The 144179-nt window shown below is 37.0% G+C and overlaps 8 protein-coding genes, 1 long non-coding RNA gene and 1 pseudogene across 23 annotated transcripts in view; 3 read left to right on the forward strand and 7 right to left on the reverse strand.

The window, feature by feature from the left end:
* Positions 1-1433, reverse strand: part of LOC126628546 (cationic amino acid transporter 9, chloroplastic) — a 4343-nt gene extending 2910 nt beyond the window's left edge. For both annotated transcript variants that reach the window (XM_050298282.1, XM_050298283.1), the window contains exons 1-3: positions 1066-1433; positions 129-541; positions 1-14 (exon numbers count right to left, since the gene is read on the reverse strand). The exon at positions 1-14 is cut by the window's left edge and continues 163 nt beyond it. In XM_050298282.1, the coding sequence (XP_050154239.1) occupies positions 1-14; positions 129-541; positions 1066-1333 (695 nt within the window). In that variant the 5' untranslated portion in view covers positions 1334-1433. The remainder of the gene's footprint in view (positions 15-128; positions 542-1065) is intronic.
* A 17268-nt stretch (positions 1434-18701) lies between these two features.
* Positions 18702-27835, forward strand: LOC126629114 (protein ARABIDILLO 1). The gene is made up of 12 exons (XM_050299001.1): positions 18702-20813; positions 20992-21150; positions 21233-21313; positions 21440-21571; positions 22145-22272; positions 23009-23096; positions 23889-23983; positions 25547-25610; positions 26312-26487; positions 26743-26964; positions 27078-27162; positions 27290-27835. Exons 1-12 carry the CDS (start codon positions 19464-19466, stop codon positions 27464-27466), a joined length of 2757 nt encoding a protein of 918 aa, XP_050154958.1. The 5' UTR covers positions 18702-19463; the 3' UTR covers positions 27467-27835.
* A 687-nt stretch (positions 27836-28522) lies between these two features.
* LOC126629695 (uncharacterized) lies at positions 28523-34222 on the reverse strand. The gene is made up of 12 exons (XM_050299796.1): positions 33937-34222; positions 32909-32993; positions 32341-32392; positions 32227-32247; positions 32083-32136; positions 31138-31188; positions 30751-30813; positions 29840-29905; positions 29623-29661; positions 29387-29509; positions 29194-29286; positions 28523-29074 (listed from the first exon to the last, which is right to left on the reverse strand). Exons 1-12 carry the CDS (start codon positions 34028-34030, stop codon positions 28808-28810), a joined length of 1008 nt encoding a protein of 335 aa, XP_050155753.1. The 5' UTR covers positions 34031-34222; the 3' UTR covers positions 28523-28807.
* Positions 34223-40614: 6392 nt separating this feature from the next.
* Positions 40615-45428, forward strand: LOC126629862 (uncharacterized). Of its 4 annotated transcripts, none has more exons than XM_050300005.1 (7): positions 40616-40824; positions 41351-41476; positions 41603-41772; positions 42554-42807; positions 42889-42945; positions 44309-44736; positions 44924-45428. In XM_050300005.1, exons 2-7 carry the CDS (start codon positions 41369-41371, stop codon positions 45242-45244), a joined length of 1338 nt encoding a protein of 445 aa, XP_050155962.1. In that variant the 5' UTR covers positions 40616-40824; positions 41351-41368; the 3' UTR covers positions 45245-45428. The 4 variants fall into 4 exon arrangements, with proteins under 4 accessions (XP_050155961.1, XP_050155960.1, XP_050155962.1 ...); XM_050300006.1 differs by having other exon boundaries at positions 41368-41476; XM_050300004.1 differs by having other exon boundaries at positions 40615-40824; positions 41351-41772.
* Positions 45429-50250: 4822 nt separating this feature from the next.
* Positions 50251-115818, reverse strand: LOC126628728 (uncharacterized). Of its 3 annotated transcripts, none has more exons than XM_050298517.1 (4): positions 115705-115746; positions 51623-51737; positions 50940-51000; positions 50251-50870 (listed from the first exon to the last, which is right to left on the reverse strand). In XM_050298517.1, the coding sequence occupies exons 1-4, from the start codon at positions 115739-115741 to the stop codon at positions 50436-50438; spliced, it is 648 nt and encodes a 215-aa protein (XP_050154474.1). In that variant the 5' UTR covers positions 115742-115746; the 3' UTR covers positions 50251-50435. The 3 variants fall into 3 exon arrangements, with proteins under 3 accessions (XP_050154474.1, XP_050154473.1, XP_050154472.1); XM_050298516.1 differs by lacking the exon at positions 115705-115746 and adding an exon at positions 51924-52066; XM_050298515.1 differs by lacking the exons at positions 50251-50870; positions 50940-51000; positions 51623-51737 and adding exons at positions 114088-114758; positions 114828-114888; positions 115403-115517 and having other exon boundaries at positions 115705-115818.
* On the reverse strand, positions 52461-54287 carry LOC126628725 (pentatricopeptide repeat-containing protein At2g44880-like). The gene has a single exon (XM_050298509.1). It carries the CDS (start codon positions 54236-54238, stop codon positions 52463-52465), a length of 1776 nt encoding a protein of 591 aa, XP_050154466.1. The 5' UTR covers positions 54239-54287; the 3' UTR covers positions 52461-52462.
* On the reverse strand, positions 57427-61788 carry LOC126628726 (uncharacterized). 4 transcript variants are annotated; one of them, XM_050298513.1, is made up of 7 exons: positions 61483-61788; positions 61313-61367; positions 61098-61157; positions 60730-60861; positions 60173-60463; positions 59389-59874; positions 57427-58742 (listed from the first exon to the last, which is right to left on the reverse strand). In XM_050298513.1, the coding sequence occupies exons 4-7, from the start codon at positions 60835-60837 to the stop codon at positions 58734-58736; spliced, it is 894 nt and encodes a 297-aa protein (XP_050154470.1). In that variant the 5' UTR covers positions 60838-60861; positions 61098-61157; positions 61313-61367; positions 61483-61788; the 3' UTR covers positions 57427-58733. The 4 variants fall into 4 exon arrangements, with proteins under 4 accessions (XP_050154470.1, XP_050154469.1, XP_050154468.1 ...); XM_050298512.1 differs by having other exon boundaries at positions 57427-58748; XM_050298511.1 differs by having other exon boundaries at positions 57427-58763.
* LOC126628727 (ethylene-responsive transcription factor 2-like) lies at positions 83342-84552 on the reverse strand. Its single transcript, XM_050298514.1, has one exon. It carries the CDS (start codon positions 84416-84418, stop codon positions 83582-83584), a length of 837 nt encoding a protein of 278 aa, XP_050154471.1. The 5' UTR covers positions 84419-84552; the 3' UTR covers positions 83342-83581.
* On the forward strand, positions 107557-113263 carry LOC126628729 (uncharacterized). 6 transcript variants are annotated; one of them, XR_007625533.1, is made up of 7 exons: positions 107557-107791; positions 110223-110358; positions 110506-110570; positions 110833-111181; positions 111774-112326; positions 112416-112471; positions 113027-113263. It is a non-coding gene; the product is annotated as an uncharacterized LOC126628729 (long non-coding RNA). The 6 variants fall into 6 exon arrangements; XR_007625529.1 differs by having other exon boundaries at positions 107558-107791; positions 110833-110914; positions 111122-111181; positions 111774-112471; XR_007625530.1 differs by having other exon boundaries at positions 107557-108082; positions 111774-112471.
* Positions 115819-115912: 94 nt separating the features above from the next.
* Positions 115913-118616, reverse strand: LOC126630087 (pentatricopeptide repeat-containing protein At2g44880-like; annotated as a pseudogene).
* Positions 118617-144179: the final 25563 nt, after the last annotated feature.

Consider the following 144179-nt stretch of genomic DNA (forward strand, 5'->3'; position numbering starts at 1 on the left):
ATAACAATGATAATCTGCAGGACAATCGATATTCTATAAATACACCTGCTTCAGTCATATATTTTAAGTGGCGGAATTCATAGACCTTAAAAAATAAAAATAAAAATAAAAATGCATGGAAAGAGCACCTTCATTGCAGTCATAAATGAGTTCACGGCAGACGATTCTCCCACACCACGACACAGGACTATCGTAAGAAGTGCAAGGAGAATTGGAGCTAATACATTGATTGATATAGCTCCCCCAAGGAACTTTTGGCCACCGTGTCCAATCCAGTCTGGAATGTGGTCCTTGAAAACTGGGAAAAGTTCCAGAATTGTGATGATATAGCTTGCTAAGCTCCGGGCTATACTAGCGGCACCAATATGATAGTCGAGCATAAGTTGTGCGAAAACAAGAAAAGCAGTGAGCTCATTGAAAGCCGTGTATGTGTAAAGGTATGCTCCACCAACAACGGCAGGGAAGCGAGATGCTAGCTCCGCGTAACAGAGTGCATTTAACACACAGGATGCTCCGGCAAGAATGAAACTAATAGTGACCCCTGCATCATGATAACAAATTTCTTATAGTCTAACACAAACAGAACCCATCATAGCAAAAATTGGCACATCAAAATTCGAAAACCGTTCCACCATTAGAGGAAAGTCTCGGACAGTGTTCGGTAGTAAAAAATTCCCAATTCCAAATTCGTCATAAATTGAATTTATGATTTTACTAGGAGAAATGCTAAGGAGACTCTCCCAAAATGGGACTCTCGATGGACTCTCTGCCACCTCACAGTTTACATCAATTCTCGCGGCAACATTATAAAACATTGTGCCAAAAACATGAGGCGGCAAAGGGTCTATGAAGAGTCCACTTTTGAAGAGTCTCCTCAGCATTCCTCAGCTAAATTGCAGCAAAGATGTTAAATTGGGATTTTAGCAAGATTAAATTACTGTTTTATATCATTTCCAGACTCCATTAGCATATATGATGCTGCAATTAACAAAACTTTCCCGCTTAATCTCAGCTCAATTAGCCTACTATGAAAAAAAATTAATTGCAGAGTTGCGGGAGTCGTACCAGGACCGGCGTCTTTGGCGACGGTGCCGGTGACTACGAATATCCCGGCTCCAATAGAAGCGCCGACGCCGAGGAGTATGAGGTCAAACATGCCGAGACGACGGACAAGGCCATCGCTGGAGTTGGTGCGGACGGCGGATTCTGACGGAGAGACCAAGGGTTTGGTTCTGAGAGCCGATGACCAGAAATGCGACCAGCATGAGGACAGCGACGAGGACGAAGACGGCGTCGTTTGGCTCGGGGTCGTCCGCCTCTGACCACCTCCCATCGTTGCTCTGCCTCTCTGGGATTTTACTCGGACAAAGAAAGTCTCTCTGCAATTTATGTGAAGAAGGAGGTCGGAATGTGGACTGTTACTGCGCACCGATTCATATTTTGGACCCACTTTTTTTATTCAATCCTTTCTTATGCTAATTTAATGCACGTGTTTTTTTTTATAATAATTATGCATGGTAGTATTACGGTCTAGCAATTTCATTTATGAGTAAAATGTTTTAAGTTTGATTTTCGTAAATTCGAATTTGAACTATATTATTAATAGTTTATTATGAAGCGTAACATACTTTGTCTCGATATAGATAACACTATTGCTTAAAAAAAAATTATGCATGATATTAAATTATTAATGGAAAGAGTTACTCATTATCTTTTGACCCACTTTTCTTATTTAACCTTTTCTTATGGTAATTTAACCAATGCACCTATTTTTCACATAATAATTTTGAGTTGTTCTAATTGAAAGAGTTACCCATCATCTTTTGACCGATAATTAAAGCCCCTCTTAAAAATGTGCAAAGCCTGTGAGTCCTATATCATATCGATCAGCGAGGTTAAGTATTTGTATAAACGACTAATGTTAGCAAAATATGTTATTTTTTATCTTTGATTAATTTGTATTTATTATTTTACCGTAAGAAGGCAACCAAGAAAATAAAAGATCATTTGCATTTGTCTATTTGTTGCTATATGGACCTGAAATAACAACTTGGGTCAAGAATGGGTAGTGGTGGAGCCAATGTCTAGGCTTTGGTTGTTGCTGACCCCAATAACATATAAAATCCCTCTTTTGAAATTTCGTTTGACCCATAATTGGCTAGACAAATAAAATAAGGAGACATTTCATCAAATTTCCTTAAATTGACACAAACCAAAATTGTTTGTGCTCCATTTCCCTTAAAAAAAAAAATTTAGCATGCTAATTCTCAAACAAGTTGAAGAATCAAACATACAAGCACCTTTTCCCCTCAAATTTCATATCTCCTAAATCAAAGCTTATCTTATGTCCAAGTCTGGTCAGGCACCCTTTATCGCGCTTGGTTGTATCACGAAATCAATCATATTAGTACTTTTCTCATCTTGGACTTATTGGGATTTCTAGGTTTTTGCATTGATTGGTTGATTTGAAATGATTTTTTTGCAAAAAAAAAAAATATATATATATATATATATATATATATATATATATATATATTGGAAAATATAAGTAAAAGCATCACCAATTTTTAGAAACTTCTATTGTATAGTCCTTTCATTGTAAATTTCTAGCTATGCCACTGAGAATGGGATAACCTGAATTGAAAGGCCATAATCCTCGATCTAGTAACGATCATTCTAACCAGTGAGCTGAAGAGAACTGATTCGACCTAGTTTTCATAGAAGTGGGAATATGAAAGGATTATTAGAATGAGCTATGTTCATATGCGAATTATTCTAAGGATCATAATTCATTGTTGGTCAGATAATGATGAATTAATCGCATAAAAGAACTAGCCTGGTGTGAATCAAAGATGTCGAGACTGGATAGAGATTGGGGATGCAAATTTCTTCCTCCTTGATCTTGGACAAAATTGCACCTACAAAACCATTAACACCTTAGGGTCAAGGCCAAAAGCCTCACGCGCCCACGATGAATGGGGGGGTTTGGCCGAAGAACCTCTAATGCCAAAGTTAGAATTTAGAGATAAAAGTGTTTAGAGAGTTTTTGGAGTTTTGCAAGAGTGTGGACTCAGGTTTTTAGAGAAAATGGGGTTCAATATATAGAGTATGGTCAGTCCCCTTTGGAGAAAAGGTGGCCAGCCTTTGGGATGTTTTTTGGGTGTATTTTGTGGTTTAATGTGTGATTTATTTGGCAATTAATCCATTGATTAGCCAATTAACACATTTTTAGAAAGAAAGTTTTGGAGGTTATGGAATGAATAAAATAAATAGCTAATTGATTAGCTAAAAAAGGGAAAATGAGGTAAAAGATATATGGAATGAAATAGGTTTTGGGAGTTACCTTGAAGAAGGGATTTGATGAGATATGTTTTGAATTGTTACCTATTTTGGGCACTTTTGATTTAGTTGAAGGATGATTGCCCGCTACTGGCGTGTAGGAATCCCGTTGTACCTCAAGGCTATTTTTGTCCTCTTTTGTCCAAAAATCCACGTGTCACCTTGTGATTATTTTTGGCTCCACAAATGCCCCACACCTTTTGGGCTGCTCGCAGGAAATGGCAGCAGGTGTAGAGATCTTCTTGCTTGAGGAAACATAAGATTGTTTCCTATTTTGATGTTGATTCCCTCTTTAATTGGAAATTAGATCCTTCTAGGAAAGGGAAATAAATTTCTCTCAAAGCCTATTTAAGTCCACCTTAAGTGGATTATTAAATCAACTTTGGAGATCAATTTATTCTACCCTACAAGAGAGAGAGAGCTTAGAGGATATTTTTCCCCCTCCTCTAGCAATCTTTTACATCTTACCCGTGCAAATGACCGTCTTTTATTGCTTTCTTCATCTTTCCCGAGTCGCATCGAAGTAAGAAACATTTAATTTTCCTTGTCTCTTTCTTGGATAGCCCTGCCGCAGGGCAGCAGTCGGGGTGGTGCGGCACGTCGGCTGGCAGAGGCCAAGAGTCGGCTCGACATGGGCTGAGGAAGTGTTGTGGAAGAGACCACTGCTTGAGCTACTTGGTTTGGCTAAAGATAAGGGCATCTGTGCGGCTCGGGCCACGGATTGAGACGTTGGGGCGCTATGCTAGGCGAGCCGTATGACTCATATCCCTTGAGATAAATGAGGAGGTCGTGGGCCTTATGGGCTGCTGAAATGTTGGGCATGTATGCCTCCTGCCTGCTGGTCCGAGAGAAAAATGAGGGAAAAGCTGGTATGGGTTGAGCTCCCCTGTTGAGTATTATGAATGACGTTGGTTGCTTAATCCTCTTCGTTGGGAGAAAGGTAAGCTGCTCCCTAGAGAAAAGGTAAAGAGGATCAAGGCAGATGCATTGGCTCATCTGAATGTTGTCGTGGGGCCTACTATGAATGAAGGTGGAAAGAAGAGATCTTCCCCGCCTGCTCAAGAGATGCTGGTTGAGAAAAACTGAAGAATTCTTCTGTTCCTAGTGAAGGTCTGCCTGCTGCCGAGAGGCCTATGATTGACATAACTTCTTCCAATAGGAAGAAAAATGAGGCTGCTAGATCTGAGCATGTGGCGCCTGCCATGTCAAGAATGGCTTGTTCTAATAGGAAGAAAAATGAGGCTGTTAGATCTGAGCATGTGGTGCCTGCCATGTCGAGAATGACTTGTACGATTGCTGATAGTATTGCTCAGTGTAGAGGTCTTGTCATGCCCCCAGCGCCGAAGTTTGTGCCAAGACGTCCATTGGGCACTAAGTCCGGTTCTCTTTCTGAAATGCTTGCTATTATGAAGAGCGATAAAGTGGACTCTGCTGCTAAAGTGGCACTAAGGCTCACTTCTTCTGCTGCTGAGACTGATTCGCCTGCTGGGAATGAGGAGATTGGTCACGTGGGTAGCTGTGAGAAATCCACTAAGCCTACTTCTAGAGAGGTTACTGAGATCTGTGTGCTCTTGAAACCAGATCTGCTTGAAGACATGGACGTTTGTGCCAAGTTTATTGATGGTGTTTAGAAATGTTTGTTTGCTCTTGTTCCTTTGCGAAGCATACGACCCAATATAGAATAATTGCTCTGCTTGCTATGATGCAGATATAGCAAGGTTGCCAAGGAGGTGGCGAATATTATGGCAGATGAAGCTTATTTCTCGGTCAAGGAGATCAAGAGGTTGGATTCTGATCCCGTTGCTTTGAAGGGGTCTAATATTTCTGCCCCCATTTCTCCGCAGCTTGAAACCACTCGCCAAGATATTGTTGACTTGAAGACTAAGCTGGACGCGATCCAAGTTAAGTATGAAAGTGAAGAGAAAGAGATTGGATATTACATACCTCGGATTCAAGATCTTGAGTTTACAGTTTCTAAGCTTTGTTTTGCTGCTTATGCAAAGGATGAAAAGTAGATTGCTGCTTATAATCAAGTGATCCACTTCAAGAAGGTCATTGATAGGCTTGAACCCCAAGTGTTGGAACTTTAAGGTGTACTGAAGATCAACAAAAGTCTGGAGAATGAAGTGGATGAGTTGCAGCGCGTCTGTGTTTGTCTGCTTGAGGAAGATGAGCAGCTGAATGGTAAGAATGATGGGCTCGAGGTTTCGAGACCTTATTTATTTCTTCGGAATACTTACTTGCTTTTAGTTTTGAGGCTTCCATTGGTGAAGTAGTTGGAGAAGTTGGTGCCCAGGCTGGGGCAGCCAGGGGTGAAGTGCTGGATGATGGCACCGCTAAGAGCGTTGTGGCTGCTAAAGGTGTGGCGATCAAGTAGTCGTGGGATGTCCAAGCTACTGAAATGTAGTCTTCTAGGTAGCCTTTAGGATTTTCTTTGTTTTTCCTTGTAGCTCTTGTTTTGCTTGAACTCCTTCAGCATTTGCCAGTTATTTATAAACATGTTTCCTTCGTTTTTCTTCATCTTCACTTCTTTTGTTCATGCCCTAACCTTTAGACTTTATAGACCAGTGGCAGGCATGTTACTTTTCTATAAGCAAACAGGCATGTGTAGCCTATGCAGTTGTAGGTATTGGTGTAGAACTTTGCAAAGTTGTTAGCCATAGGGTTGGCATTCAGATGCCTTACTTACAGAAGTAGACAAGTTCGTGTAACCACTATGTTGTTAACCTTGGCTTTCTCCAATTCCGTAGGTTGTGTAGCAAGTATCACAACACTTTAGGACTTGGTGTAGGTTGTTTTGCGCTTGGCAGATGTGAAGTTTATCGACTACGTAGCATGTCGGCAGTGGATAAAGCTTCGTATATACACGCTAGCTTGTTTAACCTTTCACAAAAATGTGCAATTGTATAAGTCTAGCGTGATTTTACTGCTCAAAGGGCAAACTGTAGACAGTCTTCCGGAAACCGTAGGCTACCTTAATGCACTCGATAACAGGTTTAAGGTTCCAGGGCAACCGTCTATAGGGCGTACTGTGTAATGTGCCCCCTCCGTCTCTAGGGCCCGGTTCCCCGTGGATTAGGCCAAGAGACCCAAAATCCTTCAGTTAGCTAAGCCTTGAAAAAGACCATTGTGGCTACTTCTAGGAATCCCGGCACAAGCCATCGTGCATCTAGTTAGACTAGGGCATCCAAGCTCATCCACGTCTGGATATTCGGAGTATAGAGTTTATTCTCCTGTCTTGGAGAGTTGACCCATGTGGGTGTCGGGGAATTGGTTTACCCTATCGCACTGGAGAGCAATTAGTTTATCATTTCGCACTAGAGAGCATGGTTGGTCCCTCGAGGGGCGCAATTCTTACGATGAGTCCCTAAGAAGGGTGCAGTCTTCTTTTGAAGTGCAGGAGTGATCAGTTGTTGTAAGCATGCAACCGAGCCAAGTTGTGATTACTTCTGAATTCTTCATTGAAAAACGAGTGAAACAAACAAGAACTTAGTTGTAAGGTATGAACTGCATAACAACTGGATAATCTTCAACTTATGAGGTGGTGCCCGTCAAGCTGCTTGAGTCTTCGGGCTTTGATGTAGTAAGATGTCACACATGGTACTTTCTCAGATTGTAGATGTTCCACTGCTTTTTGATCTTTTTGTTATTTCATGGTGGCGAGGGTGTAATTACTCTTTCCGCCTACTCTGTTGATCTTATACGGACCTTCCCATATGGAATCCATCTTTTTTGGAGCCTTTTCTAGGGGCAGTGATGAAGGCTTTTCTTAGGACTAGATCTTCGAGCTGGAACTGCAGAATCTTGGCCCCTTTATTGTAGCTGGAGATGAGCCATTACTAGTAGGCTGCGATGCGGGTGATGGTATGCTTGCGCTTCTCCTCTGCAAAATCTAAGCTTATGGCCATCTCCTTACTGTTTTACTTAATGCTTGGAAGTAGAGTGGTGATACTTGACTTAATGGCATTAGGATGAATGATTGCTTTTGAGCCAAATGCCAAAGAGAAATAAGTTTAACCGATTGCTCGTCTTTTGGTGGTGCGATATGCCCATAAACATCTGGGGAGTTCGTTTGGCCATTTTCCCTTCTTGTTGGTGAGGGATTTCTAAGGCAGTCGAGGATCATCTTGTTAGATGCTTCGGCCCGCCTATTGATTTGAAGATATCTTGGCATGGACATGTGCTGCTTGATGCCATATTTTTGGAAGAGCTTTGCCAAATCTTTGCCCACAAATTACGGGCTATTATCGATGACGATGGATTGAATGATGCCAAATCGACAAATGATATTCCTCCATATGGAGCACTCTATGTCTGTCTGAGTTGTGGTCGTCATGGGCTCTACCTTTACCCATTTGGTGAAGTAGTCGGTTGCCATGATTAGTATGCCTCTGCCCCCAGTAGCAGGCTGCATAGTTTCTACCAGGTCGATTGCCCACCGTATGAATGGCCAATGACTCGTCTGCGGGTGTAGCTCGCTGGCAGGCAGTGTTGGTACCGATTTGTAGTGTTGGCAACTGTCACACTTTTGTACTAACTCCTTAGCATCTCGGTGCATGGTAAGTCAGCAGTAGCCTGCATTAAGAGCCTTCTATGCTAAGGATCGACCTCCGAAGTGATTTCCATAAACATCTTCATGGATTGAGCTTAGAACCTTCAGGTTATCGGGAGGTGCTAAGCAGCAGAGATCTGTGACACCTCAGCTGCTGGTTTCGCCTCTATGATTGGCTTGTCTAGATACTCCACCTGAATAAAGCGTTTGAGTTAGTGGTCGAAGGCGGAACCTAAGCCGGCTAGTGCGTCCATGTGAGGGTTGTATGGTTATGGAACTTGAGTGATGATGTAAATCTGAAACGCCTTAAGTAATATGGCTAGTGATTAGCTGGGAATCATAATGAATTGTGAACTTTTTCACTGCCAAGTCTTTTGCTATTAAGAGGACTGCTAGTAGGGTCTCATACTCTACTTCGTTATTGGATGCTTTGAAGCTTAGAGTGATCGTCTGGGGTGACAAGGACTACGCTTGCTTTCGAACCTTTATAGTTGGATGCACCATCGACATGCAAATGCTAAAAGTCTCCATCGGGTGAAGTAGGCGCAGCTAGGGTGTGCTCAGCTACTTTCAGGGTGTCGTTAGGCCGCTCTATTGCCTCATGAATGCTTGGTAGGGAGTTGTGGAGCTAAAACCATGGTACACGTAGTAGGAAATGCTCAATTATCGGTATTGAACCACTCTAGAGCTAAATTATGGAGCAAAGATCGGCTAGGGTCGTGTGACGCGTAACAAGATGTGGTGCTCAACTGCCGGTACATGTTACTCCTATGTAGAATCTTTTGGGGCGACGAAGACAAAACTTACTTTCGAATGTGTCCTTCCAGTGTTCGTCTACCCTTGGCGTGTCTTTTGGGTCGAGTTGTTGCTTTCGTCAGAAAACTTTGCATTCACCAAGGTCTACACCTTTGTGGTCGCGCGTCTGGATTGGGCAAAATAGTGCGTCATGAGGATGACTGCGTGTGTTTCAAGGTAAAACTTGAGCTTCCGGGTTGTAACAACTATCGCCAAAGTTAGCTTTTGAATTTCTGATAGCTTCGAGGAAAGCTTTTGAACTGTGGAATACAGGTAGTCGGGCCCCCAACTCTTTTCGTATGATGGTAGAGCTTATTGCTGCTTTAGATACAGTCAAACATATGACTAAGTCCTCTGTTGCTTCCGGTTTGGATAATAGGGAGGTGATGCCAGATACTTCTTCAAGTCCTTGAATGTGCATTGGCGAACCTCATCCCAAAGTGCATGCTGCTCTGCCAGAGCGAAAGAGTTTGCCAGAGTTAGATTTTCTTTCATGATCAATTTTCCGAATAACGGGTGGTCTATTGGAAATCTTTTTTGAAAAGTTGCTCTAGCTATCGAGTCGTTGCATCTGACTATCCTTGCCTTCTCTGCTTTGAACCTCTTCACATAGGTACGAAGCGACTTCTTTGGGTTCTTCTTGACGTTGAACAAATGGTCAGACTTCTTCTTGATTGAGCGATATGATGAATATTCTTTGGTGAAAATCAAAGAAAGTTCATTGAAACTCTGGATGGATTGTGGCGGCAGGGTGTAGAACCAATCTTGCGCCTCGCCTTGTAAAGTGGTGGTGAATATCTTGCACATGAGATTGTCGTTGTTTCAATAGATGATCATCGTGTTTTGGTAGTGCTTTAAGTGTCTCTCCGGGTCGTCATCCATTTTGAAAGATGTGAAATGTGGCATACTAAACTCGCGTAGGGGCTCTGCCTACTCGACTTGTCTGTGAAGGGTGACCTGCTTATGTTGGTCATGTTCCGTTGTAGTGCCTCATCGGTGACCTCGTTACGTTGGAAACTGCACAATCGCTTGGTCAAAAATTTCTCTACTTCTTCCTGAATTTATCTTTGTTGAGGTAGTGGAGCTCTCGATTGCCCCCAACCGTGACTTATTGGTCTAGGCTGCTCTTCCATGTGTTTGGCTCGTCTATGTCGCGGATGCAGTGTGTGTAGCGCGTTCCTAGCAGGCGAGTGAGTTCTTCGCATGTTGCATGTTGAACTTGGGCCAGATTGAGTGACTGCTTCTCTCCGTCCGTCATGTTGCCTACTCCGATGTGAGGTGGATGATGCTCATTGCGGGCTTAGCCGTAAATGAACACTTTACCTGGAAGGTTGCTCATGTTGACTATCGAAGTGTGACCCTAACCGTGAATGTATGCTCGTCTGTGGGCCTAGTTGAGAGTGCACGCTCCTCCGCGCTCTAAATCGGGAGTTACGCTATCTCGGGGGCCCAATCAGGAGTGTACACTACCTGAACGCTCAATTCGTGGCTAGTCGAGTGGTTACTTACCGGGATGCTGCTGGAGATGTTCTTTGTCTGCCTTTATCCTATTTCGGGACACCTTGTCTGGGGCACGTTGTATCTCGGTACGCTGCAAGAGCTGGTTCACCAAGGTCGTCTGCTGTGCAAGGGCGTTGGTCAACTCTATGACTTGTCGAGACAAGTGTTGTTCTCCATTTGGGTTGGAATAGCTTGGAAGGAATGTGTCTCTTTGAGCAATAGAAAGGTAGACTTTAGGCGTGAGATTTAAGTTGGGAAATGTCAAATCCGAAGAAAAATGTGGTGAAAATTCTCCCAGTTCGATCGTCGATTCGGAAATTTGGAACCTGGATGGTTGAACTAATCTTGGATCAATTTGGGCTGCTTGGAAGGCCACGGGAGTAGGCTGCTCGGCGAGAGCAGGCTGGGCCACAGGAGCAGGCTGGGTCGTTGGAGCATGCTGCTCAGTGCGTGATGCATGCGAGTGCGAGGCTTGAGTCATGGCATTGGTGCCATGTGCCTTGGATGGCGCGGCTTAGGCTTGGGCCTATGCAAGCTTAGATGGCACGGCTCAGGACGTGGTAGTGGTGACATGGACCTCGCTGCGGGTAGTGGTGACCTTGGTGGCCACCACGGTGGTTACCATGGTGGAGCCCCGTAACAATGGTGCCGCTTCTATGATCACATTTAGCCTCGTGGATCACCATGGTCCCATTTCTTGAATATTGCAATTTTCACTTATGGAATTTTCTAAATTTCTAGCCATTATATTTCTCTTTTACGTTTTATCAAAGAATCCTTGCAAAAAAAAAATTCTAATAATAAGAACGTACGAAAAATCTACAAATGGACAAGAAAATAGAAAAACTTTTTTATGCGGGAGTCTTCTACGAGTGAGTGACTCTTCTCTTAATGAAAGCACAAATTTGTGGATGCAAATTTCTTCCTCCTTAATCTTGGACAAAATTGCACCTACAAAACAATTAACACCTTAGGATCAAGGCCAAGAGCCTCACGCGCCCACAATGAATAAGGGGGGCTTTGACCGAAGAACCTTCGATGCCAAAGTTAGAATTTAGAGAGAAAAGTGTTTAGAGAGTTTTTGTAGTTTTGCAAGAGTGTGGACTTAGGTTTTTAGAGAAAATGGGGTTTAATATATAGAGTATGGCCGGTCCCATTTGGAGAAAAGGTGGTCGGCCTTTGTGATGTTTTTTGGGTGTATTTTGTGGTTTATTATGTGATTTATTTGGCAATTAATGAATTAATTAGGCAATTATTCCATTGATTAGCCAATTAACACATTTTTAGAAAGAAAGTTTTGGAGGTTATGGAATGAATAAAATAAATAGCTAATTGATTAGCTAAAAAAGGGAAAATGAGGTAAAAGATATATGGAATGAAATAGGTTTTGGGAGTTACCTTGTAGAAGGGATTTGATGAGATATGTTTTGAATTGTTATCTATTTTGGGCACTTTTAATTTAGTTGAAGGATGATTGTCCGCTGCTCGTGCGTAGGAATCCCGTTGTAGCTCAAGGGTATTTTGTCCTCTTTTGTCCAAAAATCCACGTGTCACATTGTGATTATTTTTGGCTCCATAAAGATGAGTCTTGGCTAATGAGGGAATTAAAGAGATAAAGAGAGAATATTCAGGAAAATGCCATATAATAGAAGAGGTTCTGCAACGTGGAAAGCCACGTTCAACTCAACAAACAACTCAAACGCTCTACGCGAAAACTCTCTCTCTATGAAACCCTTTCTCTGCGAAACCGTTCTACATCCCAAAGAAAGAAACTAACTATCATAACCCTTATGTCAACACATCTTTCGTTTGGATTAGCAATCAGCAGTGTGTTGACAACCGGCGAAACCTTCAGTTTGGATAAGTAAACAGCACTGGCGCCATAGAATCAAGCAGCATATGAGCACCTTCAGTTTGGACAAGTAAACAACATTACTTCTAGGTTGGTTGGTTATCTATCTAAGTCTCAGCAAGCAAAGAATTCTTATTTCTTTCGCTCAAAGAGGTCACTTAATCCCAACCAAGTAAAGTGTTTTATGATTAGTTACTCTCAAGTGCATTGTGCAATTCGGCATTCAGACAGTCAAACCTCGTTCACTATCAAAACACCCTTACAGCTTGATACCAATCCAATGCACCTATATTATCAAGAATATAGTTAAGGCAACCGAACTTGGCACAAGAGATCCTGAACTTTGTAGTGAATTAAACAACCTTGTCTTCAAGTTTTAAAACCCAAGCCCAAGGGGAGTTCCTTTCTCGTCTGTAATCATTCAAGTGCAGAAGTCAGTGACGCATTCGATACCACCACCACATGTATTATAATCGCCCAATCGTGCTCGGTTGCGATTTGGCACACCCACATTCACAAGAATGACATAGTTAGTTCATAGTTATTCGACTTGCACATTACACAAGCTTTGTAATTTCTAGGGTAAACGGTTGCTCGCCAAAAATAGTGTTAAAAAGGTAACGCAGTGACCTAATAAATCGTAGATGCTTAAGAAAATATATATATATATTTTTTTTGGAATCACTGGTCTGACTCTTCAGTTGCTTTGAGCGGGAGAAGAAGTAGGTTGAATTGTTGGGCACAATCCAGGATCTAAAATGTAGTCTCGATCGCCTAATTGTAATTTACTCGAATGAAGGTATTTTTTCTTTCGGTTGTAATCATTTTCCTAATCTATATATAATCTATACTTTAAAAAATATTAACTTTTCTTAGACAATCGATCACTTAAAAGTGGAAGGTATTGGATTACTATTTGGTTCACATTACAAAAACTTCATTTACTACAAAACTAAGATCAACCAGATGACATTGTATTGTAATGAAGAAAAACAATTATGTATATGCATTCTAATGCGAGTTCGATCCTCACAAATTTTCATTTTTCTAACAACTCAGTGCTCCAAAGAAAATTAAAAAGGCCAAAAAATCCTTTACAAGGGCATTGCTCCACCTCCATTATCAAAAGAAACATATAAACACCACATGTAACTTAAGAAATACAACTTAAACATAATAATGGTTTTAGGAAAGCGCAGCTTGAATAATGGAAGAAGGTAGTGAGCCAAAGAGGATGATTTTGTTGTGTAAACTACACAAGAAATAGGAAGAATGGATGCTTAGCGTTTCATTTTGTGTTGGTGAGTAAATAATTGGATACATTAACAATTAAGGGATTTGGCTACCGTATTTATATGTGTTTAATATAATTACTATTTAACGATCAGAAAATAATTGTATCAATCCTACAACTAGGTTGAGTTTGCGATAAATTTAATTGACCTTTTAATCTATCAAACTCTAATCTGAATCTAATTCGAGTAAGTATTACATACATGTAACTGTAGTTTAATTCAAAATTTAAATATAGATAAATATTAGGTTTATTATATTAACATCCCATAAATTGTTGAATAAACTCCACATACTTAATACACGTCATATTTGTTTTTTCAATGAAAAATTATCTTAATACACCCCACATACCCCATAATACCCTCACACCTCACATTTTCAATAAACACCTTACATTTTCTATGTGCACCCCGTATTTTTTATACACCCCACATTTCTCAAATCTTATAAAGCTTTTAATTTGGACAAAAAATCCCGACTGGAATTTTGACAAAAGATGCTTTCTGGGATTTAAAACATATGTGGGTTGTTTTCAATTCCACAATTAAAACCCATGTCGTCTGTCATTAATATTTAATGGTAATTTTAGGTGTTTAATTCTTCATGTAATCCTTGTGATCCCTAAATGATGAATACGAACATAGAAACTTGAATAACGCAGCAAAAGTAAGATTAAATAATTATCGATGTCGTCAAAATCACTACAACAATAAAGAATATGAAGTCTTACCTCATGTGAAGCTTCCGAAACATCGATTTCGTGTTTCATTTGTCAAAAATATTTTTTCTCAATCAATATGTTTGTAGTTTCATTGGTTAGGGTTTTGTTCAACAATGGAGGATCGGAGAGATTTTGATAGTTGAAGAAGATAAATAATACGTTAAAAGTAATTTGGGGTGTATTTAGATTTTTTTTTTAAAACCTAATAAGGTCAAAATTGTCATTGCATAGTAGGATAAATAAATCATTTAATATTAAATTTTAATGTGGGATGCATTCAACATTTTGTGAGGTGCTAATATAAAAATCCTAAATATAATAAAAGAAGGTAGCTACTAAAGAATTTTTTTTTTCAAGTTTCAAATAAATCTGACAATAATCTAATTCAATGCAAATATGAAACATCCGTTAGGTTTCATATTTTGAGGTTGGAATGGCCGAAAAGTAGTAACTTAAAAGTCGAAATACAACCCAAATCTACTAAGTATGGATAGTCATCTTCCATGTAAGTAAAAGATCTTAGATTTGATTCTTGTTAAATACAAATTCGAACCAAATTATTATGACTAGTACATTGTGAGTGTTATGATAGGTGAGATGGCCGAAAAGCATATTTTGAGCTTGGATCTCATCACATATTAAGTCAAACTTAGTTGGGTTTTAACTAAGAGATTTCACAAATTGAACCAGCTTATGAAACCACTTGTCTCCAGCTATCGGGGATCACTAAATGTCTGCTCAAGCTTCTTGTGTCTTTAGCTTTTGTCCATTCTAATTTATTTTGTGTATGAGAGGACTAGCCATTTGGGTTAGGTTCTTTATTTTATTTTTACCATTATTACTTTTATTTCATTTTTCGCGATAATAATATTTTTAACAACACTAAAATGATGAGGGAGATTTTGAACTCGAGATGCAGCGAGTTGAAAAAAGAACTTTTTATAGAAAACACGATCGTGATATCCAAGTCAAAATAGGATCGTGGTTGTTTTTCTTTTCTTAGAAAATTTCCTATTGTACAAATATTACGATTTTATTTTCTATTGTAAATAGATTAGTTATATGTTTTCCTTACACTAAAAGTAGGCTGGGTTCGCTTCAGTTCGGTAATCGAACTGAAAACCAAAAATCGCTTCCCGAAACCGACACCCTAAAATCACTTCCGAACTATGTCGGTATGGCTAAATTTTTAAACTGATATTGACGGTGTCGTTTACCGACATTTGACTTCCGATCAGTTTTTGGTGGTGTGGTCCGCAAAAATGCAATGGTGGTGATGGCTAAATCTCGGTGGTGGTGGCGATAAGAGGGTGGGAGGAGGAATCTTGGTAGTAGTGGCTAGAGGCGAGAAGTAGAGTGGCACAAGGGTGGGCACGGGCCGGGTCCACGGGTCCAACTCTTTTTTTTTGGTAATTTGTAAATAGCTCCTCGGGTGAAGCGAATAACCTTTCCTTCACCAAAGTATATCCCCGAGATCACATAGCAGATAAACGATCAGCAATGCCATGTTTTCCATGGTGAATTAAGTGCAGGATTTAAAATTAAAATACAAAAAATTGTCCTCATACAATAACGAAAACTGATGGAAGTACAACGAAGAAAAACTATGGGTGAAAGAAAATTAATCTTACTGTGATCACTGATCAGACAGAAAGATCTGGTACGAAAAACAGACTCATAGACTAATAATAAAAATCCAATCTTTTGATACTTCAGTGAAGGAAAAACAGACCCAGAAACAAATAGGCAGAAAAGCATCAACAAACAATTCCTAATATGCAAATAAATGAATAAACACATAAAAATTAAAATAATTAAAAGGAGGGAAAGGAGAAAATGAGAACCGTGGTGGGAATAGAGGTAGGCATGGGTCCAAATCTTCACTCACGCCTCAGGTCTTCGTCACATCTTTGTTCTCCTCATTTGAAGATTTGCTTCTTCCAACAGAAGGGAACGATGTTGCTCTAAGTCTCATCTTCCTCCGACGTCGCGAAACCTAGGTGCAGTAATGACCAGATGGTCAGATGCCCATGACAAGACCATCGGCCGCAGCGACGAAGCCTTTAACACCATCTTTTCCGAGACCAATGACGGAAAGCACGTCCACCGCGTCATCTTCATCGATCTTAGAGCCCACCGTCTTCTCTAATCTCGAGCCTTGCGCCATCTTCGTCCGAGTGAAATTTCGATAAAATCAAGGGAGAGAGTGAGAGCATGCAAGCAGAAATGGAGGGATTTGAAGAAGTTTGGGTATGTTGAATGGTTTATGGATTTACAGAGAGAGAGAGAGAGAAAAATGAGAGACGGAGGAACTTGGGGTTTCAGTTTGGAATGAAGAAGGGAGAAGGCTCTGGAAGGTTTCAAAATTACAAAGCAAAAGGGTCGAAAGGAAATTGCCAAGTTTGTTTGAAATAGGCTCTAGAAGTTTTCGTTGTATTATAGGAATAGGCCCATTCATTCATCCAAATTGGTGGGTTTCTAATCCCCGAGCAAGACCCAACCATTGTATAATAGAAACGGGCCGGTCCGGAGTCTCGTGGGTTTGAAGATTTGGACCCATCCCGTTAATTTCTTGAACTCGGCCTGCCCCGTCCCGTTTGTATTTTACGATTTTCATACCCGTCCCGAACCGCATGGACCCGACCCAACCCGCGGGTCTGATACCCGTTTGCCCACCCCTAGAGTGGCAGAGGGAGGAGGAGGGAAGAAGAAAGTTGCAGCTAGGGTTAAATGAATAATAGTTGTTGTTCTACCATTTTTGTTGGGACAAGTAGCGATATGTTTTGTTCATGAGTAGGGATATCTTTCCTTCATGAGTAACCTTCAACTTGGACAAAATAAGAAATTTGTCATCCATTTCTTTCATTAAAATGCCTTTATGATAGTGAATAGTCATGCCCAAGTCAATCATCTCTACTAAACAAGGCCTTTATTTGTACATATATCAACAAATGGCTTCTTTGCTATTTTTAGTTAATTTGACATGCACATAGAACAATGCATGAATTTTGCTAAGTAAAGAAATTCATTTAAACATAGAGACCCCTTATACAACCATTTCAAATACAATCACACATAAAAGCATTGTAAGCCTTATCAGGAATACAATACTCCCAAATACGTAAATTTTGTACAGAGGGGCCCTAACTAGCTACAACGTTTGCTTATCGGAAAATATGAGACCGTTTGATAGAATCAAATGAAGAAGCAAGCCACTAAATGTCTTCAATAATGGATTTTAATTTCCAGGGAACTCCATACAATCCTTGAACAACATTGATGACCAACTTTGAATCACCATCCACCATGATCCGAGGAAATCCCTTATGTCTTGCAAATTTTAAAGCTTCTCTCAATGCCACAGCTTTTGCCACCGACATGGTTGTTTCTTTCAGATTCATAGCTCCAACAACGAAGGGTTGACCTTTGTCATTCATAATCACAAATCTGCCGCATTTTTGTTTTGGACAACAGAACCATCAAAGTTGACTTTAACATAAGAAGAGTCTGGATGTTGCCATTTAGTCATTTCATAAGGACAAACAGACCATGCTTACTCTTTTTAGCATTAACTTTAAAATAAGATAATCCCGTTGCAACATCAAGAGTGATGGTATGAGCAGGATTTAGTTGTAAGTTCCTAAACACAAATGCATTTCTGTCATTCCAGATTTGCCAACAAGTTAACAAGGCCTTACTCAGTGCACAGAGCTCAACTGTTTCTGAATGGTGCAAAGTTGAATTTTGCTAATGGGAACCTCCCCCATCAAGCAAAATCCCTCCCTTAAAGAAATAATGAGATGTGTTTATACCATATTTGACAAATCCCGAAACTATTGAGCACCGGTCAACGTTATACCGTTAAGGATCCAGAAGAGTTTCCCTCTAACCAGGAGGCCAATCACAGCGCGACACGTGTCGACATCAGAAGCTAATCATAGCACGACACATGTCAACATCAGAAGTCAATCACAACACGACACGTGTCAATGTCAAAACAAAGCTAGAAAATCTCTTCTATAAAAGGAGATCATTCTCCCACAATATTTCCTGATGTCATTTGTACTAAATCATTCAGTACTCACTAAGGGAGAGCTTGAACCTATGTACTTGTGTAAACCCTTCACAATTAATGAGAACTCCTCTACTCCGTGGACGTAGCCAATCTGGGTGAACCACGTACATCTTGTGTTTGCTTCCTTGTCTCTATCCATTTGCATACTTATCCACACTAGTAACTTGAGCAATCTAGCGAAGGTCACAAACTTAACACTTTCTGTTGTACCAAAGTCCTCACCGATTTTGTGCATCAACAAGATGCAATCCAAATAAAAAGTTATATGAAAGGAAAATATACAAGCAAGCAAGCCTTACCAATGATGTATAAGTGATGTATACCAGATTCATATACGTACCTACGTAATTTACAATCTTCACACACACAAAAAAGGAGTTCAAATGCACTTGTTTTCATGAGAGAAAAATTATATTCACTATCTAACAATCAATTATCACATATTTTAGCATTGCATATAGCCATTGAGCATAAGATTTTGCTTCCTTTTTAAATTATTAATAGCCCAACAATTGCATAAACCTAAAAATTGAATATTGCAAACTTTTGATGCTCCTTGATGAGCTTGCTTATATAGTTTTCACACCATTCTTCTCTCGCTCCTCACACACACCTCAATGCTGTATTTCTTTTCTCCTTTTACCCCCATATCTCCACACCCTTCTCCTTTCTCTCTCTAAATTGGTGCACAAAACCAAGAACCAAGAACCAAAAGCCTAATCTAATTCCTAATTGGGGAGAGAGGGGTAGACACATGCTTTGAGGGTTTGGCTTTTTAGCTCTCCTCCTCCTCTCTTTGTCAAAAACACACCTGAATTCTCTCCTACCCTTCCTTGAGCTTTGCCTCCTCTCTCTCCCCCCCTCACTCGCTCATCAATTTGCAGCTTCCTTCAACACAATCTGTCAAAGGCACTTGATTTACTTGCGAAAGCTTGAAGATTTAAGGGTATCGTGACAAACCCACATAGCATCAGCTCGCAGGTTTGAAAATAACCATTAATTTCCTCCTCTGTGATGCATTTCGGATACCCAATTCAATTGGGTATTTGAAATCGGTGGGCTTAGATTGCTGTATATTGTGAACCTCTAATTCTGTTTGGTATATATATATACAATTCGTTTCTGTCTGGGCATTAGGGTTTTTGAGGTGGAACAGTTTTGGTTTTTGGGTTTGTTGTGTTCCTTTTTACTGGTTCTGGAACTTGGTATTTGAGCTTGAAGGTTACATGTTTATGGGTCTGTGTGTTGTTCTTCAGTGGTAATAAGATTTGGGTATTGTGAAGTTGAATGGTTTTGGACTATCGGTTTCTGGGTCATCTGTATTGATTGAGATATGAGTCGTAGGGTGCGGCGAAAGGTGGCTAGGAAGGGGAAGGAGAAGGTGGTTTTGCCTAGTTATCCAGAAATTGAAGATGAAGTTTCATGTCCAATGCAAAATGGGATTGTCGATTGGACTGGTTTGCCAGATGATACAGTCATTCAGTTGTTTTCATGTCTGAATTATCGTGACCGGGCAAGCTTATCTTCAACTTGCAAGACATGGAGGGTTCTTGGAATTTCGCCTTGTTTGTGGACGTCTTTGGATCTTCGCGCTCACAAATGCAATGATACCATGGCATCTTCACTTGCTTCAAGATGTGTAAATCTTCAGAAGCTTAGGTTTCGTGGGGCAGAATCTGCTGATGCAATATTGCATCTTCGGGCAAAGAATTTACGTGAAATAAGTGGCGATTACTGTAGAAAAATAACTGATGCCACTCTATCTGTGATCGTGGCGCGGCATGAGTCACTTGAAAGCCTCCAGCTTGGGCCAGATTTCTGTGAAAGGATCAGCAGTGATGCTATAAAAGCAATAGCTCTTTGCTGTCCTAAATTGAAAAAGCTTCGACTTTCCGGAATTAGGGATGTGCAAGCTGATGCTATTAATGCTTTATCTAAGCATTGTCCAAATTTGACTGATATCGGGTTCATAGACTGTCTGAACATTGACGAGATGGCACTGGGAAATGTTTTATCAGTTCGATTCCTCTCTGTTGCTGGGACCTCAAACATGAAATGGGGCGTGGTTTCACATCTTTGGCATAAGTTGCCTAACTTGGTTGGGCTAGATGTTTCAAGAACTGATATTGGTTCTGCTGCTGTTTCACGGTTGTTATCATCATCACAGAGCTTGAAGGTTTTATGTGCCCTGAATTGTCCCGTGCTTGAAGAAGACAGCAACTTTGCTCCTCGTAAATATAAAAATAAAATGTTACTTGCCCTTTTTACAGATATTATGAAAGAAATAGCTTTTTTATTAGTCGACATTACGAAGAAAGGAAATAATGTGTTTCTGAATTGGAGGAATTCCAAGAACAAGGATAAAAACTTGAATGACATTATGAGTTGGATTGAATGGATTCTCTCTCATACTCTTTTGCGCATTGCCGAGAGCAATCAACAGGGTTTAGATGTTTTTTGGCTCAAGCAAGGTGCATCTTTGTTGCTCACTTTAATGCAGAGCTCACAAGAGGATGTCCAAGAAAGGGCAGCTACAGGACTTGCAACTTTTGTTGTTATTGATGATGAAAATGCTAGCATAGATTGTGGGAGGGCTGAAGCTGTTATGCGAGATGGTGGCATACGTCTTCTCTTAAACCTGGCAAAATCTTGGCGGGAAGGGCTCCAATCAGAGGCTGCAAAGGTATATAATTTTTTTTTCTTTTGGTATTATGACAATCGGCCCTTTTGACTAATTGTTGTATGATATGGTCTATAGTGTAGGAATTGGTCATTTGGTGATACACAGATTCATGATTATCATGCATGTAGATGTGGAATTAGGCTGACCTCATTCCTTTAAATGTTCATTACTTGAATAGGCTATAGCAAACTTGTCTGTGAATGCCAATGTTGCTAAAGCTGTTGCTGAAGAAGGAGGGATCAATATTCTTGCGGGTTTGGCAAGGTCTATGAACAGGCTGGTCGCTGAAGAGGCTGCTGGAGGACTATGGAATCTTTCTGTTGGAGAAGAGCACAAGGTCTGATAGTCTACATTCTATTGTCTTATCACTTACATATGCCCCAAAATTTACTTGTAATCAATTAGGTTTTTCTGGTCAGGGTGCCATTGCTGAGGCCGGTGGAGTGAAAGCTTTAGTTGATCTAATTTTTAAATGGTCATCTGGTGGTGATGGAGTTCTGGTACATTACCTTTTTTTCACGTATTTCTCTCTTTACGTATGATGCTTATATTTTATGCAATACACTTTGGGTTGCTGTTGCATGGTGGTTTAAGTTGTGCCTTACTTTCCATGTGTGTCCTTTCAGGAACGGGCAGCTGGTGCACTGGCGAATTTGGCTGCTGATGACAAGTGTAGCACAGAGGTTGCTGTGGCAGGTGGTGTGCATGCTTTAGTGATGCTTGCTCGTAACTGCAAGTTTGAGGGAGTGCAAGAGCAGGTAATAGAACCTTCTGTTGCTATTGTTAAGCTCTATCTGACAACTCAACAAAAACATACTTCAAGTGTGTACAATTTTTCCTATGGCTCCAGATGGTTGAAACTTCAGGCAAAACTTAGTTCCAAGAAACCTTAAAAGCCGGTTTTGATCGACACCCACCACTTCCAAGATTCAGGTTGTGGTGATTGGTTTGTCCTTTGTTTATAGAAAATCTCACACTATTTGTGATGGTTCTTCAAAGCCTGCCTAGATCTTAGGTTCATATGGTGTACCGCTGTATCTAAGTGCCAATTTATGGCGCACAGTGTAGCGTTAAATTAGTGAAAAGTTTTCCTTATTCTATATAGCATCTGGTTCTTCTAGGGACTTTCCTTCACTATTGTATTGGCTTCACTCATTCAGACTCATCTGTGATGCCTTTCCCAACATGATCTTTCTTTTCTTTTTTAGTGGTTCAGGTGTGCATCTTGCATTGGTTCTCTCTCTCTCTCTCTCTCTCTTATATGCACCTGTATGTGTGCATTGTATTTTTTTTTTTTTTTTAGCAAATTATTAATGCACTTCTTATACCAGGCTGCCCGTGCCTTGGCAAATTTGGCTGCCCATGGAGACAGTAATAGTAATAATGCTGCAGTTGGACAAGAGGCAGGTGCTCTTGATGCTCTTGTTCAGCTTACACAATCTCCTCATGAAGGTGTCAGGTAGTTTAATCTGGATCCTCTCTTTGCATTTTTTTAAGCAACTCTTGAATCTTTTGATTTAATGTTTTTGTATCAGTCTGATATTATTTTGTTATCTACAATATATTTTCTTTCAAGCAAACTTTCTATTATTTAGATAATTTTTATTTCATATATGCATCAAAGGTTTAAGATACTTGCATGCCCCTTTCACCAATTACCACAATAAAAAAGAAACAGAATCCCGCTTAAGGAACAAAAGTAATAAGAAATTATTAGTTGTTTAGGAATGTTCATTGTTGAGTGTGGTGCTTAAGCTTTAGGCTTGTTGAGAGTATATCTCACTTTGGGAATGCAAAGCATTGTTTATTATACAATGTTAAGGGCCTCTGCACTGATGGCCCATTGTTTTGGGTTGGATGCCTTAACTTTTACTTGGTATCAGAGCAAGGAACCCAGTATAAGTTATCTACGCTTTTGGCTGCCACACTGAGGGGGCATGTTGAGAGTATGACCCACATCTGCAATGTAAAGCTGTGTGTTTCAATATAATGTCTTGGCCCTCTTCAACTCATGACCACTGGGTTTTGGGTTAGATGCTCTAATTCTTTCCAGACTAAAAATGATGCTGTGTTTTAAAGGCTACTTTAATTGCTTAAGAGGCTAAATGGAATTCTAGTTCACTCATTAGTTGTTAATTATCAACTTTTGTCTATGCAACCAATGTAAAACTATACCTTATTTTACCATTGAGCAGGCAAGAGGCAGCTGGTGCATTGTGGAATCTATCGTTTGATGACAGAAATCGAGAAGCAATTGCTGCAGCAGGCGGTGTTGAGGCATTGGTATGATATTTACCTTGAATAATCACAACCTTATAATGTCAACATAATCCATGCTAGCGTCTCATTCAAATCCCTAACATAAAGTGTTTTTGGATAAGTATTTCTTGGAGTTGAACATTTTATTTACTATTTATTTACCCTGTAATAAATGCTGCATTATTATGAAAAAGTTTTTATCAAATGCTATACACATCTTAGGGTGACCAAAACATGTTACTTTACTTATTTGGATCTACAAAAAAATCAAAGCAAATTAATGAAACAGATGGTTTAGAAGCTTCTTTGTGTGTGAACCATTTCATATCTGCATCAAGATTTTTGGTCATGATTTGAATGGCATTTCGAATTTGGACTTGCACATATTGAAGTTGATGAACTGGAAAACGCTTCTAACATAAATATTTGTTTTATGTACTGTTAGTTTTTTATTTTTTATTTTCTTTATTGCAATTTAAATCCTACAGTATAATCTGGGTCCAGTTGGTTTCTTGTTAGTTGGACTAAAAAATGTGAATGTTGGCGTTGCTTGAAAAATGGTCCCTTTAGCTGCTTTTGCTTCTGCCAGTTTGTGAAGGAAAAAAATAATGTGGATGTCGTGTTGAGTATGGAATTTTTTTTTGTTTAAAAGTTATAGAACATTTTGATAGTTTACCATTTGACCTGGAAAGTGATACTTTAACATTGTTGCTCTTTTTAAGCTTAAGTGTTCCCACTTGTTAAAATACAGTTTTTGTTATTTCATACCCAATAATGTTGCACTGTAAGTTTAAGCTACCTCATTTGGGTATGCAGGTTGCTCTTGCACAAGGCTGCTCAAACGCCTCCCCAGGCCTTCAAGAACGGGCTGCTGGTGCTCTTTGGGGATTGTCAGTGTCAGAAGCCAATAGGTATGTGCTTGCTCTTCGTAACACATCAAGCTAGTTCAAACCTATACGAGCCAAAGAGTTTGGACTAGCGATGCATATCTTTCTAGAGATATCGTTCATTTTTGTTTTAGTTTATGGATCAAAACCTTTTGGAATACCTGATCTCAGTCAGGTTCCTTATTCATTTAGCTAGATAATGATGATGAGCTAAACTTTTGATGGAAAACAAGCACACACCATGCTTATCACAAAAGAAAAAGGAAGGAAATAAAAGAAGAAAAAGATGCATGCAATTTAGAGATGTCAGTGGCTTGAGATTCCTTTCCAATTATATCTGGAAGAATTTTTATGAGTTTGAATATCATTTAAACTACAGCTGTGATGTAGTAAAGACTAAGATTCAGCAAGTTGCTGTTCGATCAAATTTAATTATAATTTATTTTGTTATGTGGTTATACGTTAATGAGAGACTTTTTTTGTAATGCAGCTAATGCTTATGATGGTAGCTAGACACTGGGTAATCAATAAGAAATCATTTCTGGGGAATGGATATTATTTGTTACAATGTCATATTGGCATCTATCGTAATTTTGGCTCTGCCAAATCTCAAATAATTTTAATTTACTGATAGCCTAACAGAGACAAAGCTGTATCTTATATTTCATGGGCATGCAATTAGTTTGTTTCATGTTTTGTTCTTTTTTCCCTTTTCATTTCATAAACCTTCACGTTTGCATTTTTCCAGCGCATTGCATTGCATTTTTGCCCTTTTCATTTCTTAGAGCTTCAAAAACATTCCATGACTTGTTTGCAGGAAGTCCTGTAAAGTCACAGCTCTGGTATGGACATTGTGCCAAATAGTGCGATTCTGATATTTAAGATGTTTGAGTTTGTGAGTGTAATATTGGTCGGGTTAGGTTTAGAAAGTTTTACCACTTTAATGTTTTTCATTGTTCTTTTATTTCTTACCATAGGGTTACTTTGTCATAAGATATTTCTGTTCATTTTGTGTGCAACTTCTAATCAAAGAGACTTTCCAGCTTAACTTCTTAACACGTTTTAACAATGAAATTTCTCCTTATTTCATTGGTTGAGAAGATTGAACTTTAACCAAAAGTGTAATTTACATGAAAACCACAAGAAAGTAGCGAATCTGTGAGCAAAATATTCAAGTCTTCCAGTTCTCAGAAGCAGATTCCATCGAAGTATTTGTCAACCTGAAATTATAATATTATATAATTACTGCCTACAATTATTTTGCTTCTTTGTCATGGTTTTTGTGGGTACTGGAATAATTTTTATGCTGGAATGTTGGTCCAGTAATCTCTACGATTGTTTAGGATGCAACTTCCAAAATTACTCAACTGTGTGCTTTTAAAGAATAATCACTTGTGCATTTTATGAATGGATCAACTGAATGTGATCTGCAGTAGATTTCCTTTTTCTCCAGTCACATTGTTATTTCTTGAAATCTATCATACTCTTCCATCCAGAATACTCCTATGTTCTTTCATTGAGTATTGATATGAATTTTTTATTTAATGCTGTCACTATTGATTTTGCTCACTTTTTGTTGGTTGTTAGCATTGCCATTGGACGGGAAGGAGGTGTTGTGCCTTTGATTGCATTGGCACGCTCTGAAGCTGCAGTAAGTATTATTTTATTTTTCAATTATTATTTAAGATGTTCATGTTCTATGGTCAATTAGAGAAAATCAAGCACTATTATTTAATTAAATTTGGTATTAGCTGTCGTACATGCAGATTGTTTCAGAAATTAGTTTAATAGTAATAGAACGTGGTGGATCACTGCTCACCTAGGCACTGGAATTGAGCAATCAATTTATGGACATAATTTTTGTCTAAAAAGAAAAATAGGAGCAGAATCTAATACCAATCATTGAAGTTAAGTCTGAAAGGATTAGTATGAGTATTTTCATGTATCCTTTTTTATTCAGTAAATAATATCTGACAGTCTGTATAATAATGTTAACAAATAATTGTGGAAACTGAAGCTAGGACCTCTACATCCAGTATTAGCTGTTTGGTCTTGTTTTACATTTGATGCACATGATGAGAGAAGCTTTTTATACTTGAACTTGTGTGTCGATACCTGTAACATCTTTTCGAGTGCATAGTTTCTCATGGCCTTGCATATAAATTCACTCATGTTCTAATTGGATACTCTTTTGGTCATTCAACCTTTTTATAGTCCTTCATGGGTATGCTTTAGTGAGTACAGTGCAATTACTTGCAAATATATGCTCATATTTCCTTACAACATCCTTTTGTTGAGCTTTCTTCATTCATGTAATTGGAAAAAGATTTGATTTGATTTTTCAACTTTCAGGATGTCCATGAAACAGCTGCGGGTGCTCTTTGGAATCTTGCTTTTAACCCTGGTAATGCTCTCCGGATTGTGGAGGAAGGAGGTGTTCCTGCGCTTGTTCATCTTTGTTCTTCTTCGGTGTCAAAAATGGCTCGCTTCATGGCTGCGTTGGCATTGGCATACATGTTTGATGGCAGGTATTTGTAGGCCTAACTGTTTTCTGTGTGCTTGCTACTCATTCTTTTGTTTCAAAATGCTGTTGAATGTATGGGATATTTTGTTCTGTATGTGATGTGGTTTAACGTCCTTGTGAGTCTGTATACTTCTATGTGGCCTCATTTTCAACCCACTGCATCCTGGGTTCAAAACCTCCTCCTCCCCTTAGTCTTAATAGTAATATCTCTTGTAGTAAGAAAAAATATGTATGTTAAAACTTTGTTAATACTCTGCAGAATGGATGAGTATGCGATGATAGGGACTTCATCGGAAAGTGTCTCAAAGAGTGTGAGCTTAGATGGCGCTAGAAGGATGGCTCTGAAACACATTGAGGCCTTTGTCCACACTTTTTCTGATCCACAAACGTTTGGTGCTGCTGCAGTATCATCAGCCCCTGCAGCGTTGGCGCAAGTGACAGAAGGTGCTCGTATTCAAGAAGCAGGACATCTGAGATGCAGGTTCTCTCTCTCTGAACTAACGATTGTTGTCTACGAGGCTGAAATTTTAAATTTGCCCTGTAATTTTGCATATTTTTTTCCGTCTGAACATTGACGTTTCCTTGTACTGTCAGCGGGGCTGAAATTGGAAGATTTGTTTCCATGCTACGGAATACATCATCTGTTCTCAAGGCGTGTGCTGCATTTGCTCTTCTTCAGGTAAAAGTGCATACTAGACTCACCTCTGTGAGAAACACTAGTCCTTTGTGTAGTTTAGTGCCAACTTTAATATCCATTATTTATTGATGGAGAACGATCCTTTATATATGTATTCTTTCAACTGCAGTTTACCATACCTGGTGGCCGGCATGCTATGCACCATGCCAGCCTTATGCAGAATGGAGGAGCAGCACGCCTTCTGCGGGCTGCAGCTGCTGCAGCAACTGCCCCCCTTGAAGCCAAAATCTTTGCTAGAATTGTGCTTCGGAATCTTGAGCATCACCAAATAGAACCATCACTTTAATTTATCTGTGATCCGCCGGCAAAACATCTCTGTTTAGAATCGTTGATGGAGGCTGATTTCATGCTTAGTTACAATCTTCCGCGGACAACAGGACATTGCACCGCAAGGACCCAATCTATAATCTTCGGTTTAACAAATCGGCTTGATCTTCATTTTTTCTTCCTCCCCCCATTCCTTAGGCATAAAAGATGGTTAATTTAGGTTCAAGTAACTTACTCCCTTTGTACCAAATCATATGAAGAAAAAGAGAAGGTTTGTTTAGATGGGGGAATAATTTGAAGAACTTGTACCTTAACCATTTTCAATTTTTGCTGTTTGAGACTCGTCGAGGCAACATTCAACATTCTGATGAAAAATTTCACTAGTTAATTTTGTGTTCTATTGTTTTTATAGGTAAGTGATAGCCGCAGCTCTTCTCCCGCTGCACACGCTTGTTATGTCTGGCAAGGGAGAAAAATAAATAGGGTGAGCGGAAATCACCTCTTCCGCTTATCCGAATAAGATTGGAATTCGACAATCTAAATATTGATAATCTGAATATAAATGGATTTGGATGTGGCTCCAGGTTGATCTAATTCGACTTAATATAACATAGTATTTATTTTATTTAAATTTATAGATATTAGTTGAATTTTTCAGGTCAACCGGCCGATGCTCCTACTCCAACAACACTGATATTGTCAACAATATTAATAATAAAAATTAATAATACAATAAATGATGCTCCAAGCTAGCAAATCTGCTTGACCATGGCCACGGGTAGGGTGAAATTTCTTATAGGCTCTCCGGACCCGAAAGGGGTGGATAACCATAATTTGCTATTAGTTGTCCCCTTTTTATTAAAAAAAAGTTTCTAATGACATTTTTGAATTAGATCCGATAAGAAATATATCAAATCCCATGCTAATAGGATATGAGTCGACAAGTCAAATCCGATTATCTGACTACGCTGCAGATCCGATGATCTGATTATAAATGGACCAAGATATGAATTGAGACCGATCTTATCCAAATCCGATCCGTTTACAAGTCTAGTTGAAGTAATGGTCCGAAAGGTGGAAGATAAAAAAGTACAATAAAGTTGGGAAAGTCATTTACATACTCTACAACTTAGAGTCTCCGTAAAATTACTTAACAAAGTACAACATCAATGATTACGAAACAATACGGCAGCCTGCAGCCGGCAGCCGGCAATCGTAAAAGGAATTGTCACTCACTCTCCCTTCTCCAATGGTGCAAAAAATAAACAGACATAACAAGTCCCGTTCGACTATAGTGCATAGAGTAGTAAGAATATACGTAGTAGCGATCATTTCAGAGCGTTCTTGTGTATATTTCACATTACACGACCCTCAGCACCACCTTCTGATGCTCACCGAGTCCAACAAGATCCAAGTAGTTGTTCCAGATTAACGAAAGTGTCGTTGGAAATGAAGGCTCTGCTATCTTGTGCTGCGTTGAGTCTTCGTCTTCCAAGTATGGCACAATGTACGTTTTCATGTCGCTTCGAGAGATCTGCAGATGGCCCCCCGACACATTTATGAACTTAACTTTTCCAGCTTCGTCCAAGGTTTTCAAACCAATCCAGTCTTCAGTGTACAACATGGTCTGCAGGACGATACGAGTTATACTCGAAAATCCTATAGCTTTCTAATATGGACTTTTCTCCACGGTCTTGGATTCAAAAGCATAATACTTGCGCAGGAAATATTGAGTAGATAAGTTACCTCTTGCGCAGGCAAAATAGGATCAAAGGCCCCGTCTGGGAAATATCCAAACCATGAGGTCTCCTTGGGTATCAGTACAGTGTCTTGCTCAAACTAACCATGGACGGACGCGGGATGCAATCAGAAAGAGAAGTTAGATTGCAAATTAGATCATTTTAGTTGGGCAAAGAAAAAATGTAACTCTAAACCTCACCATAATCAAGACTAAGTTCTCTAAGCTAGCAAACCGTTCCTTATAAGTGGAATTTCTCGACGCTTTGATTTCATTATTCAACTTTGGAAGGAACCTACACCCTTTTAAATAGCCATCGATGTCCTGAAGAACAGAAAAGTTGACCAAGTTTAGCTCTTGGTGCTGGGGACATGCGGTTGAAGAAATCGCCAACGAAAAGGAATGTTTTAAGCTGAAAACGGAAGTATTGTACTCACTGTCGGGATTTTAAGATAACCACTTGGAGCCAAATGTTCCTGCAAACCCATCAAAGATAGGCAACTTAAATGGTATAAATTAACAACGGATATAAAATAAAATGGAGAGACGGGAAGTGTGTCCCGTTCGAATACATACTCATTTTACTTTCTCAAGAAGCTTGAATGCAAAAAATAAAACCCAAATTAGAAACTTGAGAGTTCAACAAAGTTCAACCTGGATAAAGTCGCTGTAGATCTCTGACTGGATTAAGTCATCCAGAAGAACGCAAATCCATTCGCACTGCAAAATGTAAAGCATGTCATACCAAGCACAAAATCTTAGATATATCAATAACAAAACTAATGTATTCACTTGGTAGGCAACAACAAAATGCATATTCGATACTTTCTTTCCACAACACTTTTTAAGTCGATTTGTCTATTGTTGTCACTGGTTCCAAAGACCAAATGAACCTTTCTGTTTCTTTTCCGATTACGTTACGATGGAAATAGAATATTGACAAGCCGAAGTTTCTCACTTCAGGTTTTCAAAATTCGAAAACGAAAATGAGAACCACAATATCTTGTCTGATCTCATGGTATAGATCCTGGTTGTTTTACATTGAAACAATATTATAACTTAGTCATGGAATTAATTTTGAAGTAACATGGGCCATGGCCAAAGCAACGCCATGCTCCAAGTGCGGTGCGACACCTGAAATGTAGTTTTGTAACTGGATTCTATATAAAAAAAAACTACTCGGATGAGGACATTACAGAGAATATAGCTCAAGTGAATGCTTAAGTGCTTGTTCCAAAGGAAACATCATTATATTTCTGAACAATTCTCCACAACTGCGAATCCTTCTACGTTAAGGATGCTTTCATTTTACCTAAGGAACAACGCACGTAATTGAACTGTGTTGACAATATCTGAATCTTACATACTAAGGAAAGTAATCAAATATTTACTTTGTCCTAATAGATGTTGTTCTGTCTATCATGCTTTGTGTCCAAACTCTTCATTTAAGTGAAGTATTTTTCGAAATACAAGAACCCTACACACGTCTTGTTATACTTTATCAACAGGTTCAACGCGACAGAATATTTTCTGAAGCCAGAGAAGGAGGTGGAAGAAGCACATACTTTACAAAATGGAATAGAAGCGGTACCAGCATGAGGACCTGCTAGTGATATGAGATTTTTCACCTGTTTCACATACAATGATAATAGAATGGAATACGTGTTCGTTAGAAAACTGATGACGAGACAAAATAAGTCAGCACGCTTAACATCGTACAATACACTAAGTAGCAATCAACAAGGAAATGTAACAAAACCCTTTTGAATAGCATGATAAAGGAATACACGCCTTGACAGATCTTCTAGTATATCGAGAAACTAGATCAAGATGAACTTTCTTTACCAGGAAAGCGCTTGATTTATAGCATATTGTACGATCAAGAAAAATGATTTGCTAAGAAAAAGAACAGAGAAGGGAAATATCACTTATATGGTCATGTCAGTTCTTACAGGAGGTGCTCCGTCACAAAATTGAATTACTCCTCGTCCAATCATGTTACCCTGTGAAACAGAAGGAATGTGGAATATCTTATCAATTAAACCGTATGAATATAAATTTTTTAGTGTAAGATTAATTAAGTAACTAGAATGAATAAACGCAATCAGATCACAAAACGATCATAGAAGGCAACTAAAAGTCTAAAACTCCTAAAATTTTCATGAAAATTACTCCACCTTTTTACCAAGGCAATTACGCAATCATTAAACTACAATACAACTGCGCACACAATTACAACTGTATCTATGTACACCTTTCATGTCAGACGTTCTTCAATTTTTAACCTGGGAGCGTATCTGCGCTCAATTACCAGTACATCATGATTGCAAAACAAAACAGAGGAAAAGGATGCAAGGTGAGGCCATCAGCTATATAGCATAGTCCTGTTAGAAAAAAGCTTTAACACTCTAAGGCCTCGTTTGATAGAGAGGATTAGCTTGGATAGGACTATTCAATATATTGAAGGCACTTTGAAGGGAGAAATGGACGACAACTTCTCTATTTTGTCCAAGTTGAAGATTACTTGTGAAGAAAAGTTGTCGCTTTTAATCCTACCATTTTTGTGGGGACTGGTAAGGATATCTTTTCTTCATGAGTAACCTTCAACTTGGGCAATATGGAAGTTCACATCCATTTCTTCCTTCAAAATGCCTTCAATGTAGTGAATAGTTCTATCCAAGTTCGCCCTCCCTATCAAATAAGGCCTAAATGTGTACAGGTGGTGAAGGATTATACATCTTTTTTCTTTCTTTTTATTGCTGCATAATGGCTTATATATCTGACAAAGTACAAAGTTTCATCAGGATATGGATGGGGAAGAAACATCATATAGCAGCAGATGCCGAAGGAAAAACAAGACCGGGAAACTAATAACTTTTACAACTGCTGCCAATCACCTGAGAAAGTCCAACCATGTTGTAACCGTCACTTAACTCACTCATATTTTTCACCTGTAATTGACATGAAAAATTGTTAAGAAAGATTTTATAATTAAATTTTTAGAATCAAGAATCGAATGCATTACCAAACCATATCACCACCTTCTCACAAGCAATGGCCGTCTGCAAGCACAAGTATAATAAGTTAGTTTACACAATTACACACGGAGCATTATTGATAACAAGCAATCCTTGTACTATTAGTTCAAGAGTCACCTGTTCAGATAAGGGCATTGTCCAGGAATCCCACGATCCATCCCCAATTTCTCTACAAAGAAAAGGAAATGAGTACATTGAGAAAACAAGACTTCTGTGTCATGGAGAAGTTAGCCCGATCAGAGATGTTCGGTTTAAGTGTTGTTTTCTTTTAGTTAAAAAAAAATAAAGCAAGCACCAACCAGTAAACTTGGCAAACCGATACATATTTTACATAATATTGATACATGTAACATGTCACAGTTTCGGACATGGTCGTCCTATTCTAAGGCGCTCCGGTTCTGCGAGAAGACTAAGTAAGTTTTAATCTTGTTATGGCTTGACGGGGATGCACAAGTTTGGAATCTTTAAAGAAAGATTAACAAAGAATATTTTCATTGACATGATTTCACATTCTTATATTTGCCGTAGTCCCAGGCACAACATTATGCAGTGCAATCAGCTTACGGGCAGTGTGGAATGTGAAATCTTCAAAACTAGCGTAGACTCGGAATTGGGATATAACCAACGGTGAATAAGATGCCTATATACATCATAAATACAGTAAAATAGATTTTTATCTGCATACATGCAATGTCCTTGAGAACCTGACCAGTTGCTTAAGAGCTCAGTAAACAGTGCGACTCCTCGGTTGCTGCATTTATCACTGATTCCTGTCATTAAATACAAATAAAACCCCATCGTTATACAAATTAAACCAACTCTTCCCAGCATACTACAAGAATTCATCTAAAAAATAAGCTACTAATCCATCTAGACGCAACCATCAGAGAATCTGAGAGACGAAGTCATTTCAATTAAATTTCACTCGACCTTTGTTGCAGAAGCCCAAGCAACCAGATTTTATAAGGTAATTACTGAAAGAAGATATACAACGGTATCGCATAGTTTTCTAAGGGAAAGGGTGAAGCAAAGAACAAAGTCATCAGCAGAGTTTGTATTAAAATTAACGCATGCATACGAGACATCCTACTTCTTCGTAAGTACCAACCAACTCGGTGAGTCCACTATTTTTCTTCCTTTACGTAAGACGAACTAGCATGGACAACATGATAGCTACCTAAATAGATTGATACACTTCTAAGAAAACAATCTTTCTTCTCTCAAATGACGCAATACTAAGGCCGAAAAATAAAATATCTATAACGTATGTTTCTTAGCTGACTAAACTGAAAATCAATTGTCAACGAATGTTATTTATGTACACATTTTAACATCAAAACAGATCTAAAATGTCGATGATATAATGGGCGATGAATCGTCTCAACATTCGGGCACCAAATAGTAATAAGTTTCCCAGAAAAGCAAGGAGCAAGCAAACTACGTACAACAAAAAATTAACAATGTGAGAGCATCAACCCAATTCGGCAACAAAATTCAAAACTATAAAAGCAAACTAACAGATGCTAAGACTGGCAATTTGAAAGGGTAAAATTAGCAAATTATGCCACAGAAATAGAAGCTAACTGAACACCATAAAATTCAAATTTCCATTGAATTGCTTGTTCTAATTCACAACAAAACCCACTAAAAATAAAAGAAAATATGCGGAACCCATGAAGTTGAAAAGAAAAACAAGAATATGAGAGACATTACCATGAAAAACAACGAAAGGAACAGAGTGGGTTAGTGGGATGAGAGTGATGGTGAAGAAGAAGAAGAAGAAGAAAGGTACTGGTGGACAAGACATTGTAGCCAACTGGTTTTGCTTCTAGTTGCCAAAAGCTTTGGCCTTTGAGGATTTTATAGGGATTAAGAGTTGAGAATCCTAAGATTTTGGGTTGTTTGGGACTCTTGAGAAAATTGTGTTTCATATGTTTAGAGAGAGAAAGAGAAAGCAGTTGGGTTGGACAGTTTCTGGAAGGAGAAGGCGCCAACTACCCTTCAAGGGGTTCGAGCTGACGATTTGCCATAAATACGAGAGGCACAGGAGTCTACTAACCCCATCCAAAAGTCATTTGAGTCAAACAACTACTCATTAACCATTTGTCAACAAACACGTGTTCTTTTTTTTTTGTTCGAAAAAAAAAGTGTTCTATTCAAGTGTTCTACTTTTTTTTTTTTTTTTTTCAAATTCAAGTGATCTACTTGTTATATGGAAAAATTTACTTTATATTTTTTATTGTCAAACTAGATTATTTTCATTAAATAAAAAAACTATTACAGGAAAAAAAAGCCCAAAGAGCAGTCCACAATCTAAATACAAACTCAATAACAAATAAGAAAATATAATAAAAAAACTCAAAAGTGACAAGTTGAATAATAACAAAAATACTTAAAATAGAAAACTTCATTTTAATCCTTAAAAAATATGAGTTTTAGATTTTAACCTTGTGTAAGATTAAAATCCAATTTTAGTCCATAGTACATTTAATCATATCATTTATTAGTTATATTTTGATGTTTTATTTATTTATTTATTTTTATTTTAATGTATCAATTACATTTAAATTTAATTTTTATTTCATTCATCATAATATATTTTAATGTCTACATTTAGGTAACTAATCGTTTTATAATATATATTCCGATAACAATTTTGTATGTTATTCATTTAGGTACATTAATATATTTGAATGTTTCGGTATATCCATTGGTACAAACATATAGTTACATTGATTCAATATAATGCATTTCGTTACGTACATTTTGGTACACATATTTGAGTATTGACTTTTAGGTACATTAATTCAATATATTATATTTCGGTAAATACATTTAGGTACGTACATTTTGGTACATACATTTTAGTTTTGATATTTAGGTACATACATTTCGGTATTGACATTTAGGTACATACATTTCGGTACGTACATTTTGGTACATACATTTCTGTATTGACATTTAGGTACATTAATTCAATAATACATTTCGGTATATACATTTAGGTTCATTATAATATATTTCGGTACAATCATGTAGGTACAAATATTTCGGTACAAAAAAAAGTCAATTTTATATATTTCGGCATAGTTATTTCTATACACTTATGTATTAATATATTTTTGTATCACAAATGTCTTTTAATATTTTCTCATTTACGTTCATTTATAATTAAAAAACTAAATATGTGCATATTAATAAAATTAAAATTTAATATGGAGAGATTAAATAAAAATACACATTAAATAACAAAAATTGAATGTAAATTTTGATAAAAGCACTATTCAAGGGATTAAATTGAATATTTAATCTAGCACCAGGTTTTTTTTAAATTTTAATCTTTTGTAAGGACTAATGTTCAAAAACCCCTACTTAAAATTGGAATGGAAGCCAAATATGCCTCCATCGCAAGGCCGCCACCACCAAGAGAACGAACCAAAGGAACAACTGGATCAACGGAAAATGGGGTAAGCGAGCTACCTGCGCAGTGAGCATTTCCATAATCCTAGCAAATAATGCTAAAAACACTTTAACAGCCACCAAACATTCAAAGTTATTTGAGTCAAACAACTCATAGACAATTTGTCAACAAACGTGTTCTATTTGTTATAAGGAAAAAGCTTTTTACTTTATATTTATTTTATTTACAACGTATTACCTTAGAAAATTTTGAAAACAATTATTGTGATGTTAGCTTATCACATTTGATTTGTGGGATGTATTAATTTTATTTTGTGAATTTTAACGAAAAGCTCTCGGTACTGTTCATTTTAACGAAAAACCACATTTTTACACTAAAAAATCAATCATGGTACTATTCACTTTATCCTTTATTTTGTCCTTATCGTTGAAACTCAAAGTTTTCAAACCATTTTCATTAGTTTTCCTTTTTATTTTTGTATAACGATATATTTACGCTAGATGACGAGTGAAACAAAATATTATCTAAAAAACTTAGAACTTAAATAGTCATTTCATATTACAGTATATAATAGCATCTCTATTCAATATTTCAAATGTGATGTGCAGTGCCAATTAGGACTAAAATAAACTTTCTTCCAATTTGCTATAAGTGATGTGGGATTTAACTGCTTGATCTCCAACAACGATATATACAGTAAGGGTCAGTTTGGGACTGTTGTGCTTTTAAAAAATAAAATTATGTTGTGCTTTTAGATTAATCAATTGTAAGATAAAGCAGTTGAGTGTTTGATAATCTGTATTTTTAAAAGTGTTTGGTGAATTTTAATGTAAACATTGATGTGATTGTACATAATAACAAAAATGGACATAGTAGTAAGGGTGGTGGCAACTATAGCGATATTGGGAGTAGTGGTGGTGATTGCAGCAACAATGGTGAGGGTGTGGTGGTCAGGGTGTAGGGGTAGCAATAGTGTAGCAGTACTGATGACAATTGTGGTGGTGGTGGTGATTGGAGTGTGACGACCCGTCCCGAATTAAAATATATCTTATCCCCGAAAGCATGGAAATGGACCAATTACTTCACTTCCTATTTTCTTGGGTCCAATTAAAATTTTAGGATTGTTTTTGGACCCAAATTGCATGAGCCTAGACTTGCAACCCAATAGGATTTGAGGCAATTTAAAAATTACCCAATTCGGACACACACATGCTCGTTCTTCCTTTTCTCTCTCTTTCTCGAACTCTCTCTTTCCGTACAACCCGAGCTCACAGCTCCCAAATCCTTTCAAAACTTCACAGATCAAGTGTAAGGTTAGCATTATTGTGCTTCCCTCGACCTCACGAGTCGAGCCGTACCCTTGGTTTAAGGAGAGGACTGGTAGAACTCGAGATACCCAAGCTCCGGCAAGGAGTGCAATTTTCTTCGACGTGATTGCGAAGGTTTTAGCTAGTTTTGAGACTTAAGAAGGTATTTTTCTAGCTTCTTTAGCATGTTGGAGTAATTTTGAAGTAGTTTGGATGTCGGGATAATCTTACTCGTGGGTTTTCAGGTTTAGCATTACGAGGAATTTTCTGACTATTTTCCGTTTATTTTAGATCTTCAAAGTGGTAAGAATATGTTCTACTCGTTTAGAGCTTCATTTTGGTATAAATTTCATGAAATTTGGTTGAAAAACGAAGGAGATATTAAGGTTTAAAGATTTTCCAATTTCCGGTGATACAGACGGCAGTCGGCGACAGAATCCGGCGAACCACCGGAGAAGAAGGAAAATATTCCATCAATTTTGACCAAATAGACCTAACGGCGTCAGGTATATTTAATGGGATATTCTATTATTTAACGAAATATTCTTTAACGGCGTTAAAGATTTCGTCCGTGTGCCAAGCACGTGCCTGCGCTTAGTCGGTGCGTGTGACCGTGCTTTGGCAAGCGCATGAGGGAGCGTGAGCCATCAGCAAATTTTTCTAAAAATATAGGGATGTTCGTGGTGTTGAGTAGGCCATGATGGTATATTCAAACACCCCAATTGAGCAACGTATGAGAAGTTATTATATAGTTTTGGTTATGTACTTAAAATTAAAGTTAAAATAGTTGTTTCACATATAAGTGAGACGTTTCCGGAGGATGAGCGCAGTCAGGCGAGACACGGGGGTTACGACCCTGCCACATATCAGTGAGTGGGTTTTTGGTTTTCAATATATATATATATATGCCTTACGTTTTTCCCAGAAAAATTGATTTAAATGATTTTTATTTGATGCTGCAAGCGCTCAGGTAAGTTCCAGATGATTTTATGTATTGATGATTGTGAGTTGCATTATGATAGTTATATATAGATGCATTTAGAGCTCATAAACATGCACCCAAGTGTTAGTGCTCCCGCCCGTGGCCAGGGCACAATCATTCACGTGATGTTCACCTCTAGCACTGCACGCTCACCTTGGATCCAAGTTTGGTGCACAACCTTATCGTACATACCACAATAGGTGGTTTCGACTCGTAGGTGACCCGCGATTTATCACACAGCCTTCACATGATCGTAGTACTTGAGCGCATTTATTACACCTAGCCCTGTTGTACAGACCACACTAGGTGGTTCCGACTCGTGTACAGGCATACTTGATGAGCTATAGGTTCAGTCGTACAGGCCACACTAAATGGATCCGGTTGACATATCACTTTACATGCTTTACTTAATTATTATGCTGAGATATTTGACACGACATATATCTGGATTTCACTATTTTCGAGTATGGTTTATGTATATGTATGTATGCTAGTTTTTGGGAAATTATACGGGTTTTACGGTAATGGGTTATTACTTTTGGAAAGAGAAATGGTTTTGAAAAGCTTTGTTTTTGCCCACTCACACTTTCTATTTTGTGCCCATCCAGGTTCTAAGTAGGCGTGCTTCTTGGTGGCTTACGAGGAGTCGACGATGGTTCTGACAGACTGTAAATAATGTAGGATCATCTTTTTGGTATTGTATAATTAGTACTTGACTCGTTGGACTGCACTTAGGTTACCTATGCTCTGAATAAGTGTAACTATATTTAAATATCTTCTCTTGCACTTATATATTAGTATAGTGTAAATTAGTTAGTTTGGTTTTGTTTACTCACACTTTCATATCACTATCACTTCTGCACCGCGCACATGGCTACGTCACCCTCACGTGACGGCTAGCACGCCTTGATTTGGGTTGGGGTGTGTCATGGAGAGTTGTTGGCGGTGGCAGATGCAACAATGGTGGTGGTGTTGGTTACAGTAGTAAGGCTGGTGGTTGTAGTCGTAGGTCGTGGCGACGGCGATAATGGGTGCAGGCGGTGGCATTAGCAGTGGCGATGGGGCCGATGATGGTGATAATGAAGGCATCAACAATTGTAAAGGGTATGGTGGTGGTGCCAATATTGTTTATGGTGGTTAGTGTGTAGAGGTTACAATGGTGGTTGAGGAGGTGGCAATGGTGATGATGGTTGTCCAATGGAGATGTCAAATATGAATTGTCAAAATTTTATTGACTGATGTGACCATTTGAAGTTAATGTATTTCTTTCATTCCAAGAAATGTGTATGTGTGTGTGTGTGTGTGTTTTTTTTTTTTTAATTTTTGTTGAACAAACGAAATTATCTACACAAAGGCAAAGGAGGAGGGCTTAGCCTCACAATAGGCTAACAATAATGTGGTTCAAATTCACCTTTAGTGAGAATCGAACTTAAGACCTCTCACTTAGAAGTGAAGAGGAATATCACTAGACATTACTACTAAGTGGCTCCAAGAAATGTGTTAACTTATTATTTTTATTATATATTGGACCCTTGAGACACCCCCAAGACCGACACATGACATCAGAGACATTAGAACATACCTATTTAACTATCATGCCTCACTTCCAAGGCATGACTAAAACAACCTATTAGTTTAACAACATGGTATCCTTTCTTCTCTTTTATGACTGCATCTAACCTTTGTGTTAGACAACCTATGTATCCAAAGACGAGATCAAGCCATTCATAGTTCACCCTTATGTTAAGCTCTGAAATTTCTCAAGGCATTAACTGGCAAGAAGCATAAAATTCCAAAATCACTCAATATAACTCAATGAGCATGGTTCACTAGGTTCTAAACTACTTAATGCAACCATTTAGCAACACGATTGTCATTCATCTTTCATATATATCACATTGTTTTTCAACAACAATTCTACTGTCACAATAATTAATCAATTCAATGAATTAAAGATGCATTATATTAAAATTTAAATACGTTAATCAACCATTAAGATAAAAAATGCATTCATAAACCATACTTCACAAAATCATAAATAAACTCACTGGAAATCACAAAGCCTAATTACGAAAAATCAAACTTTGTAACTAATTAAAATTTGACAAAAATAAAATAAATTCACGTAAATACGAAACACGAAAAAATTAAATAGTGAAATCCTGGAACGAGATTTCACATCTATAGTTTTTTTAGAAAAAAATAATTTAAAAGTTGTATTCTATTGGTGAATTATGAGACCCCACACATAAGTAATAAAATTGACTCTATTTTTATTTGTTGTAAAAAACTACTAGAAAACAAAAAGTTAAATGACTCAACTGCCACGTCAATTATGACATTTCCTTTAAAGAGAAAACCCTTGATGTCTTTTAATCATAATTGGCATATTTGTCATCTCTTTTGGAGATGCTCTAAGACCATTTTCAAATTTTGATATTTTTTTATTAAAATTTTGTTCTCCACCTAATATGTCAAGTTAAACCCAACTTATTTTCTTAAAGGTTGACAGGATCGCAAAATGTTGAGACAACAGTTAAAAAATTTCAAACAAAAACACAACATGAAAGATCAATGCGTAACATGACACAACCAGTTTAAGAAATAAATAATGTAAAACAAAGTTTAATTCATAATTTAATACATTTGGACCCACACGTGCGGCCCAAGTTTTGATCACATCCCCCCGACCACTTCAATAGAGAGAGAAACGAGAGAGCAACTGCGAGCGACTCTGAGGGAGCGAGAAACAGTCCCACCGAGAATCTTTGCCCTCAAACCAATCAGAGTCCGACACGTCTCGCTTACGGTTACTGGCACCGCCGCTAAACTGCGCCGGCGGTGACATGTTCCTTCTCGTTCTCACGGAAAAAAGGTTTCTGCAAAGCCAGGTTGGTCTCTCTCTCTCTCTCTCTCTCCTCTGATATATTTTCGAGGGTTTAGGGTTTTATGGTTTCTATTTGAATTAGAGGTTTTCATCAATTGAATGTCTTAAATTTGTGGCTTTTTGTATTAAGACTAGGCTTTTTGAATTCGTTTTCCTAATTTTTCAAAATTTAGTGTTGAATTTTGCAGTAGAAAGTTTTGGGGATTTCTTTAGTTTGTCTGTTTCCAATAGTAATTTTCGAAAAAAAAAATAATAATTCCACTGTCATTGATTTATTTATTTATTGTTTGTTAACTTATTGTTAAGATTATGTGGCCTTTCGTCAATTAAACGTGATTAAATTTTGTGCTTACGAACCAGAAGGTTGAGATTACGGGTAGGCTGGTTGAGATTACGGGTAGGCCGTAGCGTGGGGTTTTCGCGGATTTGTTTGATTGGGAATTCTTATGGATGCATTGTTGTTATAGATTGAGTTGGGATCACATATTTAGTTTTAATTATTTTTTTATTTCTGAAAAGACGGTTTCTAGTTTGTGTGAATTTGCAGGATGGGCCCTGAATTGGAGCCGAAACCGAAGTCGGGAACTGGAATGGAACTGCCAGTTGCTAAGGATGGAAGTATCAACCGAGACCTAGAAGATAAACTTATGCCTTGTGTAAGTAACTACAAAGATAATATTTTTGACATGGAAACGCGATTGGTTGGACAAACTTCTGCATCAAATGTAAGGGAGAATGTGGAGGTAAACAGAACTGGGTTTACAAGTCCTAATGTTGTGCAGATCGTTGAAAGTGAATGCGGGGATTTGACAGAGAGTTCGAGTTCTTTTGGTGATACAACTTCAGGGACAGAGAATGGTTATGTGTCGGATGGTGATGAAGTTCAGTCGCCGTTGCATGGAAATGAGTTCGCCCCATTCTATGATGAATATTTTGGTGCATTTGAAACAAGGTACGTTTTGGTTTGAATTATGTCATGTATGATTTTGGTTTGAGTTATGTCATGTATGTCTTACTTAGATCTTGTCTATCGGGTAGCATTGAAGATATCACACCTAGCATACAATTACAAAGGTAAGGTAGATGAGTCTCTTGTTTGCAATCTGGTCCCTATTTTTCAAAATATTAATCGGATTATTTATAGAAGTTCGATAATATTTGTTGATTTAAGTTTGTTAAATGGGGCTTTCTTAGCTTGAGGCCATGATAGAGATGGACTTTGGCTGGAGTCACTCTTTGGAACAATTTCCTTTGTCTGTGAATGCTTGTTTTAATAAATCTTATGGAGTGAAAGTTAGGCCTGGTTTGCTGGGTTCTAACCTGCATTGCCAGGGAAAAGGAAGGTGAGAATGAATGAGGTGAATATTAATCTCTGGGTACTGGATGGGGATAGGTTCAACTCCTTCCTTCAGGTTCTGGCCAGTAATAGTATGAATATCATTTGGGGATAGGATCCCGCTTTTTGGGATGCGATCATGTGTCGCTGGTCGATTAGTGGTATGTTGCCGGTCAGCTACATATGTTAAAATCTGTTACCACTTTGTTGAAGACCAATTCTATCGTGAATAAAAAGGAGGCATAGTTGCAAATTATTCTGATTTTAAGGATATACTTGTTTCATTTTTTTAATGGTTGTGCCCACTATATTGTTAGTGTTACCATGATATATATTGGATTCAACTGTATTTTATTGTGACATTCACATTGTTTTACGTGTATATCTGATTGTCTAGGAGGAAAAGGTTGACCACTCATTGGAATAAGTTTATACGTCCTCTTATGTGGCGCTTGAAATGGCTGGAACTGAAGATTAAGGAACTTCAGTCTCAGGACAAAAAATATGATTCACAGCTTGCAAAGTATGCCCAAATAGAGCAGTCTGAATTTGATGCAATGTCAAAGTTAACGAAAAGGAAGAAAAGAAAGAGAGTTGAAGATATTACCAATATAGCATCTTATATGTCCCAACATAATCTTTTCTCCTATGGTATGGATTTCTAAAACTTTTCTTCATGCATTGTTGCCAATTAAAAATCTGATTTGTGTTTCATGTTCTTTCCTTTTCCAGAAAGTAAGAGGTCTTGTGCTAATGGTGTTTTCATGGAGGGAGACTGGGGTGATTCTGGTAAGTACGGAATATCGTTTTTTCTACAATTTTGGTGGTTGCGTACCTTGCTAGTACACTAAACTTTCCTTATGGGTATGCATACATGTAATTTTCATGTGCAAAACGCCTATGAAAGATAAGTGTGTATGCCTCTGTTTTGTTTTTTACTGTACGAGGGCTAATATAGTTGTGTATCACCATGTTTGTTGGCTTTTATTTAGTTTCCATAATGAAGTCAATTTTTTTGCACATATTGGAACACTGCCTCAACATATTAATTGCATGTTGTTGATGATATAATCTTTATAGTACCGATTTTATTGGACAAACAGATGTTTCCCAATTTTTGTTTACTCTTCACGTTCTTTGTGCTGGAAAGTGAAAATCAGAAATTGAAGGAGACTTGCTATTCAGTTGTCTGTCCTTTAAAATCCTTTATATGCATTTGCATTTTCAGTTGTTAATTAGGCTCATTTCCTACCGCTTATTATTCATCTGAGGAGTTTTGAGATTTTGATAAGTTGAAAGTACCCTCTTAGGGACCTGCTTCTTTTTTTGTCTTATCAAGAAAACAGTAGAAGGCTTTTCATATATTGCATTTACTACCACTATAATTACTGCAGTGAGGATATTTTACCTCATCGTGGGAGACCAATCTTTGTTTCTATGAATTCTTGGTCCGAGTATTGTTAGACAATGAATCTTCTACTCTTCAATTTTGTGCAACAGTCCGATTCTTATCTGAGGAGCGCTCAGATTTTGATAAGTTGAAAGTACCCTCTTAGGGACCTGCTCCTTTTTTGTTCTATCAAGAAAACAGTAGAAGGATTTTCACATATTGCATTTGCTACTACTATAAGTACCGCAGAGAGAAATTTTTTTACCCTATCGTAGGAGACCAAATCTTTGTTTCTATGAATTCTTTGTTTGAGCATTGTTAGACAATGAATCTTCTACTCTTCAATTTTGTCTGATTCTCAAGTTGTAAGTGCATTTATTTTCTAACATAATATTTACAGGGAAGTCCTTGTGGTCTTTCGACATGTTTTTGATTTTCAGAGCTTGTCATGGAAAAAAACTAGTGTTAAGAATTTAGTACATTCTATGCTAAAGTTGATTTAAGCTTATTGCCTCATTAACCTCTTACGTTCTTATGTATAAGACAACATTTTATTGATATAATGCTTTTCCTGGAATTTTAAAGAATTTGAATTGTTCCATGGAAATGTTGGGACTTTGAAGTTTCTTTTGGTTTATGCTATTGCAGGTTCAGTATGTATTTTTGAATGCTGAAATCTATCACTTTAATTGATTATTTGATCATTGTTTGTTATTTTTCGTTCATTATTTTCATTCCCTTTTTTAATATTCCATATAGCAGGAGACAAAACTTGCACTGGCAATAAAGATGTTGAGACAAATGATATATGGTCATCTCTTGAATTCAAGGATGGTAATAGTTCCTTGGAAGATATTCTTTGGAAGATTGAGGTGGTACATTCAAAAGTATGGAAGTTGAAGACTCGAGTGGACAAGGTCGTGAAGGAAAATCAAGGAAACATTTCTTCAGCTAACAACTTCCTAGTACCCTGTGATGCATTGATGGGGTCTGCTCAAAATCCTGCTTTTCGTGGTGAAAATGGAAATAGATTACTGTTCGAAAGTTTATCCACTGCATCTATGCATATCAAATGTGACACGGGAGATCCATTCTTGCCTGAGATTGCAGTTTCAAATCGTGCAGAGCTGACCCCGCTTCCTGGTATTACTGTCACAGATCAGCCTCTGGTTGGCAGAGTACTTGAAAATGTAAGTGTTTCCTTTACGAATTGATCAAAACGCTTGTCTTTTTTGGTTTAAATTTATTGTATTATATTTGTGACTGACCATTTTTATAGATTTGGCACTGTTCTTTTTAAATGCTGCTTTGTGTTATAACCATCATGCTGGATCAATCATGAAGATGGACTGTAACCCTTATGTTGTATTGTGACAGGCCGAGGGTATACACCTTATACCTAAGGATGCTGTCAAGGCTGAGCCATATGATTTAGAAGTTAAAGATCCGTTCATACGGAAGCCTTGCATATCGCCTGAAGAGCAGAAAACCAGTTGTCCTGCTCCAGTTTCGGAAACTGTGTTGCCCACAAATGTTCCTGTTCGGTATTCAGAAAAAGTGATGCCCACAAGCTCCAGTGTACCTAATACAACCGAAGAACCCGATTCCTCTACCAGGACTGCGTTGCCTTGGAAGACAAGAAATCAAGGGAGGCGAAAACCCGGCTCGTACTTGAATACTTTAAACCGGAAATCCTAAAGTTAGCTGGTTTAGAAGCGACAGTAACTTTTTTTTCGCAATGGTCTCTTGTATATGCTACTTGTTCTGCTGTAAATGCTTTTTGTCACACATGCGTATATGATTTCAACTGTAAATCCTGCTTCATCAGGCCAGCATACTATGGTTTCCGGAAATATTAAAATTCTGTTTCGTGTTTGATCAATTGAATTTCGGCATTATACCTCGATTACCGTGTGCTTAATACTTGCATTTTTAATCGCATTGCTTGGTTGATTTGTATATTTGAGGATCCTCTAATCATATCAGTTTATCGTGTATCGTGCAATTAGAAATTATTGTAATTTTTTTATTTAAAATTAAATATAAAAAGTACTTGATGAAAATTGGCCAACGAAGTATGATGAACGGATGTAATTGAAGGATTTTCGAAATTCTCATAAAGAGGATATGGAGAGGATCCTCATTCATTTGTATTTGCTGTGATAAAAAAAAATAATTCCAAAAGGTAATTTTGTATTACAGTAAATATTGTAAAACAAGGTTTTTTTTTAGCCAAAATGGTTCTAGAGATTTGTATAACTCCTTACTTTGGTTTTTGAGATTTTAAATCAATACAAGTGGTTTCTGAAATTGTTCACCATCCATCATTTTGGTGCTTTCGTGAATAGTTATATTAAATCTCTACTAATTAATAAAACACTAATTGTCTACCAAAACCCTATGAAATTACCAATTTAACTCTCTAATTAAAACAGTATATGAATAAGAAATATGGGGCAGAAATGTAATTTCACACAACCAAATTTTGCTGTTTTTTTCTTTCAAGGCCTCATATACATGTAATCCTAACATATCTCTAATTAAAAAAAAACAAAACTTCCTACTCTCACGTTCTTCATCACTCCCTTCATTTCTCCTTCTATTTCAAAAACAAAAATAAAAAAATTTCTCACACACTTTGTGTGTGCCCATATGCTAGTAAAGATTAAAATGATACAACTACCCTCAATTTAATAAATAGTAGGCCAAAATGATTTGACAAAAATTGAGGGTATTTTTGTTATTTTATTCTTATTTAATGGAGATTTTGCACGGAAATACCAAAATTATTCATTGTGACAAACTTAGGGACCAATTTTACCGATTTCAAATCTCAAGAATCAAAATGATAAGTTATGCAAATCTTATGGACTATTTTGGTTAAAAAAAACCTAAAAGCAACATAAGGAATTCAACATCTAGAAATATGGTCATACCAGGGTTCTCTTGCTAGTACATGTATGTGTTACGATCAAAATTGTTGCAATCTATCTTAATTTTATTGTATTTTATTCCTCGAAGTTCTGTAACTATGAAAATACCCCCAAAGAACTAAGTGGAAATCTTATGTGGACATTTGAGCTATTTTCCTATTTTGTCTCATTTGTTATGTTATTTGAATAGTACTTGACGATACAAACGCGTAAGCGCAAATGGAACGTAAGTTAAACACGTAAAATCTCATTCCTCTCCTTTCAATCTTCATTTTGACACATTTTGCTTAAAAAAATAGTTGAGTTGTGAACCTGTTATGTTCTGTGAAGAATTCTGGCAGAAAACTCTTAGCTTTCAACAATTAACGAGAGGAAGGACGAGTGAATATCCCACAATGGCGACGAAATATTGGGTTAAAATAAAACTTTAGCGTTACGTGTTGGCACGTTTAGCGCAGTTAAAGGCAAGAACACCGCCAGTGGCAAACCACTCTACTCGCCATCAGTGGCAAGTACAGGCGTATGTGCACCACTGCCTGCTATGAGGATAACCGCACCACCGACAACGACTGACGACCACCGACGCGTGGTAGCGGGTGAGCTTTTTTTTCACGCACTTTAAACACCCGACACGAGCAAACAAAATGAAATTTAGATTCTTCTCCTTAGTAATTATGAGTTTTGAGTAGTATAATGAATGACCAATAGTGGTTTTCTATATAGGAGAGATTAATCCCTATAATTTCAGAGGCCAAGTAGGGTAAGGCAGTTATGATCTGGCAACACATCAATGAGTGGGCTTTTGTTTCCAACCTATATGATATATGATTTCCGAAAGTGTTTTATATGAAATGTTGTGTTATCATGACAAATTCTTTTACTTAGAAAATGCAATTATTTTATTTGATGTTAATCTTGTGATTTATGAGATTTGTGAATATTTTTTTCTGCACATCCACATATGAATTCATTTGTGTTAGTACTTGTTCTGCAGCTTAGCTAGCCTCACGCTTACACTCAAAATGGATCCATTTAGTGCAAGCCTGTACTAGTTGGCGTTAGTAATCTAAGACTATGGTGTAATACACTTAGCATGAGCTTGACATGAATATAGTACTTGAGCATAAATTTATATACATAGCTTGTTGATGTTAGAATATATCTCAGCATGGAATCGTACTAAATTGATATGTTTTTAGTTGAATAAGGATGTGAATTGAGCTTCTTTATGCGAAATTACTTATCACATTGACATTGATATTGACATGCTATTGTGCCTCAGAAAAGAAGACAAAGGATAAGCACAAAAGTAAACATCACAAGGCGATCGTCTCTTGGTAAGCTTTCTTATCTTCAATCCTGAATAATATTTGTGGCGCGTTTACGTAACCGTAATGAAAATGAGAGAAATGAATTGAAGAGGGATTGAATTGAGGAGGGATTGGAATGAGGAGAAGTCAGAATCGGATTCCTGTTGAAGCTGTTTACTTAAATGTTCTGGTTCTGGAATCGGAGTAGAATTTCATAAAGCTGTTTACTAATTCAGCATAATCGGAATATAAAACAGTATGATTACTAAAATGCCTTTGTCCCAAATCAAATATTTTATATACTTTTTTAATAAAATTTGATATAATATATAATAGTAAGAAAAAAATTAAATTGTTTTTTTATTTCATAGACACACTAAAATGCTTTTGTTTTTGTTTTTTAAAATTTAAGTATTTACCTTAATATTTAAATTTTCTTACTCAAATTGTAGTTTCTTCTCTTCGGTATATGCATAGAGTTGTTCATAATGTGAATGAGCATGAAAATAAAAAAAAAGTAAGGAGTTGTGCATAATTAAACTAGGGTTAATGGGTTTATAAATGATAGTATTGGAAATAAAAAAGTAAGTGAGGGCATAAAGGGAACAAAAGTGTCATTCCGATTGCCCAAGCAATCAGGAATTGGATTACCACTTACATCTAGGAAATCCAATTCCACCAATACAAGGAATTGAATTCCAAAATTTATGTGGGCCCCACTGCTTTTTTTATTCCTCCATGTTTAATAAACATCGGAGTACTCTGTAATCAGAATTCAATTCCACATTTTCATTCTGATTACGGATACGTAAACACGCCCCAAGTGTTTCAAGTACTCTCGTATGTGAACTATACATTTATAATATGGAGGAGCTCCTTAAGGGAAATGATTCTCATTTATTTTTTTCAAATGGAAATTTGTTATGGGGCTCGCACCACGTCGAATTTCAAGAATCCTAACAGGCTATTTTTTAAGTTGCACCTCTTAGATCGTCCTTACAAAATATTTGATACATCTAATTGAGTTCAAAGAAGGACAAGGATTGTCTGCCCTCCATTTCCGGTGCCCTCTCTGTGCCCTCCTGTTTGTGTGGTCACGATTAAGCCACGTCAACATTTTATATTATTTTTCATTTTTGTCTTATTATATCTATAAAAAAATAATATAAAATGTTGACGTGGCTTAACCGTGACCTCACAAAACAGGAGGGCACGGGAAAGGCATCGGAAGTGGAGGGCAGACAATCCTTGTCCTTCAAAGAAAGCGACAAACACTTTGTTCTATAAGAAACAATGAAATTTTATTATGATAATTAAATAAGCAAATGATTTCGGATTAAATCGAATTTTTGCAATGATGATTTATGAATAGAAACTTACAAAATAAAAGATTCGGATCGTTAAAATTCGATGTAAAATATATCTCACAACTAATTCCTATTTTTGAAAAAAATGGAGATACGTTCCTTAAAAGGCCTGATAATATGCATTCTATGTGTACCTTAAATCCTTTGCGTAACATATTTATTCGAATGGACTCAATCTTTGCGGCTTCCAGTGATGCAGGGGCAACCTTCATGAACTTGAACTTTGAAGTTCGAACAAATAATATTAAATTCATTTAAAACTTTGGCTTGTAATTTAATTTTTTTGTTTTTCGGTTTGTAACTTAACTTATTTTATTTTAGTTGCATGCATTTTTAATTTAAGTGGTTTGCTAGTATAATTACTAATGATACATTAATAAAATGATGAACATGATTTGCTACTAGTTTGTTAATATAAAATTATAACTAGTGTAAAGAATTATGTCGATAAATAGAATTTGTACGTATTAGGCTTTAACCAAATTGGTATGAATACAATTGGCTCAAAATTAGTTACACATCCATTGGCTGACCAAATTTCAGCCCAAAATTCATATGAAATAAAAAAAAAGCCTAACAAATTGGGGGTGAAGGCCCAATCCCAATCCTGAACAAAAAAAAATCGAAATAATTTTGGTATTTTTCCGAATTTCGAAAAAACCGAAATTTTGGTTTGGCTTTCAGTATTCAAGTTTCAGATCAGTATACATAATAGAAACACTCGTATTTTTTACACAGCACTTGAATATCATGATTGCGTCACACTTCAAGAGTCTACGAGCATGCCTATGTTTCGATCCGTGGCGAAACCATAAATTGTGGGGAAGGGGCGAAATTGAAAAGATCTTCGCCACTGCTAGCATATATGGTTGTCCTGCAAAGAAAGGCTGCGGTTTGCAAATTTCTATATGTCACTACTCATTTGAGTCGTGAATTAGCTCTCATGCTACAAAAATTTCTAGTGGATTATTCATCCTCACAACTTCAACACAAATATGTTAAAACCAAGAGCACTCAACTAGTTACAACATATTTGTTAAGTGTATGTCTCACAAACAATTAGTTTTCTTCTATATTACATCTTTCGAGGCACATTTTCAATATCCAACCACCCATTTTAATTCCTTCAATAGATACAAACACTTGTCATATTTGTTACAAACCAAGAAATAACAATTCAGCAGGAAGATACTAGAGTAATTCAGATACTCTGAACATATTCATATTTCAGTAATTCAGAGACTGTAAATGGTAAAAGGAAATAAAATGGCATGAGTAGTTAAGACGCTGCAGGGGGACCTTCAGGAAGGATTTCTCGCTCCTCATGGTGATTTCTGATGACCGAAGATGCGGCAGCACCTCCTTGGGGTGCTCTAGCTACGCCAATGGTTTCGGTCTTCGTCTGGATATCAGGTTCGGAGTGTGTCGAAGATGCATTTTTTCCCGTGAAAATTCTTCTGGAAATCTTAACAGAAACGAGAGCCAATACCGTTGCTGATGGCACGAAAAAGACGTCAGGAATGGCCTTGATCATTTTGAGCTGGGGCACACTCTCCCCTGCCCTTTTAGCAGCCATGGCTACCGGCGGCGTTACAACTCCTGTTATCACGGTAGCGTTATCGACCTTGCTTAGCCTTACATTGTCCTTCATAAATTGGATGAAGATGTCCCTCCTGTCTTGCACTTTGGCATTTTTCCAACTTATGAACATAGCCTGCTAATAGTTAGTGTATTAGAGAAGAGAAGCTTGGCAAGTGAAGAAGCACGGTCAATTTTAACTGACCTCAATTTCCTTGTGCGACGGCACATTGTAGTGTTTACCGGGCAGAGAAGAATTGAAAGTGCTGGGTAAGATTGTATCAACGGCAAAGTATTAGATGCTTTGTGTGATGGTACATTTGATGCAGAAACACATACAAGAAACTTGTAGATGAAAAAAGAAGAGGCATATTTATAGCTTGATATTCTTTGTCCAAAATTTAGGAAAAATTTAGGAAATCTAATGAAATTTGGGTCATAATAAAATGCAGGAATATGACTTAGGCCAATTAGAAAGAAAAAGACACTTATTAGAGATTAGTCCTATGTTTATAACAATATGCTTTAGGCTGATTAAAACAGGAGTGTCCATTCCGCTGTGGCGATGTTTTCGTTTTTCTTAAGGCATTGTTTGGCAGATAGGATAAGTAGTATGATATGTTTGGTACTAAAAATGAATAGCGATCGGATAAGAGATAACTTAACCATAGTCTCATGTAAAAACTAGAAACCATGATAAGTGACATAAATGGTTGCTGGTTTGGTTGTGAAAAAAATGGCCAATTTTGGTTGCTAATGCTGACAACAGGTTAACAGGACTTTTGAAAACAAAAGTTATAGTGTTTAGGTGATTTGGGTTCAATCTTGTATATTCTTATTTCAAAATCACGTATTTTACTTCTCGCTATACTTGTATAATAAGCTTACTTGAAAATATCGAGAATGGCCAACTGGAAATCCTCAAAATTTTGGATATCTTTGTCGATGAACTGTTGGTACACCTTTCCCATTAAAAAGTTTAGCATCTGGCTGGATCGCAGCCCTATAAACAGCTCAAGATCATTAGAAGAGTTGCATAAAATTATTCAACATAGTATCTTCAACAAAAGAAAGAAAAAACTACTGCAAAAAGAATTTGAGAAATGAAAACAAAGTTTGTGAGAGGACAAACATGAAACTACAAACTCCGGATGCAAACTACATAGCATGAAAAAGAAAATGAACCAACCTCCTCCCAATCCCATGAAACTCATAGACTGTCCCATTCTTTAGAATCCCGGTACCAGCACGTCCAAAACAATGTGTGTATGTATATATGTATTGAAAGAGAGAGAAAGAGAGAGAGAAGACAGAGCGGTTTGAGGGCTTAGTGAATGTCCCGTTTAGTAGGCGCAAGAAAGGTATCTGATCTTAGGCTTTCCAATTTCCATCCTCATTTGAAATCTGCTTCTTAGCTTGGAAGTTTGGACAATTGCTACCTTAGGACAGGCATCTGAAGTTGTTCCCTATCTTGCAGTTGCCTAAACATTCCTTCTTTCTTGCTTAATAAGCAAGCGGTTTGGTGAACGAGTTTCAAAAAATTTATCGAAGTCTCTGCTAAAACGGAGAAGTCTTTGCTCTCCATTGTATGCTTCACTGTATAACTTGATAAACACTTAACCTCCCTGTATACATGATAGAAAGGCAAGGCACGGGTTGGTAGTGGTATATGCTTGTTTTTTCTCTATACTCATAAGCAATTCACCCCGTTTCTATAAGATGATAAATTCAATATGAACCTTCCCCCATCATATGCTTCCAACTTTGCTGCAAGGTTAAATGTATAGCTTCTGTATGCGTACGCACTCTGTGCCCAGCCGCAAACTCCTCGATTCTACCATCAACCTCTATGACACTACAACCAATCTCCTTATTTGCTTGATTCTTCCTCATCAACCTCTTAATTTCCTCCGCATCACTCCACCTTCTCTTTCTGGCATACAAATTTCTTAGCATTACATAGTTTCCATCATTCCCTGGCTCCAGCTTGGCCACCTTCTTTAAAACTTCGTTCGCTCTTGTGACATCTCCATAATGGCCGCATGCAAAAAGAAAAGAACTCAAAATTATTGCATTAGCATCGTAAGGCATGGCTTCGATCAATTTCTCAACTTCTTCCAAGCATCCCGCCCTTCCCAACAGATCTACCATGCAACCATAATGCTCAATCTGTGGGACGAGCCTGAAGCCCTCCATTGCTTTAAACCACCTTTTCCCTTCCTCTACCAGACCACAGTGGTTACAAGCGGACAAAACCCCGATAAACGTAATATTATTTGGCATAAAGTTCTCTTTCTGCATATCCAAAAATATCTCCAGTGCCTCCTCGCCATGGCCATTGACTGCAAATCCATTTATCAGAGCATTCCAGGAAGCTGTTTCTTTTTCAGGCATCTCATCAAAAAGTCTCTTGGCTTTTTCAATTTCACCACATTTTGCGTACATATCAACAAGCGCAGTGCCAACATTAGTTATCCTATCAAGCTTCTTCCTCCGTACGACCTTTTCAACCCAACGACCTAAATCCAAGGCGCCCAAATCTGCAATAGCTGGAAGAATGCTCACAACAGTCACACCATCCAATTCAAGCGATGTAGTTGACTGCATTCCCTGAAATAACTTCAAGGCTTCATGGGGTTGGTTGTTTTGACTATAACCTCCAATCATGGCATTCCAAGAAATAAGGTTCTTCTTAGGCATGGCATCAAAGAGTGATCTAGCGGAATGTATGTCACCATGATGGCAGTAACCAGAAATCATACCGGTCCAAGACACCACATTCCTATCCATCATCTCATCAAACAAACTGCGAGCCGTGCCCATATCCCCCAGTTTGACATAACCATCAATCATCGCATTAAATGCAGCCGAGTCCTTGTCAGGCATTCGATCAAAAAAACTCCTTGCATTACTCATGCCTCCAGACCTTGCATACCCACAAATAAGAGCTGTCCACGACACTTGGCTCGTGTGCGTCATTTTATCAAACACCTTCCTTGCACAAATCATCCTCCCAAACTTTGCATACATATCAACCAACGACGTGGACACATACAAATCTAAGCTCAACCCAATCTTAACAACTTGACAATGAAGTTCTTGTCCTTCCCAGATGGCCATATCTAATCCACACGCCTTCGCCAGAGCTGTGAATGTAAAGCCATCCGGCTCGAACTCCGTTTCCTGCCTAAGATTTCTATATAGTGTGAAAGATTCACCGAATTGCCGGTTTTCCATGTGAGCTCTTATCATAGAGTTGCAGAGAAATGTGTCATCATTATTGGGTCTCCGATCGAAGACGCGGCGGGTGTGTCGAACGAGAGCAATTGGGTTTTGATGAGAGCAGGTTGTGATGAACTTGGTGAGGAGATTGACATTGGTATCGAGGGAATTTCGGAGCATAAAAGCATGGATTTGGAGAAGAGAAGAAGTTGTGTTTGCTTGTTGGAGAAGGTCTAGGCATTTTCTTTCCAATGAGCTCCATCTCCATACCTGCTCTCTCATCACTCCTCCTCACTCTCTTAATTAGATGCTTCGTTGCAATTTTGAATGGCAGTTTTTTCAGTTATTCCCTCTCTCTCTTAATATTGGGTATATATTTGTGTATAAATATAATAAACTTCTTAATGTACCAAGTATAACTTTTGGACTTTTAGCCCTCTCCATTAGAGATAGCCTAAAATGTAATTTACCCCTACTTGTTTTGTTCTAGATTCTTCCATCTATCTCTCTTTTGCTTTTCCCTTTTTAGAATCTATTTCAAGATCCCAAAGGACGGTTTAGCACGACATATTATTAGAGCAATTCCACCGGAGTGAACTTTGCCCAGGACCCAGGAAAAAAACAGGGCCAGCACCCTGTCAATCAAGTCCACCCCTTCATGTTGACTGGTACCCAGCCCGAGCTGGGCTCTTGACTAGCCCAAAAGAGACTGAGACAGAAGCCGGGGAGTTGGCCTGGCGCGTGCGCTTCACGCAGGCGTGGCGCGAGTGCCCAACAAGGTTTCAGAGCGCGGGCCCGCGTGCAGGCGCACTCTGTCCCCCCCCCCGAGTTGGCGACGTGGCTTCCCTTCTGCCGTTGGATTTCCAACGGTTAGTTTTCTAGACCGTTGGATTTCCAATGGTAAAAAAAATTTAAATTTTACTTTTAAAATAGACCGTTGGATCAAAGATCAACGGTTCAGGTTTTTTTCACAAAAAGTAAATAAATAAAAAAAAAAGCCCAACAGTCATAAATATGACCGTTGGCCACGTGGCAACTCCCTAGCTCTTGGATTTGAATATTTTTCAAATCCAACGGTCCAGATTAATTAACTATATTAAAATTCATTAAAAATTATTAAAAAATACAGAAAAATTATTAAAAAATACAGAAAATTTTGAAAAATGTTAATTTTTTTCCTATAAATACCTAACTTTCATCTTCTACCTTTACACCACATTTCAATATTTTCTACACTTTCTATACTATCTACATTTCAATATTTTCTACACTTTAAGAGAAAAAAATGTCTTCGTGGAAGCTCATTGAAGATGTTACGTTGTGTGAATGTTGGGTTCACACTACTCATGATCCGATTACGGGTAATGAGATGGATAAACGAGAAATGTGGAGTAAAATTACGAAAGCGTTTTGCGATGTACATGGAGAAAACGCCAGAACTAGTCAAGGTCTTCAAGGTCGTTGGAAAAAACTCAACGCATCCTTTACTTGTTGGAAAAATGCCATCTCTCATGCTTCCGGTAACCTCCGTAGTGGGACAAGTTTAGCGGATCAGGTGAAAATATTTTTATTTATTTATATGCATTCCACTCACATTAATATTTTGATTTATTTAATTTCGTATGTAATTTTTATGTTATTTCTTATGTAATTTTTATTTAATTTCTTATGTCATTTTTATTTAATTTCTTATGTCATTTTTATGTAATTTATATTCATTCCACCCGTATCAATATTTTTATGTAATTTTTATGTAGAGGGCTTCAATTGCAGAGCAAAACCGCATCAGGGACTCCAAAACAGTTGTTTTTCCCATCCTCGCGATCTCATCCACTTGATCTGCAGATGCTCCATATGCAAGCATTCGCAAGGATGCCGTAATTTTTTGCTCGGGAATAAGACCTAGAACATGAAAAGCATCCTCTTTTTGCACAAAGTATGAATCATGGTTGCAAATATCACTCATGATTTTGTTGAACAAATTTCGTTTCATTCTAAAACGCCGTCTAAAAATATGATCAGGGAATATGCTATTGGGAATAAAATAATCTTCTAATAGATTTTTACCTCGTTTTTCCCTTTTTCTATCGAGGTTTGCAACACGTCTTGGTTTGGCTATCTGACCCACGACTTCCATGACACGGCGGGAATGTGAGGCCTTCTGCCTTCTATGGTGATCATCCTCATCCTCCTCCATGAAGAAAGCCTCATCTCCACCTCCACTTCCACCTTCCTCGAGATTGGCCAATTCTGCCTGTTGTGCCAACAACCTTTGTTGTTGCTCCTGCAATTGTTTATACACCCTTCTTGAAGAAGACATTGTAATAAGAACTCAAGATTTGAAAAACGATGAACAAGGATTCTGAGCTAAAAAGAAGGATTGAGCTTGGTGTGAGGATGGATGTAGGGATGTAGGGTTTATATGGACAAAAAAAGAAAGGATGAGGTTCTGGACAATGTCATGTGGCACTACGTGATTGGTTGAAAATCTTATCGAAATCTTGGCTAAATTATTGTAAACCGAAAGTAACACTTGGCGTGTCGGGATTGGTCGAAAATATTATCGGAAATCTATCCACAAAATAGTACGTTCAGATAATGACATGTGGCATGACGTGATTGGTTGAAAATCTTATCGAAATCTTGGCTAAATTATTGTAAAACGGAAGTGACACGTGGCGTGTCGGGATTGGTTGAAAATCTTAGCAGAAATCTATTCACAAAATAGTACGTTCAGATAATGACATGTGGCGTGACGAGATTGGTTAAAACTCCTATCCGAAATTAAAACTATTTTATTTTTTAATTCTTTTAGACAAAATTTAAAAATATTTTAAATGGGCTGGGTGCCAGCGCATTTTGTAGGGATGAAGATCGTTTGTGCCAGCGCATTTTTTCACTAGGTGCCAGCGCATTTTTTTAGGGGTGGAGATGCCTTGGCCTATTACTGTTCATTGGAGTCTGTTACTGTTCATTTGAGTGGATAAATGCGCTGGAGCTGACGCAAAGTCCTTAGGGGTGGAATTGCTCTTACCACTCATTTTGTTTCTCCCGCACACTTCTACACTTTATTTTTATCTGTTGATTCTCTTTTATTCATTCAATTCAATAACTATTTTTTTTTATTGATTCTTGTAAATGAGAAGTGCAGAAAGCATTTATTTTTTTATTCATTCTTGTAAATGACAAGTGCAGAAAACATTTGATGCATGTGTAGTACAAACAACAAACATGATATTTTCATAATTTAATTGAAAAAAACTTCATTAATTTACCCTCTTTTATATAATATAATTACAACACGTATAATTTACAATTGTATAATAGTTTAATTCACCTCCATTTCTAATTTATTTCAAAGTGCATTTGCAAATCAGTTTATGAAAAATAAAGTTTCTCACACACATGAAACTTTACACCAAATTTTTATTTACCAAATTCAAAAAAGACTTATATGAACAGGTTCACCGTCACTGCAACATACGGGTTTAATATTAAAACAATGCTATTACAAAATTTTCTCCACATAATATAATATTATTAAGTTGACATGTCACGTGAAAATAAACTTGTTCTATTGTGGGGGCATCTGACCAAGATGTTCACCTAGCCCATGTACTTGTCAGATCTTCGGCCTAACCAAAGTCTTTAGAGATTAGGGCAAGTAAGAAAGTAGAGATAGACTAGGTCTAGGAAAACCCTTCGACTCCTTTCTTCAAGTGGATTAGGGTTAGGAAAACCCTATATACACATACATAAACCCTGAAGTTATTCAATATATATAAACAAAAACCCAAAACTTAAAATATTATACTCAATATTTGTCGAATTGGTGGTGCTCAACTTCTTCAACTTGTTTCACAATCATGGCTTCCAACATGCAGAGGACGGGACAATTCAATCCCGGGTTTCAAAACCGACATCCGGCACCGATTCCTGTTACTATGCTCCAGCCAGAGAGTGCAATCCCCGGACCAAAAGCAACGTATGATCCTGAACAAGCGGTCGGTGTTGATCAGAATGATGATTTATGTTCCTGGGAAAGTATTGATAATCAGCTGAGTGATGACGATGACAATGACGATTTTTCGTCTTGGGAAACTATTCCTTACAGTCCTTGTGCAACCCCTAATTCCACTGAAAGCAATTCTGCACTGCCCTCTCCTTCTTGTTGTCTGTCATCGCCGTCAACTACTCTGTTGCCTTCACCTATTCCATCATCCTCTCCCGCTTTTACTTTGTTGCCTCCTCCTTGTGATCCATCCTCACCGTTAACTACTCCTCCATCTTCTCCTACTTTTAGTTCGTTGCCTCTACCTTCTCCGCCATCTTCTCCTGCTTTAACTTCATTGTTGTATCAATATCCTCCGCCTCCTTATTTTGTTCCATTTACGCCTTCAAGCAGTACTGGGCCGGCATCACCATATCCCACTTACACTCCATTGCCACCACCTTATTATGATGCACCACCATTTTTTTCCTCTTACACTCCATGGCCATCTCCTTATGATAATCGATATTCTTTATATACTCCACTTTATCCCACTAATATCCTTCTGATCCCTCCTCAATATGGTCTGTACTCACCCTTAAATACCCTATCATCTTCTTCTCCCACATGTACACCATTGCTGTATCGTTATCTTGGTTCGAACTTGCCTTCGGACGCTCCATCATGACCGTCATCATACCCACTCCCACTACGTTCGCCAGTGCCGCCACCTTATGATGGAGTTTGCTCACCTTCGACTACTCCAGCATCTTTTTGTTCAGACTGTCAATTCGACTTTGCCTCCGAAAAGTGGGACTACATCAGTTGTTAATTTCTCATATGTAATTAAACAGATTTTTATTTCAATAATAATTTACTTTTCCGCAGTTTAGCGTTAATTGTTATGCTTAAGAGTGTTGTTTTCTTACAAGTTCATGTTATAATACTAACTTATCATTTCATCATAAAAAGGATTGATTGTTTATTCTTGACCACAATAATAATGCGTTCATTAAGAAAAAGACCCAGTTATGGAAGTCATTAACAATTCAAAGCAAACTTACCCAAATTACGAGCTACAAGCAACACTAAAATACATATATACTCACTACAGACTCAGACTCGAGGGTAATCGAAGAGAAACCTGCATCCAAGTATAAGCACAGCCCATAAACTATCACCACGATTTCAACTTGTCGAAGAGTGGGGACGCTTAGGGGAGCGGCCTGAGCCACCGCCCTTATCATTTGGTAAAAAAGAGAGAAAAAAATTGGTATGAATTATTATAAACTACCTTTTTTATTTATTCCACTTTCATAGCATAACCTCAGCAATCATGTCTACATTTTTATAGCTGTTAACTCAAATCCAACTTTTCAATTATTTCAAAATGCATCTGTAAATTAGGAGTCCTATCAGCAAAATAAAATTTCTCGCACACCTGCAATTTTCCTCCACTTCTCTGAGCTTCAGACTCCAGCAGATGAACCAACTGTTCTTTTTCTTTGGATATCCAAGCTCGCCTGTTGTCACGCCATTGCCTCGGTGTCCCATGTAGGATAAAACAGATTGCTGCAGCTCCTTGTATCAGGCGTTCTGAGATTTTCTCAATCACACTTTGGTCAGTGATATATGCACCAGGTGAATTTAATCCAACATCGACGTAATGGATTTCTCTGATGCTGCTTAAAAGGCTTTTTTTTGTACTAGGTACGATATGAATCCCTTCTTCCACGCCAATATGCTTTTCCTCCATGAGTGATGCACCTCCAGAGGATTTGACATCCAAGAACCCAAGTTCAGTAACTAACTGGTTAAGGACAGTACCACCCTTACTAAATCCAAAAAGTAATGTTTTGGTTTGATTATGCGATGTGGATATTCCTTGTTGGAGTTGTTCTTTCTGTATCGCATTGTCCTTCTTCACCTGCCATCATCAGAAATTTAGTTTATGAGATAAGAATCGTCTAATAGCCTCTTATGTTGGACAGATAAAAAGCGTTTTATCCAATTCAATTTAAAATATGGATCATAAATAGTACAATTTTAGATTCATAATGACTAACACTCCCCTCTATCCCATAAATGTGCCACTTATGTCGTAAGGAAACAACCAAGAAATTCCAGAAACACTACTACATTAGGTTGATATCTTTAATTATTTCTATAAGTGTCAAGTGAAGAAATATAAAATTTTGAAGAGGCCAATGAAGTACGATATTTACCTCTTCAAGGCACCTTGACAGGAGGGAAATAATGGTCCCAGAAGCAGGGTATCCAATAGGGCAGTACGATTTTGGCTCTCCCCATTGATTAACAGATGGAATAAAGTCCCGATACACAGCAAAAGGCCCATTGAAAACAGAAGCGTCAATAACCCAAGCATTGGTTGAACCACCAATCTTTGAAACCAGTATTTCAGCTATATTTTGTAAGTCAGATAGCCTCTCGATCACTGGATTCCTGGTTCCTGCCACTCGATCTCCATTGAAAAATATGACATTTGCTGAAGGAACCTGCTTCCCAGGAAAAGTAGAAGATACAGCCAAGTCTTCATAAGTCAGAAAAGAGACATAATTGGGTAAGGTGTAAGAGCTGCCCCGAAGAAAAAGTGGATAATCCATCACTTATACACTACTTCATATGAAATTAGCAGCGATTCTATTTCTAACATTTTGTGGAAAAAGCAGAAGCTGTGATCAGAAATGCGTATCTTTCATGATAATTCACCAAGCGATAAATGGAAATGCTATAAGTGCTTGGTTGAGTATCCAGAACTTACAGTTAGTGTGTTGGAAGAAGGTGATAGGCAGAGAGATGCTGCAACTTGGTAGCAGGTCCTGGCATTAGGGTTCAACGGGACCTTTAAAACTCCACGCCAGCGTTCCATTAATACATCTACTGAATCGAAAAACTGAAATTTAACAGAAGTGAGAAATCGGTGGCATCAGTGACATAGGCAGACAGCGGTAACCAAGGAACGACCGCGACATAACGACAATTGAAACTGCACCAGAGCAATCAACGAACTATATATCCATGCCGTTCAATCCTAAGTTCCTAACTAGATTACCATGAACAATGAAAAGTGCTTCAAGACACAAACAATCCCATGATATCTCACAATATTATGAGAGCATAAACACATACAATTATCAAGAAGAACACATAACCATTAACCCACTCCTCCACCGCCTTGATCCCTTTGATCTGCAAAACCAAATAACATTTTTCAACAAAAAAAAACTAATTTAACAAAGCAAATACAGTATAAAAAAACAGATATTGAATATAGATTCATTTAGATTACAGGAAGTCCATTCATACAACCAAAAGGATATAAATAAAAATATTCAAGAACCAACCTTTTTCAAAGATCACTGGTTCCAGCGTTCAAACCAAAAAACTGAAGACGGTTACCTGAATTAAATGAAAATTAAAATGTAATTAATTTACTCTTAACCATGGTTTTTCTTCAAGAATCAGAAAAACCTAAAAATATCCCAAATTTTGGAACTGCTTTAAGCCAACTTACCATGTAATTACAGTCGCTTGACAAATCTTCTTAAATCAAGACGGAACAGGCATCGCACACTGCGTTTCTTGGAAATCTATTTTTGGGTGAATTTGGGTGGTGTTTGGAGGTGATATGGTGGTGGTTCTCGGTTTTGCTGAGAGGGAGAAGGAGAGTTGCAGAGCGGGGTCAGATGGGAGAGGCAGAGTAGTAAGGGATGAGAGAGATTGACAGTGTTGGGAGATGGGGGAGTCTGAGTGGCGTAGAGAGAAGTGAGGGTGGAGTGAATTAGGCGTGGGAAGGAGGGGGAGAGGAATTAGAGGTGGTTTGGGAATGAGGTCTTAAAAAAAAAAAATGAAAGAAAACTAATGAAAATTGTTTGTAATCTTTGAGTTTTAATGATAAGGATAAAATAAAGGGTAAAGTAAATAGTATCAGGGTTGACTTTTTAGTGTAAAAATATAATTTTTCGTTAAAGTGAACAGTACCAGGTGCTTTTCGTTAAAGTTTCCTAAAAAAAAGCATTTCTGAAAAAAAGTTGTGAGGGTTTTAGGTGTTTGGTAAATTAAAAAAAATGGCTTATTTTGGAAGCTGCTGTGAGAATAAACTGAAATCAAAGGAAAAAGCTGAAGCTGCTATTTGCAACTTTGGAAAACTGGTTTTTTTTCAATTCACACAGAGCTACAATGCTCCTTTAATGAAAATACCCACTATCAGACTATTTTTTTTTTCCAAAAGCACTTTTACAAAAAAGTTTACCAAACATTCTTCTGCTTTATTTCATAGTCGCTGATTCTCACAGCACAGCCGCTTATTATCACAACAGTTTTTTTTTAAAAACACAGCAATACTAAACCAGCCCTTAGTGGGGTTGGAATGGTGAGTACTGACTTGGTAATTAGGCACTTTTATAAAAAGTTGAGTTTAAAAATATGTTTGGTAAACTCTTAAAAACAGCTTATTTTTATAGTTTTAGGTAAAAAAAGTTGAAAACATTAAGCAGCAAAAATGAGTTTATTCTCACATCACATCAGAATCAGTTTTTTTTTTTGTTAAAACATAGCAATACCTAACCAGTTCTGAGTTGGATGGGGATGGGTGATAGGAACCAAGGAAAATTCTAGAGATTGAGAGATTTTTCGAAAAAGTATCCTCGTCAGATCATTTTTTTAGGGATCCTTGAATCTTGTGATCCTGATTATTTATCGTATATCGTGTTGTTAGAAATCATTTTAAAATTTAAAATTAAATATAAATAGTACCTACCGAAACTTGACCGCACGATGTATGATGAACGGTCAGGATTACGGAAGGATCCCAAGAAAAATGATCCGTCGATGATCATTTTCCAGATTTTTCAATATAACCCGAATACGGAATGGTATTTTTGGTCGAAAATTGTTAGTGAAGGATAAAATGGTAAAATAAAAAAGTCAGAACACTAAGGAATAGAATAGAAGGGCATTTCCGCCCTTGTACTGTTAACAAACAGTACTTTTCTGCTTTAGATTTTAGTATAGAGACAATGTTACAAGCTAATTTGTGTTCCTTTTTTCATTAATCTCTCGGATCCTCACCCAAACATAGCCTTAAATTTTAAACCAATTACAAATCTTGAGCATGTTGGATACAATTAGGTGATGAATTAGAGTAAAAAAAAAAAATGCTCAGCGTCAAGTTTTACCACTACAATTTTACATGATGCAAGCACAAACACATAAACAGCTAATTGATGGGTAACTTTTTACTCTTAATTTAGCAACTTAAACAATATAAGATAAGGGAGAAACCCTTTTTTTTTCTTTTTTTTTTGTCAAAATTTTCTCAGGGAAAACCCAGATAATGGAGATTGTATGTATAATTAGTGTTCTAAAAATCGGCCTAGGCGGCGCCTACGCAATTTTTTTTATTTATATTTTTTATTAATTGTGTGCTTTGTTTTTTTTGGTTTCATGATGGTATACTTATAGAAATGGTGTACCTAATTTGCAAATGATGGATTTACTACAAGTTCATCCAATAGTGAAACGAATTGGAGCACTTTTGAGGGGATACATACAAATAAAAGAAATAAACTAGATACAACAAGGTTAAATAATTTATTCTATGTCCAATCCAAGTCCTCCTCATTATGTTTATATGCTTAATGTTTTTTAAATATTGAACTTTTTGGATGTATATAATTTGTATATTCTTCTACTTCTAGTTTCGCATTTTATCATTCTTTTATTATCCATACAAGTATATGTTTTTTTTTAGGTGTAAATAGGCACTTATTTACAAGATATATAATAAATTTACATAAATCTGCTTAGGTTGCCTAGGCGCCCTCCTACCCACCTAGGCGCTAGGCCCCTACCCGCCGCCAGACTACCGCCTAGCGATTTTTAGAACCTTGTATATAGTCATGGTTTTTGTTAAGCAAAATCCTAAATCATTAGAATTCTAAAATCTCGGTTATCAACAAAAATAATCACAAGTCTCAGAGATAGAGAACTTACTTGAGCTGAAGCATAAGATGCTATGAATCAATGGGCAGGTTTTCTGGGGGCTTCTGGACAGAAAAAGGAGCGCCTTTGCCCAACAAATCTTATTCGGGTCTTTGGCCAGGATTTTATTTGACCTGACCCGAGTTTATTATTCTTTTTAAAGTAACTGTTAATTTCCTCCTTGAACTTTCATTTATCTTCCGATTTCTCCTTTAAACTTTTGTATTTAAAAAATTAAGGAGGCTAAGCCCACGCTTCCCCTTAGTATAGATGATATCGTCTTTCATATATTTCATCCATGCCGTCCAATCCTAAGTTCCTAACTAGATTACCATGTACAATTAAAAGTGCTTCAATTTGAAATTAGATATATAATATTAAACACTAATTTGTGTTCCTTTTGGCATTAATCCCTCGGAACCTCAACCAAACATGGCCTTAAAGTTTTAACCAATTACAAATTTTGAGCATGTTGGATACAATTAGGTGAAGCATTAGAGTAAAAAAATAGGGAAAATTAGAATGCTCTACATATTTTCTATAGTTGTTAGATTAAACATTCATCCCTTTTAAAGATTTGATTAAGGTGCTTCAATCAATTGCCACCTCAATAATTTTCTATTTATTTAATTTCCATGTCATTAATTTAAATGCATTTATATAGAGGCATACTGTCACAGCCCGTCCCGGAATTATAAATTCCGAGGACGTGAAAGTACGAAAATATCCCTAAACGTGACAAGGTGTGTAAGTGTAAAGTTGGTTTTAATCTAAGTTCATAACTTTTGGTTAATTAAAATGTCTTGTGGGATAAGAACTTAGAATTAGGTTTACATTTTTGTATTAAGTTTAGTTAAGGACTGAGAAGGGGCCGCGTGGGATCCCCATTCCTTATTTCCCTCCCTAAAACCCGTAACTCCTTCTCTCTCTCTTACTCAGACTCTCTTTCTTCCTCAAACCTTCACTCTCTCTCTTACTCTCGAACTTACGGACTCACACACACAACCTCAATCAAACCTCCACGAACGTCCAATTTAAAACCACCATTGCAATCCTGAGGACTTCACGAACACGGGGATACCAATTTCAGGTGAGTTTCACTTCGAAAAACCCTAGTTTTTAAAGCCCCGTGAAATGACACTGTTCATGATCTTCTAAATGGTTACGTTTTAGGTTAAAACAAGATCACAGGGAGTCTTAGGAAGTTCCAAGGATGCTCGGAGTGTAACGTTTGGAAGTTTTGGACGTCGGAATACCTAGTTCGACGTTTGGCCGAGTTTTGGGAAATTTTGGAAGGTATGATCCCGTGATTTTTAGTGTTTAAAACCCTTCCAACGTGATTGTACATGTTAAATGCTTCATTTTGGTGTAAAATTCGAGAAAAATGGACGAAAAACGAGTGAGAATAGTTAATTAGAAAATTTTCCCAGTTTTCCGGTGACCGGAGTCCGGCGAGAGTCCATCGGAGAAGAAGCAGGAATATTCCGTTAGTTCTAACGGAATATTCCTGACGCCGTTAACGGAACGGTTAGGTTTTAACGGAATATTCTCGGAATATTCCTGACGGCGTTAACTGACGCCGTCAGTGTGCAACGCACGTGGCCGCGCGTGGGAGGCGCGTAGGTCCGTGCCACGTCAGGCGCGTGGGGGCGCGTGAGACCTCCAAAAATTATTTTAAAAATATGGGGATGATCCTGAGTTTGTGTAGGTCACCGTGGTATATTCATATACCCAATTTGAGCATCGTTTGAAGAATTAATCACCTAGTTTGGTTTAGGTGCGTTAATTGTGCGTTAAATGATGTTTTTTAGTTATTTCACTTCTAGGTGGGACTTATAACAAGGACGAGCACATCCAGGGGCGTCAAGGGGGTTACGACCCGGCGACATACCAGTGAGTGGGCATTTGTTTTTATATATATACCTATATACTCGATTTCCCCAGAAATCAAAATTAAATGAAAAGTATATTGAAATGAAATGAAAAATGATTTGATTGCCATGCATAGAATGTTATGAATATTATGAACTGTCGTATGATGCATATATGTAAAATGGTGCTGTGGACGCACAGGTGAGTATCAGGTGAGTATTTAATTACTGTCATGATGATGATATATATTGAGCTCATATCCTGCACCATGGTTAGTGCTTATAGTATTCACCGCATCGCACGCTCGCCTTGGATCCAAGTAGATGCTGGTCGCACAGTCCACGCGGAGTGGGTGCGACGGGCCAGTCGTAGAGTGTTAGTGAGATTTCGACTGGTGGGTGACCTTAGATTATGTGTACAGATGATTGATGAGAAAAGCACTAGAGCGTAATATTAACCATTAAGTCGTACAGACTACATTAGGTGGTTCCGACTTATGTGCAGAAGGCCGGACAGGTCACAGAGGTGACTCCGGCAGAGTGAGAGTGATAGATTTTGAGCTCTAGGTTCAATCGTTCAGGGCCATTAGAGGGCCTCCGATTGATTACTATCTTTTACCTGATTTATATTATGTCAATGCATTCATACTAAACTGTTGAATTTGGCATGGTACATTCTTTATTGAATCTGTTATAAGATTGATGATCGAGATGGTTGAGATATATATATGCTATATACTATTTTTCTGGGAAAGTATACAGGTTTTCCAAAAAGGGGTTATAATTGTGGATTTATGAAATGATTTGGAAAAGCTTATTTTCGCCCACTCACGTTTTCTGTTTTTTCGCCCCTCCAGGTTCTAGTTGATAGTTGAGGCGTTGGTGGCCTACGAGGACTACTTCGGCGTTCTGACAGACTAAATAAATGTAGGATTTCACCCGAGGGTGTTGTAAATTAGTTATGGTCCTACTTGACTGCACCTAGACGCTTATGCTCTGTTTATGTGTGTTTAGTACAGTCTTATGCACATAGAATGCTAGGTTGTAAATAACTGCATTTAGTGGTTTTCGTTGACTCGTATTTTATTTAATCGTTTCCGCTTGCGTTTATGGTTACGTCATGCTCACGTGACGGCCAGCACGTCCTAGTCTTCGGGTTAGGGTGTGTCACATACAGTAGCTTAGCAACTAATTGCCTATAATATAGGAATTTAATTTCCTCAATCCCCTTCTGTGCATTAAATGACATTTTTTAATAAAATAAAATAAAAAGTTAATTAAGTAATTCCTCATTTCCTTATTATCAGTATTTAAAAAAAGAAGACATTTTTTAATAAAATAAAATAAAAAGTTAATTAAGTAATTCCTCATTTCCTTATTATCAGTATTTAAAAAAAAAACTCTTTCTATTAAATTGTATCATTAGAATTCTTAAGAGAATGTGAGAGAATGTGAGAGATTTTAATAGATTTATAAATCCATGGATTTTTATGGAGTTTAATTGATTTGTAGAGATTCTATATAAAATTTTGATTCAATTCCCTCGAAATCTCATGGGAAGAGGTGAGATTTGTGGATGCTTAAAATACACTACGAAATCTCTCCAATTTCTTCTAATTCCTCAACTTTCTCAAATTCTTTAAAATCAATTTCTAATTGAATACACCTGGAATGTTATAAACTTCTTTAAAATCTTAATTGAATACACCTGGATTTCTAAGGATTTTAATAAACTATCTTAAAATTCTAATTGAATACACCTAGAATTTCAGAGAATCATTTAAAATCTCAATTGAATACCCCTAGATTCATTAAAAGAATTAAAATCCTTTAAAATCCCAATTGAATACACCCACCTAAATGTGTTATGTGTATTTTGAACAGAACACTAATGTGAAACCCCAAATTTCATTATTTAATTATGTAGTTTGTTTCATACGATTTTTATTTTATTTTAAATTCGTCAATTTTAGAATTTTAATTATTTAGTTATAAAGTTTGAATTTTTATAATTAATCATTTAAAATCCTTAGACTTTTCGGGGTCACTCTTAATGTTTTCGAATGGAATTTGATCCCAAGAGCGGATAGATAAAAACCGTTTGCGAAACAAAATTGTGACCAAGGAGTAATGAGCGAGCAAAGTTAAGGGCTATTTTTTATATATAGGGGGATCCAGAAAATTGGGGAGGAGGCTGCTGCCAAATGGCAGTTAACTCGATTATCCCTTGACCTGCGAATGACCCGAGTTCTAGACCAGGTTTTTGCACAATTTTCGACGTTATTCCGACATTTTTTTGGTGATTCCCAGCCATCAATCACCTGCAAACTAATCACAGACATTCCCTTCTTCATTTCAAAAGGGGCGACCGAGCAGCATTGAAGTCGAATAAAAGGATACCTATTTTAGGGTTTCCGACAGTTCGAGGGGATTTCAGGTGCCTTCCTAATTGAATTGAACTTCGTCATAGGTATGGAAATTGTTCTTTATACTGAGAGCCACTTGCCTGCAAAATTTGATGGAAATTAGAGTTGGTTGGATAACTGTGTTTCGTTCACCGTAGCCACCGCTCGTGGCGGTGCGTGGGGAACTTCTACGACCTGGATTTTGGACAGAAAGATTTCCTCAATATCTTGATTTCATATCCAAAGTCCATTTGTTGGAACTTGATACAATGATTCATTTGTTCGAATTAGGGGATAATTATACCGACGTTCGATTTTGGTACTAGACGATGATTTGACCGTTGGGTTGTCACCAATTTATAGGATGTTATTGCACGTATTAAGTAAGGACCTTAGAAACTTGTGGATTGGGAATCCAACGTACGGATCTTCCGAATTGAAAGGATCATAGAATTATCAACCTTTGTAATATACGATGATTCGACCGTTGGATCATTATGAAATTATAATATATTTCTTGTGTAATACTTGAGGATGTAGAAACTTACGGATCGGGAATCTAAAGTACGTATCTTCCCGAATTGAATTTCTAAGTTTTTAGAACCAATCGTTGACCATCACTTAAATTTGCGACTGGTGGAGATCCGACCATAAGATCATCATGAAATTTTAATCAGTTGTTTTAGAAACATATTGAGACTCTTAGGAAGTTAGGGATCATAAATCTAGTGGGTGGATCTTCTAGATTAGATTACTAGGGTGGTTGATCGTTCCGTTGACCATGTTGACCGAGGGTTGACTTTTGGTCAACATGTTCCGAATCATTCTTGAATAATAAAGTTAGTATTACTCAAGACTCGGTAGAGCCTAGTGGGCCTATTTTGGTTAGCTAGCTATCCCAGTTGATGTATATCTCGGTTCACGTATAAATGGCACCTTACTATGATATACATCTTTATTGAACTTCTAGATGATATGAATGTTATGTATGATTACTAGTATAAAAATATGAGCCTAGATCCTTATTAGAAGTATTTAGTAGAACTTGTATGCCTATATGACAAGGTACTTAGTTGTCATATGAAATTGATAATGTTTGTGCTCACGTTGTAAATTGTAAGTGCGGAGGTGAAAGGAAAGATGTGTGGTGATATGGTTGCACTATGTAGCAGTGGTATAGGGATGGTCCTGTTTGGTATATTCACGATGGGGGACTGTGCAGATGTTAGGGGTGATCATGTTTGGTATATCCGCGATGGATGATCCCTGCCTATGTTATTAAACTATGCCTATCATTCTGTTTGATTTATCCACAATGGGGGACCATATGCATTTTAGTAGTGATCATGCCTGGTATATCCACGATGGGTGATTGCTTCCTAGAGTGAGGATATGGTTTTGCTTGGTACATCTACGGTGGGTGGTCACTACCTACTCAAGTTCGTAGTAGAAGTTGAATTGAATGGAGAATGCTAACCGAAAAATGGAAAAATACTAAACCTGAAAACTAGTTTGTCTGTTGCTCACAGTTAAATTCAATACATGTGGGCGGTTCTACAATCATATCTTCCTTCAGTGCAACTCCATTAACATGGAGCCATTCGTTACCAACCAGCATGGAGTTGGAGGAAATGTGTCGTAAAATTAACATGTGCTAATGATGAGGTGTGTGAACTGTAAATAGTATATACTTCCGTTTCATGTATCTAGTTTGCTACCAAAAAATCAACAAAGTAACGGACTTGAGTAAAAGTTAAACCATTGTTTCCCCGAGACTTGGCTCTGTTATATGTCTATACCATACGAAATTGTGAGCAAACCTATGTTGGATATTGGAATGTCACAATATCATGCATAGCAGGACTTCCTGTAATAGGAGGCTTGAAATTTATTTAAGGTAACGACAACGTTAATCGAAAGTAGAAGCATACAAACTTAAGTATTAATCGTGACAATAAAGTACAAATATGGACAATTATTGGATCGAAAGTGTAAGAAGATAGATTGTGATTACTCTAATGGCTTGCTTATTAATTCGCAATCGAAATGGGAGGGAAAAAATAGAGTCACAATTTTGGGCATGTTTAGGAAATTCTTTGTGATTTGGGAGGGTAATTCGGGTCATTGGTCCATAAACTTTATTCAACCTGTTGGGGTTTTGGTGCAAACCAAATTCTCCCAAGTCGGCACATTACCAACACCGATTTCTTCCCCATTTTATTTGGGAAAATTAGGGTTTGGCTGCGCCAAAATTAAAGTGCAAAGTCGGTGGCAGCAGCAACGCCAATTAACTTTTATTTCTCAAATTCAAAGTTCAAAATTCAATTTCTATTTTTCCTTCATTTTTTTATAAATAAAAATAGAAATAAAAACCGAAAAGGAGAAAGCTTGCGGACCACGTCTCCTAGTCCTAGTGGAATTAGGAATTCAGCCGTGAAACCCTAATACTATATATATGTGATATAGAAACCCTCAAAATTCCATTCTCTCAGTTTCCAGTTTCTTCTTCCTTCTCTTGATTCGACCTTTTTTTCGCATTGTCTTCTCCTTCTTCAATTGCTTTGCTTTCTCTGCATTCTGGGTGTCACGTTCTTTGTTCTTCTTCGATTTTGTTGCATTAATTCTCTGCACTGTTTGAATCAATGGCTTCCAGTTCCATCCACAAAAGCATAATACCACCGAAAGTCAAGTGTGCCTTTAAACCCACCAATCCTCGTATGCGTGATTCCAAGAAAGTTCAGCGTTTCCGCTTCAGAAACCTCCCACAAGAAGAATCTCAACACTTTTCTTCTTCTTCTGGTTCTGAAATTAAGCGTGACGATGACCCTTTTGGGTATGAGGCATACGGTCCACAAAGCGTTGGTTATGCTCATTCTCCTGATCATTCAGGTTATGTAACTTGCGAGCCAGAATGCTGTGAACTTGATGACGATGCTGGTTCATATCTCCCAGAACCACAACAAGAATATCAGCACGACGAAAGCTGTCACGATCACAATTGTGAAAGCTCTCAACTTGACGGTGATCATGATGAATTCTGTCATTTTGATGATGATTTAGAGGATGATGACTGTAAACCTGAATACCATGAAGTTATTTATCCAGAACCAGAAGAAGACCATTTCGGAGAACCTTACTTTCCAGAACCAGAACAAGAATATGATTACTTTTATGGTTCTCAAGTCAAGCCTTTCCATAGTCATTGTAATGCTGACGATGCCTCTGCTTCGGTTGATTCAATCTGTGATTCATCTTCTTCTCATGAAAGTGAACTTGAACATAAGACTTATGATGACAAAGCTTCATTCTGCTCTGTGAGTAGTCCGGATCAGCCATTGTCTCCCCCGAGACCTGCAAAGTATTTCGACTGCAAGCTGTGTGTGAAGATGGCTAGAGAGCCGGTGGTGACTCAATGTGGTCATTTGTTTTGTGGGGATTGTTTGAACAAGTGGTTGTACTTCTTCACTTCTGAGATGCAGTGCCCTGTTTGTAGGAGCAAGGTGCTTGGTGACTCCATCATTCAGATTAGCCCACCACCGTGGTGGCAACAGAGACCTTGAAGTTATTGGAAAGTTAAGATGAGGTTTAGGAGTAATGATGTACAATTCGTTTTTGATGTTCATGTATTTTGGCTTAGATGTAAACTGCTTATTCATTCAAATTAATGAAAGTTTCACTTTTCCACAATTTTGTGTTTTCATGCTTTTTTCAACTTCAACAAGACAACATAATTTTATATTTTGTTGTACATTTTGCTTGTTTGTTATGAAATCGTTTTGTTAGTTAATATGCGTCCGTCTCTTGAATGGCTTATTAAATTAGTTCACTTGCAATGAAATTATGGTTACCACCCTTTACATTTCCTGCCTCTTTTTGCCGTGTGTGTTTCTTCAGTTTTCAATCTCTCTGCAGAGTTCTCTGAATTTGATTTTGATAATGACCCTCAAAACTTCATCCTTCTTCGAGATAATCGCTAACTTACTCTGGAAATTTTGTCTTAGACGTGCTTTGTTGAAGTAAAAATACAGGGGAGTCTACTGGAATATGGTTAAAATGAAAGATTTATTGGACGAAGGGCTCAAAGTGGTTGAGGTGTTTTCTTTTATGATAGATAATTCAGGAATGAGATATGCAAGTATGCAATCGGAAAACATATTATGGAGTCGGTACAAGTTACATGAATTTTTTTTTTACTCCATGTCTTAGTCACTGTTTCGTTTTATGACCGAAAGGTCAGACACTTGAAGGTTGCACGGTTGCACATTTCAGTGTTCAACCTATGGAGCTACAATAGTATATTGGCATAAGCTAAAGTAGTCTCCAATGAAAATGATGTAGATTTAGTGACTTACAAACTGCGTGGGATTGATTAAATTGATTGTTGTATTCAAACCCCTAGGGATCGATGCGTGCCATTGGCTGCTTCTAATGATTCGGAGACAATGAATTCAAATGAGAGGTTCACCACCACATCATTACATGCAAGGGTAGCTTGCTTGATTCGCAAATTGGTCCAACAATAGGTTTGCTCACGAAGTAGCAGCTTATGCTACTGAGCTTGTGTGTTCTCTTAATAGCTTGAACTATTATTATGTTCGTTCGGAAATTTGTTTATCCGATTACAATATAAAAGATTTTATGAACCTCAGTTTTTAATCTGTTCATGATCATTACTTGGTTTTGAACAAGTTCTTGATCAACACCATCAGTACTTTGCTTCTGCAACAGATCAAATCTCTACTGAATTTCACGCAGCCTAATCAGCGTACACCTGCTTATCAGCTGTGGTTTGTGCGAGGTTCTTGATGTTCTGCACCCCGGTGCAGCAAGCCGGGTCAAGATTACCCCGTTTGGTCAGGTAGGAAGCGCTAAGTTCGAGTCCACCAAGCCACAAGAGACAATGGCCTCTACTTGTTAGCGATATTCGGATGAAATGCAGAACTCTCAGGCAAGAAGAAGAAGAAGAGAAGCTAAGAATTTCAATCAGAAATATTCAGGGAATGTTACTCTGCAAAAAATTATTCCATATATTCAGGGAATGTGCTCATAAAGCATGTGAGCTCACACATCAACAAAATAACCATTGGAGAAGAGAGAGAGAGAGATCCTCAATTCAATCTCAGCCATCCCTTTCATACTCTACTTAGATTAAGACACTTGCCCAGGTTAAGACACTTGTCCACTATCAAGCCCTATGAGACTTAACTAACACATTACAATTTCATCACTCAATCTCAGCTTATGAGCTAAGACACTACACTAATCAAACTTGTAATCCTCTTTAATCAATTCATCAATTTACACATTAACACTCCCCCTAAATTGTGAACTGATCTTACCCCAATTGCTCTTTGAGATGACAAAACTGCTCCTTGGCCAGTGCCTTTGTGAATATGTCTGCTACTTGATCTTTGGTTGGGCAGTACACCAAATCAATGATTCCATTTTGCAAAACCACCTTGATAAAGTGATACCTTCGGTTGCTGTGCTTAGTTTTCTGGTGAAAAATGGGATTCTTGGTGATTGCAATAACAGAGGTGCTATCACAATTCAAAGGAGTTGCCACCGTCTGTGTTTCACCAAAATCCTCCAACACAAACCTTAACCAAGTTGCTTGTGCAGTAGCTTATGTTGCACTGATGTACTCTGCTTCAACATTGGATAGTGCAACACAATGTTGCTTGACTGAGGACTAAGAAAATACTCCATTTCCGAAAGTGAATGCATATCCTGAAGTGTTTCTCATATCATATTCGGATCCACTCCAATCACTGTCACAGAATCCAAACAACATTGCACTTTGACCTTTCTTGTACTCCAAACCATAGTCTAAGGTTCCTTGTATGTCCTTTTAGCAGTTCCATAGTGCTTATTAGTTGAGCAGTGCATAAACCTTGCTAATAAGCAAGAAGCATACATGATATCTGGCCTAGTTGCAGTAAGTAAGATACAACAAACCACCAACAATTTTTCTAAATTGTGCTACATCTACAACTCCACTATCATCATCCTTTCTCAGTTTATCACCTAGAACAAGTGGGATACTAACAGGTTTACAATCTTGTAATCCAAATTTCTTAAGTAGGGAAGTAGCATACTTCTTTTGATGAATGAAAATGCTACTTTCAGTTTGCATAACCCTCATTCCAAGAAAATGGTGCAGCAAACCCAAATCTGTCATTTCATACTTATGCATCATATCAGCCTTGAATTCTTCTATCATTTTAATACTACTACCAGTATAGATGATATCATCAACATAAATCGACACAATGAGCATTCCTTCACCCTTCTTCCCTTTTGTATACAAAGTTGATTCACTGTCATTCTTCTTGAATCCACAATCTTCAAAATGAGCATAAATTTCATTGTACCAAGCCCTTGGTGCTTGTTTCAATCCATAAAGAGCTTTGTGCAGCTTGTACACCTTATCTTCTTCTCCTTTTACAATAAACCCATCTGGTTGATCCACATACTCTTCTTCTTGGAGTACACCATTCAACAAAGCAGACTTAACATCTAGTTGCCAATTGTTCTTTGCAGCTAGAGCAACCAATGTTCTTATAGTATCCAACCTTGCAACATGTGCAAATGTCTCGTTGTAATCCACACCAAGCTTTTGTTCATATCCCTTGGCCACCAACCTTGCTTTGTTTTTCTACACAGATCCATCTAGATTCAGCTTTGTCTTGTATACCCACTTTACCCCAATAACTGGCTTGCCAAGTGGTCTATTCACCAAGTTCCAGGTCTGGTTCTTCTCTATCATATTGATTTCATCTTGCATTGCAGCCTTCCAAGCTTCTTCATCTTGTGCAGCATCATCAAAGCTTTCAGGTTCAACAATGCACATATTGCTTTGTTCATATACCTCACTCAGATTTCTCCATTTCAAAGAAGTTGAGTCAAATGCTTCTGTATCCACAGGATGTATTTGTGCACTTGCACCCCGAGCACTTGATCTTTCACAAGAAATAGGAAATGATATCCTGGAAGACTCTCTAACTTCATTAACATCTGTTTCTTTAAACTCAGGTGGAATTAGAGGAACACAGATTTCCCTTACTTTGTTTTCTTCCCAATTCCACTTCCTATTCTCATCAAACACTACATCTATAGACACAATCACCTTCATGGTAGTTAGATTTAGAATTCTATATCCCTTCTTACAGGCTCCATATCTAATAAAGATTCCTTTTACACTTGATGCTTCCAGCTTATGTCTCAAATCTCCAGGTATTAGTGAATAGCATACAGCACCAAATACCTTTAGATGTTTAATCCCTGGTCTTCTTCCACTATAGGCTTCAAATGGTGTGACACTATCTAATGCACTTATAAGACATCTGTTCAATAAGTAGACTGTAGTGTTGATTGCCTCTCCCCATAGTTTGTAGGGTAATCATTTCTCATGCAGCATGTTTTGGCCATTTCCACTATTGTCTTATTCTTCCTTTCTGCCACTCCATTTTGATGTGGAGTATAGGACACAGTAAGTTGTCTTTCCATCCTAATTGATTCACAAAATGCATTAAACTCAGTGGAAGTGAATTCTCCACCTCTATCACTTCTCAATTTCTTCAGGGAATAACCACATTGCAGTTCAACCATAGCTTTAAACTTTTTGAATATCCCAAACACTTCTGATTTATTTCTCATAAAGTAGATCCAACACATTCTTGAATAGTCATCAATAAATGTAAGGAAGTATCTATTCCCACTTGTGGTTGGAACCTTCATAGGTCCACAGACATCAGAATGTATCAGTTCGAATGGTTCTTGTGCTTTCCATGTGGTTTCCTTAATAAATGACTCCATGTGATGCTTCCCAAGTACACAACCTTGACATACATCATCACTATCTTAGATTTCAGGCAGCCCCAATACTAGCTTGAGGCTCCTGAAATTTAGGTGCCCAAACATTTTGTGCCACATCTTTGCATCTTCTCGCATATTTGTTCTCAATGCAAGTTCTTTGTTGGTACTGAAAATCAAAGAAAAGTATCTATTTCCCTTTTGTTTCACACTAACCACTAGAGTTCTTAGAGACCTGTCATCAAACACATCCACTCTATAATCTCTAAACAGAAGAAAATAACTATGCTCTGTCATCTGTCCTACACTGAGCAATTTCTCTGCAAGACCAGGTACAAGCATTATTTCTCTTATGTATCTTTTGCCCTTCATTGTTTCAATGATCAGTGTCCCATTTCCAGCCACTTCAATTAAGACTCCAGTGCCTACTTGGACCTTGGCTTTAACATTTTTGTCAATGTCAACAAGCAAATCTTCCTTGGATGTCATATAATTACTACATCCACTATCTATGTACCATTAATCACTTAACATCTTCACTCCCCCAGAATGGTTAGCATAAAATAGGTTTCCAGTTTCCTCTACCTGATTAGCAAAATTCACTTGTTGCACAACCTTATTTGTATTGCAGTATCTTGCAATATGACCAATTTTGCTACACTTGTGACACTTGATTTTGTTCTTAACCCAACATTCTCCATAGTGTAATCTATCGTAAAGTTTACATTTATCCCCAATGTTATTGGCACTTCACAGAGAAACTAGCCTTATTACCTCAATCAGCCTTGTTACCCTACTGTTTCCCTCTTGACTTAAAATTCTTTTGGTATTTGCTACTGTTTGGTTGACCATTAAACCTATTTGGTTTCGATGTAATATTCAAACTAGCAAATGCTTTCTCCATACTACTCTCCCCATGTCTATCAAGCCTTTGTTCATAACCCTTTAAGATAGCAACTACATATTGTGCATCTATGGTGTCTAAGTCCTTAGTATTCTCTATCACAGTTGCAATACTATCATAGGACTTAGGTAGGCTAATTAACAACTTCTGAACCATTCTTTGATTACTCAGATCTTCATCATAGCTTCTCATTTGATTAATCAGATCAAACAATTTAGCAATATACACAGAGAGAGAATCATTATCAATCATGCAGTTATATTCAAAATCTCACCTAAGACCTTGGAGTTTCACAAATCTTACTTGCTTGTCACCAACAAATTCTTGTTTCAGAATGTCCCAAGTAACCTTTGCACTTTCCTGAGTTACAATTCTCGGGAAAATTTGATCTGAAACAACACATTAGATGATTCCAAGTGCTCTAGCTTCCTTGACTACATTCTCACACATGAGCTTCTTTTTCGCCTCCGTGAGCTCCTCCTTCTTCTTCATGTGAGTTTCGTAGCCGTTCTCAACCAGATTCCACAGTTCGTGTGAACGGAAAATGGTTTTCATTTTGATTTGCCAGAAATCAAAATTCTCGCCATTGAAGACTGGCGCTCTGAGTTCTCCTCCTCCAGATCCAGCCATGTTAGACTCGATCACAAATATGAACTCGAATCACTGTAATAAGCTTCTTGCTATGAATTTGAGCTCAACCCTCACAGACACGACGCCCAGAGATTTTTAGATCCAACTTGGCTCTGAGGCCATGTTAGTGATATTCGGATGAAATACAGAACTCTCAGGCAAGAAGAAGAAGAAGCTAAGCTAAGAATTTCAATCAGAAATATTCAGAGAATGTTACTCTGCAAAAAATTCTTCCATATATTCAGGGAATGTGCTCATAAAGCATGTGAGCTCACACATCAACAAAATAACCATTAGAGAAGAGAGAGAGAGAGAGACAAATCCCCAATTCAATCTCAGCCATCCATTTCATACTCTACTTAGATTAAGATACTTGTCCACTATCAAGCCCTATGAGACTTAACTAACACATTACAATTTCATCACTCAATCTCAGCTTATAATCTAAGACACTACATTAATCAAACTTGTAATCCTCTTTAATCAATTCATAACTTTACACATTAACACTCCTTGCTGCACCATAAGGTGAGCCATGGCTAGCAGAACCAATATTGAGATCACAATGCCCTTCATCATTTTTCCTAGTAGTGAAAAGCTTTGATAGCTGGCTTTTGCGTTTGAGCTTGTGCGTTTGTGCTTATGCTTGTGGAAAATGGATGACTTGCATGGTGTACTTATGGTCATTTGAAGATAATGACCTAAAGAAAAATAGTTATGAAATTTGGCCTTTCTATAAGTCACTTGGATAGTAAAGGCTAAAGAGGACAAGGTTTGGGCTAATTTTAGTTACTAGTTCGCAAGCTTTATAGTTTTGGTGATGAGCGATGAGTCTGGCCCTGTTAACTTGGCCCATCCAAAACCACCCTCTGTTCATACTCGATAATGGCTCTAACTTCAAGCCTGCGGATGAATTTTTTATTTTTATTTTTTTTATAGTAAAAATAGTTACTGAGATTGGTATAACTCCTTAATTTATTTTAACAATGAAAATCAATGGAAGTGGTCATTGAATTTGTGCACCATAAATCATTTTGGCTGGTCCGTGAAAAAATATGTCAATATTCTTGTTAAATTGTCACGTGAACGACCATGTGACCACCTTTTTAAGGGTTTTTTTTTTTTTTTTGTCAAACCAACTCTTTCAGTTAACAAGGATATTGACAAATTTTTCATAAAATGACCAAAATGATTTACGTTGAACAAACTCATAGACCACTTCTACCGATTTTCATTGTCAAATACTAAAGTAAAGTGTTATGTCATTCTCAAAAATCATTTTAGGTAAAAACCACTCAGGATTATCACAAATATATTGCTTGGGATCATACGTATATCATCTTCCTTCGTTTGAAAGGAATCATATCTTTTTAGAAGTGTGTATAGATCTTCATGTATAGAATAAGTTTGCCACATCAAGATTCAAATTATTAAGGCAAAAAATATTTAGACAAGAATTACCATGATTACACTCACAATCTAGCCGATTATTTATGTTATATGGTGCTAAGAGAATATTAGTTGACTGATGACATCAAAGATTCGAAATTATTTATTTTAATAAGCCCACAAATAGATTAATATGTAACGCAAAACTAAGGTTGTACAACCATAAAACTTGTTATTTAAATTGACATCATATGTATATAATTCTAATTTCATGCTCATGTTTTTGTTATGTACGTGCTTGCTCTATTTTTTTAGTAAGCCTTGTAATGCTACAGATGGGTCGGCAGCAACCTCGCATGCAGATATTCTATTGTATAATTAGTATCATAGCCAATAATTTCGTGTAGAATCTCTACTAACTAATAAAACACTCATTGTCAACCAAAACCTTATGAAATTATCAGTTTAACCCTCTAATTAAAACAGAACATGAATAAGAAATATGGAGCAGAAATGTAATTTCACACAACTAAATTTTGTTTTTTTTTTCAAAGCCTCACTTACATGTAATCCTAACATATACCTAAATATAATCCTAACATATCTCTAATTAAAGAAAAAAAAAATCCCACTCCCACACATTCACTGTCACTCTCTTCATCTCTCCTTCTATTTCAAAAACAAAAATAAAAAATTTTCTCACACACTTTGTGTGTGCCCATATGCTAGTATATATTAGACATATACTTACGTAGTTTTTTTTAAAAATATTTTCTCATTTCTTGCATGTCTTAATGATTAGCTAAATCATAATTTTTAAAACTCCAAAATACAGGCCACTTAGTACTATGGTCTAGTGATATTCATCTTCACTGGTAAGTGAGAGGTTTTAGGTTTAATTTTCACCAAAGGTGAACTTGAACCACATTATTGTTAGCCAATTATAAAACTAAGGCCACCTCCTTCCCATAGTGTAGATGATATCAATTGTTCAAAAAAAAAAAAAAAACTCCAAAATACAGTACATGCACTATTCACATATATTGGAATCAAATTCGCACACCACCATTTAGTTTACGAACAATGGTCGGCCACCTACAAGACAAGAAGAAGAGATCATAAAAGACCTTAGGCACTAGGGAGGTACCTAACAAGGACCTTTGACGGTTAAGTTATGACAGTGTTTACAGTGTCAAGTAGAAGAATAAAGTGTAGAATGTCATACATTTTCCTCAAAACCTAAAGGGCATATTTATAGTGTTCAATAAGAGTTCTTATGAGGATAGAAATCTGTATTAAAGTTGGGAGAATCCTAATAGGAAATCTAGAAAGATATTTCCCTTTCCATTAGGCTAATGATTAATAGGAATTCCCAAGATTTTCTCCTAATCAAAGTAGGATTAGGAGTTACCTTCCTTGAGGACCTAGTAAGTCTCTACAATGGCGACCCTTGTCTACCGTTCTGCTGCCTATTAGATTGACTTATTTTGATAGTAGACGATCTGGTCCAGATCATATAGGTCATTACGACCACGCTGATCTAACATTTTAGACCTTGAGGTCTGAGTCTTGATTCGAATCGATTCACTTCCCTGGATCCTCCATTCTTTAATTGGAGATCCAGTCTTCACTGCTTCATTTGCCTTGGTCTGGTGGTACGAAAATCAGGGTCCCACAACATATATATGTACTTTTTATATCTAGCACACGTTATTTTTAAACATTTTTGTTAATATATATAAATTTCACGGATTCTATACGTATTTTTAACATAATCTCCCTCAATATTACCTAGAAGCTCATTTAATAAACCTGGGTCGGTAACTCTCAGGTTTAGTTTTCCCTACAATTTTTCTGTTGATTGTCTCCGATCTGTTCTTTAGCTTTCAATTCTTATGCCATCAATTCCATTTTCTATTCCTCATCTTTCCCATCCTCCAACTCTTTGGCTTTCCTCAAACCCACCAGATTTCGGATCAGTAGCCACTTACCTTGAACGTGTTTTGATGCGATAATCTCGAGATGTGCGTAGAGCTTCGGTGCAGATGTTCACACAACCGCCTTTCATGGATCGGGAAATGCATTTTGTTCTGGTTCGGGTGTTCACATCACCACCTTCCATGGATTTGTCTTTGACAACTTTGTTGCCTTCAGTGAATTTGTTGCTTATGAGTTCTCTCAGCAGCTTCTTTTGGTTCGTTATTATTGTTGCAACATCTATGGTGCTTTATGAAGGTTGTTGTAGTCGTTTTCCCATCATTTTTGTGGAATTCTTTGGTTGGTTTTTAGGCGTCTGTTGGGTGGATGTTTTTCAGCGATGCATCAGCGGCGGTTGCAAGGAATTTAGGCTTTTGTGTTCCATTTACTATTTCTGGGCTCAAACCTATGTTTTAAGGGTCCATATCTTGTAATTGAATCTCATTCGTGTGTAAATTTTAGTGTGTTTTCAGTAATAACTCTACCACTTTTAAAAAAGGAAAAAACAACGGGTGAAAAGGATGTTGGGCTATGATTACAAAAGTAGTTATTGGAAAACTAGCTGTTATACAAGCTAGTATAAAATGTAGCTGATATGAATAATTTACCTTTTTTTAAGTTTTTTTTAATTTGAAAAAGTAATAAAATATTAAGAGATTGTTGTTGAAGATGTTATGTTAAATTGAGGAGTAGTGCTACACTTACTATTTATTTGTACCATCACATGTATTATCTCTCTAATAGAGGTAGGGCCCGCCAACACAAGTAGGTCACATCTCTATTAAAGAGATGATACAAATAGATGGTAAGAATTGCGTTGTTGTAAAGTGAGTAGCTAAATTTTTTTTTTTTTAAATTGTTTATTTATTAGTTTGACAAAAATTTAGAGCTTCTTTTAGAGATATTCTAAATACCTATTTATATATTTATCATTAGAATCTGAACCATCAGTCACTTATATTATATACAATAAAAGACATTTCAATTGAGGATATATGTTTTGCTCTTTTGACCATCTCCAACCCTTAGGTTAAAAACTAAAATTTTTAACGTGGAAAATTTAGGTTTTAACTCAGAAACAAATTTTCTGCTCCAACCCTTATGGGTTATATATTTAGCTTAAGATTATTAATGAATGAATTTAGGCTAATTTTTTAAAAGTAACTTTAAAAAGAAAAATTATGTAGACCATCCTAATTTAATTTTATGAACATTTTAACCAAAAAATATTTATATTCCGATAAATATTGAGAAATCACTAAATCGACACCATGAAATTACATAAAGTTAATATAAATGATAATTAATAAACCGACACCATGAACATGGCCCAATAGATTTTTTTTAACTGTTATATTTGATCATATTAGATCTCAACCGTTGGATTCAATAATTTTATAAATACAAAACCAAAAATTAAATAAATTTGAATCTAGACCGTTGAATCAACCAATCGTCCAAATTCCCTGACTGTCCGATTTGTTAAAGAGTCGTTGGGCCTCATTATGATGGCCGACATGACCCACGTACATGGGGCCCTTCCGTGTCAGAGCATCACATGTAGAGAGCGTTGGGCGAGTGAAGCTTGTTGCGTCTGAACTTTTTCTCAGCGCGCCCACTCATCCGTGGGCCAACCCACTATGGAATCCTAGCCAGAATTTGCCCCAAAATTGATTTTGGGTTAAAACTCATTTTTAGCCCAAGGGTTGGAGCAAGTTGAGGTGGGTTTATAACTTAAAATTGAGTTTTGCTTCAAGGGTTGGAGTAGTTCTTACGATTTCATAATAGAGAGATGGACTATTTGATAAATACAATAATATAAGTATAAAAATGTCAACTTTGATAAATGATTATTAACTTGTGTAAGGGGTCATTTTGCACATGTGTTTTTCTATGTTTTCAGTGGAGGATTTAAGTTCTAATAATATTTATAGGGTAATATTAGGTAGATCAAATTTTTATCTAAATGATGTGTCACCAATAAGAAATAAGCACGTTACTCAACACTTAAGTAGTAATTCAATCATCAATAACCACATCATTTGGTATACAAAATTTGGTTTAAAAGTTTGGTCTCTCTAGCAATACCCATGTTTCTAATATGGGAGAAGTATATAATGAATCCTTATATTTATATATAACAAATTTCTTTTTAATAAAATAGTGGTATTCATCTTCACTGGTAAGTGAGATGTCTTAGGTTTGATTTTTTCAAAGACAAATTTGAAGCATATTATTGCTAGTTCATTGTGGAGCTTAGCTCACTTCTCCATCCTTTAGTGTAGATAATATTGTTGTTTAGAAAAATAAAAAATAGTGAGATGAGCTATTACAGATCCCTAACTTTATTTCTTATAGTATCAAACCAAAAACTCGTATATTGATCTCTACTACTCTTGTTCTATCAATTACATACTTTATTTATTATTTATTTCTTCTGTCATGTAAAAAGAAAAAAAAAATGAAAAATATCCTACCAAAAGGAAAAGGAAGGTACATAATAAACAACAAAAATTTAGCCTCCATAAACGATCATGTACAAAACGAAAGAATGGAATAAAAGAAAATTCCAACGCTTTACACTTGGGGAATCTCCAATTAGTCTAAATAATGCAACAATTAACCAGCATTAAATATTAATCATAAACCACTTATCAATAATTCATTTGGCATTGACGACACTGTTGTGTTAAGATCACTTAGCCACTGATCAACAGCAGCCAGCTGGCTCATCTCAACCATCTCTACCCGGCTTGTGCTACCCGACTCGGCTTCAACCACCAAGCAAAGTCCAGTATTCCTCCTTTTCGGCTTCGGCGACCTACTTTCTGACGAGGAAGAAGAAGTGGAGAACTCCGGGGCACGCCGTTTTGCTGTTACTCGAACCGGTTCGTATCCCTCCGAACCAATAAGGTGAGGGAAGTTGAGCTTGGCTTTAGAGCCGCGCATCTTAAAAGCGGCTTGGTCATAAGCCAATGCCGCACCCTCAGCCGTCTCATAAGTCCCAAGCCACACCCTGGCCCCGTTCTTCTTGGGATCTCTAATCTCTGCCGCGTACTTCCCCCACGGCCTCCGCCTCACTCCCCGAAAGTGCTGCCGCGACGGTGGTGTGTGAGTCTCACGCGCCGCCACTATCTCTTCCCTGACAACCTTCTGAGGCTCCGGTTTCACAGGTGTGGTATCAATAACATCAACGTGATGGTGATCTGATGACGAACTCCAGCCGTCAGTGCCATTAGATAGAGCACCAACAACTTCGTTAGTGTCTTCCAGTTCCACTTTAAACGGCATGTCCCTCCAACTTTCCGTCGAAAAAAGGGTGCTGAAGCTTAAACTCCGGCTGTACATTGGGGAAGGACTGTCTGAAGCTGTTGGTGATGATTCTTGAAAAGTAGTATCAAAATCATCGTCGAGAAGGTGTTGCCGAATCGACTCCAAAACAGCGAAATCAAACTCCAAGCAAATATCTTGATACATTTTTTACTTGTTATAGGGTTTTCGAACTGGTTTTGATTAGGCTTTTGGAGGTTGAAGGATGGAGTAGTGTTGTTGTGGTTTAGGCGTTGTGTCTTGTGTATTTATATGTGGGCAGTGAGGTATGCTTAGATTTGTAGTTTTCTTAACAGTACTGTTATCATTTCCATGAAACTTCATTATTGATTAAGGTTTCCCACATGCATTTTTTTCACAATATTTGTTTACTAATTTCGTGGGTTTAATTAATTGATTCATCTATTTGTCGGTGACTCGTATCATTTATTTTTTTATATATTTCGAAAATAGTGATTTCAAATGGCTAAATTGCTGCATGGGAAGTGGGCAATAGTCGAGTAGGATTCTCTTTCATCATCTTCTCATTCATTTTCATCTTCTCCTCTTACAGATTGCTTGTTGTTTTCTTGTGGCTGTTAAAAAACTAACGCAAAACATTGACTTGACTTAACCGCAACCATTCAAATAGGACTGGAGAGCAAGCTCCGGGCAATGACACAACACATGTCATTTCCTTGGCCTGAATTATTGTATCTCAATGTTGGTTGGTGTCTTGGTGGTGGCAATTAGGATGCATCCATGTAATAGTCCAAATAACATCTCTTATATATATTGGTAGTGCTAATGTACTCAAGATAAAGTAAACAGTAATGATAGGCAAATAATTTATTAGAACAAATTCATAAATTATGTATGTGTCAGTAATAAAAAATAAGTATGTCAATCAATACTTTAATAATAATTTAATTATCAACAATCACGTTATATGATTTATAAATTATGGTTTAAATAGATGGCCTCTCTAACATTACCCTAAAACAAATAATTGAAAATATATATATAATGTAAATAAGAAAAATAAGAAAGCGTTATAATTTTCTAATAACAATTGGGTGACTTTTGATCTATTGGGTTCTAAAATGGAATAATATTCATCATCATTTGTGTTTTTTTCCAAGCTAAAGAACAAAAACTATATAAATTGGGGAAATGAATTACCAAAACACTAATACTAGCTAATTATTTCGTTAGGTATAATGGGCATTATATGTCACAGCCCGTCCCATTATTTATCGAGGACGTGAAATGACGGAATTACCCTTGACGGGTGCTAAGGTATGTGTGTGTGACATATTATTGGACTAAATACATACATTCCTAAACTTTTGGAAAATTATTTAAGTTGGATTAAAATTTGGGTTGTAAATTTGTGTGGTTAGGGAATGAAGTTGTGACTTGTTTTTGGGTGGACCACACAACACACACATGGGACAACCCTCTCCCTTCCCCCGTGCTCTCTCTCTCATCTCCGTTTCAGTCTCTCTCTCTCCCTCTCGAAATTGTACGGACAAAGGGCCAAACCCTTGAATTTTCACGGATCGACGCCAAAAAGCTAAGGTTCTTCATCCTTTTGACCTCCTGAGTTGAATGGTACTAGTTTTAGAATGGGAAACCTTAGAAACGACGTTTAAAACCCGAGGTCCGATTTAAGTACTGTTCATGCATTCGTGATGTGTTAATTTTCAGGGAATTCTAAGCTTATAGTGAGCTTAGTGAGGTCCTAAGGAAGCTCGGAGTACTTAGTTTGAAGGTTTTGGACGTCGGGATCGTTGAGTTCGAAGTTGGCCGGTTTTCTTGGAATTTCTCCGGTGAGATTTCGTAGTTTTAGAGCCTTAAAGTAGTGTAACATGATTCTACATGCTTAGGGCTTCATTTTGATATAAAACACATGAAAAATGGTTGAGAAATGACGGAGAACAAGGAGATTGAAAAATCTCCAGTTTTCCGGCCATCGGAAAAACCAGTCCGGCGAGCCCAAGGTAGGAGACACGCGTGGGGGCGCGTGACAAGCCCAAAAATTATTTTAAAAATATGCCGACGTTCGTGACGTCGAGTAGGTCACTGTGGTATATTCATATACCCAAATTGAGCATCGTATGAGAAATTATTACAAATTGTCGGTTATGTGCTTTAAATAACGTTGTTTTAGTTGTTTCGCATATAAGTGATACCTATCCTGAGGACAAGCGCATCCAGGGACGTCACGGGGGTTACGACCCTTCGATTTATCAGTGAGTGGGCAGTATTTTCTGTATTTACCTATATACTATTGATTTTCCCATAAATTGAATTTAAATGAAAGTATGTTTTAAAATGCCATGCATGCATATTGTGATTTATATGAATTGATAATTGATACATATATATATGTGAATTGGTGTTGTGGACGCACAAGTGAGTATCAGGTGGGTTTTATGTTATTCATGTGAATCATTGATGATGTGAATTGTGTTGAGAGCTCATAACCTGCACCTCTAGTGTTAGTGTTTATATTATTCACCCGTACCGCACGCCACCTTGGATCCAAGTAGGTGCATGTCGTACAGACCATGAGAGGGTTCCGACATGCTAGTCGTACAGATCACTAGAGGTGGTTCCGACTGGTAGGTGACCTTAGATTATGTGCACATATGATTGATGAGAGAAGCACTAGAGCGTATTATTACACCATTCTTGTCGTACAGACTACTTCAAGTAGTTCCGACTTATGTGCAGAGTAGCGTCGTATAGGTAATCGTGGTGACTCCGGTTGGATTGGATATTGAGTTATAGAATTAACAGTACATAACCAACTGCAGGGTCTCCGGTTGATTCATTATATCACACCTGTTATCTTGATGCATCCATATTCTGTTTTTGGCACTATTGCATGGCATACTTGCTGGAATTTGATAAAGATTGATGTTTTGAGAGATATGAACAAATATTATGCTATTATGTTATTTTCTGGGAAAGTATACATGTTTTACAGTGAGGGGTTAAAAATGTTTTAAATGAAATGTTTTGGAAAACTTTGGTTTTACTGACCCGCTCAATTTTGTTTTGCGCCCCTCCAGGTTCTAGATAGCAGTGTTGGTGGCCCACGAGGATTCCCACGGCGTACTGACAAACTACATAAATGTAGGACTCACCTGCGGGTGTTGTAACTTAGTTATGGTCCTGCTTGACTGCACCTAGTACTTATGCTCTGAATTTGTGTGTTTTACACTTAAACTCACTCTAGCATGTTAGTTGGATATTATTGTTAGTAGTTGATTTTTATTCCTTCGTATTTCTCATATCTTTTGCTTCCGCATCACATTTTTTGGTTACGTCATGCTCACGTGATGGCCAACACGCCTTGATTCTAGGATCGGGGTGTGTCACTATAATTATTATAGTAGCTGAAACAATTCCAAAGTTGAAAAAAAATGCTTATAAATGTTTATTTTTATTTTAAAATTGGACATTTACTAAATTTATATTATTACATTGGAAACTATTGGAAGATAAAATAAAAATAATTGGTTTTTACATGCATATAATATTACATAAATTTAAATAGAGGTCTACAGAAAATGTCTAACACGAGTTCAAGGCAGTCACCAGCCTAAAATTTTATCATCATTTGTCCTTCCACAATACATTCGGTATCTTTCTTTTCTTTATCAATCAGATCGAATCTTTTCGATTGATTAAAAAGAAAATACTTGTAAACAAAGTTGTTGATTGGGAGTTGGGACTTGGAAGACAGGCCAACGGCACTTATTCCTTTTCCAATTTTAATCAATCTAAACAAAAAAATAAAAAATAAATAAATCGTATCACTCAACCTATCAAGATTCAGTAAATCTGTCAAAACTTTTCTATAAAAGCCGGTAAAGATTATTCTGGCCACACTCCCGAATACTCTCCGGTGCTATTGCATTTGGTGTCTTGCTTTGATCATCCAATCCTAACCATTGATATTAAATCGGATATGGTTGCAGAACCATGTTATTATTTTAAACCTTTTCTTTCCATGAAACAGTTAATACCATTACTAGGAGAAACCTCCGATTCTCCAAGCTAATAATGCATTAGGGGGAAGCAAGCTTAACGGTCGGTGTTGATCGATTGAACTATTTTGAGTCCAAAAATTACAAAGTTTACGTGCCGTGCAAACTGATTAATTAAATGAGCTAACTATGTACTTCAGTAATTAATTGATGATGCGGGCATACCAATTTGCTACTAAGCTTGGCTAGGTGAATAATTTTGAGTATGGCAATATAATGGAATTCGCCCAACTCCTGAATAAGGGACCTCATCGAAGGAACACTGTCGGCTTGTGTTCTAAAACCTCAAGACAAGGTTATGCCTTTTGCTGTGAAATTCAAACTTCAACTCCAGGTTCAGCAATTCCAACTATATTTTTAAAAATATAAGTGCGCCGAATTTATATCAAACTATAGGGGCAACGATACTTAAAGAGATGAGTGTCTTTATGGTGAAAGTTGTGGAGCCAAAAATAATCACAAGGTGACATGTGGATTCTTGGGTAAAAGAGGACAAAAATACCCTTGAGGCATACTGGGATTCCTACGCGCGAGCAGCGGACAATCATCCCTAAACCAAGTCAAAAGTGCCCAAAATAGGTATCAACTTAAAACTTAATTCATTCCATATATTTCTTACCTCTTTTTCCCTCTTTTAGCTATTCAATTAGCTATTTATTTTATTCTTTCCATAACTTCTAAAACCTTCCTTCTAAAAATCATGATAAATGGCCAATTAAGGAGTTAATTGCCCACTTAATCCCTTAAATTGTCAATTAAGTGATCCCTTTAACCCATAAAACACCACATGGCCGGCCATCCTCCATGTTTTCTACCTTTTCTACTATATTTTCCCTTTTTAATTACCCTAATTAAACCTAAATTCAACCCAAAAACCCTAGCTAGGCCGGCCACCTCCTATCCCTATATATAGGCTCCCATTTCCACCAAAAAGCAAGTCCAACACTTTGGCAAAAATCCCAAAATTCTCTAAACACTCTTTCTCTCTAAATTCTAACTTTGGCATCAGAGGTTCTTCGGCTAAAGCCCCCCCATTCATCATGGGCGCGTGAGGCTCTTGACCTTAACCTAAGATGTTAATTGTTTTGTAGGTGCAAAATTGTCTAAGATCAAGGAGGAAGAAATTTGCATCCACAAAAGTGGTTCGACCGTTTGGTTAAACATCAAGTTAACCTTTTCGACTAATTATTTATCCCAAGTCTCTGTTAGTTTTTTTTTTCTTTTTTCTTTTATTCTTTTGTTGAACGATGTCACTTCATTATCTTTCTTGGCAAAGTGGAGTGTTCTAGGATCTAGTATTCCCAAGTGACATTCAAAGTTTGGCATCTTGACAGCCATACCACTTTCACCATGAACACACTCATCTCCATTGATGGGTGGGCACAGTTCGATTTGGTACAGTTTTGAGTGAAGCCGAAACTTTGCAGTACGGTTTTGAATCCAAAACCGAAATGAAACCAAACCGTTTGGTTCAGTTTCGTGTAGTTTCAAACGGTTTCAGTTTGATTTTTGAGAAAAGATGCACAGTTTAAAATTTACACTTATTTGCGTGTAAGATGATCTCATTTTCCACACAATACGTTAATTAATGAACCTGCATCAAAACTGCACTAAACTTGTAGCAAACTGCAGGAAGATTATACGAAGAACAACAATTTTTTTTTCAAATTAAATGAAGCTATTATAAGAAAAGAAAAGACCTTAAAAGTGGCAATGGCCTAACATTTTTTTTTTTTTAACAAGAATGTATGGCAGTTTGCCCCCCTCCCCAACTACAATGTGAGGGATCTCAAAGTTCACCGAGGTTTTTAGAGAGAAAAGTGAAAGTGATTGTTGACTCTCTCTCTCTCTCTCTCTCTCTCTCTCTCTCTTAATAAACAAATCAGCTTTCTAGTTTCTGCACAAAGCTGATGTATTGATTGTTGACTCTCTCTCTCTCTCTCTCTCTTAATAAACGAATCAGCTTTCTAGTTTCTGCACAAAGCTGATGTATTGATATAATTAAGCATTTTGTATGCTAGGGGTAGAAAGGGATGACATTGTAGTACGGTTGAGTATGGACTGAGGTAGAAAGGGATGACATTGTAGTACGGTTGAGTATGGACTGTAACAAACAATCAATTAAAATATGACAATTAATTTGAGGGGCAGTTAGTTTCGGTACGGTTTTCAAAAGCCAAAATTGAAACCAAACCATTTCACTACATTGCGTTCGGTTTCAAAACCGCAACCGTTTCAAAATCGTAAAACCAAACTATTTGGTTTCGTTTGATTTGGTTTGTGTTTCGGTTTCAATTTTCATTTCCAAGTGCCCACCCATAGCTTTGACTATTTTTGCCCTTACAGTTTGATACCAATTGGTTACACTTATATTTTTATAAGTATAGTTGGAGCTGCCGAACCTGGTGTTGAAGATCCAGAACCTCACAGTGATCTGCATAACATTGTCTTCAGGTTTTAAAAGCCAAGGTCGAGAGTGTTCATTCTTCGACCGAGGTCGCTTGATTGAGAAGTCAGAAGTGTATTCTATCACACCACATAGGTTGTGTAGTTTTTAAGTTTAACATTTTGGCATACTAGTGGGACCATAATGCTAAAACTTGCAAAGTTCAAATGATGTTTTAGTATTCTAATTTGGCTTGATTTAGCAACCTACACGAGATTTAAGTTCAATTAGAGAGACACTTTCAAGAGTGAGAAGATTTTTGGCACACATGAAGATATGAGAAAATCCTTCTTCCCTATGTTAAAGTAGATGCCCTTATCACCTTGTAAGTACAAAAGGTAAAACAAGATAGAACCCATTTTAATAAATGGCTCAAGGAGAATACTTTCATTTCATTCTTGGTTACAAGTCAATTCTTCAAAGTACGGTTAATCAAAAGAAGAAAAGGCGGGGGAGGAAGGGGGAAGAGGGGGCAAGTTCTCACTCTGGCACCGATCACAATGCCCTTCATCATTTTTCCTAGTAGTGAAAAGCTTTGATAGCTAGCTTGTGCATTTGAGCTTGTGCTTTTGTGCTTTTGCTTGTGGAAAATGGATGGCTTGAATGGTGTACTTATAGCTGTTTGAAGATAAATGACCTAAACAAAACAGTTACGAAATTTCGGCCTTTCTATAAGTCACTTGGACAATAAAAGCTAAAGAGGACAAGGTTTGGGATAATTTTAGTTACTAGTTTGCAGGTTTACAATTTTGGTGATGAGCAATGAGTCTGGCCCTGTTCAATGTGTCATGCCCTTCTGGCCCAAGTTAACAAATTCTCTCTTTTCAAGAAATTTTGTTTCCATCCAAAACCATCCCCAGTTCATACTGGATAATGACCCCAACTACACGTCAAATGGATGATTTTTTTTAATAAAAATCACTGCTCTAAAAATCCTTGTCTGGCTCTGTCTAGGCCCCGCCTATGCGCTAGGTGGCTGGTCGTCGTCCCGATTAATGCCGAGGCGTTTGAAAATGAAAATGCACCTAAAGCTGTTGAGGCGCCCGCCTAGACCACCTAAACCCACCTAAGCACCCGCCTAGGTTGCAACTCGCTTAGATAAAAAATAGATAACTTTCATTTTGAATTTTTGTTTCAATAAATTGTAAGAGACTTGTTGAGTAGTTAAATGAACACACATTATAGGCTTGTTCCCCATGTTTTCATTATGTTCCAATACTTTATAATATACATCTCATTCTCTTTTGTAGTTTATGATGAAATTATATATATTTAAAGTATAAATAGACACTTATTTACATGAAATATAATAGATTTACTTAAATCCGCCTAGTCCGCCTAGCCACCTAGGCGCTAGGTCCCTACCCGCCACTCGACTAGCACCTAACATCTTTTAGAACCTTGATAAAAATAGTCATTGAAATTTGCATAACTCTTCAATTTATTTGAACAATAAAAATAAATTGGAATGGTCCTTGAGTTTATCCACTGTAAATCATTTTGGCCAGTCTGTGAAAAATTTGCCAACATCCTCGTTAAATTGTCACGTGAATGACCACATGACCACCTTTTTAAGGGTTTGTTTATCAAACCAACTTTTTCAGTTAACAAGGATATTCATAGATTTTTCATGAAATGACTAAAATGATTTATGATGGACAAACTCAGAGACCACTTCTATCGATTTTCATTGTCAGGAACTAAAGTAAGTTGTTATTCCATTTTCAGAAATCATTTTTTACACATCTCGACCTAAATCAGGGCGTGTTGGCCGTCATGTGAGGGTGACGTAGCCATGTGCACAGTGCGGAAGCAATAGATATAGAGAAATACGAGAGAATAAAAACCAAATCAACTAGAGTACTAGCTAAGATAGAGTGCTAGTGCGAGATTAAATGTGAAATACACAACCAGAGCATAAATAGTCTAAGTGCAGTCAAGCAGGATAAATATTAATTATACAACACCCATGGGTGATCCTACATTTATGATGCTCTGTCAGAACCACCGTTGAGATCCTCGTGATCCACCAAAGCACTCCTCCCTAAAACCTGGAGGGGCGCAAAACAGAAAGTGTGAGTGGGCAAAAACAAAGCTTTTCACAATAATTTCATTTCTAAAAAATTTTAACCCATCGTTGTAAAACCTGTATAATTTTCCCAGAAAAATAAAATATATACATATCTCAAAACCATGCTCAGAAAATGATATTTATAAGTATGCCATGCCAAAATATATCAATGAAGTGCCATAAATAACCCAGGTAAAATATAACAATGATAGGTATCACAACAACCAGATCTCCCTAACTCAATTGCACGGCTGAGTCTATAGCTCATAATCAATCTCAATCACATCCAATCAAATCAAATCCTGCACACGAGTCGGAACCACTTAAGGTGGTCTGTACGACAAGACTAGGTGTAAAAGAAATATGCTCTAGTACTACGATCACGTGAAGGCTGTGCGAATAATCGCGGTTCACCTACGAGTTGGAACCACCTAAAGTGGTCTGTACGACAAGCCCGTGCACCTAACTTAGATCCAAGGTGAGCATATGGTGCGGGAGGTGAACATCACGTGAATGACTGTGCCCTAACTCTGGGCAGGAGCACTAACACTGGGGTGCAGGTTTATGAGCTCTCAATACATCACATAATCGAAACAATCTCATACCTTTGATATATGAACTTACCTGGCACTTAAATGTGCGTCCGCAGTACCAATCATGAATGTATGCAACCACTAATGCATAATTAAAATAGATAGATACTTGCATGGCATTTCCAAAACATATATTCATTTAAACATATTTTCTGGGAAAAATCTCAAGTATAAAGGTATATACAGAAAATAAAAGCCCACTCACTGGTATGTCGAAGGGTCGTAGCCCCTAAGCCTCGATTGATGGTGCTCGTCCTCAGGATAGGCATCACCTATATGCGAAATAACTGAATAAACGTTATTTAAAGAACATACACAAAACTTGGAAATAATTTCTCATACAATGCTCAAATGGGGTATTTGAATATACCACTGAGACCTACTCAACCTCAAGAACATCCCCATATTTTTAGAAAAATTTTCCGATGCTCCACGCATCGCCATGCTCCGGCAAGGGCACGGCTAGACGCGCCCCCACGTGCAGCCACGTGCCTAGCACGCCTAACAGAATCTTGAACGTCGTTAAGGAATATTCCGTAAAAAAGCAGCATATTTTGTTAAAACTAACCTAACGCCGTCAGAATATTCCGTCAAATTTGACGGAATATTCCATCGTCTTCAACCTTCGAACTTCGGTGACCGTTGCTGTCGTCGAAAAACTGAAAAATTTCAAATCGTCATATCTTCTTCGATTCTCAACCAAAATTCTCAAACTTTATATCAATTCGAAGATTAGGATGAGAGGAACAAAACCTTACCACTTTCAAGCCTTGAAATCCACGGGATTTCATTGGAGGAACCTCGATAATCAGGCCAAACTTGAAACTCACCAAACTCGAATTCCCGACGTCCAATTCACTTTGTTTTTCTTCCTCAAGCTTCGTGAAGATGTCCTAAAGCTCACACGCAGCTTAAAATCTTCTAAAAACCTCACATTCACGATTGCATGAATAGTGCTCAAATTAGAGATTATGGTTTCTCGGGTTTTACAAGCTCTCATGTCCTAAAAATGGTATAGAAGTGTTCCTGAGTTCACCAGGAACACAAAGGTGACTTCAAAAACTTCGATCTGCAACAAAATGATCAAGTTTGAAGTTTGTCCATACGTATTGTAAGGAAATGGAGAAAAACCGAGAGGGAAGAGAGAGAAAGGGTCAACGGGAGGGAGAGAGTATGTGTGGTTGTGTGTGGTCCAGTTTTGGGTCATTAACAACAACCAAAACTAAAACAATTTGAACCTTAGTTCTAATTGGGTCCAAATAATAAGGGATAGAACTTATTGGTCAAAAACCTTAGTTTATACACACACACAACTCAAGAATAAAAAGGGTAGAATCAACATTTCACACCATCAAGAAATATATCTCGGGACGGGCTGTCACAATTTTAGCCAAAAACCACTTGGGATTATCACAAATATATTGCTTGGGATTATACGTATATCATCTACCTTAATAAGGGTTCACCACTCTATATTACGGCTTGATGGTATTCATTTTTACCAGAGTCGCCTTTAGGAGGTGTGACAGGTTCCATTGCATAGATTAGGGCCGCAAAATTTTGGGGGCCCCCAAAATTATTTTTTATTAAATATAATAATATATAAAATAATATTATATGAAATAAAATACTAATCAAATAATATATATATATATATATATATGTATAAATCTAATGGGCCCAAAAGTCATAAGACTATCTACCTAAAATTTGTGCGGAATTATATAAAATTATAATTAACAAAGCTATGTTGACAAAACTAATCAATTTAAAGGAAAGAACCCCACCGAGGCAAACAATTCATGTCAGAGACTTAGAGTCCACTTTTCTTCTCACGCCAAAGTCTCATCATCCTTCACACCAGAGTCTCAGACATCAGAATCCCAGACGTCGTCGCTAGTGTCCCAGCTTTCATTCTCTCTCCGTCCCATTGTAGCTTTCTTTACTTTTAATAATATTTAGAAACAAATGGTTAGGAGTTTTAAAGTTTATTTCAATATTGCTTTTTAGCATCAATACATCATTCAATTTTTTTAAGATGTCATATAAGTAGGGCCACTTTTATGAATATCGCACAGGGCCCTGAAATCTCATAGACGACCCTGCTCTTTACTTCAAAGTGAGAGGCCTTAAGTTCGAATCTCGTGGATGGCGAATTCGATACCAAATTAAGTTGCTCATTATGTGGTTTAGCCGAACTCCCCCTCCTCTTAATATAAAAATATCAATATACTAAAAAAATAAAAAAAAAGAACCCAAACGTACAATTTTGTATGTTTGTGTATCAACTTTTGGACAAGGCAAATATTTACACAAGAATTACCATATGATTAAACTCACAATCTAACCGATGATTTATGTAGTATTGTGCTAAGAGAATATTAGCCAACTGATGACATCAAAGATTCGAAATTATGCATTTTAATAAGCCCACAAATAGATTAATATATAACGCAAAACTAAGGTTATAAACCATAAAACTATTTATTTAATTTGAAATCGTATGTATATAATTTTAATTTATTGCTCATGTTTTCGTTATGTGCGTGCGCGCTGTATTTTTTTTAGTAAGCCTCGTACTGCTACACATGGGCCGGCAGCAACCGCGCGTGCAGATATTCTATTGTATAATTAGTATCGTGGCCAATAATTTCGTGTAGAATATATATTTACATATTTACTATATATATATATACTCACATAGTTTCTTTAAAATATTTTATCATTTCTTACATGGCTTAATGATTAGCTAAATCATACATTTTTAAAACTAAATCATACATTTTTAAAACTTCAAAATACGGTACACGTACTATTCATGTATTTTGGAATCAAATTCACACACCACCATTTAGTATACGAACAATCGTCGGCCACAAGACAAGAAGAGATCATCAAAGAACCTAGGCATAGGAGAGGTACTGACCAAAGACCCCTTGACTATCAAGTTACGATAGTGTCAAGTTGTAGAATAGAATGTAGAATGTGATACATTTACCTTAAACCCTAAATGACATATTTATAGTGTTCAATAAGAGTCCTTATGAGGATAGAAATCCGCATTAAAGCCGAAAGGATCCTAATAGGAAATCCAGAAAGATATTATCTTTCCTACTTGGAGCACACGCTAATTCCCAAGATTTTCTCTTAATCAAAATAGGATTAGGAGTTACTTTCCTTGGGGGCCTATTAGGTCTCTACAATGGTGGCCCTTGTCTACCGTTTTGGTGCATATTAGATTGATTATTTCGATAGTACCTTTAGGCAATCCGGTCCATATCATATGGGTCATTATGACCACGTTGATCTAATAGTTTAGATCCCGAGGTCCGAGTCTTGATTCGAATTGATCCATTTCCCTAGATCTTCCATTCTTTAATTGGAGATCCGGTCTTCACTGCTTGATTTGCCTTGTCCGGTGGTACGAAAATCATGATCCCACAACATAAATATGTACATTTTATATTTGTATACTACACGTTATTCTTAAACATCTTTGTTAATATATTTAAAATTCACAGATTCTATACGTCTTTTTAACATAATCTCCCTCAATATTACCTAGAAGCTCATTTAATAAGCCCAATTTGAACCAAATTAGTTAATTTTTTATGTTTTGAGTTAAAAATGTAATTAAATAGATCACGAATTGCTTATATTCATAAAAATAAAAAGTGAGTTCGTCTAGAGGAATATCCAGTGAGGATGTTCCTTGGCCAACGAGCACACAGCTCCCCGAGAGATTGACGTCGGTTGATATCGTCTGTCGGGCTTCTGCTTATTGGCGGGCTATAAGAGAAGGACATAGTTAATTCTGAAAGGTGCCTTTGCGGGGCCTTAGGTGTAGGCCTTGAGGCTCACAATCAAAATTAACTTTAAATACCCAGGCGTGCCACTACCATCTTTAGCATGACAAATGTAAAACCGATGTTAAGTTTTATTGTATATATATATGTGCCCGAGAGACCCAGTTAGTTATGAAAGGTGCCTTTGTGGGGCCTTAGGTGTAGGCCTTGAGGCTTCTTGTCAAAACTAACCGAATACTTGAACACATCTTGGTTGTTTCATTATTGCAGAAGTATCACCCCCGTTATACTTTAATTGCCCGAGCCCGCAGAGCAGAATGAATTCAAATAAGTGCCTTTGTCAGGCCTTAGGTATAGGCCTTGAGGCTTCCTATCCGAATTAATTCTATACTCAAGCATTCTGTGGGAATTATGATATAGCAGAAGTAAAACTAGAGAATAAGCCAATTACTTGCGCCCCAAGTAACTTCACACTTCTTGTTATCAAGGATTGTCGTAGATGAGTTAAGTCCACATAAGGTTCTTTTATGCCTTGAGACCAAGGTCTTTTAATTGATCAATCTTGTCTGCCCGAATGGTTAGAATTTAGAAGTCTTTTAATCATAAACTAGCTAGCAATAACTTGGATGCAGATGGAAACATACATCATATTACTAGATATATGAATGAAAGACAACAACAAAGGAGGTCAGGCAAGGCTGATCGTCCTGCAACTTCCTCTCTTTGTGATTTACAAAGTGTTCGAATGCTAGAAGGGGAGATTGGAAGATAAGTCTATATGAAGGGATCGATACTACAGCAAGATTTAAACAGGGTAGCAGAGCTTTTACAAAGGATTTCTGGTGAAGGTTGATCTCGAAAGGGATGAAGACTGGGGGCTGACTATAGCTTCGTGAAGGCAAATCTGGTTTAAGCAGAGTTTGTGCTTGTATTTGTTTGTTTGATTGAGTGTCCTTGTCTCTTATTTTTCTTCCTCCTTTTATAGATGATTTGGCTTAGCTACCTACAATGTTGATTTTGCCCGAATGCATCTGAAGGGCAGTGACTCATCAACTTTTACTTGTACTGCCATTGTAAAGTACTTTTGGGCTGATTAACTGGCTGGTCTACACCACTTGACCTCCAGGTAGGTGAGCAGGTGGTTTGAATGATCTGTACTTGGTCGAGAAACAAGCCTCTTCTTTCTTCTGGGCTTCGGCTGGGCCTCAGACTTTTCCTTCTTCTGAACCTCTCTTTGGGCTTTCTTTTGGGCTAACCTCTTTTTAACCCAAAGTTCAAGTTTTATCCCAAACAAAGTGAAAATTAAAATCTCAACTATTGAGTAGTCTGATTGCATAGACTTTTATTTATTTTATTTGTAGAGAGGATACATGAGGATTTCAAACTTTATTGTGTAGAAATACTTGGGGATAAGTTAGAAAAATCCTCTCTAACCAACCATGTTCCCTCATGCACTAAAATAGATAACCTCTAGGATCCCTCTCTCTCAGTATGAGTCAGTCACAATAATTTGGTTAGAATTTGTCTTTGACGAGAATCAAATCTAAGACATTTGACTTATATATACCGAAGAATATTAATTTTAAAATATGAGAGAGGTTGGAGAATAGCTTATGAGCATTAGTTAATAACGGATAAAGTATGTTTTTCTCTCCCACTGTGAGTCTCTCTCCTTCCCTGTGAGAGATTTTCTAGCCTGTATACTGAGCCATCTTCCGATTTCATCTCTTCTGCCCTCAGTCCTTGCTAAGACCTGGGTCGGTGGCTCTCGGATTTAGTTTTCCATGCAATTTTTTCGTTGATTGTCTCCAATCTATGCTTTAACTTTTCAAATCCTATGCCATCAATTCCATTTTCTATTCTTCATCTTTCCCGTCCTCCACCTCTTTGGCTTCCTTCAAACCCATAAGATTTTGGATCAGTAGCCGCTTACCTTGAACGCGTTTTGATGCAATAATCTCGGGATGTCCGTAGAGCTTTTGTTCAGATGTTCACACCACCACCTCTCATGGATCAGGAAGTGCATTTTGTTCCGGTTCAAGTGTTCACACTACCACCTCCCATGGGTTTGTCTTTGACGGCTTTGTTGCCTTCGGTGACTTTGTTGCTTATGAGTTCTCTCACCAACTTCATTTGGTTCGTTGTTATTGTTGCAACATCTATGGTGCTTTATGAAGGTTGTTGTAGTCGTTTTCCCATCATTTTTGCGAAATTGTTTGGTTGGATTTTAGGCGTTTGTCGGGCGGATGTTTTTCGGCGATGCATTGGTGGTGGTTGCAAGGAATTTAAGGTTTTGTGTTCCCTTTACTAGTTATGGGCTCAAAATTTTATTGTGTCTTTGGTAGTAACTTTACCGCTTTTATAAAAAAAAAAAGAAAAGAAAGAAATAACAGGTGAAAAGGATGGTAGGCTACGATTACAAAAGTAGCCATTGGAAAACTAGTGGTTATACATGCTAGAACAAAATGTAGCTGATACGAATAATTTACCTTTTTTTTAAGTTTTATTTTTTATTTTTTTAAATTTGAAAAAGTAATAAAATATTATGAGATTGTTCAAACAGAAAATGTTGTTGAAAATGTTATGTTAAACTGAGGAGTAGTGCTACATTTATCATCTATTTGTACTATCACTTGTAATATCTCTCTAATACAGGTAGGGCCCACCAACACATGTGGGTCCCATCTGACACATCCCGACCTGGAATGTCCACTTGGACTCCAAATCGAGTTGTGCTGGCCGACACCTAGAGGGTGACGAAGCCATAAAGTGTAATGTAGTGGAAAAAGGATGTGAACAAATTTAAACCTAAAAGTGCCTAATCAAAAGAGTGCGCGGGTGAGCGAGATTGAACCCATTGCACATGTAATGTCAGAGCATAAGACAATATAGTAAATAGGATGAGGGTTATACCACTGAAGATAACCATATCCTGAGATTTGCCAGAATCCTTGTTTACACATAAGTATAGCTACTAAACCTGGAGGGACGAAAAACAAAGTTGAGTGGGTCAGAAAATAACGTTTTGTAAAAATCTTTTCAAAAACATTATAACCCCTTGCCATAAAACATGTATAGTTTTCAGAAAATCATACTACTTATAAGTATGAAATCAAATGCACGCTAACAGTAAAACCAGAAGTATGCCACAACAGAATATCTCAACAGCAAAATAATATAATCATGCTCAAAATCAATACCAACACGTAAGTCGAAGTCACCTAATGTGACCAATACGACTGCACCTATGGCTCATCAATCTATGCTAGCACATGAGTCGGAGTCACCTAATGTGACCTGTACGAAATGTTAGGTGTAATAATATATGCTATAGTGCTACGATCACGTAAAGGCTAGTGCTATGCGCGGGTCATCTACGAGTCGGAGTCACCTAATGAGACCTGTACGACAGGCTAACACCTAACTTGAATCTAAGGTGAGCGTGCGGTGCAGGAGGTGAACGATCACATGAAGGTTGGCCTTGGCCTGGGTCGGGAGCATTAACACGGGGGTGCAGCAATGATGAGCACTACATGAATATATGCATGCCATAATGATTCAATGATTGCAACCAACATAATAAACTTACCTGCGCATCTCGCAGGATTATTTTAGCATCTCAGTGTAACATTTCTTATAACATTATTAAATCATGGCATGATATGCATAAATCAATTCAAAAGCACTTGTGGAAACTATAAAGTTATATATATATACACACACACACACACACGCTATAAAAAGGAAAACACCCACTCACCTAGAGTCTACGCTACAACTCTTTAGCATGAATATCGAGGCGTCTCGAGCGATCGACGCCTAAAACAATTATCAAATCATGTTTAAGAATTCTTATCTATAGAAAACATAACTTACATAAAACACATCCCCAAGGACGTTCTAGAATGATTTGAAACCTATTGATAAAAAATCAACGGTCGGTCAAGGTCAACGGTAGGGTCCATAACCCTACATAACTCGATCCAAATGATCCGCACTTAGGATTTCCGATTTGTAACTTCCAAAGATTCAAATTATTCTTCTAAAACAGCATACTAAAGTTTCATTATGATCCAACGGTTGGATCTCCACCAATTGCAAATTCAAGTGGCGGTCAATGTTTTATTTTACAAACTTACAAATCCAATTCGGGAAGATCCATACGTCGGATTCCCGATCCGTCAGTTCCTATGGTCCTTAAATATTATGTACTATAATATTTAAGGTTTTGTGATGATTCAACGGTCGGATCATCAATTCATATAAGGATCAAGTGGCGGTCTCTATCAAAACTATGTTCAAACAATGAGATTTCATCAATCAAACTTCGCATAGGGAATTGGGGTATCAAATTTATCCTAGGAAGGTCAGGGGGTGCCTCGGCCCATGAGCCGCCACACGTGGAGGTCGGCCGCCCCGACTAGCTAGAAAATTCCATTATTTCTAAAAATTACCAAATTTCACAGAAATATAGATCTCAATAAGTGGAGCAAGTTTCGTACCTATAGCCAAGTCCAATTTGGCCGGGAAAGCTTCAAATCGCCGTGAACCCGCCAGAACCCTAGAATTTGGGTGTTCTTGGTTTATCCTCAAATCAACTCCGACGCTCCAACCACTGATTGGGCTTTGTTCCTGACCTTTTTAGGAGTATTTTGGTGGTGATAATTGAAGATAAACGTTTTAAAAATTGTGGATCGCCATAAAAGTTCCCTCCTACCCACCAGTGTGGTTTTCACGAAATTGGGACTAGTGTCTTCAATTTGTCGGTGAATATGGAGGAGAGATTGATGCTAAGTTGTTTCCAAGTGGTCCCGCGTAGTGAATCATCAGAGAAACGTCGAAGATGGTGTCGGAAAAAGCTCTGGGAGGTTCGGGTCGAAGGCTGGTCACGGGTTGCAAGGGTCCGGGTTGGGTGCTCTGTATCTCTCCTTTTCTCTCCTTTCTTTTCCTTCCCATTAGCCTTCTCCTTTTCTCTCACTCCTGATTTGTTCCTCACCTCCCTCTCTCCTTCTCCAATTGGGCAGCTTTGCCCAATTCATTCTCCTCTATTTCTCCTCCTCCCTGGTTGGTTTCTTTTCCCAACTCAGCCACACACACCTGGAATAATCATTTAGTAATATAAAATAGTATAATATAATTAAAATAGTGATTTCTTCAAAAATACTTTCACATTCGTAGCTCTGTAAAACTTTAACCATAGTTTCGATTTCAATTTCGCTTGCGTTTACGAGTTCGCACAGTTAAGTACTTCAAGAATACGCTAAAAGAATATTTTGTACGTCTCACTATACGTTGGTCAACGAAAGTCAATAATCTTGCCTCTAGGGCATTTTCGTCAATCCACATTTTTTAAATTTATAAAAATCGTAGAATTAGGGACGGGTTGTCACACCATCTTTATAAGATAGTTGATACAAATAGATGGTAAAAATTGCATTTTTTGCAAACTGAGTAGCTAAAATGTTTTTATTTTTATTTTTTTACATTGTTTTTAATAGTTAGTTTAAACAAAAATTTAGAGCTTCTTTTAGAGATATTGTCACATCCCATCCCGGACCCCCACCACATCCCAGGCTCGACTCCATCGTAGCACGATATTGTCCGTTTTGGGCCCCGACCATGCCCTCACGGTTTTGTTTTTGGGAACTCACATGAGAACTTCCCAATGGGTCACCCATCCTGGGATTGCTCTCGCGCAAACTCGCTTAACTTCAGAGTTACAATGGAACCCGAAGCCAGCGAGCTCCTAAAAAGACTCGTGCTAGGTAGAGATGAGAATATACATATAAGGCTTACAAGATCCACTCCCCTGGGCAATGTGGGATCTTACAATCTACCCCCCCTTAGGGGCCCGACATCCTCGTCGGCACATATTTGGCCAAGGATTGGCTCTGGTTTTGTTTATGGGAAGTCACACAATAACTTCCCAGTGAGTCACCCATCCTAGGATTGCTCTTGCGCAAACTCGCTTAACTTCGAAGTTACAATGGAACCCAAAGTTAGTGAGCTTCCAAAAGGCATCGTGCTAGGTAGAGATGAAGATATACATATAAGGCTTACATGATCCACTCCCTTGGGCGATGTGGGATCTTACAATCCACCCCCTTAGGGGCCCGACATCCTCATCGGCATACATCCGGCCAAGGATTGGCTCTGATACCAAATTGTCGCATCTCGACCCGAGCCCCCACCACATCCTGGGCTCGACTCTGCTGTAGCACGATATTGTCCGCTTTGGGCCCCGACCACGCCCTCACGATTTTGTTTCTGGGAACTCACATGGGAACTCACACGAGAACTTCCCAATGGGTCACCTATCCTGGGATTGTTCTCGCGCGAACTCGCTTAACTTCGGAGTTCCAATGAAACCCAAAGCCAGTAAGCTCCCAAAAGGCCTCATGCTAAGAAGAGATGAGAATATACATATAAGGCTTATAAGATCCATTCCCCTGGACGATGTGGGATCTTACATATATTCTAAATATCTATTTATATATTTATCATTAGAATTTGAGCCATTAGTCACTTACATACAATAAAAGACATTTCAATCGAGGACATGTTTTGCTTTTTTGACCATCTCTAATCCTTGGGTTAAAACCTAAATTTTTTTTTAACGTATAAAATTTAGGTTTTAACAAAAAATTATGTAGACCATCATAATTTAATTTTATGAACATTTTTACCTAAAAATATTTATATTTCGATAAATATTAAAAAATCAATAAACCGATGCCATGAAACTACATAAAATTAATACAAACGATAATTAATAAACCGACACCTCGAATTTGGGCCAATATATTTTTTTTAATGTAAGATTGATCATATTAGATCTTAGCCGTTTGATTCATTGAATTTATTAATACAAAACCAAAAATTAAATAAATTTGAATATAGACCATTAGATCAACCAACCGTCCAAATTCGCTGATCGTCCGATTTGTTAAAGAGCCGTTGAACCTCATTACGGTGGCCGACATGACCCACGTACGTGGTGCCCATCCGTGTTAGAGCATTGTGTGTAGAGAGCGTTGGGTGAGTGAAGCTCGCTGCGTCTGAACTTTTTCTAGGTGCGGCCACTCTCATCTATGGGCCAACCCACTAACCCAGTATGGAATCATGGCCGGAATTTGCCCCAAAATTGATTTTGGGTTAAAACTCATTTTGAGCCCAAGGGTTGGAGCAAGTTGGTGTAGGTTTAGAACCTAAAATTTGAGTTTTGCTCTAAGCGTTGGAGTAGTTCTTACGATTTCATAATAGATAGATTGACTATTTGATAAATACAAATAATATAAATATAAAAATAAAATGTCAACTTAGATAAATGATTATTAACTTGTGTAAGGGGTCATTTTGCACATGTGTTTTTCTATGTTTTGATTGGAGGATCTAAATTCTAATAACACTTTTGGGGTAATGTTAGGTAGATCAATTTATTATCTAAATGATGTGTCATCAATAATAAATAAGCACGTTATGCAACACTTCAGTAATAATTTAATCATCAACAGCCACATCATTTGGTTTACAAAATTTGGTTTAAAAGTTTGGTATTCTAGCAGTACCCATATTTCTATTTGTGCCTTGTAATTATGAAATAGAGTATGGGAGAAGTATATTAATCCTGATAATTTATATATAACAAATTTCCTTTTAATAAAATAGTGATATTCATATTCATTGGTAAATGAGAGATATTAGGTTTGATTTTCGTCAAAGGCGAATTTGACTCATTATTGCTAGCTATTGTGAGTCTTAGTTTACTCCCCCACCCCATTAGTATATAGATAATATTGTTGTTTAGAAAAGAAAAAATATAGTGAGATGAGCTATTATGGATCCCTAACTTTATTTCTTATTGTATCAAACCAAAACCTCTATATTGATCTCTACCGGTCTTTTATCAATTACATACTTTATTTATTATTTATTTCTTCTGTCATGTAAAAAGAAAAAAAAATTGAAAAATTCAATATATACTAAAACTCAAATAGGGTAAACATCCAAAATAGTCCATGAGATTTGCATGATCAATAGAAATTGTTCGTCCACCATCCATAATTTTGGTCATTCCATTAAAAACTCTTTGGATAATTTTCAAAGCTTCGTAACTCAATCGATTCTTAACTAAATTCGATTTATAATATATCCAAATGAAGATAAGAAAGTGTAGAACACGATATACCTATTTGGAAGCCCAATGATTGCCGGATATGGCCGAAAAATAGCCTGAAATGTGACTGTTCCGTGGGAAAACTAGAAAACTCTCCGGAAACTGGGTAAACTTTAAACGTTCATAACTTCTTCAATACTCAACAAATTAAGTGATTCAAAAATGAAAATCATACTTCTCGACGAGACGAAGAGAATGACATTTTTCTTGACTGCTAACTCGCCATGGTTTGGCTGGAAAACTGCTCGAAAGTGGCTAACTCGAATATGGTTAGCCACTTTTGAGCCGTTGTCTGACCAAACTACGACGGGTTAGCCTTCAAAAAAGGTACCATTCTCTTCGTCTCATCAATAAATATGATTTTTGTTTTTGAATCACTTGATTTCGTTGAATATTAAAGAAGCTATGTGATGAGTAGATTTTATATTATATATTTTACCCTAATCTTAGTATATTTTGGTTAATATATTGGAAGAAATTTGATACTTTGAATTGTATTTTCAATATATGACTTTCGACTTCATCTGGAGCAAAACAGGACCAAATGGATGAAGTTTGGAGTAATTCCAGTTGGAGGACGTTCGTGAGTCACTTAGCTTGATCGTATCAAAATTTGGGATTTTTCCACCAAGCGGTTATTTTCTGGCGATGAAATAAAGAAGCAGTGCGCAGTGCTAGAAAATGACGTTTTTGGGCTTAAATTGCGTTTTTGGAGCCCAAGATGACATCGGATGGGTTCGTGGCCTTCTGAAAAAGTGTTCAGAATATTCCAAACATTAAATCCAGTTATATTGGGCCAGTTTTGGAGCAGCTTATGGGTCAAAACGTGGCTGTTCAGATTTTAGACGAATTTTTATCATTTAATTTAGGGTTATGTTTTCTAGGGTTTTGGTGGTGGCTTGACAAATATATTGCTTAGCCGTCTACAGTTTTAGGGACGTTTTCTTTTATGCAATTTTGGAGACAGAGGAATTGTTAGGGTTTTGAAGATTGTTTACTTGAAGGTGCTTTCAATCATTTTCTTGAATATATTTTCTATGATTTCAATTATGAATATGCGGAACTAATCTCTTTTGCTAGGGCGAAGCCTTGAGCCTTAGCAGGAATATGTGATTTTTATTTAATTGCTTATGATTGATTGCATGCGTACTTTGAATTGTTAATCACCGAGATAAAAACTATCTAATTGTTTTAATGCCTGATCACCATTAGGATTTTTAGAAAAGTAATTTGATGCAATTTTGATCGGAAGGTTCCCTGAAATTGACATTGGCTTCTTGTGATTAATAATTGTAATTTCTCTTAGGATGAATATCACGTCTTAAGGATTGCATGGTTTTTCAAAAGATTTTCATAGAGCATAATGAATCTTTCATGTTTAGATTTGATCCGAACGTCCGGACGGGTTGCATGTTAGATATACGTTATATGTTGGAGGTTCCAAGTAGAATATGAATTAGGAAAATCTAACCTTCAAAGTTGCATGTGTAGATCATAAGTAATGGGTAAAAATTCATAGGATTGCTAGGTGATGGTGGAACCCTAGTGCTTTCTTAATTTGATTTTCTCAGAACTGTTTTCTTCTCTCTAGTCCTAATATTGCAGATTGTTTATTTTAATTCATTAAATTCGTTTTTATTTTAATTGGGTTATAAAATCAATCACTTCAATTTCTACTTTACAATAATTAAATGGAATCTGATTAGTTCGAATTATTTAATAATCCCTGTGGAGATGACCTTGCGAAATCCGTTTATACTACAATAACCTTGTGATTCTTGCAAGTAAAATAGGAGATTTAAGCCCGTTCACATAAGTAGTAAAAATCCTATCACTATGAACGTTTAAAGTTTAGCTAGTTTCTGGCGAGTTTTCAAGTTTTTTCGCGGACCAGTCACCTTTCAGTCTATTTTCCAGCCATCTCCGTCAACCATTGGGATTCCAAATATATATAATCTTATTCTAAATTTTTCTATCTTCATTTTGATATATTATGAGTCGAATTTGATTAATAAACGATTAAGTTACAAAACTTTAAAAATTACCCAAAAAATTTTTAATGGAACCAAAATCATACTCAGAGAGCATTTCTATTTGTCATGCAAATCTCAGTATTTTGGACGTTTACCCAACACAAATATAAGTGAAAGACGGTTCATAAGTTTTTGTTTGTGTTTTTCCTTTCTTCTCTGTTCTCTCTCTTCCCTCTCGCTCTTCTCTCCGTGACTCAGCTAGCGAGGACAGAGAGCTGTTGACGTCCGAACGCCGGTGAATCGGACCTCATCGTTACCACCAGTCGTCTCCCCTTCATCTCAGGAACAAGAAACAGCTGTTGCATGCCTCGGATTGTTACTATTTCGACGAGGGTTTACGAACTTAACCCCGATTGTATTTTCCATCTCTCTCTTTCTGCACTTTCGATAAGTTACGGTTTTTCACGTTCTTTTGAAAGCACATTGATTTTGTGTTAATTTGAGTCTTTATGTTATGAATTCTGATATTTTTCGTTTAATTTGGGTTGTTGGAGTTTCGAATTTGTACCCTGACTTTGCTCTAATGAATTTTAATTTCGTCTGTTATTGGTGGGTTTGAGTAAATTTCGAACCTTTTAATTTCGCCGTGCCCACCATCAAGTACTTGATCGGCCTTGGCGCCAAAGTTATCCTTGCTTCTCACTTGGTAATTCATGGCTTCGATTAATCCGCAATATTCCTTACCATTTTTACTATTTTAGAATATGGATTCTGTTTGTTTGGGAATTAAATGTATCGGTTTGTGTTGGTTTGTAAGATTTGTGTGTTTTGAATCTATTAGTTTCTTTATTGAAGTTGTTCTGAACTCTAAAAATTACTGATTGGATCTACTTTGCATGATCAGCTTGGATCTTATAAGTTTGATTGATAAGGATTGCGATGGATTTGCTGCTTGATCAATATTGATCAATTTGAAGATCCCCATTTTGTTTTACCATTCTATATGTTTTTTTAGTTATCGTATTATTTTGACCATATTATTTGCTTTAAGTTTGTGACCAGTATTGGAGTTTCTGATAACTTTTAGTTTACTTGTTTATGTATTCGCTGATGTTTGATGCGAATAATATAAGCACACAAATTAACCCTCTTTTTGACAATTGTAGCAAAGTATGTAAGTAGGGATCGTTCTAAACCGGGGATTAGGAGGGCTTGCTAAAACCTCTAAACTGACTCAAAAACAAAAAGAAACAAAGTTAAAAATGTAAACAAAAGATTTTAAAACAAGAAAGTAAAAGGGGGATTTGAGTTTGGTGAAGTTGAAAGTAAAAACGAATAAACTAAAAACTTAAATAGATTTTAAACAAATTTGGGTTGAATGGATAATGGAAGGCTAGCTAAGGGGTTCTTCTCCACACATGTCTTGCTTGCATACAAAATGATTTCCAATTGCTCTTCGATAAGTTATGAATACTCAACGCCCCAAATTAACCGTGAATTGCACTAATTAACTCTCAGTTTTTCAACAAGTTATTAGATTGGATGATTGCATACGACAACCCAAAACATTCCCTACAAGTTCCCTACATGAATTGCATAATAGAGATACAAGCAAGAATCATTAAGTTCTATGAAAAACATAAGCATTGACGAGGCACTCGTTACTATGATTTGCATGAAACTTATGCCAAGAATTTACTTAACGTGATTGTGACTAGCAACCTTCACTACTTGTGAATATAAGTTCATAACGATTAGGTGAAACTCCCTTATATTCTAGCGTCAAATTCATGCATGAAAATTAAGCGTGCACTCTCAACCAACATACACAAATTAGTTTTTATACGAACGGATAAGTAAATTGAATTCACAATTCAAGAAACGCAATTGGAAGTAATCAAATCATATAGCAAGCATAAACATGGTTTTGAATCCCCCCTAGCCAAGGGGGGTTTAGTTCCTCATTATTACAAAACAAAGATAAACAAATTTAACCATTGAAAAACAAAGGGAAGAAAGCACCTAAACGTTCCAACGATCCATGTTGGATAGCAAGCGCGTCCAAGGACTTTTCTCCTTCTCCTTGCCGCCACAACAAGGTTGGAATGATGTTGAAGGGTTGGTTATTTGGAGGAATGGATGGGAAGGGGTTTAGATATGTAGGAGAGGCAAGGAAAGGCTTGGAGAATGGTTAATTTTTGGATGATTTGAATGAGGTTGCTGCCATGGTATTTATAGGAAAAGGATGGACTTGTTTAACACAAAATTATGGTGGAATTGAGTAGGTGAGCAAGGCAAAGAGTGGGAATTGTTGGTGGGTTAGGTATTGAGTCATCCATTCACATGTCATGGTGAGTTAAGCATTGCATCATCCACTCACATGTCATGGTTAGCTAAGCATTGCATCATCCACTCACATGTCATGGTGATTTAAGCATTGCATCATTACTCAAATTTCTGGTGGAGGTGGAAGTAAAAGTCACGGCATTGATGTGTTTTGAGTGAAGTTTTGGCCAATCCTTTTAGAAATTTATCCCTTCTTGCAACTTGTATTTGTTTCACCAGATTTTTAGCATGTTCTTAGCCTCTTTTGTCTTCAAATTCGTCCATCCATCTTGCTCATATCATATGTAATCCATTCCAAGCTCAAAACTGCTCCAAAATGCACAAAAATGCACTTTCTTGCTACCTTAGCCCTTTGGACCTACAAACACACGAAAATGGCTTAAAGTACTAAAATAACTAAGAACTAATAACGTAAATGCAAGAAAACTAGTTAACTAAGTCCCATAAATATGCGTCTATCAATGTTGCATCTTAGTTAGGATTGTGTTTGTCTTTGTAAGGAGATGGAGATCGGTGACGATGATCAGGAGTTCGTCGCTGTGTGGATGATCCCGGTGTAGGCTCTGGTTTTCAAACTCTGGTGATTTGTAGGGTTTTGGGGGCGTGAATTTTTGGGGATTTCATTTGGATTTCTGGGTAAGCAATTGTCAACTCTATTCAACTTAAATTTAGTTCCCTTTTTTTGTTTCTCAAATTTTTTTGATGGAAAGATTGTTTACTAAACAGTTGTTAGGATCAATAGTTTTGATTTCTTGTGGACTTATTTTTTATTTTATTTTGAAGCCCTGAATTTTGCAAGGACTGTCTGCCCTGTATGTACACCAGATGCTCCTGACATTTCAAATAAGGTAACTTCCCAAACACTGATGTTTTTCTTTTTTACTATTATATGTAATCTATTGGGTTCTGTAACTTTACTAATATTCATTTACTATGCAAGTTAAATTGTTATTTTTTCGGTTTGTCAATAATTTTTTTTTTCTACTCTACATCATTGATTAAGATGTTGCCATGTCAAGGAGTTCAAGTTTTGCTTAATAGGTAACAGTTGTTTTTAAGCTTAGTCTGTAATCTGTATGGTCTTTATCATGTCGTTTATTTTGGTGGCAGTTAGGTGTCACTAGATGGACTACTAAAGCAGCTAAGGGTATTGAAATCAGTTATGCTTGATTGGTGGTGGGAAATATGCATGGTGGATTCGATCAAACTCTATTTTCCTTTTTTTGGGTTTTATTAGTTTATATGAATTTTAATATATTTTATAAATGAGTAATGAGAAGAATTTTTTTTTAAAAAAAAAATTACCAGGTTAATGCTGGGTTTTATGTTCTAATTTATGGGTTTTGGTAAAAAGAGGTTTAGATATTTAGTTTTGATTGCTCTGTTTTATTTGCTCTAGGGTTTTGGAGAGTTTGAATTTGGGATCTTGGAAAAGCGCAAGGAAAATATTTCAATCAAGGTAAGCGTCTCCAAGTCCTTAGTTAAACCAAGGACTGTCCACCCACTGTGTAATTGCTGATCAACTCTATGCTGATAACGTTTAAAGTGTTTTGCACATGGCATGGAGGTTGTTATTAATGATTAGACCAACAATTATCCACATTCTCTAAGTAGGATTTCACACAATATGAAGTAAACCCAATACTTAGAATTGTATACCTCTTGGACAAATTAAGCACCCTTTAGTGTGGGTTTTATATGGGATTTATCTTTTCTGTGTTTGATGATTGTAAATTGCCATGTATGCTTGAGATATGGTGTTCAAGAAGAGGCTAGATTTTGAATTTAATGGCTTCATAATCAATCAGTTATTTCATTATGTAATTATCTCAACTTTATTCTAAAGTATTTCTCTTTATTTCTACAACAATGGTTTTAAGGAAATTAGTCGGTACTCATTTAGTTATTTGTTAGTATGTTTTCTAAATTAAAAAATTCATGATTTGTTCACTGTTTGATCTTTCCATGAACTCTTTATATCTCAATATTGTTTCTACTTCTCGGTGTTTCAATATATTTGTATTTAATTGATTAAATTTGTGTCTTTACAGTTTTAAAAGGAAGTTTCAAAGTGTATCTGAATGCAGGACAAGAGAATAATGTGATGAGCCTCAAGAACGGTGAAGTAAGAAATTAAGTCCTGAGAAGTAAAGCATGTGAATCAATTAAAGGAAATTTAGAGCTTTTTCCTTAGTAATTATGAGTTTTGAGTAGTATAATGATCAATATAGTGGTTTCCTATATACGAGAGACTAATCTCAAGGATTTCAAGGGCCAGGTAGTTACGATTCGACAACATATCTGTGAGTTGGCTTTTATTTCCAACATATATATGATGTGTTTATATGAAATATTGTGTTATCATGCCATGCATTCATTTGTGTTTGTACTTATTCTGCAGTCGGAACGAGCTTCACGTGTATGTTCACACTCATGCACTTACACTCAGAATGGATCCATTTAGTGCAAGCCTATACTAGTTTGCCTTAGGCGGGTGTAACACGCTTAGCGTGAGCTTGACATGATTATAGTACTTGAGCATAAATTTATACATAGAGCTTGTTCATGGTAGAATATATCTCTGCATGTACTCGTACTACATTGGTATGTTTTTAGTTGAATAATGATGTAAATTGAGCTTCTTTATGGGAAGTTACTTGTCACATTGACATTGATATGCTATTGTGCCTCAGAAAAGAAGACAAAGGATAAGCACAAAAGTAAACATCACAAAGGCGATCGTCTCTCGGTAAGCTTTCTTATCTCCAATCCTGAATAAATATTTGGTGTTTCAAGTGCTCTCATCTGTGAACTATATATACATAATATGGAAGAGGCCTTTAAAGGATGGAATTTTCATTTTTTTTAAATGGGGATTTGTTGTGGGGCCCATACCATATCGAACTTTAATGATCCGAACCGTCTATTTTTTAAGTTGCACCTCTTAGATCATTGTTACATAATAGTAGCAAAATCGAATAATTGTGACATCTCATTGAGTTCAAAGAAATTGACGAACACTTAGTTTTATAAAAAGCAATGAAATTTCATTGTGATAATTAAATAAGCAAATGGTTTCGGATTGAATCGAAATTTTTTAAGGATAATCTATGAATTTACTTACAAAATAGACGGTTCGAATCGTTAAAGTTCAGTAAGTCGCACAACTAATTCCCATTTTTTGAAAAAAATAGAGCTCTTCCCTTAAACTGCCTGATAACATGCATTCTATATGTACCTATACATCCTTAGTGAAACATATTGATTCTAATGTTCTCAATCTTTGTGGCTTCCAATGATGCAGGGGGCAATCTTCATGAACTTGTACTTTCCAGTTCGAACAAATAATTTTAAATTCACTTGGAACTTTGGTTTGTAACTTAATTTTTTGCTTTTCGATTTGTAACTTATTTTATTTTGATTACACGTTTTTTTTTTAATTTAAGTGGTTTGCTAGTATATTACTAATGATACATTCATAAAATGATGAACATGATTTGCTACTAGTTTGTTGGTATAAAATTAGAACTTGTGTAAAGAACCGTGGTGATAAATAGAATTTGTATGTATTGGGCTAACTAAATTGGTATGGATTGAGCTCACCAAATTGGTATGAACAAAATTGGGCTCAAAATTAGTTACGCATCCAGTGGCTACAAATTTCATCCCAAAATCCATATAAAATAAAAAAGCCTAACAAATTGGGCTTGAAGGCTCAATTCAGATTCCAAACCGAAAGATCGAAATAATTTTGGTATTTTACCGAGTTTTGAAAAAACCAAAATTTTGGTTTGGTTTTGGTATTCAAGCTTCGGATGGGTATATAGAATAGAGACAATCGTATTTTTTACACAGCACTTGAATATTATGATTACGCGACACTTCCAAGAGTCTGGGAGCATGCCTTGGTTTCAATCAGTGGTGAAGCCATAAATTGTGGGAATGGGTGAAATTTAAAATATATTCGCCACTACTGACATATGCTTGTCCTGCAAGAAAAGGCTGCAATTTGCAAATTTTTGTATGTCATTCCTGCAATGTGCATCTACACATTTAAGTTGTGCATCAGCTTTCATACTACAAAAATTTCTAGCAGATTGTTCATTCCAGCAACTTCAACACAAATGCGTTAAAACCAAAAGCACTCAAACAATTAGTTTTCTTCCATATTACATATTTTCAAGGGCCATTTCCGATATCCAATCTCTCATTTTAAACGCTGCAATAGATACAAACACTTGTCATAGTTGTTATAAACCAAGAAATAACAATTCAGCAGCAGAAAGATTCTCTCTCTCTCTCTCTCTCTATATATATATATATATGTATATATATATTCATACTTCAGTAATTGACTGTAAATGGTAAAAGGAAATGAAATGGCATAAGTAGTTAAACCACACAAATATATTATCCAAAGTTAGAAAGAAATTGCAGAGGTGAAACATTCATGATTCAAAGATACAAGGTCGTGCGCAGTAGATGCAGTCTTCATTTTGGCATTTCGTCAAACACCACCTTCTGTTCGGGTTGGAGGGGCGTATTTCTTGCTCCCCATGGGAAGTTCCGATGACCGAAGGTGTTCTGTGCAGGTTAGAGGGGCGTATTTCTCGCTCCTCATGGGAATTTCCGATGACCAAAGGTGTGGGCGCACCTCCTTGCGGTGCTCTGGCTTCGCCAATGGTTTCGGGTGCTCTGGCTTCGCCAATGGTTTCGGTCTTCATCTGGATATCCGGTTCGGAGTGTGTCGAAGATGCTTTTTTTGCCGTGAAAATTCTTCTGGAAATCTTAACAGAAATGAGAGCCAACACTGTTGCTGATGGCACGAAAAAGACGTCAGGAATGGCCTTGATCATTTTCAGCTGGGGCACACTCTCCCCTGCTCTTTTAGCAGCCATGGCTACCGGTGGCGTTACAACTCCTGTTATCACGGTAGCGTTATCGACCTTGCTTAGCCTTACATTGTCCTTCATAAATTGGATGAAGATGTTCCTCCTGTCTTGCACTTTGGCATTTTCCCAACGTATGAACATATCCTGCTAATAGTTAGTGTGTTAGAGAAGAGAAGCTTGGCAAGTGAAGACGCACGGTTAATTTTAACTGACCTCGATTTCCTTGCGCAACGGCACTTCGTAGTGTTTACCGGGCAGAGAAGAATTAAAAGTGCTGGGTAAGATTGTGTCAATGGCAAAGTATTAGATGCTTTGTGTGATGGTACATCTGATGCAGAAACACATACAAGAAACTTACAATTGAAAAAAGAAGAGGCTTATTTATAGCTTGATATTCTTTGTCCAAAATTTAGGAAATCTAATGAAATTCGGGTCGTAATATTTATGCTAGAATATGATTATGGCTAAATAAAAAGAAAAAGACACTAGAGATTAGTTGTATGTTTATAACAATGTGCTTTAGGTTAATTAAAACAAGTGTTCTTTCCGTTGTGGCGATGTTTTCATTTTTCTCAAGTATGATCATGTGAAAACTGGAAACCATTATGAGTGACTAAAATGGTTACTGGTATAGTTGTGAAAAAATGGCCAATTTTGGTTGCTAATGCTGACAACAGTTAACAGGGCTTTTTGAAGTAATAGTGTTTAGGTGATTTGAGTTCAGTCTTGTATATTATTATTCAAAATCACGTATTTTACTTCTCGCTGTACTTGTATAATAAGCTTACTTGAAAATATCGAGAATGGCGAACTGGAATTCCTCAAAATTTTGGATATCTTTCTTGATGAACTGATCGTACAGCGTTGCCATTAAAAAGTTTAGCATCCGGCCGGTTGGCAGCCCTATAAACAGCTCAAGATCATTACAAGAGTTGTATAAAATTATTCAACATAGTATCTTCAACAAAAGAAAGAAAAAAACTACTGCAAAAAGAATTAGAGAAATGAAAACAAAGTTTGTGAGAGGAAAAACACGAAACTAAAAACTCCGGATGCAAACTATATGACATGAAAAAGCAAATGAACCAACCTCCTCCCAATCCCATGAAACTCATAGACAGTCCCATTCTTTAGAATCCCGGTACCAGCAGGTCCAAAACAATGTGTGTGTGTGTATATATGTATTGAGAGAGAGAGAGAGAGAGAGAGAAGACAGAGAGAGAGAAGACAGAGAGGTTTGACGGCTTAGTGAATGTCCAGTTTAGTAGGTGCAAGCAAGGTATCTGATCTTAGGCTTTCCAATTTCCATCCTCATTCGAAATCTGCTTCTTATCTTGGAAGTTTGGACAATTGCTACCTTAGGACAGGCATCTGAAGTTGTTCCCTATTTTGCAGTTGCCTAAACATTCCTTCTTTCTTGCTTAATAAGCGAGCTGTTTGGTGAATGAGTTTACAGAAAAGTTATGGAAGTGGTATGATCCAATTCTCAATTCCCTTAATCAACCTGCAAGTAGCACAAGAAAGCTATGGAAGAAGAGGGAAGGAGAGATGAAGGAGCAGAGCTCCAAATATATTTGTATTTAATTTCTTTCTTGTAAATTCTCATCTCATTACAATACTGATAGCTAGTGCTTTTAAACAAGTCATGACTCCTCATGCCAGCTAGCAATTATAACAAACTCCACTAAAACAGGAATAAGCCTAATAGTCCCAAGAATTAAACCCTTAATAGTGATTAAGATAATCACTAATTACAGATCATATCAGGAAGTCGCTGCTAAAATGGAGAAGTCTTTGCTCTCCGTTGTATGCTTTACTGTATAACTTGATAAACACTTAACCTCCATGTATACATGATAGACTGGCATGGCACGGGTTGGTAGTGATATATGCATGTTTTTTTCTCTATACTGATATAGTCATAAGCAATTCACCCCGTTTCTATAAAATGATAAAATCAATATGAACCTTCCCCCATCATATGGTTCAAACTCTGCAGCAAGGTTAAATGTATAGCTTCTGAATGCGTATGCACCCTGTGCCCAGCCGCAAACTCCTCGATTCTACCATCAACCTCTATGACACTACAACCAATCTCCTTGTTTGCTTGATTCCTCCTCATCAACCTCTTAATTTTCTCCGCATCACTCCACCTTCTCTTTCTGGCATACAAATTTCTAAGCATTACATAGTTTCCATCATTCCCTTGCTCCAGCTTGGCCACCTTCTTTAAAACTTCGTTCGCTTTTGTGACATCCCCATAATGGCCGCATGCAAAAAGAAAAGAACTCAAAAATATTCCATTAGCATCATAAGGCATGGCTTCGATCAATTTCTCAACTTCTTCCAAGCATCCCGCCCTTCCCAACAGATCTACCATGCAACCATAATGCTCAATCTGTGGGATGAGCCCGAAGCCCTCCATAGCTTTAAACCACCTTTTCCCTTCCTCTACCAGACCACAGTGGTTACAAGCGGACAAAACCCCGATAAACGTAATATTATTTGGCATAAAGTTCCCTGTCTGCATATCCAAAAATATCTCCAGTGCCTCCTCGCCATGGCCATTGACTGCAAATCCATTTATCATAGTATTCCAGGAAGCTGTTTCTTTTTCAGGCATCTCATCAAAAAGTCTCTTGGCTTTTTTAATTTCACCACATTTTGCGTACATATCAACAAGCGCAGTGCCAACATTAGTTATCCTATCAAGCTTCTTCCTCCGTACGACCTTTTCAACCCAACGACCTAAATCCAAGGCGCCCAAATCTGCAATAGCTGGAAGAATGCTCACAACAGTCACACCATCCAATTCGAGCGATGTAGTTGACTGCATTCCCTGAAATAACTTCAAGGCTTCATGGGGTTGGTTGTTTTGACTCTAACCTCCAATCATCGCATTCCAAGAAATAAGATTCTTCTTAGGCATGGCATCAAAGAGTGATCTAGCGGAATGTATGTCACTGTTATGGGAGTAACCAGAAATCATACTGGTCCAAGACACCACATTCCTATCCGTTATCTCATTAAACAAACTGCTAGCCGAGCCCATATCTCCCAGTTTGACATAACCATCAATCATCGCGTTAAATGCAGCCGAGTCCTTGTCAGGCATTTGATCAAAAAGCCTCCTTGCATTACCCATGTCTCCAGACCTTGCATACCCACAAATAAGAGCTGTCCACGACACTCGACACGTGTGCGTCATTTCATCAAACACCTTCCTTGCACAAATCATCCTCCCAAACTTTGCATACAGAGACCTAAAAAATTTGAGAAATTAAAATGATGTTTAGGATTAATAATGTATTGTTCATTTGAGATGTTTATGTATCTTGGTTTAGATGTAAACTAATTATTCATTCGAATTAATGAAAGTTTACAATTCCACAATTTTGTGTTTTCATGCTTTGTTCAAGAGGACAGCAAACTATTGATACATTGATGCAAAGACCCTTTAGCACTCCGTCATCATATTTTCATTCATATACTGATTAATGATGTATTATTCATTTCAGAGATGTTTACGTATTCTGGCTTAATATTTGTCAACTGATTCTTCATTCAAATTGATCAAGTTTACTTTTCTGCAATTTTGTGTTGTTATATACAAGGATCCTTTTTTGAGGACCTCTTTTAAATGCATCAATGTGAGAAGTTAAGACCTCTTTTTTTTATATGAGTTGATAACGCGAATCGCAGTTTAACAAAACGAAGCACAGTATCGCAGAGACTATAGATTTAACATCGATAATAAGGTCAGTTTTCTGTCAATTTTATCAACTAGTTCTAGAAATCGTATGATAGACGAATAGGTTAGGAGAGTTTTCAAGTTGTTTTGGTTAAGGGCTAATTGTAGTAGCAGATCGCAAATGGCACAAAAGCTCTGCATTACGAGTATGCGAGTCACCTCATGTCAAATGATCTGCCAAAGTTTTTAACTACCTCCTGTGCCCCAGCTTCGAGCGTCGACTCAACTGAGTGGAGGTCTATGGTAACCATGTTACATATCATCTTCCAATGATGTTTTTGATGGAAAGGGGTCCCCTGATCATAGAAGACATGGCAAATTATGTATGTGAGACGAATAATGTGAGAAATTTATTTTTGATAGGCTAAAGTTCGTAGTAGAAGTTGAATTGAATGAGAATACTAACCAAAAAATGGAAAAATAATAAACCTGAAAACTAGTTAGTTTGGTGCTCTCAGTTAAATTCTATACATGTGTGGGCGGTTCTGTGATCAAATCATCCTTCTGTGCAACTCCATTAACATAGAGCCATCCATTACTAAACCAGCAAGGAGTTAGAGGAAATGTGTCGTAAAATTTACATATGGTAAAGAAGAGGTGTGTGAACTGTATATAGTATATACTTGCGTTTCAAGTATCCAATTTGCTACCGAAAAATCAACACTTGAGTAAACGTTAAACCATTGTTTCCACTTGGCTTAGTTATGTCTATACCACACGAAGTTGTGAACCTGTGTTGGATCCCGGAATGTGTTGAAGTAGTAAAGTATTGATGCACAGAATTGGATGGCAAGCATGGAAGCATGGAGCTGCTAGTATGTTGGAAGAATAATGCAAGCTTTCGGCTAGTCTTAGTGCTAGTACTAGGTGTTTACTTTAGGATAATTAAAGTAATAATGTTCCCTCATAATTGTAAAGTTAAGTTAGTGGCTTAAGTTAGGTAGAGTGGAGGTCATCATCATGATTGGTTTTGCTGTCATTGTCCTCCACCTCTTGTTTTCCCTTTTCTTTCCCGTTTCTTCCTCTATATTTGTTTTGATCTTGTAACAGTTTAAACCATGAAATAGACATACATTTTAAACAAGGAAAGCAACATGGTATCAGAGCGGGCTCTTTTGTAACCTGTCTCTGGCCATTGTTTCCGCTGCTTCTCTCCTTCAACCTTAAGCCATGGCTGAAGAAGATTCAGTAAACATTGAGGGTGAAACCTCCCATATTTCTACTTCAAATTTCTCAAACATTGAGGCTACACCAATCAACGTTTGTGTTCAGCCTTTGGCCTTTTTCTTCCGCTGCTAAACGAATTTGCTGCGTATTTGCAAACCAAGGGTCATAGGAGTGCTGCATCAAACTCACAAGATGAGGATGGAGGGCACACTGCCATGCTGAGGCAGTTTGCTAGATTCCTTGCCAATAACAAATCTGCAACACATGAAGAGGCGTCAGGTATACTCAATGCTTTCGCCACTGCATTACAAACAAGCACTGAATATGATTGTTGGATAATTGACTCAGGTGCCATTGATCACATGACAAACAAACTTTCAAATTTGCATGATTTTCAAGCATTCAAAAACCCCTCAATAGTGTCGGTTGCAAATGGAAAAAAATGTGTCAGTTTTGGGTAAGGGAAGAGCTAGTATATTCACAAACAATAATGAGTCATTAGCCCTTTATGTTCCCTCATTTCCTTTCCAATTACTTTTAGTAGGAAAGATAACAAATTCCCTAAACTACCACGTCATTTTCTCACCAAACAATGTTGTTTTTCAAGATGTCATCACCAAGAAGGTGATTGGTGAAGGTTTCCTTCTTAATGGTCTCTACTACCTGTGCAAAAACTCAGTCATGCCTAGAGCCTTTCAAGCTGGATCCAAGTATTTTGAACATCAACAACTTTGGCACTAAAGACCTGTTCACCCATCTGAACTTGTTTTGTCAAAATTGTTTCCCAGTTTTTATCAGTCATCACTTGAGTGTGAAACATGTCATTTTTCAAAGTTAGTTAGACTACCTTTTGGCACTTCTGGTTTTAAGACATGTAAATCATTCGAGTTGGTACACACATATGTTTGGGGACCTACAATTGAATCAATGGATGGTTATAAATATTTTGTCATATTTGTTGATGATTTCACCCGTACTACCTTTCTATACCTTATGAAATCAAAAAGTGAGGTTTTCTGCATATTTAAAGATTTCCATAAATTTGTACAAGCTCAATACAACTCAAACATTAAGGTACTCAAGTCAGATAATGGCACTGAGTTTCTGTCCAATAGCATGGTTGAGTACTTGAGTTCATAAGAGATTGTTCACCAAACCAGTTGTGTAGGGACACCCCAACAAAATGGGGTCTCAGAAAGGAAGAATAGAGATCTGCTTGAAAAAACTCGATCTTTAATGCTGCATATGAATGTTCCCAAGAGATATTGGTCGCATGCCGTTCTCACTGCTGCCTATATAATTAACAGACTTCCAAGTAGAGTATTGAGGTTCAAAACTCCACATGAAACTCTAAACAATAGGGCAGTCAACTTGGCGCATCTTAAAACGTTTGGTTGCAACTGCTTTGTCCATGTGCAAGCACCTAATCGTGATAAATTGGAAGCTAGAGCAGTGAAGTGTATTTTTGTTGGGTACTCACCAACTTATAAAGGATACAAATGTGTTGATCCTATCACAAAGAAGTGTATTGTGTCCAGGGATGTTCGTTTTGATGAAACAATGCTCTACTATAAAAGCAAAGGGACTCATATTAATGAGAGTGAGACCTTGAGTGATTTGTTTCCCTTACCAAGAGTCATTGACCATGATACACTAGAAGAGGATCACATCTCCAATGGTCAAAACATTGAAAAAGTTCAAGCTGACTTGATTCCAAGTGTGGGTCAACTACACTCTCAATCCATCTGTGAGCATAAAGGTGAAGCTCAGACAGGCTCAGGCCCTTCTTTACCAACAACACCACTTCAAGAAACCAGGAGATATCCCATTCGAACAAGAAGGCCACAAGCTAAAATGATGGACTATGTTACTTATGTCTCAAGGCATCCTCACACTAAAACTCTCAATTACAATTGTTTCTAAAAGTCTCACACTGCGTTTCTCACTGAAGTTGCAAATAATGTTGAACCTAGCACCTTTCAGAAGGCAAACCAATCATCTAAGTGAAGGAAGGCAATGTTAGAGGAATTACAAGCCTTGAGTGACAACAAAACCTGGAGTCTTGTTCATTTACCACCTAGCAAGAAGGCTGTTGGCAGCAGGTGGATCTTCAAGGTAAAATTCAAAGTTGATGGCTCAATTGAAAGGCACAAAGCCAGACTCGTTGCACAAGGATTCACTCAGACTTTTGGACTGGATTACAAAGAAACCTTCGCACCATTAGCCAAGATGAACACTGTAAGAGTTCTCTTGTCTGTGGTAGTTCATTCTGGTTGGTCTTTGTATCAAATGGATGTAAAAAATGTATTTCTGCATGGAGAATTGCAAGAGGAAGTGTACATGCAACCACCACCAGGTTATATTCAAGCCAAAAATGGTATGGTCTGCAAGCTTCACAAGGCTATTTACAGTTTAAAGCAATCTCCAAGAGCTTGGTATGCCAAGCTCATCTCAGTGTTGGAAAAGGCTGGTTTTCTCAGGAGTAATGCAGATTCCTCTCTATTTGTTCAAACATGAACGAGAGGAAGATTGATGATTCTTATCTATGTGGATGATCTCATAATCACAGGTGAAAGTGAAACTGAGATTGCAGCCTTAAAACAATCTCTACACGAGACCTTTGCCATCAAAGACCTTGGGAGGCTTAAATACTTTCTTGGCATAGAAATGGCTACCTCATCCAAATGACTGTTCCTAAATCAAAGAAAATATGTAGCTGGTATTCTCAAGGAAACAAATCTACTTGATTGCAAACCTGCAACCTCTCCAATTGATAGCAAGCTCAAGCTTACCATGGATGGGGAAACTCTTCATAATGTGAATTATTATCAAAGACTGGTTGGTAAGTTAATTTACCTCACCATCACTCGTCCTGATATCACCTACGAAGTGGGAATAGTTAGTCAATTTATGCATTTTCCCACCATTGATCATCTCAACATTGTTAAACGGATCCTTCATTATCTTAAAGGGTCAATTGGAAGAGGAATTCTCATGCAAAATAATCAATCTACAAGCATAAGTGGTTACACTGATGCTGATTGGGTAGGCAATGCCATTGATAGAAGGTTCACGACTGGCTATTGCACGTTTGTTGGAGGCAATATTGTAACTTGGAAAAGCAAGAAGCAACAAGTCATTGCTCGATCCAGTGCAGAAGCTGAGTATCGTGCAATGGCAGCCACTGCATGTGAGCTCATTTGGCTCAAAGGTCTTCTATCTGGTCTAGGGTTTCATTGTTCCAACTCAATGCCACTTATGTGCGACAATCAGGCAGCCATGCACATTACTGCTAACCTTGTCTTTCATGAAAGAACAAAACATATAGAGGTGGATTGTCATTTCGTTCGATCTCAGGTTCAATCTCAGGTCATTCACATTGTGTTCACTCGAAGTTATGATCAATTGGCTGACGTATTTACTAAAGCTCTGCCATCTGCTCAGTTTCATCGTCTTTTGGGCAAGCTTGGCTCAATAAATCCCCTTGATCCAGCTTGAGGGGGGTGTTGAAGTAGTAAAGTATTGATGCACAGAATCGGATGGCAAGCATGGAAGCATGGAGTTGCTAGTATGTTGGAAGAATAATGCAAGCTTTCAGCTAGTCTTAGTGCTAGTACTAGCTGTTTACTTTAGGATAATTAAAGTAAATAATGTTCCCTCATAATTGTAAAGTTAAGTTAGTGGCTTAAGTTAGGTAGAGTGGAGGTCATCATCATGATTGCTTTTGCTGTCATTGTCCTCCTCCTCTTGTTTTCCCTTTTCTTTCCCGTTTCTTCCTCTATATTTGTTTTGATCTTGTAATAGTTTAAACCATGAAATAGACATACATTTTAAACAAGGAAAGCAACAGAATGTCTCAATATCATGCATAGTAGGACTTCAAGACTTCAAATTTAATAAGAGCCCTGGAATTTATTTGAGGTAACCACAATGATAATCAAAAGTAGAAGTATACAAACGTAAGTATTAATCGTGACAAAAAACAATGTGGACAATACAGATTGTGATTACTCTAATTGCTTGTTTATTAATCCGCACTCGAAATGGGAGGGAAAAAAAATAGAGTTGCAAATTTGGACATGTTAAATTCTTTGGGATTTGGGAGGGTAATTTATTCAACCGGTTCGGCTTTTCGTGCAAACCAAATTCTTCCAAGTTGCCCACACTGCCAACACCGATTTCTCCCCCGTTTTATTTGGGATTTAATTTGAAAAATTAGGGTTTGGCTGCGCAAAAAATTAAAGTGGAAAGTCGATGGCAGCAGCAATGTCAATTAGTTGCAACAGTATACTTTTATTTCTCAAATTCAAAATTCAATTTCTATTTTTCTTTCATTTTTTTTTAATTTTTTTATAAATAAAAATAGAAATAAAAACCGAAAAGGAGAAAGCTTGCGGACCACGTCTACTAGTCCCAGCAGAATTAGGAATTCAGCCGTGAAACCCTAATACTATATAAATGTGATATAGAAACCCTCAAAATTCCATTCTCTCAGTTTCCAGTTTCTTCTTCCTTCTCTTGATTCGACCTTTTTTTTCGCATTGTCTTCTCCTTCTTCAATTGCTTTGCATTCTCTGCATTCTGGGTGTCATTCGTTCTTCTTCGATTTCGTTGCATTAATTCTCCTCGTTGTTTGAATCAATGGCTTCCAATTTCAACCACAAAAGCATAATACCACCGAAAGTCCAGTGTGCATTTAAACCCAGCAATCCTCGTATGCGTGGTTCCAAGAAATTTAAGCGTTTCCGATTCAGAAACCTCCCACAAGAAGAATCTCAACACTTTTCTTCTTCTTCTGGTTCTGAAATTAAGCGTTACGATGACCCTTTTGAGTATGAGGCATACAGTGCACAAAGTGTTGATTGTGCTTGTTCTCCTGATCATTCAGGTTATGTAACTTGCGAGCCAGAAAGCTGTGAACTTGATGACGATGCTGGTTCATATCTCCCAGAACCACAGCAAGGATATGAGCAGGACAAAAGCTGTCATGACCACGATTGCGAAAGCTCTCAACTTGATGGCGATCATGATGAATTCTGTCATTTTGATGATGATTTAGGGGATGATGACTGTAAACCTGAATACCATGAAGTTATTTATCCAGAACCAGAAGAAGACGATTATGGAGAACCTTACTTTCCAGAACTAGAACAAGAATATGATTACTTTTATGGTTCTCAAGTCAAGCCTTGCCGTACTCGTTGTAATGATTACTTTTATGATTCAATCTGCGATTCATCTTCTTCACATGAAAGGGAACTTGAATATAATAAGACTTATGATGACAAAGCTTCATTCTACTCTGTGAGTAGTCCGGATCAGCCATTGTCTTCCCCGAGACCTGCAAAGCATTTCGACTGCAAGCTGTGTGTGAAGATGGCTAGAGAGCCGGTGGTGACTCAATGTGGTCATTTGTTTTGTGGGGATTGTTTGAACAAGTGGTTGTACTTCTTCACTTCTGAGATGCAGTGCCCTGTTTGTAGGAGCAAGGTGCTTGATTACTCCATCATTCAGATTAGCCCACCACCATGGTGGCAGCAGAGACCTTGAAATTATTGGAAAGTTAAGATAATGCTCAGGAGTAATGATGTATAATTCGTTTGAGATGTTTAAGTATTTGGCTTAGATGTAAACTGCTTATTCATTCAAATTAATATAAGTTTACTTTTCCACAATTTTGTGTTTTCATGCTTTGTTCAACAAGACAACATATTTTTATATTTTGTGTGTTTGTTGAGACAGCGTTTGTTAATTAATGTGTCCGAGTCTCTTGAATGGCTTATAAATTTGTTCCTTTGCAATGAAATTCTGGTTACCACCCTTTACATTTCCTGCCTCTTTTTGCTGTGTGTTTTTCTTCAGTTTGCAATCTCTCTGCAGAGTTCTCTGAATTTGATTTTAATAATGATCCTCAAACAGATACTTCATCCTTCTTCGAGATAACCACTAACTAACTCTGGAAATTTTGTCTTGGACACGTGCATTGTTGAAATAAAAATACAGGGGAGTCTTCTGGAATATGGTTAAAATAAAAGATCTATTAGACAAAGGGTTCAAAGTGGTTGAAGTATTTACGATACATAATTCAGGAATGATAAATGCAAGTGTGCAACTGGAAAATGCACTATGGAGTCAGTACAAGTTACTTGAATTTTCTTTTACTCCATGTCATAGTCACTGTTTCATTTCAAGACCGAAAGGTCAGACACTTGAAGGTTGCACGTTTCAGTGTTCAACTTACGGAGCTACAGTTGTATATTGGCATAAACGAAAGTAGTCTGCAATGAAAATGATGTAGAGTTAGTGACTTACAAACTGCGTGGGATCGATTAAATTGATAGTTGTATTCAAACTCCAAGGGATCCATGCGTGCCATTAGCTGCCTCTTTCAGCCAGTTTATCTCTTTTAAATATGTTATGAAATTCAAGAGGGTTGCTCATGAAGTAGCAGCTTTTGCTACTGAGCTTGTGTTCCCTCTTCATAGCTTGAATACTATTATATGTTTGTTTGGAACTTTGTTTATCCGATTACAGAATAAAAGATTGTTATGAGCCTCAATTTTTAACAAGTTCTTGATCAACACCATCAGTACTTTGCTTCTGTAACAGGAAAATCTATACTGACTTGCACGCAGCCTAATCAGCGCACACGTATTGAATTAAGGAGGATAAACAACACGAACATCTTTATAAATATCTCAGAAATGAATTTATTTAACTAGGTCTCTCAAATCATGCATAAATAATCGTTATTTGAACAGGAAATAATACAGAGATGTTTATTAATACAAGGAATGATCATGTATAAGCATGATCATATAACACTCAAAGCTTTCTCTTGATTTATTTCCTGCCCTTGATCACCTCCTTCTTTAGCTGATGCTGGTCCAAGAAAAAAGAAGCGAAAAGTTAGCAAGTTTATATATATATATATATATGTATATATATATATATGTATGTATGTATATATATATGTGTATATATATATGTATGTATGTATATATGTGTGTGTGTGTGTGTGTGTAAGCGAGATATATAAGTTAATTAGGGTAAGAAAATAAGACACTCACCTCTGGCAGTTGGTGGTCTTTGAGATGGGGATATTCATCACAATCCCACACTTGCCTGGGAGAGTAGAAGCTGTAACTTCCTCAACACTGGGGAAGCGGTTTGCCGCTGCCTTACAACATTCACAAGCGGCCTGCTTATCAGCTGTCGTTTGGGCGAGGTTCTTGATGTTCTGCACCCCTGTGCAGCAAGCCGGGTCAAGATTACCCTTGGTCAGGTAGGAAACGCAAGGCATTAAGTTCGAGTCCACCTGGCCACAAGAGACGACGGCCTCTCCTTGCTGCACCATTAGGTGAGCCACGGGCCATGCTTAGCAGAACCAACTTTGAGATCACAATGCCCTTCATCATTTTTCCTAGTAGTGAAAAGCTTGATAGCTAGCTTGTGCATTTGAGCTTGTGCTTTTGCGCTTTTGCTTGTGGAAAATGGATGGCTTGCATGGTGTACTTATAGCCGTTTGAAGATAATGACCTACACAAAAACAGTTACGAAATTTTGGCCTTTCTACAAGTCACTTGGATGGTAAAGGCTAAAGAGGACAAGGTTTGGGCTAATTTTAGTTACTAGTTTGCAGGCTTTATAGTTTTGGTCATGAGCGATGAGTCTGGCCTTGTTCAATGTGTCATGCCCTTCTGGCCCAAGTTAACAAATTCTCTCTTTTAAATAAATTTAGTTTCCATCCAAAACCACCCTCAGTTCATACTTGATAATGACTCCAACTACAAGCCGGCGAATGATTCCTTTTAATAAAAATGATGAGTAAAATTTGCATAACTCCTTAATTTACCTGAACAATGAAAATCAATAGAAGTGGTATTTGAGTTTGTTCACCGTAAATCATTTTGGTCGGTCTGTGAAAAATCTGTCAATATTTTCATCAAATTGTCACATGAACGATCACGTGACCACCTTTCTAAGGGTTTGTTTGTCAAACCAACTCTTTCGGTTAACAAGGATATTGACTGATTTTTCATGAAATGACTAAAATAATTTATGGTGGACAAACTCAGAGATTACTTCTATCGATTTTCATTGTCAGGAACTAAGGTAAGTTGTTATTCCATTTTCAGAAATCATTTTAGACAAAAACCACTTGGGATTATCACAAATATATTGCTTGGGATTATATGTATATCATCTTCCTTTGTTTGAAAGGAATCATATCTTTTTAGAAGTGTGTATAGATCTTCATGTATAAAATAAGTTTGCCACATCAAGATTCAAATCTTTAAGGCGAAAAAATATTTAAGGTCTTAATAAGGGCCCATAACTCAGTATTACAGTCTGGTGGTATTTCTCTTTACTTAGTAGTGAGAGATCTTAGGTTCGAATCTCGTTGATGGCGAATTTGATATCAAATTAGACTAGCCATTGTGTGGCTTAGCCAAAATATCGATGTACCAAAAAAACAAAATAAGGGCCCAAACGTACAATTTTGTATGTTTGTGTATCAACTTTTGGACAAGGCAAATATTTAGACAAGAATTACCATATGATTAAACTCACAATCTAGCCGATGACTTATGTTATATTGTGCTAAGAGAAAATTAGCCGACTGATGACATTAAAGATTCGAAATTATGTATTTTAATAAGCCCACAAATAGATTAGTATATAACGCAAAACTGAGGTTGTATAATCATATAACTTTTTTATTTCATTTGAAATCGTTTGTATATAATTCTAATTTCTTGCTCATGTTTTCGTTATGTACGTGCGCAATAATTTCGTGTAGAATATATATATCTCTTTATTATATATATACTCACGTAGTTTCTTTAAAATATTTTCTCATTTCTTACATGGCTTAATGATTAGCTAAATCATACATTTTAAAAACTCCAAAATACGGTACACGTACTATTCACATATTTTGGAATTAAATTTGCACACCACCATTTAGTATACGAACAATCGTCGGCCACCTACAAGACAAGAAGAATAGATCATAAAAGAACCTAGGCACCAGGGAGGTACCGACCAAGGACCCTTTGACTATCAAGTTACGACGGTGTTTACAGTGTGAAGTAGTATAATAGAGTGTAGAATGTGATACATTTACATTAAACCCTAAAGGGCATATTTATAGTGTTCAATGAGAGTTCTTATGAGGATAGAGATTTGTATTAAAGTTGGGAGAATCCTAATAGGAAATCTGGGAAGATATAATAGAATTTTACGGCTTAATTTTCATGTATTACATATTCTGAATAAATAGTACAATCCTTGTTACAAAAGGAAACAAACTAAAGGACACAATATCCTTCCTAAAACATGACTCTAATAATTACAAGATATTTACTTTCATTTTCTTCTAAATATTGACTTATTCCAATACTCCCCCTCAAGTTGGAGCATAAATATTACTCATGCCCAACTTGACAAGTGAATGACCAAATCTTCTACTACACACGACATGGGTAAGGATATATGCAAGTTGTTCTTCTGAGTTCACAAACGGTATTGACACAATCTTTTTCTCCAATTTTTCTTTGATAAAATGTCTATCAACCTTAACATGCTTAGTCCTGTCATGATGTACTGGATTCTCGGCTATTTCCTTGGCAGACTTATTATCACAATACAACTTCATTGCCTCATTCTGCTTAAAACCAAGACTCCAAAGTAACTTTCGTAGCCAAAGAATCTCACACACACCATGTGCCCCTATACTTATCTTCGGCAGAAGACCGTGATACCACATTCTGCTTCTTGCTTCGCCACGTAACCAAATTACCTCCAACAAAAGTAAAATACCCAGATGTAGACCGTCTATTAGTCACATCACCTGCCTAATCAGCATCAGTAAATCCCTCAATCCTCATATGTCCATGACATTCATACAAAATTCCTTTACTAGGGGCAGACTTCAAATATGCTAAGATTCTCATTACTGCCACCATATGATCCACACTTGGTGACTGCATAAACTGACTAACCACACTTACAACATAGACAATATCTGGACGAGTGTGAGAAAGATAAATCAGCCTCCCTACTAGTCTTTGATATCTACCTCTGTCAACCGGTTTCTGATCTAGATAAATGCCCAATTAATGTTTCTTTACGATAGGAGTGTCCACAGGCTTACATCCCAGCATTCATGTTTCCTTTAATAAATCCAGAACATATTTACGTTAAGACAAGAAAATACGTCTAGATGACCGAGCAACTTCCACACCAAGAAAATATTTCAAATCTTCCAAATTCTTCATCTCGAACTCGGCGGCAAGGTTTTGTTCTAGCTTCATCATCTCTTACGAATCATCACCTGTTATTATCATGTCATCCACATAAATAATTAAGGCTGTCACTTTACCACTTTCCCGTTTCACAAATAATGTATGATCCGAATGACTTTGATAATACCCAATTAGTCTCATAACTTGGGTAAATCTACCAAACCACGCATGAGGCGATTGCTTAAGTCCGTAGAGTGACTTTCGCAACTTACATACTCTGGTTTTCCCTCCGGCATTGTACCCTGAAGGAAAATCCATATATACCTCTTCTTCTAAGTGCCCATGAAGAAAAGTATTTTTCACATCAAACTGTTTTAGTGGCCAATTCAAATTTGTAGCTAAAGAAATCAGACTCGTATTGTATTCATCTTTGCTACTGGAGAAAAAGTCTCCTGATAATCAACACTATAAGTTTGAGTATAGCCTTTTGCTACTAACCTTGCTTTATACCTGTTTATCAACCCTTTTGCCTTGTATTTGATCGTAAAGACCTATCTACACCCAACTGGTTTCTTCCCTTTAGGTAGTTCAGTTACCTCCCATGTATCATTCTTATGTAGTGCCATCATTTCCTCATCCATCGCAGTAGCTCATTTAGGATCCTTCAAGGCCTCCTAAACTCGGGTTGGTGCTTGGATTGCTTCCACATTGTTTACCCAGGCTTGACGTTCTGGTGCAAGGTTTGAGCATGACACATAATTAGCTATTGGATACCTCACTTTTCCTTTAGGAGAAAATCTGTCAGGAGGAACACCACGATTTTGCCTTGACGGCAACTTATATGTACTCATAACATTATCTGGATTAGTTACATGAGTATCAGTAGTACTTACCTCAGCAATATTCAGAGAAAACATATTGGGTGGCACTATTGAGCTTGAAAGAAAGGGGGTTGCGGGATTGGTAGCTAATGGTTGCTGGAACGGTGAAACTGGTTCGGGAACTCCCTGCTGACACTCTGCATCACACTCGGCAGCATATTGCCGAGAAGACTCAACTGGTTCGGTGCTACTTGGCTGAATGATACTCACATTCTCGACAGTGTCTTGCCGAGATTTACTGTCTCCATTCTTAACAGTGTCTGCCGAGAGCTTCCATAGATTTTTTTTGTCAATAAATACTCCCCATGAGCTACATATTTCCAACCACCCAAGATCACCACTCATATTCTCCCCCAGGTGATCGGAAGGTGATGGAGTCGAAACATAAAAGAACTCGGATTCAGAAAAGGTAACATCCATAGTTACATACATATGACGAGTTTCAGGATGGTAGCACTTATACCCTTTCTGTTGAGGAGCAAATCCCAGAAAAACACACCGGGGAGCACATGGATCGAGCTTACTACGATGAATATTGTGAATATGAACATAGGTTACACACCCAAATACACGAGGAGAATGAGTATTAGTTGACACTACTGGAACAAACTCTGTCAATACTTGGAGAGGTGTACGAAAATCCACAACCCGGGATGGCATACGGTTAATCACATACACGGCATAGGTGACAGCTTCAGGCCAGAACCGTTTAGGTACAAATGCACCAATGAGCAAGGCACGGGTAGTTTCCAAGATATGACGGTTTTTTCTTTCAACAACCCCATTTTGTTGTGGGGTATGAGGACAAGTAGTCTCATGTAGAATTCCTTGATCCCGAAGGAAGCCGGACAACTCGGAACCAATATACTCACCTCCATTATCAGAGCGGAGAACCTTAATAACAGAGGAATATTATGTTGCAACCATTTGAGAGAATGATCGAAACACCATACCCATATCATTTTTATTCTTCATCACATAAATCCAAGTCATACGAGTGTAATCATCAACGAAGGTAACAAACCATTTAATTCCAGACAAAGTACTAACAGGAGCGGGACCCCAAACATCAGAGTGCACAAGTTCAAAAGGAAACAATCTTTTATTCATACTAGGAGGAAACGAAACACGATGACTCTTTGCGAGAATACATACCTCACAATGTAAGTTTGATTCTTTAATTTCATAAAATAAACTAGGCAACATATGCCTCAAATAACCAAACGAAGCATGTCCTAACCGACGATGCAATAACCAAACTTCCTGTAAATTATTGGTACGAGATGCTCGAACTGCATTAGCTCTGCCAGAAACAACGTCATCCACATAATATAACCCCTCTCTCTTAGTGCTATGCCTAATGATCTCTTTTGTCTGAATATCCTGAAGTAAGCAAAATGAAAGATACATTAATACAACAAAATCCAAGTGTTCAGTCACTTGAGGTACATATAATAAATGATGGGACAATGATAGAACCAATAAACAATTATGTAAGGGAAGAGATGGTGTAAGAGATACTGTTCCTACTCCAACAACAGCAGCAGTGGAACCATTGGCAGTTGCCACACACTTTCTATGAGGGTCTTTTATGGACTGAAACAAAGTTCTATCATACGTCATATGATTCGTAGCACCAGAATCTAAAATCCAACTTGTATTCATCATAGTAATAGTACACGAGAACTACTTGCAATAAATAATCTCACGGCAATCACACCAATATCCAATTATTGCAGTAGACTCCACAGATAAAACTTGTAGATACTCAGCAAAAACAATAGAATAACATACGGACAGTAGCAGCACGCCAGTGAGAGCTTCTGTGATTGTTGATGAACGATAAGTAGAAAAACAGAAAGCAGAGTACACAACAACAAATATATAAAACTGGCAGCAGCATAGCTGCAATTCAGACAGCAACTAATCCCATTTTTTCCCTTTTTTTTTATTATCAACACTAGCAGCAAAACCTTTTGTCCCTTTTATTTCTCTTTTGATCAACACGACACTATATATAGTGCTAAATAGCACAATTAACCACACTGCAATAAGCAACAGAGCACGACTTTCCACGTTGCATAGATTTCACACGGTGCAACAAAGGGACAATTCACACGTTGATTAAGCTAGTAAGGCCCCACAGCAATTGCAGGCAACAATTGCTGATTGCAACAGTAGTAGAGCATGACACGATGATACCAATAGTTATCCTTCTTGGCACAGCACAATACACACACGGTGCAGCCTGACTTATTGCTGCAAGAACGCAGAAATATGTCGAGACCACGCACAACACCCACGCGGCAGTAAGATCACATGCTACAAATCCACTATACACGCCCTAATCGATTTCTGCAACAAGTAGCGCAGGAACAAGTCGACCGAACACAGCAGCGGAAGAAAATATTGTTTTATAGTTTCTAGGGTTACGGCAAACCTGGCTCTGATACCAAATAGAATTTTACGGCTTAATTTTCATGTATTCCATATTCTGAATAAATAGTACATACAATCCTTGTTACAAAAGGAAACAAAGTAAAGGACACAATATCCTTCCTAAAACATGACTCTAATAATTACAAGATATTTACATTCCTTTTCTTCTAAATATTGACTTATTCCAATAGATATTCCCTTTCCATTAGGCTAATGATTACTTAGAGCACATGCTAATTCCCATAATAATAGGAATTCCCAAGATTTTCTCCTAATAAAAGTAGGATTAGGAGTTACGTTCCTTGAGGGCCTAGTAGGTCTCTACAATGGTGGCCCTTGTCTACCATTTTGGTGCCTATTAGATTGATTATTTTGATAATACCTTTGGACGATCCGGGCCGGCCCAGGCCCAGTGCAGGTAGGGCGACCGTCCAGGGCCCAAAAAAATTGGGGGCACCAAAATTATTCGGGTGGTATATTTATATATGTTTTTATAAGAGTATACATTTAAAAAATTTGGTTTAATGACAAAGGAATTTTACTAGAAGTGGTGGTTTTGTAATTTGAAATTAATGAGAAGGTCTTAGGTTCAAGACACCACATGTGCTTATTTACTTTCCAATTTTTACAATTTTTTTTTTCATAAGAGTATAAATTTATAAAATTTGGTTAAATACTCAAGAAGTTTAATTAAAAGCAATGATTTTTGTTGTTTAAAATTAACGAGAGGTCCTAAGTTTGAAATGCTATGTGTGTGTTTATTCTTTTCAATTTTAACAAATTTTTGTTTGGTTGTTAATTTATTTTTAGTTATTTGCTAGTAGCTATATGGGTTGCTATTTTTAAATATTCGTTTAAATTCAAGTCTAATATTCAACAAACAATAATGCGTAGACCAAATTTTTAGAGCAAATTTACAAATCATATGACGTGTCATCATAAGGTTTAATTTAGTGCCCATTCATTACTTATACATATCAATTAAAGACTCGAAAACATTATTATTTTTTTCGTCCCATATTGACAAGGTTAGCAAATAAGAAAAAACATCTCACGATTTATACAAAAACACTTTAAAAGTTCAGATGGAAAACAAAACTCATTTATCAACTTGTAAACCAGGAGTTTTTGGGTTTCCTTCTCTTGATACAAAATAAATTAGTCTTTGTGTGTTTCAAAATTATTGAGTTCGAAATATTTTTCTAAGTATAATTTTATCGATGTCTTTTATGTGAAAATAAATAATTTTCTTATATGAAGTTAAGGCATATTTTTTAGCGTCGCCCCGGGCCTCAAAAATCTCTAGACCGGCCCTGCAGATCATATAGGTCATTATGACCACGTTGATCTAACAGTTTAGACCCCGAGATCCGAGTCTTGATTCAAATCGATCCATTTCCCTGGATCCTCCATTCGTTAATTGGAGATCCAGTCTTCATTGCTTCATTTGCCTTGTCCGGCAGTACAAAAATCTGGGTCCTACAACGTATATATGTACTTTTTATGTTTAGCACACTACACATTATTTTTAAACATTTTTGTTCATATATGTAAAATTCACGGATTCTACACGTTACTTTTTATGTTTAGCATGCTACAATTTTTAAACATTACCTAGAAGCTCATTTAATAAGCCCAGTTTGAACCCAATTAGTTAATTTTTTTATGTTTAAAGTTCAAAAAGTAATTAGACAAATCACGAATTGCTTATATAAAGAGTATTGTTGGACCCAGAAAAGAATAAGTTAACATTTCGTTTTTAATTGTTTGTTTTTAGTTTTCTAAGTTTTATTTTTTGAAAACTAAAACTAGTTAAAGCTTTCAGCTTTCATAAAAAAAAAAAACTAAAATAAAAAAAGTGAAAATTCAAATCCCAACTATTGAGTTTATCTGATTGCATAGACTTTTATTTATTTTTATTTGTAGAGAGGAAACATGGGGATTTCAAACTTCATTTCGTAGAAATACTTGGGAATAAGTTAGAAAAAATCAACTCTAACCAACCATGTTCCCTCATGCACTAAAAATAGAAAACCTCTAGGATCCCTGTCTCTTAGTATGAGCCAGTCCCAATAATTTGGTTAGAATTTGTCTTTAATAAGAATCAAATATAAGACTTCTCAATTATAATTGAAGAATAATAATTTTGAAATATGAGAGAGGTTGGAGAAGAGCATATGAGCATTAGTTAATACTATATGCTCTCCCATTGTGAGTCTCTCTCCTTCCTTGTGAGAGATTTTCTAGCATGTATTCCGATTTCATCTCTTTTGCCCTCGGTCCTTGCTAAGGCTGGGTTAGTGGCTATCGAATTTAGTTTTCCCTGCAATTTTTCCGGTGATTGTCTCGGATCTGTGCTTTAACTTTTCAAATCCTATGCCATAAATTCCATTTTCTATTCCCCATCTTTCCCATCCTCCACCTCTGTGGCTTTCCTCAAACCCATCAGTTTTCGAATCAATAGCCACTTACCTTGAATGCGTTTTAATGCGATAATCTCGGGATGTTTGTAGAGATTTGGTGCAGATGTTCACACCACCACCTCTCATGGGTCGGGAAGTGCATTTTATTTCAGTTTGGGTATTCACACCACCACCTCCCATGGATTTGTCTTTGACGGCTTTGTTGCCTTCGGTGACTTTGTTGCTTATGAGTTATTTCACCATCTTCCTTTGGTTCGTTGTTATTGTTGCAACATCTGTGGTGCTTTATGAAGGTTGTTGTAGTCGTTTTCCCATCATTTTTGCGAAATTGTTTGGTTGGATTTTAGGCAATAGTTGGGCGGATGTTTTCGGCGATGCATTAGTAGCGGTCGCAAGGAATTTAAGATTTTGTGTTCCTTTTACTGTTTATGGGCTCATACCTTTGTAAATTTTAGTATGTTTTCGGTATTAACCCTACAACTTTTACAAAAAAAAAAAAAAAAAAAAAAAAAAAAAAAAAAAAAAAACGGGTGAAAAGGATGGTGGGCTACGATTACAAAAGTAGATGTTGTACTAGCTAGAACAAAACGTAGCTGATATGAATAATTTACCTTTTTTAAAAGTTTTTTTTTTAATTTGAAAAAGTAATAAAATATGAAGAAATTGTTCAAATAGAAAGTGTTGTTGAAGATGTTATGTTAAACTGAGGAGTAGTGTTACACTTATCATTTATTTGTATCATCACTTGTACTATCGCTCTAATAGAAGTAGGGTTTACCAACACATGCGGGTCTCATCTCTATTAGAGAGTTAATACAAATAGATGGTGAGAATTGCATTTTGCAAACTGAGTAGCTAAAATGTTTTTTTATTTTTATTTTTATTTTTTTACATTGTTTATTTGCTAGTTTAACAAAAATTTAGAGCTTCTTTTAGAGATATTATGAATACCTGTTTATATATTTATCATTAGAATTTGAGCCATCGGTCACTTAGATACAATAAAAGACATTTCAATTGAGGATATGTTTTACTCTTTTGACCATCTCTAATCCTTGGGTTAAAACCTAAAATTTTTAAAGCATAAAAATTAGGTTTTAACCTATAAACAGTTTTTCAGCACTAACCCTTATGGGTTAAATATGTAGGCTGAGATTATTAAAAAAATTAACAAAAATTATTTAGACCATCCTAATTTAATTTTTTGAACATTTTAACCTAAAAATATTTATATTCCGATAAATATTGAAAAATCAATAAACCGACGCCATGAAACTACCTAAAAGCTAATACAAACGATAATCAATAAAGCAACACCATGAATTTGGGCCAATAGATTTTTTTTTACTGTTAGATTTGATCATATTAGATCTCAGCCGTTAGATTCATGAATTTATAAATACAAAACCAAAAATTAAATAAATTTGAATATAGACCGTTGGATCAACCAATCGTCCAAATTTCCTGAACGTCCGATTTGTTAAATAGTCATTGGGCCTCGTTATGGTGGCAGACATGACCCACGTATGTGGTGCCTATCCATGTTAGAGCATTGCATGTAGAGAGCGTTGGGCGAGTGAAGCTCGATGCGTCTGAACTTTTTCTAGGTGCGCCCAATTTCATCCGTGGACCAACCCAGTAACTAGGCCTGGCAATTCCTGACATAACCCAATAACCCGACACGACACGACACGAAATTAACAGGTGTTCGGGTCAACACGATAACGAATCGGGTCGTTATCGGGTAACCCGATAAGCACCTTTTAAGATAACGGGTTGGTTCGAGTATATACGTAGGTAACAAGATACACGATAAGCAAAATATTAATTTTATAACCCTAAAAAAATACTATAATAATTATATATATATATTAAATATTAAAAATTGTTGACCATTGGATTGGCTTAAATATACATACCATTCAATTTCTTAAGTGTTATACGTACAAAATAAATAAATTTAAATATACTTAATAAATAAATAAATAAATAAATAAATAAATAAATATATATATATATATATACACACACCATTGAACTTGATGGGATACAAATTCTACGAAACTAATTTCAATGATCCAACCGTCAAATTTGTTTGTATGGACAAAACTTTTCGACGGTTATCAACGAAAAATCATTATTTAATGGTTATTTTAACTTTGATTTTGATGATTTTTTACAGCTACACTCCTTGACCCTACATGAATACAATGAATGAACTCCATCTTCAATTTAAAATATTTACACTAGTGGATACCATAAAATTTCATGTTATACTTAATAAAAGTATGAATAAATTCTTAAATGTTAGTGAATCTATTGTTTTGATGGGATACGCATTCTACAAAACTAGTTTTAACGATCCAACCGTCAAATATGTTTGTATATACTTCGAGATCGTATATGCCAAAAATTGCAAAAAACAAACATTCAGAGATCAAGTAACGGGACAAAACTTTTCAACGGTTATAGACGAAAAATCACGATTTAAAGATTATTTTAACTCCCATTTTGATGATTTTTTACATCTACACTCTTTAACCCTATATGAATATAATGAAGGAATTCAATCTTCAATTTAAAATATTTACACTACTTAATGAAAGTATAAATAAACTCTAAGTGTTAGTGAATCTATCGTTTTGATGGGATACACATTCTACGAAACTAATTTCAACGATCCAATTGTCAAACTTGTTTGTATATGATTTAAGATTGCATACGCCAAAAATCGCAAAAAACAAACATTCAAAGATCAAGTAACGAGTCAAAACTTTTCGACGGTTGTCAAAGAAAAATCACGATTTAACTGTTATTTTAACTCTGATTTTAATGATTTTTTACAGCTACACTCCTTGACCCTATAGGAATACAATGGATGAACTCAATCTTCATTTTAAAATATTTACACTAGTGGATACCTCAAAATCTTATGTTCTACTTAATGAAAGTATGAATAAACTCTTAAGTGTTAGTGAATCTATCGTTTGGATGGGATAAACATTCTACGAAACTAATTTCAACGATCCAACCATCAAACTTGTTTGTATATGCTTCAAGATCGCATACGCCAAAAATCGCAAAAAACAAACATTTAGAGATCAAGTAATGACACAAAACTTTTCGACGGTTATCAACGAAAAATCACGATTTAACTGGTATTTTAACTCCGATTTTGATGATAGCTACACTCCTTGACCCTATAGGAATACAATGGATGAACTCAATCTTCAATTTAAAATATTTACACTAGTGGATACCACAAAATCTTATGTTGTACTTAATTAAAGTATGAATAAACTTTTAAGTGTTAGTGAATCTATTGTTTTGATAGGATATGCATTCTACGAAACTACTTTCAACAATCCAACCATCAAACATGTTTGTATATACTTTGAGATCGCATACACCAAAAATCACATAAAACAAACATTCAAATATTAAGTAATGAGACAAAACTTTTCGATGGTTATCGATGAAAAATCACGATTTAATGGTTATTTTAACTCCGATTTTGATGATTTTTTACAGCTACACTCCTTGACCCTATAAGAATACAATGGGTGAACTCAATCTTCAATTTAAAATATTTACACTAGTGGATACCATAAAATCTTATGTTATATTTAATGAAAGTATGAATAAACTTTTAAATGTTAGTGAATCTATTGTTTTGATGGGATACGCATTCTACGAAACTAGTTTCAACAATCCAACCGTCAAACATGTTTGTATATACTTCAAGATAATATGCCAAAAATTGCAAAGAACAAACATTCAAAGATTAAGTAATGAGACAAAACTTTTTGATGGTTATCAACGAAAAATCACGAATTAACAGTTATTTTACTCCGATTTTGATAATTTTTTTAAAGCTATACTCCTTGACCCTATATGAATACAATGAATGAACTCGATCTTCAATTTAAAATATTTACACTAGTGGATACCACAAAATCTTATGTTATACTTAATAAAAGTATGAATAAATTCTCAAGTGTTAGCGAATATATTGTTTTGATGGGATACGCATTCTACGAAACTATTTCAACGATCCAACCGTCAAACATGTTTGTATATACTTCGAGATCGCATATGCCAAAAATTGCAAAAAAAAAAACATTCAGAGATCAAGTAATGGGACAAAACTTTTCGACGGTTATCAATGAAAAATCACGATTTAACGGTTATTTTAATTCAATTTTGATGATTTTTTTACAACTACACTCCTTGACCCTATATGAATACAATGAATGAACTCAATCTTCAATTTAAAATATTTACACTAGTGGATACCATAAAATCTTATGTTATACTTAATAAAAGTATGAATAAATTCTCAAGTGTTAGTGAATCTATTGTTTTGATGGGATACACATTCTACGAAACTAGTTTCAACGATCCAACTATCAAACATGTTTGTATATACTTCGAGATCGCATACACCAAAAATTGCAAAAAAAAACAAATATTTAGAGATCAAGTAACGGGACAAAACTTTTCGATGGTTATCAATGAAAAATCACGATTTAACGGTTATTTTGACCCTATATGAATATAATGAACAAATTCGATCTTCAATTTAAAATATTTACACTAGTGGATACCACAAAATCTTATGTTATACTTAATGAAAGTATTTATAAACTCTAAGTGTTAGTGTATCTATCGTTTTGATGGGCTACACATTCTACGAAACTAATTTCAATGATCCAACTGTCAAACTTGTTTGTATATGCTTCAAGATTGCATACGCCAAAAATCGCAAAAAACAAACATTCAGAGACAAAGTAACGGGACAAAACTTTTTGACGGTTATCAACGAAAAATCATGATTTAACGATTATTTTAACTTTGATTTTGATGATTTTGATGATTTTTTTTACAGCTACACTCCTTGACCCTATATAAATACAATGATTGAATTCGATCTTCAATTTAAAATATTTACACTAGTGGATACCACAAAATCTTATGTTATGATGATCGATGAAAGTTGATGATTTTGTAAAAGGAATAACATGCTAGCTTTGAGTTCCATTGGAAAGGTTTAAACTTTTGAGAAAAACTTCACAACCTTGAAAACAAAAACTCTTTCATTTTGCATATCCTTGCACATTTAATATTTTTTAATAAACAAGTAGTGTATGGATGTTTGTTTATTAGACTCTTATTTTCGAGTGTAGATGTAGTACTTAAATGACAAATGTGTTTTAATGTTTTGAAGTAATATTTATGTGGCAATGTGTGGTATGTGCAAATTTAAGTAATTTTTTTTTTCTTAACGGGTCATAACGGATCATAATGGGTTGGGTCACTAACGGGTGTGACACGACACGACCCGTTAAGATAACAGGTGTTACATGAAAACGACACGAACACGACAAACACGACCCATTTGCTAGGCCTACCAATAACCCAATATGGAATCCTAGCCGGAATTTGCCCCAAAATTGATTTTGGGTTCAAATTCATTTTTAGCCCAAGGGTTGGAGCAAGTTGGGATATGTTTAGAACCTAAAATTTGAGTTTTGCTCCAAGCGTTGGAGTAGTTCTTACAATTTCATATATTAGAAAGATGGACTATTTGATAAATACAAATAATATAAAATAAAAATAAAATGTCAACCTAGATAAATGATTATTAACTTGTGTAAGGGGTCATTTTGCACATGTGTTTTTCTATGTTTTGATTGGAGGATCGAAATTCTAATCACACTTGTAGGGTAATGTTAGTGTGAATGGATTTCACTATTGAAAACTACGTATTTGTATTAACGAGATTTTATATTATTTTTGAGAATTTATACGAGCTTTATTAACTTTAGATTTTAATTAAACTAATTACAATTTTTAAATTTTGGTCAGTAATCGTTAAAAATTCATAAACCTTACAAGGTCACATTAAGTACAATTGGACAAAGCCCGATCTTATGAGTGCATAGGCAGAAACCGTTTGTGAATCATAATTGAAACGAAGAAATTAGAGACGTTTTAGTTGTAAAAAAGAAATAATAATAACAAAAATAAAAAAAGAAGCTTCTAGATGGCAACAGGAGAAAGGGGAAAAGTGAGAGTTACGGGAGAGAAAATGAGGGGGGAGTGACCAATTAAGAAGGAAGGAAGGAGGGAAAATGAGAAGGGAGAGACCCAGCGAATCGGACCTCCCCTCGACCCGTTTCTGGCTCGACCTACACGGTGGTGGCACCATTTTTCCTGATGTCATTCACGGCGAAATACGGCAAATCATCACCTGGAAACAACTTCCTAGCCTTCCCTCTTCCATTTTCACCCAAAATTAGAAAGAAATTGGTTGTAGTTTTGGTGAAAAACTGACAGTGGGTGTGTATGGGTGTACGGCGACAATTCATTAAATCTGAAGGTAACTCCGTCAACCACCACCACCAATAGACTCCCCTAAACCTCAGGAACAAAGCCTAAGCAGTGGTGGAGGCATTGGAGCTCCTTTTGAGGTCAAATTCAGAACACCCATTTCAAGGGTTTCCGGTAGATTGAGGGTGTTTTTAGGTGTTTTCCTGCCGAATTGGATTTCAACCGAGGTATGAAAGTTCTTCCCCTTGTTTTGATCTGCATTCTTGTAAAATTTGGTAATTTTGCGTAGTTGATTTTTTTGGCGAGTCGAGACTGGCAGTCACTGCTTGTGGTGGCGCTTGGGCTGAGACCCCATTTGACCTTCCTAGGTTAATTTTAATGCCCGATTCCATTTGTGACGTTCGATTGACAAAATTCCGTCGTTTGAACATAGTTTTGTTAGAGACCGCAACTTGGTCATTATATGGATTGACGAACCGATTGTTGGATTGACACCAAACCTTAACACATTATAGTACATAATATTTGAGGACCATAGGAACTAACGGATTGGGAATCCGATGTACTAATCTTCCTAAATTGAATTTCTAAGTTTGTAAAACCAAACGTTGATAGCAACCTAATTCTAGCAATTGGTGGAGATCTGACCATTGGATCATTTTGAAATTGTAGAATATTTTTCTAGAAGATAAATGAGACCCTTAGGAAGTTAAGGATCAGAAATCTATGGGTGGATGTTCCATATTGACTTGTATAGGGTTGTGGACCCCATTTTTTTACAGAGACTTGACTTTTGGTCAATGTGCTACGAATTGATCTTAAACATTAAAATCAGTATTACTAGAGATTATGTAGGGCATAGTGGGCCTATATTGGTTAGTGAGTTATCCCAGATAATATACACATCGGTTTATGTGTATGGGACGTCATATTGTGATATATATGTGTTTCTTTATCTTCTTAATAATGTGAATGATAAGTATGATAAATGTTATGACAATGTGATCCTAGAATCCTATTAGAAGAATTCTGTAGAACTTATATGCTTGTGTGACATAATAGTTGGTGGCCATGAGAAGTTGATGGTGTAGGTGACTACATTGTAACTCATAGGGGTTGAGGTATGGGTAGGTTATGTGTTGAATATACTACACCATGTAGTAGTAGTACATGGATGGTCCTGCTTGGTATATCCGCGATGAGGGGCCATACATATTTCAGGGGTGAACATGCTTGGTATATCCGCTATAGGTGATCACCGCTTGTACGATTAGACTATGCTTATGGTTCTTCTTGGTATATCCGAGATGAATGATCACTACCTAAAGCTATATGATGCAGTCTTGGTTGGTATATCCGCGATGGGGGACTATTAGGAGTGATCATGCTTGGTATATCCGCAATGGGTAATCATTGTCTACGTTATTAGACTATGCTTATGGTTCTGCTTGGTATATCCGTGATGGGGGACCATACACATTCTAGGAGTGATCATGCTTGGTATATTTGCGATGGGTGATCACTGCTTGTACGATGAGATTATGCCTATTGATTTGCTTGGTATATCTGCGATGGGGGACCATATGCATTTTAAGGGTGATGAGGATTAGTTGTAGTTGGTACATTTCGATAGGTGATCATATTTTGGTTCGATTCTGTTGAGTGGTCCGGAATCCCTACTCTTGCTCATTTCCATCAAGTTAGTCCGACCCTAGATCTGAGTGAGTAGGAGTTGCTCACAGTAGAAGTTGTGTTTATAGATTAGATTTATCATGTTATTACTTGGAATCCAAGTAGGGAATTATGTAGAATTCCTTTATTAAATTTTGTGAATTGATATGTTGTCTCCTTGATTGATTAACGTAGTTAAATGTTAATATTGTACATCTTTGATTCATGGAATTGATTAATTGGAGTGATTGTGGAATGATGTGGGATATGATTTTTATTATTACGATTAGACTTGTTGACCATTGTGGTGAGGGAATAATATTGTGCTTTGTTGATTGTTCTTTGAGATGTTGCATGCTATGTATTGTGGTATTATGTTGAAACATAGTGATTTATGTGATCTATGAAGTGGAAATCTCGGTTGTCATGTGGGTTGGTTATGTAGCCTTAAATCTAGTAATTTTAGGCATGTCAAGTTCTAATAAATGATTGAGGAATGCTATGCTTTTCTCCTTGAACGTACTGTGATAACATCGGAGTGTACTGGATGGTGAACTACGAATGACTTGATTTTTGTTAGGGTACATAAGCAGTCTAATGAGGATGTCAGATGCAGCCATAAAGTATACGAAAATTACTATGCAATTTGA

This window comes from Malus sylvestris, chromosome 7 (assembly GCF_916048215.2).
Source record: "Malus sylvestris chromosome 7, drMalSylv7.2, whole genome shotgun sequence".
Classification (NCBI taxonomy): domain Eukaryota; kingdom Viridiplantae; phylum Streptophyta; class Magnoliopsida; order Rosales; family Rosaceae; genus Malus; species Malus sylvestris.

Excerpts from the sequence above, each read along its gene's own strand:
- LOC126629114 (XM_050299001.1), top strand. The coding sequence starts at position 19,464 with ATGAGTCGTAGGGTGCGGCGAAAGGTGGCTAGGAAGGGGAAGGAGAAG. Across the intron at positions 20,814-20,991 it reads TCCAATCAGAGGCTGCAAAG|GCTATAGCAAACTTGTCTGT; the intron begins GTATATAATTTT and ends TTACTTGAATAG. Across the intron at positions 21,314-21,439 it reads CTGGTGGTGATGGAGTTCTG|GAACGGGCAGCTGGTGCACT; the intron begins GTACATTACCTT and ends GTGTCCTTTCAG.
- LOC126628725 (XM_050298509.1), bottom strand. The coding sequence starts at position 54,238 with ATGAGAGAGCAGGTATGGAGATGGAGCTCATTGGAAAGAAAATGCCTA.
- LOC126628728 (XM_050298515.1), bottom strand. The coding sequence starts at position 115,741 with ATGGGACTGTCTATGAGTTTCATGGGATTGGGAGGAG. Across the intron at positions 115,518-115,704 it reads TTTCATGGGATTGGGAGGAG|GGCTGCCAACCGGCCGGATG; the intron begins GTTGGTTCATTT and ends AGCTGTTTATAG. Across the intron at positions 114,759-114,827 it reads CGTTGCGCAAGGAAATCGAG|GATATGTTCATACGTTGGGA; the intron begins GTCAGTTAAAAT and ends AACTATTAGCAG.
- LOC126629862 (XM_050300004.1), top strand. The coding sequence starts at position 41,369 with ATGGGCCCTGAATTGGAGCCGAAACCGAAGTCGGGAACTGGAATGGAA. Across the intron at positions 41,773-42,553 it reads TTTGGTGCATTTGAAACAAG|GAGGAAAAGGTTGACCACTC; the intron begins GTACGTTTTGGT and ends CTGATTGTCTAG. Across the intron at positions 42,946-44,308 it reads GGGAGACTGGGGTGATTCTG|GAGACAAAACTTGCACTGGC; the intron begins GTAAGTACGGAA and ends TCCATATAGCAG.
- LOC126629695 (XM_050299796.1), bottom strand. The coding sequence starts at position 34,030 with ATGTCTTGTCCACCAGTACCTTTCTTCTTCTTCTTCTTCTTCACCATC. Across the intron at positions 32,994-33,936 it reads TCCTTTCGTTGTTTTTCATG|GAATCAGTGATAAATGCAGC; the intron begins GTAATGTCTCTC and ends ATTTAATGACAG. Across the intron at positions 29,287-29,386 it reads AGAACTTAGTCTTGATTATG|TTTGAGCAAGACACTGTACT; the intron begins GTGAGGTTTAGA and ends GTCCATGGTTAG.
- LOC126628726 (XM_050298510.1), bottom strand. The coding sequence starts at position 60,837 with ATGGAACGCTGGCGTGGAGTTTTAAAGGTCCCGTTGAACCCTAATGCC. Across the intron at positions 60,464-60,729 it reads CTTCTTCCAACACACTAACT|GTTCCTTCAGCAAATGTCAT; the intron begins GTAAGTTCTGGA and ends CCTGGGAAGCAG. Across the intron at positions 59,875-60,172 it reads TGTCAAGGTGCCTTGAAGAG|GTGAAGAAGGACAATGCGAT; the intron begins GTAAATATCGTA and ends TGATGATGGCAG.
- LOC126628727 (XM_050298514.1), bottom strand. The coding sequence starts at position 84,418 with ATGTATCAAGATATTTGCTTGGAGTTTGATTTCGCTGTTTTGGAGTCG.